Below are 144,179 nucleotides of genomic sequence, written 5' to 3'. Positions count from 1 at the left end.
CCATTCTGTGGCTTACTGGTGCCACAACCTTGGAGCTATTGTTACTGGGGCCTCAGTTTTCTCATCTGCAAAATGGAGTATAAGATTACTTATCTCACCAGTTTGCTGCTCGGATTAAATATTTAGATATCTGTCTGGAAAGGCACAGGCATTTGATAAACCATTAGCTATTTTTACTATGTGTGGCACACAAACCTAAGTTGAGTATTAGCACTCTCCACGCTGTGCCAGAGCCTCCTTTTACTTTACAATCTGTTGACATCTCTTTTCCAAGTCTGTACATATGGCGCTCCTCAAACAGCAGTGTAGGAGTGTGTAGGGCATACCACTAGCTACTCATCCTGATGCACATATTATTTCCACTTTCAATTATTCATTGTATTTTATTGTTTAAAACAATTTTTTTCTTGTCTTAATAATTCATTTAACTATTTTGTGTGCATTGGTGTGACAGTGTCCGATCCCCGGGAACTGGAGTTACAGACAATTTTGAGCTGCCATGTGGGTGCTGGGATTCAAACACGGGTCCTCTACAAGAGCAGCCAGTGCATTTAGCCCCTAAACCACTTTTCTAGCTGCTTAAAACAATCTTTAAATTGAAAGATATTTGACCATATTCTTCTCCTCCCCAGGTCCTTTCAAATCCTCTCCCCCTCCCTATTTTCTAAACTTTAAGTTCTTTCCCAAGAAAAACAAATAAAATTCCAATTCACCATTAAAAACCATTGCAAATGGATGGAGAGATGGCACAGCAGTTAAGAGCACTGGATTTTCTTCTAGAGGACCCATTTCAATTCCCAGCACCCACATAGTAACTCAAACCATCTTTAACTCCAGTTCCAGGTAATCTGATGCTCTCTTGTGGCCTCCAAGGGCACCAGGCAAGCAAGTGGTGCATATATGTACATACAGACAAAACATTCATATCCATGAAAATAAAATTAGAGTAAAATTTTCTATGAAAAGATCAGAACAGTATCACATTCTGTGTTTTATATAATTTTATAAGTAGGACAGGGTTCTAAAGAAAGGTTAAGAGATTTTAGAATATAGACGTAAAATTTGATTATATATTTACAAAATTTTACCAAGTTTTGGTGTCAGTAGTCTCACTGATGATGTAAATAAGGAAGACTATTTCCTCATCCCTATCGAACGCTGGATTTAATAATTTGTTATTGATGGAGGTTTCTGTCCCACCAGGTCCCACAGCCGTTTAGTTCCAAAGGAACACACAGAGGTCTACATTAATCATAAACGGGTTGTCCTATTAGCTCAGGCTTCTTATTTAACTCTTTCTTACATCTTAAATTAGTCCATTATTCTTGTCTATGTTAGCCATGTGGCTTGGTACCTTTTCCAGAGAGGCATCTCATCTTGCTTCCTCTGCATCTGGGTGACGACTGCAGACTGAATCTTTCCTCTTCCCAGAATTCTCCTGTTCTCATTGCCCCACCTCTACTTCCTGCCTGGTTTCTATGCCTATACTTCCTGCCTAGCTACTGTCCAATCAGCATTTTATTAAACAAGTAAAAGAAACAAATCTTTACAGGGTAAAACTATTGTCCCACAGCTAGTTGTCCCTATTAGATTAAAGAAACATTCAACTAAGTTTGTCCATAATTCAGGCAGTCAAACAAAAGCAAGTTAGGTCCCTACTTTACACTACAAATATGTCCACACAAAATCAAAGACACAAACATTCAAAGATAAAGATGACAAAGGAATCATCATCTGTCTGCATGACACAATTTTTTTACTCAAATGGATATATGGAAGTCCAATTCAAGTACCTTTTGGCCTTGTGATAGCCACAAAATTTCATCCCATTTTGGAGATGAGGAAACCCAAATGTAGGGAGATTAAGAGATTTGCCTATAGCCAGACATCTTGCAAGTGTCAGAATTTAGAAGCAAACCCATAGCACCCAGACATCAGCATCTGCCCTGTGTAGTCAGCCATGTTCCATTCATGCAGCAGCTCTGTGTTGCACCTGAAGAAGTTGGTTGAGGCCTCAGAGCATGGCAGCTTTTCTAGTCTGAGATGCAGATTTCTAAGCCGTTTATCTCTGCCACACTTTCTGTAAAACTTTGGGCAATTCTTCCATCTGTATTGCAAAGGGACTGTGCAGAGATGAGAGTCATCTAGGCTAGCAGAAAACATTCTTATTCCTCTTTGCCCCTGAGGATAGAGAGAGCAGGATGCAGGTGACAGCCAATTCTACCTCACACTGCATTAATGTCCCTGTACATTTATTTCAAATAGCCCATAACTCCTTGCTTTCATTTCTGCACATGCCTATCAGTGTAGTAAATCCTGAGCACTCCTGTCTTTTTTTCTTGTAACAAAATAGAATCAGAGGCTATTGTGTTCAAAAGCTAAGTGTGCATAAATCAGAGCCCCTTGAATTGGATGATGTATGTGGATCCATGAAGACATGGCTTTGAATTATTTATCAAGAAGGAATGCTACATGGAAACTCAGGTTCACTTGGCTCCATGACAAAATGGACGACCTCTTAATATGTCTTCGCAGTTAAAAGAGGACCTGGCGTGACTTTAAGGGAGCACTCATCATTTGGTACTTTCTCACCCATCCATTCTCCTTATGCCATAAGCTACAATCACATGCTGGTATTCAGAGACCCCTCAAACATCTTCAAGGGCTTAAAAGGTCAAGCAATGAGAAATAGTTGGAGTTATTGAGTGTGGTAGTTAATACTGATGGTCAATTTCACAGAATGTAGAACCATCTAAGAGACAAACCTCTTTGCCTGTTCATTGAGGGTGGACTAATTGAGATGGGAAGATCTACTTTAAAAGTGGGTGGCAACATTCAGTGAGGTGGTCCCATGAATGAATACAATGAAGACAAAAACTGCGCATCAGTGTTCATGGTTCCTTGCTTCTGACTGTAGGTGTAGTGTGACCAGCTACCACACACTCGTGCTGCTATGTCTCCATTCCTAGTGATGGACTGCATCCTTGAACTGTGGGATAAATAAACTCTTCCTTATTTAAACCATTTTTGTCATGTATTCTGCCTCAGCAATGAGAAAAGTAACTAATACAGAAAATAGATACTGAGAGTGGGATTTGATTTTGCAATAAATCTGACCATATGGTTCTTAGTCCCCTGGGGACTAGTTTGCTAGAGGGATGTGGAAAAGTTTGAAACTTAAGGATAAAAATTTCCTGAATGCTGCAATTTGATGGAGCATTACAGTGGGATTTTGAAAGTCCAGAATGCCAGAAGTGTGGACAGTGGAGGTTCATGAGGTTTCAGAGTAATACAAAGAAATAGGATAGAAGCCATTCTTATTGTATTATTCTCTCTGTCTCTGTCGCTCTGTGTATTTGTGTACATGTGTGCATACATGTGCACACATGTGTGTGGGGATGTGTGTATCTATAAGTCAGAGGGCAAAATTGGAAGTTGCTCCCCAGGAACCATCTACTATTTTATTTTTATTATTTATACAAGGTTTTTCGTTGTCTTGGAGCTCACCAAGTAGGATAGACTCCCTGATGGATGAACTCCAGGCATCCATCTCTTCTTCTTCAGTGCTGGGATGAGAGGCACATACCAGCATTCCCAACTTTTACTTTTTAATGAGAATTCTAGGAATTGAACATAGTTCCTCAAACATGTGTGGTGAGCTCTTTATCTAATGAGCTATCTCTTGAGCCCACCGTTCATAGCATATTTTCAATGAGCTATCTCCCAACCCACCATTCATATCACATCCTAGTGAGGAATCTGGTTGCATTCTGCTTATGGCCTAATAAACCAACGAATGTTGATTTGAAAAGTTATAGACTAGTGCCACTGACAGTGGCCCCTCAGTCTGCCCCAGCCATGCAACTGTCACCCACATTCAGAGGGACTGGTTTGGTCCTATGCTTGTTCCTTCCTAGTCCGGTTGGTGTTGGTGAGCTCCCATAAGCTCAGGTAGACTGTTTCAGTGGGTGTACCCACAACGGTCTTGACCTCTTTGTTCATATTCTCATTCCTCCAACTCTTCACCTGGACTTTGGGAGCTTAGTCCAGTGCTCTTATCTTAGTGCAGCGCTCCAGGGTCTCTGCCTGTGTTTCCATCAGTTGCTGGATGAAGGTTCTATGGTGATATTTAAGATATCTGACTACAGGGCAAGGCCAGTACAGGCACTCTGTCCTCTATTACTGATTTTTTGGGAACCTATTTTATTTGGATGGATACCTTGCTCAGCTAGATATAGTAGTGAGGGCCTTGGACCTTCCCCAAAGCAATGTGCCTTATCCTCTCTGAGGATTGGATGGGGGCTTGGGTGGGGAGTAAGAGGAAGGAATGGGAGGAGGGGAGGGAGTGGGAACTTAGATTGGTATGTATAATAAAAAAAGATAGTTTTTTTCTTTTATAAATAAATAAATAAAATAAGTAAAAGTAAGGTTATATGGACTACTTTGGTGGAAGAAATGTCAAGCAACATTCAGACTGAGGCATGGCTGCTGTGCAGATCACCTACCCACCAAAAAGAAACCTATCAGGAGATAGATGTAGACATCAAGAGCGCTTAGACTGCAAGTGACAGAAACCATTACCAAGCAGGATTAAGCCAAAGAGGCAATGTTGTCTTCCATTGTCCTAGAAAGGATGGGTTAGATAAGCTTAGCTGAGACATGGACACAGTTGGTTCTAACTACAATCAGAAACAAGGTTTTCTTCTTTTCTTTTAACCTTTTTAAAATTAAATTTATGTATTTTACATCCCAATTGAAGCCTCCCCTACCTCCTATCCTCTTACTCCCTCCCCTACCTCCCCCCTGCTCCCCGCAACCATAATCATCTCTCCTCCATAATCATCAAAAAGGGGTAGACCTCTCATGGGCTTCAGCAAAGCAGGGCACATCAGAGACCAAGCACATCCCCTTGTATTCAGGCTGTAGTGTAGGAGGTCCGTTTTGCCTAAGTGTTGTTTGTATTGGTTAATGAATAAAGAAACTGCCTTGATCTAATAGGGGTAGAATTTAGGTAGGTGGAGAAGATGGAACTGCATTCTGGGAGGAAGAAAGCAGAGTCAGAGGAGCACCATGTAGCCACCAGAGACAGACATGCTGAATCTTTCCCAGTAAGCAACTGCCACATGGCGATATACAGATTAATAGAAATGGATTAAATCAAGATGTGAGAGTTAGCCAATAAGAGGCTAGAACTAATGGGCCAAGCAGTGTTTTAGTTTAAAAAGTTTTTGTGTAATTATTTTGGGGCTAAGCTAGCAGGGCGGCAGGGAAGAGCAAGCGGCCCCTCCTTGCAACAAGGCTGAACAAGACAATTCAGCATGAAGAATGGGCTTCCAAGAATCAGTCAAAGCACCATTAACAGCCTCTTCTCCCGTTGCCAGGAGTCCCACATATAGACCAAACTGCACAATTTTCACATATATCCAGGGGGCTTTGGTCAGTCCCGTACAGGTTCCCTAGTTGTTGCAGAACCAAGTTTTTATTCTAACAAATCCTTCCTTCCTCTTTTTGTCCCTCTTGCTATTCCTCCCCCTCCCATCCCCTCCTTCTCCATACTTCCCTTTTCCCATCCCTCACTTCTCCACTTTCTCTGTTCTTCCATCTCTCCCTTTTCCCATTCTTCCTTCTCCCATCCTTCTCTTCTTCTATTTCTCCCTTTCCCCATCCCCTCCCTTCTCCCATCTTTTCCCTTCTCCCATCCCCTCCCTTCTCCAATCTTTTCCCTTCTCCCATCCCCTCCCTTCTCCCATCTTTTCCTTTCTCCCATCCCCTCCTTTCTCCCATTTTTTCCCTTCTCCCATCCCCTCCCTTCTCCCGTTCCTTCCCTTCTCCCATACCTCCCTTCTCTATACCTCCCTTTCCCATCCCTCCCTTATCCCATCCCTCTCTTTTCCTATCCCTTCCTTCTCCCATCCCTTGCCTCTTGGGCATCTTTGTTTCATTTGCTATTTCCATGATGACCATTTTCTTCCTGTGCAGGTCATTTGGCAGCTGTGAGTCTTATTTCTCACAAATTTAAGCACTTGGGATGGCACTTAGTTTTAAACCTCCAAGGAAGAGGTCAGTTGCTCAGAGGTACTGAGGTTCTTACTCCTTGATCACCAGGTGCCATGAGGTCAGGGAGAGAAGAGCTCATAGAAGGGTGAAGAATAGACACTAAGAAGAGAGTTGGTCTCCGTTTATGAGAAGTCAAACATCAGCTGGGCTGACTGTGACTGAGGACAGAAGACAGCTGACCCACTCTGGGAATTCACAGGCTTACCTGCTGGGAAATCGCTTGTGGAATGATGCCAGGACAAGCTCAACCCATTGGCTGTCATGTATTTTTTAAGGTCCCTTCCCACCCCACCTCTGTCTTTAGATTACTTCTTTTATGAAATCAAGACACACTTCTGTTTCCAGCTACCTGTCTATGTGGAAAAGCTGAGAGGAAGAAGAAACCTTCTGGAAGATTTTTCATAGTTACCAAAAGGTTTTACTCTCTGATTCTCCCAGGGAACCTCACTCTTTGTTTCCTTGGCTTCAACTGAGCCACATATCCTTTTTCAAACAAATATGTGGCCAGGAGGGTCTACATAGATGGGTTTAGTTCTGCCTATGAGTGAGCCTGTGGCCAGGAGACTGAAATTGCCCTTTTGGAACTAATTTGACCTCTAATTTGCCTGAGTGCTAGCCAGCGGGAGCAAATTTAACAGTTAGCTTATGCTGTAACAAAATTACTAAAAACTCAGGGGCAAAAATTAAAATCTGTTTGTTTAGAATTTTCTGGGTCAGCTGTCTGTGCTGTGCTAGACAAATGGTTCTTCTGTTGAACTTGGATCTCTCCTGCATCTATGGGCAGTAGATGGTTTATTGGAAACTGAACATGTCATGGTAGCCCATGCTGAAAAGTTTGGGTACCTGCTTATACCCTCTTCTCGTGATTGCCATTCTCTTGTAAGCTAGCCTGGGCTCACTGATGAAATTAACTCAGGGTTCCAAGAGCTATAAAAGAGGACAAGTCCAGTGCACACATACTTTCCAAGTATCTTTCTGTTCTCCTAAATTCATTTTTGTCATTGTCCCCATATTAGAGCAAGACAAGCATCATGGGGCTAAGATAACTCAAGGGGACACACATGAGAAAGAGGGAAAAATAGTATCCATAAATGTGCTTCATCAAAGAGATGACAAAAATGACCATAGGAAAAAAATGGAAGGAATGTTCTAGAGAAGGTAAGGGTGAGAGAGACTGATTACAACACACAGGGGCTAGTGGCTGAAACATTTGGAGGCAGCAAAATTTGGGCATGAGAAGGCATAATTTAGTGAGACAGGAAGACAGAGGAGCGCAGGAACCAGGAGTTTGCATTTGGACTGGAAAGAAAAATCAGCTTAACACCTGAGCAGTGCCAGGCTCAGAGCTGAACATGGGCCAGGCATTGCTTTATTAAAGTCTTGGGTCTGAAGGTGTGGAAACAGGCTTGAAGAGGTTCAGCAGCTTCCCTAAAGAAGGTTGACTTCAGACTCATTGTCTTTGACCTTCAGGTCTGAAGAAAGTGATAGCTGACTGAAGTGATGGGGACCAAGAGGAGGAAACTGGTGGAGCGAGAATGCTGATGCCACCTCTGTGTTGGGCAGAACAGGCCTGGGTGGAAAGGTGTCTTACTGGTATAAACTCTGCACTGTCAACTCCAGGGACATGGCTAATTCTGATTTTCCACCTGGAGATCTGGCAGAACGACAATACCCAGTCCCCGGGTCAGGTTCTAGGGATTTGCAGTTTTCCAGACAGTGCCAATGCAGTAGGTCCTGGTTTTATATTTTTTTTCTGTATGTGAAAAACTTCAGTCCAGAGAATTAATACCATGTCCGAGTTCTCAGAGTTTATGAGTACAGGAGCCTGGGCTTGAAGCTGAGACTCTTTCCTTTTTATTTTATATACTTTATTATAAATATTTTTAAAGATATTTTACATACTGATACCAGTTCCTACTTCCTCTTCTCCTCCCATTCTTTCCACTTTCCTGCCATTCCCCATTCCCCATTAACTCTTCATTGCTTGAGGAAGGACCAAGGCCCTCCCTACTATATCTAGGCTGAGCAAGGTATCCCTCCAAAGAGAATGGATTCCAAAAAGCCAGTACAAGCAGTAGGGATAATTTCTGATCCCACTGCCAGTGGCCCCACAGTCTTCCCCAGCCATACAACTGTCACCCATATAGTGACGGCCTAGTTTGGTCCTATGCTTTTTCCTTCCCTGTCTGTCCAGAGTTGATCTTGATTTCTTTGCTGATATTCTCACTCCTCCCACTCTTCAAACTGGACTTTGCGGGTTCATCTCAGTGCTTTGCTGTGACTCTCTGCCTCTACTTCCATCTGCTGTTGGATGAAGACTCTATGGTGACATTTAAGATAGCCATCAGTCTAAATACAAGGCAAGGCCAGTTCGGGCACCCTCTTCACTATTATTTAGGGTCTTAGCTGGGGTCATCCTTGTGGATTCCTTGGAATTTCTCTAGTGCCAGATTTCTTCCTAGCCCCATAATGGCTCCCTCTATCATATCTCTTTCCTTGCTCTTTGTCTCTGTCCTTCCCCCGTCTTGACTATCCCATTCCCTCAATTTCTCCTTCCTCTTCCCCTTTTCCCCTCCTCCTCCACTTCTCTCCTCCCTTCTCCCCCAACCCCCACAATCCCAATTTTCTCTGGAGATCTTGTCTATTTCCCCTTCCCAGGGAGATCTATATATGTTACTCTTAGGAGTCTCCTTGTTATTTAGCTTTTCTAAGATTGTGGACTATAGACTCGTTACCCTTTGCTTTACAACTAGTATCCACTTATAAGTGAGTACATACCATGTTTATCGTTATGAGTCTGTGTGAACTCAATCATGATGTTTTTTTTCTAGTTCCATCCATCTGCACGCAAATTTCAAGCTGTCATTTTTTTTTTTTTTTGCCACTGAGTAATACTCTATTGTGTAAATGTTACCACATTTTCTTTATCCATTCTTCAGTTGAGGGGCATCTAGGTTGTTTCCAGGTTCTGGCTGTTACAAATAATGCTGCTATGAATATAGTTGAACAAATGCCCTAGTAGTATGGTTGTTGAGTATCATTTGTGTATATGCCCAAGAGTGTTATTGCTGGGTCCTGAGTAGATTGATTCCCAATATTCTGAGAAACCACCATACTGATTTCCAGAGTGGATGTACAAGTTTGCATTCCCACCAGCAATGGAGGAGTGTTCCCCTTACTCCACATCCTCTCCAGCATAAGCTATCATTGGTGTTTTTTTATCTTAGCCATTCTGGCAGGTGTAAGATGGTATCTCAGTAAGCTGAGATTGTTGGCTGAGTATTGTGCCAACAGGAAAGGTAATAAGAGGGGAAGGGGCTGTCTATGGAGACCCTCATGAGGGCTTTAGAATGGCACCATCATAAATATGTGAGGACTAGAACCACTTACCAAAGGCTCTACTGTGTATTTTAACTCATCTTCAAAAACTTGGGGATAGATAGAATTAGATTTCTCATTTTAGAATTTAAGAAAGTGGGAACAATCAATTATTTTCAATTGCTTATTTCCTAACACACACACACACACACACACACACACACACACACACACACACACATAACCAGGATATAGGCAAACCTAGTAAGGTCTGATCTTCCAATCTCAAATTCCACTCTTACCCACTTGTGCAGCCAACACTAAATTTCTAGCATTGGACAATCAGTTCTACCCATCTCTGTGCACCCCAATCCCATGAGGAGCACAGATGAAACAAGCCCTTAGATCTGGGCAAAATCAGTGTTTGTGGGACACAATGCAAGTCCCACTGATCTGGAGGAGGAGTAAGAAGTTGCTTCTCAGGGGTTGAAGCTTTGGGACACAGCAGTAAGAGGTGAGGTAACTGCCTTAAGGCCTCACAGGGACATCAGAGTGGACTGGGGTGAAAGACATTTTAAGCATCTGCCATTAAGCATCACGGTGTGAGGAGGTGGCAACGGTGGCTGACGACAGCTGTCATTCACCACACCCTCACCACATGCATCAGGTTAGATTGTTATTTTGTCACTAATTCTTTCCCCTTTGATCTCCGAATCACAGGGAAATGGGCAAGAAACAAGTGTGTGCTGTATGATGCTGAGACCTCTGGTTGTTACACAGCAAGAGCTAGCTGATGTAGTCCTTGGTATCTGAAGTGGGAGGCCTCCATAACAAAACCCTGAAATATGTGGCAGTAGCTTTGAGAGTGGCTGGCAGGTGGTGAGGAAAGTCCCACAGAAGCCTGGCAAAAATGTCGCATTATGCAATGGCAAAACATTTGGTAGACTGTCACTTGCAATAACCCAGAAGGTAAAACATGTGCCCGAGGCGTTTGTCAAGTTAGATGAAGGGATTCTGAGGCCGGATGGCGGATGTGGAAGCTGGCTGCTGCTAATTGCCTTGAAAGGAGGTAGGCTGAGCTGGTTTGCAAGCAGCATTCCAAGGGACTGTTCTGCAATTGTAGGGTGACCAAATAAAATGTTTTCTCATCACACCAGAGTCATGGCCTCTATGCAGTCTTGAGGGTGAGACTGGGGCTTTGCCTATAAGATGTCGAGGGTTACTGTGCAGTAACAACTAGCTCAGTGCTGCCCTGCTGGTCATTGCGCATGCTTCATCTCATTAGACCCTGTAGTAGTTTCAGAGTCCAGAAGCTGCCATTTCTATTTCAGTGATGGAGAAACTAAGGCTGACAGAGGTTTAGAAACACAACCAAGAGCACTCAGCTCTGAGTGAGCCAGATTCAGAGTTAGGATATGGTCATAGATCTGACTCCACAATGCAGACTTCATCCCAGGAAACTGTCCCATCTCCTGTGCTGAGATCACCCTTTCCTCTACTGCCAAAGGATGAGAGTAAGATAGGGCAGGTGGGCAGGACCCCAAAGATGTTCACATCTTATGCCTGGAGATGGCAAGGGGAAATTAAGATTGCTGAGCAGCTGGCCTTCACGTGGGGATATTTCCATGTCCCCATGTAGTCACAAACGCCCTCATAAAGAGAAGATGGGAGAAGGTCTGTTAGGATCAGAATGACATAATTGCTGTGGCACTGGTGCCAGAGACAGAGGAAGGGGCGTGGTCTGATGAGTGTGCAGCTAAGAAGCTAATGAAGGTGAGGGAAGACTCTTCCTTAGAGAGCCCTGCCTGGGTTTGGATTTCATCCCGCTAGTGGAGTTCTGACCTCCAGGACTTCAGGAGTTAACATTTATCTAACACACACACACACACACACACACACACACACACACACACTCCTGGCATTTGAGTAAACACATATGTTTGTGTTGATTTGTGTTTATGGGTCTCTGCAGCCATACCTATGCATGTACAAGACATTCTAGAACAACTCCACACCTTTACATGTTGTATGTGCATGCACACATGCAATATTATACCAAGAATTCATGCAGAAGCTTCTAGGCTGAGGCCAGAGCCTGTCTGCTTCATCGCCCCGGCCCCTTCCTGATATGGGCTCTGGGCAGAGAGGTAGCACAGGAGCCCTTGACAGGAACCATTAATTTGCGCTTTCTCGCCCAGGGCTGGAGTAAAATGAAGCTTGTTTTCCATTTCTACACCAGGAGAAGGAGTGCATTGATTTTTCCTCACATCTGATTGCTCACATTACAGGCTTGTTTCCAAATTATTGACACTTGGATCATTCATTCCACTGCATAAACATACTTTACAAGTCACCTTCGTCCCTTTGAGACATAGTCCTGGGTGCCCCCCGAAGAAGTCCGTGTTGTAGAGCAGTGTTCTCTGCTCACAGAACATCCCCCTGAGGGCCAGTTCAGCTGTGTGTGCCCCCTTTAATTATTCATTTGCTTACTTGCTGGCTAGTTTGTGTCAACTTGATATAAGCTAGAGTCACCTAGAAAGAACCTCAGCCAAGGAACTGCCTCCATCAGATTGGCCTGTAGGTAACCCTACGGGTCATTTTCTAGAAACTACCTCCATCAGGTTAGCCTGTAGGCAATTCATTTTCTTCACTATGGGCTGTGCCGCCCATGGGCATGTGGTCCTGGGTTGTGGAGGAAAGCAGGCTGGCCAATCCATAAAGAGCACGCTAGTCAGCTGCACTCCCCCATGGCCTCTGCTTCAGTTCCTGCTTCTAGGTTCCTGCCTTGAGCTCCTGCTCTGATTTCTCTCAGCAATCAACTATGATGAGGGCATCTAAACCAAATAAACCCCTTCCTTCCTAAGTTGCTTTTGGTCATGGTATTTTCTCCCAGCAACAGAAAGACAAGTAGGCTGCTTACCCATTAATTTGTTGAAAAGTAGTGCTGAGTGCTAGCAATCTATAGAGTGCAGGCGCAGAGGGTGTAGCTGAGGTCACCAGCAGGTCCTTTATAAAACCAATTACCCTAGGATGTGTCCTACCAGCTTTTGTGGAAGCCCTCCACAATCCTCCTCAGTAAGTAGTAAAGAAATTCAAGACAGTGGAGGGAGGAGGATGAGGGGGAGGGAACAGTAGGCAAGGAGAAGGGAGAAGAGGAGCCAGCAGAGCCTGAGCTGGCCAGGTGTTTTCTACCTGCATTGTCGCCCTCACCAGGTAAGGGCCTATGGAATAATCTCCAACACTCCTTTGAGAATGCATAGCCAAGGCAGCTGCCCAGGAACCACAGGCTGCTGTGAGCTGCCTAGCCCCTGGGGATGGTGAGAAGCTGGACCACTTTTGGCCTGGACCTCAAAGATGCTGCCCGTCTCTGCAGTCTATCCATCCCATGCTCACATCCCCCAGGCTTTTGAGCATCTGAGCTTGGAAGATACTTTCCTCCTAGTTTAGCACCTGACTCTTCTCACACTCAGATTTGGACTTCAATGTAGGTTTTCTGCTGTGTCATTTCCTTGAGAATGGAATGCAGCCAAAATCCCTTGGTTTGACCTCCTCACAAAAGGCTTTCCAATGCTCCCCTCTGTCCACCACCGCCCACTTTCACTTCCTAGATTTTCGTAGTCCTACAAGACATTAGCAGGGATGGGAAAACATGATCACTACCCCCAGCCATGTAGATTGTTTGTCTGGGCCTCCTGCTCTGCCCCATGCTGAGCACCCCCAGAAGACTTCTTGCTTGTGCTCAAGGGTGATTGTCCTATTTTAAAGTGTTCAGAATAGCAGTTCCCCTTCCTCCTATGGGTGGACTCTGCACGAAGAGCTCAAGTCTCCAGGCTCTCATGCCATCTTCTGATACCCAGGGAGAGAAGAGGAAAAATCCAGGTCAAACAGCACCCAGCTAGCTTCCCACCATCTATCCCCAGGAGCCTTGTAAGTTCCAAGGAGGGTTGGTGGTTCCTCCAGAAGGCCTTAGTTAGTCAGAGCATGTCTCCTGTTACTCCTTCCAACTGGGCCTAGATAAAGCACAGGAATTTCTTCTAAGGGGCAGAAGCAGCAAGGTTGCTCACATCCCTACTGCCCATCCCGCCCTTGTCTTCTGCAGAGCTGCAACAGTATTCTGTGTGGTAATGGAGCACTAAAGGGATAGAGAAGTGCTAATACTAACTAAAGAGCTAAGTATCTTAGCTCCTCTTGCAGAAGGCTTAGCAGATAGGTTCAAAGCAGATCATTGTTTATAAAAAAAAAATTAAAAAAACCCCAAAAAACAAACCATACCTTAGTAAGGGAAAAGCTTTCCTCTCCTTTCATGATGCTTGCTTTCAGTCTATAAAGCAGATATGCTAGCTGGAGCATCAGCAATCATCTTGGGCCATGAGGAGACCTTGAGGATGAGATCCATAAAGATGATGGTGCCTATTCCAAAACATTCACACTGGCTCCAAACAAGTCCCTGGAGGTCCTGCTGAATTGTTTCACTCCTGCATGAACATGGAGAGTTGACATTTCTCCATGTGACCCTGGGTTATCTGAAATCTATGCCACAGTACCCATAATACAGCCTTGGGTCACTTGCAGTTATTTATACCTAATTTCATATTAACTAAAATGGAACAAAATGAAAGAGTTAGTTGTTATGTTATTCCTGTCCTCCTTTGGGTAGAGCAGATGAAGAACATCCATATCCCAAGGGAAAATTCTCTTGGGCAGTGTTGTGCAATTGTGGCAGATTTCAGCCAGAACTTGTGAATTAGCATCATTACAAAGATTTATATATACACACAAACACACATCAATCACCTCCTCTTAAAATTGTTTGTTTTTATATATTTTTAAATTGAAGTGTAATTTATATCGGGTAGAAGGCACAAATCTTAAGAGTACAGGTTGATGCATTTTTAATGTGCGTGTACCAGTGTGACTACCACTCAAATCGATACGGGGAACATTTCCATCACTCCAGAAACTCGCCTCGTAGCCCTTCCCAGCTGACCTACACCGACTGCTCTGCAATGTCTCCATGGCTGCCTGCTCTTGAACTCAGGAACTCAGGACCTGACAGCATCTTCCCTTAACACCTAGTTCCTTTTCTTAGAAAATGCTTTTGACAGGCTCCCCTGCTCACAAGTGCTTGTATTATTTTATTGCTTATTCTTCCTTACTGAATCCTGATGAATGCAACTTTTCTGGCTGTGAATTCCTGGGAAATTCCCCGCCTATGCACCATGGACTGCTGTTAGAACGTTCATTAGAACAAACATGGGAGCTGCTGTTTGCACTGAAATGAAGATGCTGCCCTTCTTCCTCTAGGAGGTAAATGGGTGGGAAAGCATGTTGGGAGAAAGAACAGACAAGGTTGGGAGGAGAAAGTATTCCTAACAATAACTTACATTGCCCTGGAACATCACTTTGCATTGAAGGCCTTGCAGACATTCTCTGACCTTAGAAGAAGCCCCATTGCCCTCACTTTACAGGTGAGTGAGAAGACTAGAAAATAAAATCAAAACTCTGGCATGGTCCCCTCCAGATTCCATGGCCATTCTGTGAATCACAAGAGAGATGCCATCACAAGCAAATAGAATGGTTTGGTTTTAGTTATGTATGTATGTCAGTCATCAGGTGCGTGCTTGTAATTCCCAGTACTGAGGCTGAGGCAGAAGGATTGTCATTTTGACACCATCTTGGGCAGGACTTATCTAAAAAATGTTTAAAAAATATAATGTGCACATATTTAACAATTTAAGCATTAACATATAATAAGCTTAATAATCAGTAGGCTTAATAATATTAGGAAGCCTATTCAATAAGGACTTGCTACTGAGCAGTGGGAGAGTTGTGTTCTTATTGTCCAAATCACCCCACTGGTGTCTGTGAAGTCACACTCTGAGATAAGAGACAAGCTGCAGGGCTGCACAAGCTAGGGTCTGTGTGACAACCACGAGAATTCAGATATCACAATGGCCATCACTTTAACAGAACTACATTTTAGGGGACTTGCCACAGCAAGATCCTGCGCCTGATTGTCCAGGAGACCTTGTCTTTCTCATAGGTCACAGAGCAAACACTGTGAGAAACAAACCAATTAACTGAAGAAAGAGGAGCGAACAGAGAGCAAAGAGGGCCTTGCAGTGGGCACGGTAGAGCAGCCAGACAGGAAAAGCCAAGAAAATGAGTCTCAGAGGCCTTTGAAACATTTAACCTTTCCTTGGGAGGACTTAGTGAAGAAGCCTACCTAGGAGTTTAGAATTTTCAAAAAGCCCTTTGATAAATGTGAAGAGCAGAGAATTCTTATTGAGAATAAGCTGGATCAAACAGAGGCAGTGAGGACATTACCATGGCCCTTTCCAAGGAGAAGGGAAGATTTCACAGTGGTAAAAGCTTGAATTTGGATTCCCAACAGCACATAGAAGCCAGGCACCTGCAATCTGCTATTGGGGAGATGGAGCCAAGAGGACCGATGAAGTTCACTGACCAGTCAGCCCAACTGAATCTGTGAGCATTAGATACAGTGAGAGACCCTGTCTTAAAAAGTAGGCAGAAAGCAAGTGATGTCAACCTCTGGCCTCTACACAGATGATCATACATGTGTGCATGCAGATATGCATGAATGTGTACCCATATAAGTACCATACATATACACCACCACACACACACACACAATCCAAACAATACTTAAATGGAATGAATCTGCTTTCACACACAATGTGTTCTTAATACTCCTTTGTGTGAGATTAGCATTCTCTCTGCTGTGACCTGTGATTCTCTTTGTAGCCATCTTGCTGCTGTCTGATTTACAAGGCTTCATCATAAGTCTGTTGTGCACTTCTGCCCTGCTACCTAGAAATGCTTGCTCTTGAGACCCAGCCACCATGCCCTGAGAAAGCCCAGAAGAGACCATGTAGAGAAGGCACACAGAAATATTCTGGCCAATGGTCTACAAGAGGTCCAGCTAACAGGCAGCTGATCTCAACCACTGGATTCATAAGTAATGATGCAGCCAGATATCTCTGGCCTCAGTCACTGAGTTACCCCCAACTAGTGGATCTTTCCAGTTGAGTCCCCAAGATTGAGAAAAGCAAGTATCCCTGCTTTACCTTATCTGAACTCTTGAAACAGATTAGAATAAAGCATTTGTTTTAACGTCACTAAGGTTTAGAGGCTCTGTTAGATAGTCAGAACAGTACTTTTACTTTGGGTTTATAACTGTCTTTTGACTTCAGGCTATGTGAGGCCTGCTTTCTGCTCCAAGATCTGTTCTTGTACAATGGACACAATGTTGCAAGAAGGCTGCTTTCTCATTTTCCAGCCACCCAGACTCCCAAAATAATCACATAGAAACTGTATTAATTAAATCACGGCTTGGCCTATTAGCTCTAGCTTCTTATTGGCTAACTCTTACATCTTAATTTAAGTCATTTCTATTAATCTGTGTATTGCCACGTGGCTGTGGCTTACCGTAAAGTTCCAGCATCTGTCTCTGGAGGAGCTACATAGTTTCTCTTCTCTCTATCTCCTTTCTCCCAGTGTTCAGTTTAGTTTTTCTCACCTAGCTCTGTTCTTCCCTGATCTGCTGTAGGCTCAAAAAAGTTATTTATTAACCAATGGTATTGACAGCATACAGAGGGGAATCCCACAATCACCTCCCCTTTTTTGTTTAAATAAAAAGGAAGATTTTAACTTTAACATAGTAAAATTACATAAAACCGTTTTCAAGCAAGAATTACAGTTGTACTATTTATATCTACTTTATCTTTTATCATAACTACAGAAAAATATAATTATAACTATCAATTCTTCAACTCCATCAAAGACTCCAGAAGGATATAATATTACCTCCAGATTTGACAGAGACATCTCACTACCTGGACAGTCACCCAGAGTTCTTCTGTACCATGAAGCAGGAAATTTGAAAGACTGTTTTGCCTCTATTCGCAGTTTGTCAGTCACTTTCTTCTGTGTCCTGCAGAATGTCTCACAGACTCTTTCATGAAGCAGGAACCCTGAAGGACTGTCTCACCTTCCTTAGGCAACTTCAGCCGTCCTCTCTCTGTGGATCCTGCATATCCAGTTCACACACATACATAGCATAAAGCAGTCTAGGCAAGAGCAATTTCTTGCCCAAATGGCTAACAAACTCCATGAGGAGCCTCTTTGATGCCCATCATCTTCTTGAAGTAATTGGTGCTGCCAGGAGCAGATGTGTCTCACTGTCATGACACAATATCACTCACCGTGCACTCCCATAATCACTATTGTGGTTCATGTGTGAAATATCCCAAATGGGCTCATGTGCATGAATACTTGGTCTAGAGATGCTGGCAGTGTTTTAGAAGTCATGGGACCTTTAGGAAGCAGAGCCTCTCTAGAATGAGTGGTTTCCTGAGTTTCTGCAGCCTCTTTCTACTTCCTGACCATTTACTGCTCTCTGGCTTGAGATGCAATGTGACAAGTTAACCCACATCCAATAGCATATCTTCTCTGCCACGGTGTACCAAGCCTTCAATCTATGAGTCAAAACAAACCTTTCCCCTTCTAAGTTCCTTTTTTCAGATATTTTGTTGTAGCAACTAATACACTGAAGCCCCCACCCCTGCAACAAGAGCCACCTTACTTAGGCCAACCAGAGGAACCAGGCTTACCCCATGGTTTCTTCAGCCACATGGAGCCTGGTCAGTGCCATACCCATTCATCCAGGTCTCACTTCTTAAGAGATTTCAGGGATTCCAGTTTTACATGTTCATGAACTTAGATATGGACTTTGGTGGACAATATGGGTGCAGCTGTGGCCTGGTTCTGGATAATTCACTGCTGCCCCTACTGTGTGGCTGGATCTCCTGACTTTGTAAGATGAGCCCCAGTTCTGAGGCAAAGTCTCCTAGTTTTAATTTAAACCTTTAAGCAGGCGATGCAAACTGTTGTTTCCTGTGTGGAAGGAGTTCTCAATTATCCATCTCTTGCCAGAGGACACTCCACACAGTATTTGTAAAGTGTTTCCTATGTAGCTATGAGTCCCTTAGAGAAATGGAACCTTATGTCCAGTGTCCCTGTTCCCAGAGTGTTCAGTGTAGGACTGAATGCTATCTGTGCAGTGAATATTGAGGTTCCCATAGCCTCAGTCTTTGCCATGAGGATTCAGTTGCTGCCCTCCACCATCTTTCCCACAGCCTCAGCTATATGTGGCTCTCAGGCCTGCCTTGCCTTTGGAGTGGTCATCCTCTCAATTTTTTCTTCAGACTGTACCCTTCTGAAGCAGCCTTTTGCATTCTGAAGGTGATCCTTTTCTTTTATGGCTGCTTTTTTTTTTATTTGGAGTCTGGATTGTTGACAGCCCTTCTGGATGCAGTGTGTGAGTCTGCTGTGATTCGGGGGCCCCTCTCAGTTTTGTCTCAGCCAAAGTGGGGCTCCCTAAGCTGGCTATTGCAGCCACATCCCGATGTGCATGCAGATCATATGTTAGACTGCACAACACCAAGAATACTGCCCTTGAGAAGTTGTCTCTAGCATTGTGAATACTCGGTCATCAACAGTATTCCAAGAGTCTCTGGAGAGCTGGCACCCCTGACAAAACACAGTGGAGTGCTGTTCCCTTCCACACATGCCGATGAAAGAAGGCAAGTCTGGATTTGGGGCACATCTTTCCATGATGGCAAAACATTATCTTTTCTTTATGAATAATAGAAGACACTTGGCTTGCTCATAATTTTTTAAAAGCTGTAGTCATAGTAACACGTGTGTTGCCTGTTAATATGAGATCTACCACCTGCTTCTTAAAGGCAACAGCTTAAGTTTTACAATGTGTTCTTATGCCACCAACAGAGCAATCTCTATTAGATTTTCAACTCAGCTAAAGTAAGGTACAGGGGGAAAAAGGACTTTTCTACTAGTGAGATTCCTGGCTACAACCCTTGTGGGGTGACAGAAAAGTTCAGAACAGAAGAGACAAATCTTCCATGAAAAGAATCTTGAGAGATTGTGTACAACCAGAGTGAGGGCTGTCTGTCCACATAAGTCACTCTCCAAAGGAAAGAGCTCAGCTTTCAGAAGAAGCACTCAAAACACAAGAGAGACATTCCAGGTGTGTCCGAGCTCAGGTGCCCTTGGCTGTAGTGTAAAGGTGGCCTTGCTTCTTATCTGTGAAGGGAGAGGAAAGAGCCTTTTGTGAACATAGAATCCAGGCAGCACAGTATTTTGGTCACTAGGGAGACTGGTATGATGGAGATTTGGTGGCCCCACCTTTGGGTGAGTTCTCATGACCTACCCATGTACCCACAGTTCTGTGATAAACTATTATTAGAACTAAAGGGGATCTAATCAACAGAATGCATCCCCATGGGGCCTCGGGCATGGAGGCCTGGTGGAGAGGGGCTGGAATTGCTCAGCTGAAAACCTCTGGCTCCATATCAGTATCCAGCCAATGGGCCTTGGTTTTAGAAGTATTTCTTCATTCAGACTGTGTTTGCATATGTTAATGAAGTGCTTTCATTCAGAAATACAAGCATGAAGAAGATATAACAGGACTCTCGTGGGAAAGAGAAAAGCCAACAGGCAAATAAATCACTCAGGTAAGGACATGTTGTGTGTGTGTGTGTGTGTGTGTGTGTGTGTGTGTTCCTGACACCAGGAACACAAGGGCACCCTCTCTGAGGAGTGGTCTTCCAGCACTCCTGGAGCCATGAAGAAGACATAAGGAACAGAGTTCCAGGCAGAAGGAACAGCAAATGCTAAGGTCCTGAGACAGCTACAGCCATGATGTTTTAAACACTTGCTTGACTGCAGAGTAGAGGAAGATGAATTTCCCAAATATCTTGCTCCAGTGGTGAGACGTGGGATGCTGGAAGCATTTCCAGCATTGACAGTTCAAAGCTCAGGTGGTTTTCAGGAGACAAAGCCCAGTTCTTTTCCGAGTGCTGGAAGGAGACATCTGTTGGCAGGATGATTTTAGTACCCCTCTCTAGGATAATGGTCAAGAGATGCAATGCACAGGGCACAAGTGCTTGATACTTGTTCATTCTCGTTTTTGTTGTTTAGCCTAGATTTAAATTCTATCCAACTCTCTTTTGCATGCTATCCTGTATTCTTCTCTAACCCAATCTGCATCTCTTTGCTTATCTGTTTGTTTCTGCCCCTTCATCCTGAGCTCTCTCTCTCTCTTTCAGTCTATCGGTTCTGTTCTTTTTCTTCTTCTTTTTTTTAAGTCCGTTTCTGCCTCTCCCATTCCTTCTGCCAGACTGAGGGCAGCTGTGTGCTCAGCCCAGGAGCCGGCAGCTCTCCATGGTGCTGACTCAGATGATGGGTCCCGGGCTTCCACCCTTCATTAGGGACCAGAGATGGATGGTGGTGTTTTCCCCTGAGCAGCCAATCAGCAAGGACTCTTCATCTGCTGCAGCAGGTAGAGAAATCTCCCTCTCTGGAGCCCTTGGTCATGAGAGCAGCTGCCTTTCCACCCCCTCATGCAGGAACACTTAATCCTGCCTTGTCCAGGCCCATATGGCCTCTGCGGGGGCTGGAGCAGGAGGTGCTTTCTGGTCTCTGGACTGCATCGAAGCAGATTGGAAGAGGATTTATTTCTCCTGCTCCAGTGGTGCAGAGCGGCTCCTGTGTGTGGTGTGTGTGTGTGTGTGTGTGTGTGTGAGAGAGAGAGAGAGAGAGAGAGAGAGAGAGAGAAAGAGAGGAACCTTTCAAGGAAATACAGGCTCTTTCTTTATGGAAACTTTGCAGAAGAATGGTAGCAGAAGCTTGTCACTTTATGCCTCAAAGGTTGAGGGTGGACAGAAGTAAAGAGATTTGAGAAGATGAAATGTAGCTGAAGGACTTTCAGCCACCATCTCATTCCTGACTCCACCACCATCTGATGCTGGGGAAAGGATAGCTTGGCTTCTCTTCTCCAAAACAAGACATAAAACTTCTACTCAGACTTATACTTAGAAACACAAGGGGACTTGGCAGCTAAGCACTGTGTACAGACCAATACCTTAGAATTTGGGGGGTTTCTTAGGCTCAGGCTCTGTGGCAGGTGCTTTACGTGTATTATTGCATGCTGTCCTTAATCCTAATAAAGTGAGGTTCATTTGATGACTGAAGAAGGAACTGAGGCATCTGAGGGATTGCATATACCTCCCCATGTGGGAACATGTGCCCACATGCGCACGCACACACACAGGTTTGCCTGACTGCATAGCTCATGACACTCCCCTGGGCTCCGTTCCCCATTCTGACTTGTAAGCTGAGCTGTGGTTGATGTCCCTATAGCCAGTTGTCTTGATGGCCTATGAGAGACCTGGGTAGATGGCAGGGCTTGAGTTTGCAGATTCCATGATGACACCCAGGTTCTCACCTTGAACACCTCAGAGGACACTTAGAAGGATTTTGAAGTTCCTTACCCAAGGACGAGACCATCTGCTCAGTGATCAAAATCTGTGATATTCTCCAATACTTTTGTGCATCAGAGGTTAAGAAGACCATGTGTCCAAAGTCTTATTTGTCCAGAGATAGCAGAGTTGTGTCTGAAGAAAAAGGAACTTCTCAGATTTTAGAAAGTTCTGCTCACTGTAATAAGGCTCTAGCCTGACTCCAGCAATGTGTGGATGGCTGGTGTTCTTCTGGTCTTTGTTTTGCTCTTCCGGTCTTTGGTTTGCAGTGTGGTGATGGGTCTTGTGCATTCTAGGCTTGATCACTTGATCACCGAGTAGACTCTCAGCCCCTCTGCATTCTGTATACAATGTCAACATCCAACTCCAAACCACATCCAACTGGTGGACTTCGTTTCCATGGCTTTAGAGTCAGGTTCAGAACTCTAAGCACAATCTATGGTGGTTTGAATGAGAAGTGTTCCCCATAGACTCCTGTGTTCAAACACTTGGTCCTCAGTTGGTGATGCTAGTTGGGGAGGTGTAAGAGATCTGGTATTACTAGAGGACGTATATCAGTGGGGTTGGGCTTTGAAAGTGTACAGCCACATTCCAATTCAGTCTTTCTGCTTCATGTTTGCAGTTGAAGATGTTATCTCTCAGGTTCCTGGCCATACCTATTGCTTACAGTCATGCCTCTCTGCCAAGATGGACTCATCCCTCTGGAACCATAAATCAATATAAGCCTTTGCTTCTGTAAGTTGCCTTTGGCCATGGTATCTTATCACAACAACAGAAAAGTAATTCACACACAACCCTTCTGGAAGAGGCTTAGGATGCTTGGCAGGAAGGGTTCAGAAGTGAGTTGAGCTTCTGTAACTTGGATGTCCAACTTTGTAAGCATGAATATGGCCATACTTCCTACTTTCAAATCAGAATGCAATGGGTCCCTTACTTGTCATATTTTAAAAATAATCTCAGCAAATGAAAAGATGCAGAGATTTTGGATCATGTGTATAAACGAAAAACCTCAGTGCAGATTCAGTCCTAAACAGTCAAGCAGCCATGCTGCTCTCTTTGCTTGATCAACCTGCTAGTGGGTAGGATCTAGCTGTCTCTAGTGCTGTTGCTACATGGGATGGTTCCTGAAAACTGGCCCAGCATATTGTGGCATTTTTCCATGCATGACTAGGGGTGCAGGGCACTTGCCAGTTTAGATTCCTGCATGAATCAAGGTGTTTGTTAACACTACCAACTGTGTGTGTGTGTGTGTGTGTGTGTGTGTCTGTGTGTCTGTGTGTGCATGCACACGTGCATGTGGAGATCAGAGGTCAGTGTCAGACTCTACCTCAATTGCTCTCCATTCTATCCTTTGAGAGGACTCCTCACTGAACTGAGAGCTCACTATTTTGGCTAGACTCCCTGCCTAACAAACTCCAATAATCCTCCTCTCTCTGACTCCCAGAACTGAGATTTCAGGCATATGCCACTGCATTCTTTGTTTTTAACATGGGTGGTGAAGGTTGAACTCGAGTCCTTGTGCTGATTGAGAGGTGGACACAGACACCTGGAGCTTGCTGTGGGGGTTACCAGAACCTTCTTTTATTTTGATAAATCCCTTTCTCTGTGTGTCAGTCAGCACTAGCGTGCTGGAGCAGAAATGCCTGAGTTCCACAGAAGCACAACATGACAAGCACTGTGTACAACCATGGCATCTGGGAAGACCTCTAGTGGGCTTGCTGCTTCCGTGACTGCTGTTGGGTCTGAAGCCACTGCAGGCTAGCAGGGTGATTGCTGGATGAGCACTTAAGGAGAGCGAAGGACAAGCTGGAATCACGGAGGAACTGCACCCGATGGTGTGGCTCATATCAGCTCTGGAGAGTACACTATTAAAAATCAGAGTTTCTCTGGTCCAACTGTTAAACACAGCCATTACTAAAAATTATAGTATGTAAGCTTACAAGTAAGTAAATCACATTAAAAGCAACAATGATAAGAACTTAAAACCCATCACTTGCTGAGCATTTTGCTAGGTTTCATTGCCTATGTGCTTGAGTTTATGTTGAAGTACGGAGCGGCGGGCTGTGTCCCGCCACCCGGCTAGCTTTACCCGAAATAATTACACGGAAACTGTATTCTTTTAAACACTGCCTGACCCATTAGTTTCAGTTTCTTATTGGCTAGCTTTTACATATTGATCTAACCCATTTCTATTAATCTGTGTAGCCCACGAGCTGGCTTACCAGGAATGATCTTAACCTGCGTCTGTCTGGAGTGGGAGAATCATGGCGACTCCCTGACTCAGCTTCTTTCTCCCAGCATTCCGTTCTGTTTACTCCGCCTACCTAAGGGTTGGCCTATCAAATGGGTCTAGGCAGTTTCTTTATTAATAAGAAATCACTCCCACATCATTTCCCCTTTTTCTGTTTAAACAAAAAAGAAAGGCTTTAACTTTAACATAGTAAAATTACATATAGCAAAACAGTTATCAAGCAAGAATTACAGTTACAATATTTATATCTATTTTATCTTTTATCATAACTAAGGAAAACAATAACTATCTATTCATTCTTCAACTCCATCAAAGACTCCAGAAGGATATAATACTACCTAAGTAAACAAGAAATAAGAAAACTCTAGAAATGACAGAGACATCTCACTGCCTGGACAGTCGCCCAAAGTTCCTTTGTACGGTTGGGGCATCCATCTTCAGCCTTTAGGCCCATAATATCCAGCAGACATTTCCATGAAGCAGGAAATTTTAAAGACAGTTCAGTCACTATCTGCTGTGTCCTGTAGAATGTCTCGCAGACTCTTTCATGAGTCATGAACCCCAAAAGACCGTCTCACCTTTAGGCAAGTTCAGTAGTCCTCTCTCTGTGGGTTCTCTTTGTCCAGTTTATGCAACAGTCCAGTCAAGAACAGTTTCTTGCCCAAATGGCTATCAAACTCCATAAGGATCCTCTTCGATGCCTATCTTCTTCTTGAAGTAGATTGGTGCTGCCAGGAGCAGAGTGTCTCATTGTCATGAAAAGTCCTAAGTTATTAAAACATTAAATGACATATTCTGTAGTCTTTGAAAGATATGAAGAATGTCTATCTAACTGAAATGTATCTCTATATATCTAGAAAATCTAACTAACATGACTACAAGCTTTACTATTATCGATGATTAACCATTAACCTATATTTCTTAATTATACATTACATTTTTAAATAAACTACACAATCACAATACCTTAATCAAGATCAGAAATACATATACATATAACAAAATTGACTGTAAAATCCACACCAATGCAAATTACTCATACCTATATCATTTCCCCCTTTAAATGTAAAAGAACATTTACAAACAATATTTTGGGAACATGGGCGCAGTTTTTTCTCTCCAAACTGCTTCCTGCTGAATGGGGGTGCTGTTAATCAGATCATTTAGGGTGTAATCTGTGTGCCAGGTTTATCTCAGTTGGCAGTTGAGTGAAGTAATTTTTTGAGGGTGGTCACAGGAAGTTTTCGGGAGGTCGTAGTCTATCATACCATATCGGGATAGATGCAATCCATAGGGTCTGGTCCTCTGTGAAAACAAAAGAAGACCCTTTCCAAAGTATCATATCCTTAGACCCAAATTTTGAAATCGTAATACCTTTATATCCATTCTGGTTTAGCTTGGCAGCCCATGTAATGAAATGTCTGTCTGTACTTAGCTCCTTTACAGTCAAAAATTTTAAAGAAAACACAATGTACATAATCCAGACTCTCTGTGAATTTTCCATTTTTACGTGGCTTATTTTTCTTTATTTCTTTTAATCTCTTAACTATCTGTACTCTGTCTCTTTAAAGACTTTACCCTTTTTTTTAAGACATTTGCTTTATTCTCTATATTCTTATTTTTCTCTCTCTCAAGGCTATGTACATTCATCCAACGCTGTGATCCACTGAGGTCTGTTATGTCTGAATCTGTTTTATTGTGAATCTGTAATATTTTTACTATCCAGGAGCATTTCTTAAAATGTTAAGCACTTCTTGAAAACTTAAGTTGCACCATGTACAGGTAATACGGTACCACCTGTGTCCTGCCCAGTCTAAACCTTAACTGTGCTGTTATTATGGTAATTACGGTAGTTCCTGGCAACCAGCACAGTTCAGCAAGGAGCAGCCGCTCCTGCCTCAGATCCATTTGGTGCCCCTGAGCTGTGCACAGTTCCAGGCACACAGCAAGTCCTCATTGGAGCCGCACTCAGCAGTTTAATTTTGAGACTGAGCATGCAGCACAGAAACTCTTTTTATCCAAGTTACAACCAAATTTGACATGCAGAGCACTGAGGAGTCTGAAAACATGTCTCTTCCACCATGCTCTTCCGCCTGCCTAAGCCTGATTCTGCCATCTGTCCAGGTGCAGGCGGGGAGCGCTGAGAGCACTCTCCTTCAGATCCCAAGCGGGAACACAAACATCCAGTCCCATAAAATCCATTGAAATGCTTTAAAGCCAGAGTTTGCACTGGCGGCACAGTCCCAAGAAGCCGCACTTTAAAATGACGCAGCTTTTTTTTCTGTTGCTGTTGCCGAATCAGGAAATCTCTCTACAGCACGCCACCAACAAACAGCAAAAATCTGTGTTAAAGTCTCTCTCCCTTATTTTTAAGCCTTCTCAGGTTTTTAAGTGGATTTAGTCCATCACGTCGGGCGCCATTCTGTTGTGTTACGGAGCGGCGGGCTGTGTCCCGCCACCCGGCTAGCTTTACCCGAAATAATTACACGGAAACTGTATTCTTTTAAACACTGCCTGACCCATTAGTTTCAGTTTCTTATTGGCTAGCTTTTACATATTGATCTAACCCATTTCTATTAATCTGTGTAGCCCACGAGCTGGCTTACCAGGAATGATCTTAACCTGCGTCTGTCTGGAGTGGGAGAATCATGGCGACTCCCTGACTCAGCTTCTTTCTCCCAGCATTCCGTTCTGTTTACTCCGCCTACCTAAGGGTTGGCCTATCAAATGGGTCTAGGCAGTTTCTTTATTAATAAGAAATCACTCCCACATCAAGTTTATTTATATGTGTTACCTTTTAATGGTGGAAAATAGCATAACACATTCTACTGCATATCCCCTTCAGCTCCATGTATGGTGGGATAGAATCGGAGACTTGCAGTTAGCCTCAGTGAGGGCAGTTATACTAGAGACACTGGCAAATATAATGAATCAGGGATTGACTTATTATTCCATTGATAGACATATTTAAAATGGGCTGACAAGATGGCTCAATGGGTAAAGAAAGGTGCTTGCTGCCAAGGCTGATAACCTGAGTTTGATCCCTGGAACTTATACGGTGGAAGATGTGGAACCCTGGAAGATGTTCTCTGACTTCGCATGTTTTTCATGACATGCACATCTACACAGACAGATAGAAACACACACACATGTATACACAAACAAGTAAATGCAATGCTTTTTAAAAACAAATTAATGAAGAAAATGTTAGTTAAAGAAATAAAAATTTATAAGAAATTCAAAGAATCAGGAAACTTTGTAATCATGATATAATGAGTAAAGGAAACAGCTGATGGAATTCCAAACTATGCTTTCAAATTATCCAAGAAGGGGCTCACAACATTGACAAAGAAACAAAGTTCTAATATATATGTCTTTCCCTTTTCTCTTATTCAAAATAAATAAAAATGTCCATTAGTGTCCATATTGGAACTGACCCAGAGGGCTGGCTGTTACAAATGCCCTGGAGCTATTGACCGGGTTTCACAGGACTGTAGGCTGTCTCTAATCTTGGTGATGCATGACTTTAAAGGAATCTTTTAATGCAGAGATAAACATATACCTGGCCCAAGGCTTATAAGAATAAGGGATTGGGAAGATGGTTCAGTCCATGAAGCTTCTGCTGTGCAGGATGAATTCCAGTCTTTAACAGAAATCTGATGTGTGGATTCCTACTCCCAGAATATAGGGAGGCAGAGGCAGAGGCAGGAGGCTTCCTGTAGGAGCCTGGCCAGCTAGTTCAAGTGAATCTGTGCACTTTAGGTTCAACAAGAAACCCTGCCTCAAAACAAAATCAAACAAGGTGTAGAGTAACTGAGCAAAGCACCTGTAGTCAACCTCTGGCCTCCAAACATACATGTACAAGCACACATATAAATGTATATGCACAAGAACATATGCACAAACTTATGCCCACACCCACCCATGCAAGGAACACACCCAAAGAGACCTTACAAGAACTGAATGAGGTGCAGCTCTATCAGCACTCCCACGGCAGTGGGCTAAGTTAGCAGTTGGGAGATGTGATTATATGTGAGCTGTGATCCTGCATTCTGTCTTTCACCTGACCTTCAGAGAGAAGGTGCCATGCTTCTCCCCTCCCTCCTATTCTTGTGACAATTTCTCCTAGAGTCACCTTGAACTTGAAAGAATATAAAGAAGTATAAAGAAGGGGACTATGAGGACTGTAGTTCCACTGATTTAGGCTTACATAATCCCACATGACTTTCCTGTCTTCAAGAGGAGGTACATGGCTGGAATGTAGACTTATTGTGTGTGACAGCTGTTCCTAAGTCTGGTGGACTTTAGTGTTGGCTAGTATCATATGTCATGCAGGTCATGCAGGTCTGTGCACATGACCAATAGCCTGGCTCAGAGCTGCAGAGCCTGAGTTCCTCCTTCAGAGTCAGTCCAGAACTTGAGAGTGTGCTATCCCCACTGAGAAGACGCATTTTCATTCTTGCCCTTGGTTCTGATCCTTGTGGGAACAGATCAGGGAGGAACTCTTGGTCCTTTGAAAGGAAAGCTCTATTCTGTTCATTCACCAAACACTGAGCTGGGTCACACATGGATCCCTGAGAACCACGAGACAAATCCAAGAAGTCCCACCCTCAGGGTACTCCCTTCCTAAGGAGGACAGGAGGAGAGGCTGAGAAGTATGAGAGACCAAGGAGTTCAGGCAGGTTGTCCACTCTATGCTCATCCAGAGATAGCAAAGACTCCTCACTATGTGCCCACATGCACGGCACAGTAACTCTCACTTAAGGCTCCAGTCGCCTGTCCAAGCTGTGGGTGTCCTTCCACTTGTCCTGCACTCACCCACCACATTCTGCTCTCTTAGTGCCGGCACACTCACACTTCCCCAGTCTACAGTGTCACCACTTTCCTCCTCCAGAGAAGGCATGTTTCTCCAGATCCTGTTCAGTGGTGCATCCTCCAGAAAACATACCCTGTTCCCAGCAAAACAATCGTGACTTTGGGGATTCGCTCTCACACCCTCCAGCCTGTCTCTATTGAACCCCACTGATTGCGTGTTGGTTTACGGCCTTCTACAGGCGACACAGAATGTCCCAGGTGCTGCGCCAAGCACATTATGGGCATTGTCTCCACTTAATTCTTCCATGAATTCTGGAAGCAGGTGTTCTGAATGCCTTCATAGTAAAGGAAGTGGGAGCTTAGGAAAGGGCAATGTGACATCCCCAAGGACTCATGCTAAGCAGCAGCGTGAGAATTTGAACTCAAGCTGTTCTTATCAATTAAGTAATTAATTGGGACAAGGTCATAGTAGGTACTTCAGGTGAACTTGTGATCTCCTGCCTCAGCTTCCAAGGCCCAGGATTATGTGTGTATAGCTCCATGCCTGACTAATGCTGCAAAGGCTGTTATTCTCTTCTAAGGTTAGAACGAGTTGGTCTCCATAAACACCAGCTGCTTGGACTAAGACAGAAGAAGTAGGAGGAAGGTTGACTCCTGATTGGTTACTCAGAGGTGGTAAGATGGTAGCCCTGTGGACCGCGCACCCCTCAGAAAGATACAGCTTCCTACATGGTCGCTGTCAGTCTGAGAGGGGTGGCTCAGCTGAATGGAGATGACAGCTGTCCCAGCTGAGGAAGGAACCAGCCCCTGCATTTGGCAGGAAATGGTTGCAGGCACAATTCTGCCTCCCACCTTCTCAGACTCAGACAGGAAGGCTGTCAGCCTCACTCGTCACATCTGACTGAGCGACGGCAATGACATGTGTGTGGGAGGCACTAAAGTGGGGATCCCTTAATAGAGCAGGTGTCTCTCAGCCCCGAGGCTTGATGCCCACTCTGCAGGGACTGCGTCATTGCAGAATGCAGCGCCTTCCCCTGCAGGGACCAGGAGGGGGTAAGTGAGGCACTGGCAAAGTGGAAGGGGAAGCCAGGAACCCACTAACTGGTGTGTTAAATGTGTGTGGAGTGCTTGAAAACCAACATTTGTGTGAAATGCCCATGGTGAAATGCTGCACCATTTTAAATCAAGATAATTCCAAAAGGCTTTCCCTGGCTTTTGACAGGCACACCTGTGAGGTATGATGAGCAGGTCAACTGACCTCCCAGCTGAACTTCCGGGGAACAGAGGTTCACCTGTGTGTTATTGAACCAGCAGAACCAATCTGAACTTCATTCATTCACTCATTCATTCACCCATTCACTCATCAACCATCTAGGAAGAGTTTTTCTGTGCAGTAAAGCCTATCAGTCAACAATAATGACAAGTTTTGCATTTATTTCTTCCTTTCTGGTCCTTGCTCTCTACATATTAGTTTAGTCCTCCTGAAAATTTTGAAAATTAATGCTAAGTATAGCCACTCTGGTCTTTTTCCTGATTTGACTGGGGAGGATGCTAAAATAGCATTATATAGAATGTTCACTTGGGGTTTTTGGTATGTACATTTTATTAGGGCAGGGAAATTACATTCTATTTGTATTTTGTTCAGAGCACCCGTCTTTCAAGGGTTTCATAGACCGTGTTCCTTTAATAGTCTCCTTTACTTGGGAGAAGATAGAAGGCTTTGGACTACTCACCTCATTCCCCTGATGTCACTGGTTTATTCAAATGTTTTATTTCTTTCTCAGTTTTCTATTGGTGTGTGTGTGTGTGTGTGTGTGTGTGTGTGTGTGAGAGAGAGAGAGAGAGAGAGAGAGAGAGAGAGAGAGAGAGAGAGAGAAAGAGAGAGAGCGAGCATGACTGTTGGGGACAGAAGGCATTAGAGCCCCTGGAGCTATAGTTACAGATAGTTGTGAGCTGTCTGATGTAGATGCTAAAAACTAAACATGGGTCCTCTCCAAGAGCAGCAAGTGCTCTTTACTATTGAGCCATCCCGCAACCCACTTTCTTTCCTGGCTTCAGGAGTTAAATAAAGAACTCGTTTATTTTTAATCTTTCTCGGTTTTTAACAAATACGTTGAAGGGTAAATTTCCCCTAGGAATGATGTTAATCATGCCCCACAAATTTCACATGAAGTGTAGTCATTGTCACTTGCTTTAAATATTTAATAAATGTTCACTGTGCATTCATTTTTCACTCATGTCATTTTGGATGTGTGCTTTTATTTTAAAAATGTATTTTAAGCTACCTTAATTGATGGAGTCTCTTTTAATTCTGCATTTGTTGGAGAGCCCACTGTGTGTGACATAGATTCTTTGTAATTTTCTGATACTATTTTTGTGACCTGATACAAAGTCAAGTTTTATAAAGTGTATCCTGAGCCTGAAAAGAATGAATACCCATGCTTGATTGAAGCAGGGCTCCACATTTATCGGTTACATCGAGTCTTTTAATTATGTGCTTCACATAGTCCATAGCTTTGTTGCTTGGTCTGGTTCTGGGGGAGGGCACTAAGCCCTTCCTGCATGATTGGATATTCACAGTATCTCCCTGTAACTCTGCCAGTTTTTGCTTCCCATATTTAATACAGGCTATTTGAATTTATAGAAGTTCATGATTGTTATGTATGTTTGGTGGAGTGTGTTCCCCTTATCAGTGTGTGTAATAATGACTCCTTATTGAAGCCTTTGCTTCACATTTTGGCTCCCATTAGCATTGCTAGACCAGATTTCTCTTCAAGTTTGTCTAGGATGTTTCCTTTTCTGGCTCTTTACTCCGAGTCTCTCTGTCATATGAAAGCACCACACAGCTAGGTTTTTAGGAGTCCGATCTGATAGCCTGCTCTGGAACAGCTGGTCTATCTATTCACACGTCATGCTGGCAGCTAGTGAGAAAGCTTCTCTTAATTTCGGGTTTGCGTTAGTTCTATTGTTCAAGTCTTTGTTAGACTGACGGAACTGACTTTTATTCATTTCTCCCCACTCCCCTGCCCTGACTTGGAAACTCCACACTGTGCTCTTCTGGCTTTGTCAGTGATCTTTGCACTCTCAAATCTTCTCTTTGCACATCAGTGTTTGTGACAAAGCAAAGGTCAGGCGTTATTTCTAGTCTGCAGATAAGACCCTACTTAGCATACTGTAGTTCAACACTGTCTTTCTCCTTATTGTTAGGCTGAACTCTAGATGGTGCTGTAATTTAGTAGTTATATAGTAGTAAAGTAACAATTAAAATTTTAAATTACATTTTGTGTGTGTGAATGTGTGAGTATGAGTGTGTGTAAGAAAGAGAGGGTATGTAGGTGTGTGAGTGAGTTGTGTGAGAGAGGATATGCAAGTACGTGTGTGTGTGTGAATGAGTGTATGTGTGAGAGGGTATGTAAGTGTGTGAGTGTGTGTGTGTGTGAGAGGGTATGTAAGTGTGAGTGTGTGTGAGTGTGCAATGTAGGATTCCCCTGTGTATGCTATGAATATGTTGTATCATCATTGTGTTAATAAAGAAGCTGCTTTGGCCCATGGCAGGGTAGACTATAGCCAGGCTGGAAGAGAAATAGAGAGAGAGTAGGTGGAGTCAGGGAGATGCCATGTAGCTGCCTAAGGAGAAAGACACTGGACCCTTACTGGTAAGCCATAGCCTCATGACAATACATAGATTAATAGAAATGAGTTAATTTATAACATAAGAGCGAGTTAGAAAATGTGCCTAACCCACGGGCCAAACAGTGTTGTAATTAATAATGTGTCTGTGTGATTATTCAAGTCTGTGTGGCTGGGGGATGAAATGCAGTCTTCACTTGTGTGTGTGTGTGTGTGTGCGCGTACACATGCGAGCGTGCATGCGTGTGCATACCATGGCATGTGTAAAGGTCATAAACAACTCGTGACAGTCAGATTTCTACTTCTACCGCGTGGGTCCCAGGGATAAAATCAGGTTGTTGGGTTTGTCAATGAGTGCCCTTGCTGACAGAGCCATCTTGGTGGCCCACAGAATAACATTATCTAGACAGCAGCTGAGTTGATTGACACGGTCTACTGATTTCTGGGCTTCGCTTTGTTCCTTAGGAGTTTCACTGCAGGTTTCTTTTCTCTCCTCACCAAAGCACATTCTTTGCTTGTTCTCTCAGTTTCTTGGGATCATAGAATGGTCTTTTACGTTTGAAAAAGTCCTGGTTTCACTTTCACCTTAAATGATAGTTTAGCTGGGAATGTAATTCTAGCTTCTGATGATTTCTTCTTAGCCCATGACAAAAAGACTTCACTGACTTGTGTCCTCTCTTGTCAAGAGAAATTTCAGTCATTATATTGTTTTGTAATTGATATGTTTTTATTTTTTATTTAATTAAAAAAAACTTCCCCCATTTATGTTCTTATGTCCAGCTATGACATAGTGAAATGGAAATACTGCATTGCCATATGAGAAGTCACAGAGCAGACCAGAGGTCAGGTAGGATTAGGTTCAAGCTTTCATATCAACTTACTCACCTAAAAAAATTTCCTCCAAGAGATCAGCATTCCCCAATAACCTAAGGGCCTTGCAGAATTCCCATGAGGGCTCCACCTCTTTTATTAGGAATTACATGCTGCATGCTGAGTTATGGTGGTGATGGTGGCACATGCCTTTAATTAGAGCACTTGGGAGGCAGAAGCAGGTGAATCTCTGTGAGTTCAAGGTCAGCCTGGTCTACAGAGTAAGTTCCAGGACAGCCAGGGCCACACAGAGAAACGTGCTTTCAAAAAACAAAACAAAAAAGGTTTACTTGTATTCTTGTATTATGTGCTTGCATGTGTGTGAGCAAGAGAGAGAGATAGAGAGAGAGAGAGATGAAGAGAAAGACAGAGAGAGACAGAAGGACAGAAAAGAGAGCCTAGGGGGCCAGAGGGTTCAGGGCCTCCTGGAGTCACAGGTGGTGTGAGTTGTCTGATGTGAGTACTGAGATCTGAACTCAGGTCCTATGAAGGAGGAGAAAGCACTCTTAACCACTGACCTATGTGTCCTGCCTCCTAGGCTCTATCTCTTAAATGATCCACTGATGTGTTGAACACCAAGCTACCAATACATGGCCCCTTAGGAGACAAAGTATAGCCCTCATTTCCCCTCTCCCTCACATTTTTCTGTGTAGTCATTGTCAGCCCAGCTGCTAAGACCCCAGCTGGAGTACTTGGTGTCTTTTAGAAGGTTAATCCTTGGTGCTTTGAGGAGAGAAAGGAAGATGAAAATGAAGAGCCTAGAACTTGGCTGGTCTGCCCAGACTTTGGCTCAAAGGCTCCATGCTGCCCACCTGTCTCACACAGCCGCAACCCTGGGCTGGACACACTGAAGTTTCTCCTTTCTTCTGACATGAGGACACATCCCACGGAGGTGTTGGAATAAGAATTCCTACCTCCAAACTGGCTAGGCTTCCACAAAGCCAGCACATTAAGTAGGATCAAAACCCCGTGCCATTGTCCTTGGCGTCTCATCAGCCCTCATTGTTCGCCATGTTCAGAGAGTCCGGTTTTATCCCATGCTTTTTCGGTCACAGTCCAGCTGGCCTTGGTGAGCTCCCAGTAGATCAGCTCCACTGTCTCAGTGGGTGGGTGCACGCCTCGTGGTCCCGACTTCTTTGCTCATGTTCTCCCTCCTTCTGCTCCTCATTGGGACCTTGGGAGTTCAGTCCAGTGCTCATGTGTGGGTCTCTGTCTCTATATCTATCCATCACCAGATGAAGGTTCTATGATGATATGCAAGATATTCGTCAGTATTGCTCTAGGATAGGGTCATTTCAGGTTCCCAATCCTCAGCTGCCCAAGGAACTAACTGGGAACCTCATCTTGGGCACTTGGGAGCCCCTCTAGGCTTTGTGGAAGCCTAGCCAGTTTGGATGTTCACCTTCCTAGATATGGACGGAGGGGGGAGGACCTAGGACTTACCACAGGGCAGGGAACCCGGACTGCTCTGTGGACTGGAGAGGGAGGGGGAGAGGAGTGGGGGGAGGGGGAGAAGGGTGGGAGGAGGGGGAGAAGGGTGGGAGGAGGGGGAGGGAAATGGGAGGCTGGGAGGAGGTGGAAACTTGTTTTTTGTTTATGTTTTTTTTCTTCTTTTCTTAATAAAAAAAAAAAGAAAGAAAATGAAAAAAAAAAAAAGAATTCCTACCTCACACAATTGTTTTGGTCCCATAGGAAAGGACCTAAGCTGCCTCTCCCTGTCTCTTGGCTTGAAACTGGTAGACCTGCAATTCACCTTATCTTTCCTCTTTGTCTTTTTCTGCCATTCCTAGACCAGGAAGACATTTATCTTGCATTTGAAAGTGGCCATCTTCTGAGTCCCCCACTATTTGCGTTTTATCTGTGAGCACCATGTGTTTGGATAGGAGGGAGCATTCAGAGCAGGAATTTTAAACATCTTGCCTGTATGGTTCTTTTAGTGTTTAAACTGCACTAAGTTTTTGCAAAAATATTATGGTAACTAAGACATCCTAGCTAATAAAATAATCTATCGCTTCAGATTGTTTGGGGGATTAAGTGGGATTTTTCAAAACGAACACTCCTTGCAGAGTCTAATACAATCAAAAGTGGCTATTACTGCAGGAGATTTTGTTGTCTACCTTTCCCCCATACCCCTGTGTATGCAGGGCCCAGACTTTCCCTCATACCCCTGTGTAAGCAGTGCCCAGCCTCTCTGCCCATGCCTCTGTGTGCTCAGGGTCCAGCCTTTCTGCCATGCCCTTTGTGCTGGAAAGGTTTGTGCCAACTAGGCAGAGGCTAAAGTCATCTGAGAGGATGGAATCTTGGTTGGGAAAATGCCTCCATAAATTTGGGCTGCAGGCAAACTTATACGGCATATTCTCAATTAGTGATCAATGTGGGAGAGTCGGCTTATAGATTCTATAAGAAAGCAGACTGAGCAAATCATGTGGAGTAAGCCAGTGAGCAGCACCCCTCCATGGCCTCTGCATTGGCCCCTGCCTCCAAAATCCTGTTCTGTTTGAGTTCCTGTCCTGACTTCCTTTGATGGATAACATTGATTTGAAAGTGTAAGCCGAATAAACCCTTTCCTCCCAAATTGCTTATTTTGGCTGTAGTTGGAGACCGCTTGTTTGTTCCCAGCTGCTCAGCCCCGAAATGACCACACAGAAACCATATTATTTGCAATACTGTTTGGTCAATAGCTTAAGCGTATTTCTGGCTGACTCATATCTTAAATTAACCCATATCCATTAATCTGTGGATCGCCATAAGGTTGTGGTTTACCAGGTAAAGTTCCAGCGTCTGTCTCTGGCAGGGCTACATGGCTTCTCACGGACTCTGCCTTCTTTTTCCCAGAATTCAGTTTAGTTTTCCCCACCTAGCTCTATTCTGCTAAACCACTGACCAAAACAGCCTCTTTATTAACCAGTGGTATTCACAGCATAGAGAGGGAATCCCACATTATTTGGTCATTGTTTTATCATAGCAATAGAGAGCATAACTAAGTCACCCCAAGTACTCTGTAGTCAACTTTTTCTCCGTGTGCCTGTGCACTAGAGAGTACACAGAGGTCCAATCTTTGTCCCATGTCCCCATATACCCTGGGTTCAGACTTTACCCCTTGTCCCTGCATATTTTGGGTTCAGCCCAGCTGATCTAGAGAATTCCAGCAAGCTGCATCTGCTCTTGCCTCAGGCCCTGCCTCCATCAGTGCACTGGTTTCTCTTGGTGCCTTTTCTCTATAAGAAGGTTTTCTAAGTTTGAGTCTTCAGAATTATTTTTGGCTCACTTATTAATAATAATTTGGAAACATAATTCAACAACAAATGCTAAGTCATTGGTATAAGTCAGCCTGTGTTATTTTTGGCATGACCTTGGAGACAAACACTAAACTCTGATCTCTGCAGAGGCTTGGGACTAAAGCCTTAGCTTTACTGCTGACTGACATTAATGTCTCCTTGGGAAAATGGCCTTACTCTCTGAATAAGCTTTAAATCTATAAATTGAGTACCTTCCTGATAGGGCTTCTATGTAGGCTCAAAGAAACTGAATCCCAATCTCATTCGTAGCCATGGTGTCCAAATAACATGAAATGATCATGCCAATGTATACAATATAATACTGGTCAAATAATTCTAAATGTAGTCAGTCCTTGGTATCTTCAGAGGATTGATTCCTAGGCTCCCTGAAGACCCCACATTCTATGGCATCCTTTCTACAAAATGGCATTATATTGCAAATAACTGTGTGTTCTTGCATGTGTTTAAAGACATCATTACATTGCTTATAGTACCTATTGTGATGTCAATATTATATAAACAATTTCAATGTGCTGATCAAAAAATAAGAAAAAGCTTTTATGTGTAATACACACAATCTATTTTCAAATATTTTCAGTTAACACTTGGTCCAATTCGTGGTGTGAAACCCTTGGATACAGAAGGTGACAGGTGTGAAACCCAAGTATACAGAAGGTGGAAGGTTGATATGTCAGGTTAGTTTAATTGTTACTATGTGGTAAAATGCACTGGAACCCCCTCCCCTCATCATTATAGGTAGATGAAGGCTTGAGTGTGTGTGTGAGAGAGAGGGGGTGAAGGGAAGGGGGAGGGAGAGAGAGAGAGGTCTGAAACTAGAAACTCTAACATCTGAGCTTGGGCTCTGCCCTCTGAGAGAGTGTTATTCACAACTGGAGCAGAGTCAACTGCTTCTTCCACCATGTACCAGAGTCGTTTTTCTCAAAGGACAAGGTCATGGTTGTATTAACAGAAGGAATGATCTTTTGTCATGTGGGAAGAATTATCACCTGCTACGATGTAGTGTGGCTGTGACTCACATAAGCTTGTGAGGAAATTGGCCATGGGACATCTGAATGGAGATTTGGGGGCCATCACTTTCACTGGCTCTTTCATTTCTAAGTAAACGTTTCACTTTGAATGGTTTTGGGTTTAGAGAAAAGTTGCAGCAGTATACTCGCCCACGGCCAATGTCCCTTGGTCACACTTTGTTTTGTGACTCATAAGGCTGAGGCAGGGAGGAAGCTGTACCAAGACAAAGTGTAAGTGTCCTGGGAAAGAGACTAAGGGAAAGGGGCTGTGGTTTGCATGTCGTTTGCTTCCCCTCATTCGTGTGTTGGATTCTTGATCTCCAATGTGATAGAATTAAGAAGTGGTAGACTTAAGGGGTGAGGCCAAATGAGAGATGATTAGTTTACCGGGGGCACGACCACTGGATCTGTTAATACTGATCTCATGGAATGACGTAGTCTGTTTGAGAGCCAGTTGTTAGACTCCTCCCCCACTTCCTGTCTTGTCATGTGATCTTTCTTCCACCATGACATCACCTGCCATGTTGTAAACGGATGATGTCACCTGCCATGTTCTGATCTGATGATGTCATTTGCCATGAAGGCTTCCAGTCTCAAAGTACTCCTCTTTATTTTACAGTTATCTAGTCTTGGACAATTTTATTTTATTTTATTTTTCCAAGCTGTGGTCTTTCTGTGATCCCTGACTGTCCAAAATGACCAGGCTAGCCAAGATCTCAGAGACCCATCTGCCTCTATCTCCCAAGTACTGGAATCAAAGGTATGTACTACCACCACCTGGCTGGTATTTTATTACAGAAACAGAAAATGATTCATACAAGGGAATTCAAAGCTGGGAAGATAGAAGGATGGAGGAGAGGGTAAGGAATGTCTCCAGATGCAAAAAGTGGCAATCGAATTCCCCAAATATCCAGCCCTGTCTTCACCTCACACAAGCAATGGAGAGTCCATTTGAAATAAATTCAGAGGGGGCTTTTATTATTTTCATAGCAGGTGGCATAGGAAATACCTCTTGCTAAGTGGGATGTTCACAAGTGACACCAAAGAGCACTTAGAAAAAAAATCCACCTTTAAGGCTAAAATCTCAATGGATATTAATGTATACATTAGATGTGTAATAACCCACCTTTCAAAGCTGTGCTTTGAGGTGTGGGTCTGTCACAGGGGATTGCAAATCCTACAAATCCTAACAGGGGCAAGTTTTTCACCCGGAACCGTTTCTGTGTGTAGTCTCAGCACAGCTATATGAAAAATGAAAATTCCTTATTAATGCTGTTCTCTCTCTCCCTCTCTCTCTCTCTCTCTCTCTCTCTCTCTCTCTCTCTCTCTCTGTGTGTGTGTGTGTGTGTGTGTGTGTGTGTGTGTGTGTGTGTGTACATCCATGCCCATGTGTGATGTCTGTGTATGGACTTAAATATACACGCCATGGTCGTCTGAGGAGGTCAGAGGAAAGGTAAGTTCTCACAACTGTGTTTTTGAAGCAGGGGCTCTCATTTCTACTATGCTGCTTTCTCTAGGCTGGCTGGCCCTTGAGCTTCTAGTCCAGTCTCCTGTCTCTGCCTCCCGCCTTGCTCTAGGAGTGCTGGGGTTATGACGTGTGGCACCATATCGGGATTTTCACACTGTCTCTTGGGATCAAACTCAGGTTATCAAGTTCTCACAACTAGCGCCTTTGCCTATTGACTCATCTCTGTGGCCCCTGTGAGAAATTTTAACTTGAGAGTAATCATATTTGCTTAGTTAGCATTGTCTCAGCCTGCTGTTATAATTCCTCTCTGTAGTCCATGCAAACTTTAGAGGGAGGGGTTCCTGAGAGGAAGGTCTGTGTGGGTTCAAGAGCTGGGTCAGAGGAGTACACCAGACAGGAACCAGCTCCCCAACTAATGTTGGGCCAGTAGGCCAGCGGCAGAAGTGCCAGTGGGGGAGGGAAGAGATTCCTGACTGGCTCCTCCTGTCTCTCCCAGGATAACAGAGATGTTGAGCTTTCTGTGGGCATTTCCTCTGGGTTTCAAAGCTTACAAATCATTCCTTCCCATGAGCCGCTCAGGTGAATCTCCAAGGCCCTGTTGGCAAGTGACTGACAAGACAATTTGCTCTGACAATTTCGTGAGCTGATTTGTCCGCTGAACTGGGCTTATTTAGCTTTCTAGAAAACTGGATTTGAGGAGGGAGGGAGTTGAAGGCATCCAGAGGGAAGGAGGGAGGGAGGGAAGGAAGGAGGGAGGAGGAAAAGAGGGAGAGAGGAGGGAGGGAGGGAGGGGTAAGGAGAGAGGGAGGGAGAGAGGAAGTCTCTTTCCCTGGATGGTCTGAGGGGAAGGTGTTACAGATCCCCTCATGCCTGGAGAGATGGGAGCCTGGGAGGTCTGCTATTGTTCTCATAAAGATGATGCATTAGCCTGGGTTCACCAGAGAAACAGAACAGACAAAAGGGTATTATTAGATTGACTTGCAGGTTACGGGCTGGGGAGTCCAACTCTGGCTATATTCACAATGGGGAAGCTGGGAACCCAGTAACTGCTCAGCCCACAGGACAAGATTTCTCAGTAGTTCCAAATATGTCCTGAAGGCCTAGAGGATTACTGGAGAGCTTTGGTCTTCAGCCTGTGTTGGAAGGCCAGAGAAGTTCAGTTCTGATGTCAATGAAGGATGGCTGGAGCAGCAGCAGAGCAGCTGCACTCTCCAGCAAGGTGCAAAGCATGCAGGCGAAAGCATCAGTTTTCCCCTCAGGCTTCTTTCCACCCGAGTCTCCATCAGAGGCGCTGTCTACTCTAAACATCTTTACTTTACTTGTGTAATCTCCTACAAGGCTCCCAGGATCAGAGTGCTTGGAGATCTCTTCTCTCTGTGTCTGTTCTTGGGCAGGCTTAGCATAGGCAAGCAAGGTTGCATTGAGTCTTTACTGGAGTCATGTAACCTGTCTGGAAGAAGTATGTTCAGGTGTCCAATGACTTCTTTGCAGAACTCATGACACATCTGTATGTGACTCAACTGTGGGCCTGGGGAGCGTGTGCAAATGCCACTTGCAGCTACTCTACACCTCTAGCTTGCTCATGTGAGTGATGAAGAGTTCACACTGTGAAAGATACAGCTGAGGCGCAGAGGAGAAGGTGAGGTTCCAGAGCCAAGAAACTGGACTTCTACTTCACTTCCATCTCTTAAGATTGATGTGAGTTGGTCCCTGGCACAGGATTCCTGTTCCCGCTGAGCTGAAGCTGTCCCAAGGATGGCAACTGTTGCTTGAATTCTCATCCAGGCTGTTATGAGGGCACGGCAAAACTGGGGATGTGGGGGTGCTTTGTAATCCCATAGGGTGTGAGGTGTGGTGAGGGATGGAACCGGAAGTTCTGCCACCTGTCGTCAACTGTCATGCTCCTCGCCATTTTGTCTTCCAAGTGCCGCTGGCTCTTAGCCTCTTGGCATGGGGTCCCAGGATCTTTGTGTTCACCATTCTCCTGCCCCAAGGTGCTCCCTATCCACACCCTCAGCCCTCCTTGGGCAGAGTGAACTTCTTAGCTCCCCAGCTGAGACTCGGTTTCTAAGTGGGTTCCTTTCTGGGACAGGCTACCCAGAAAGCTTGCAGGGGTTCTGCCTTTGCATGTTAGCATGCATAAGAATGATACCTTCCCAGAAAGGAAAACATCTCTTGTTTTCTTCCAGTAAATCAAGGTGGGAGGTGCATTTGTTTAATGGCCCCTGTCCACAGCTAATCCAATTTGGTAAGTGACTTGGGAAAATGCTGACCTGACACTTTGGAAAGTGGACTCCAAGGAAAGGGCCTGGGAAGCAATACATGCAGGACTGTGAGCTGAAGATCCAGCAGTAGAATACACATTAGGCCAGGGTGTCGTGTGCCCTCCCTGTACAGCAGGCAGTCACACGTGTTCTCGTTAGCACATACACTTGAGCATGTGTGGGGGATGGCTTTCCTTTCTGGCTCCTGATTTCCACCCACATAGCCACTGACTGTCTGCCTGACTATTAGGACCAGAGCTTTAAGGTTCAGAAAGTAGACCTGCCCACGGTGGTTAACGAGCAATGACCCTATAGGGACAGGCACACATTTGCTTCAAATAATAAGAACAGTGATAGGCAGAATTATATATAGTCTTCAGAACCTGTGAATATGCCACATTATATTCAAGGAACTCTTAATTTTCACTTTTGGTTTATTTAGTTATTATTTATTTATTCTGAGATAAGACCTTGCTACACAGTTCATGTTGCCCCCAAACTCAATATGTGGCCCAGGCTGGCCTTAAACTCACGATTCTCCTGCTTTAGCTTCCCTAGTGCTGGGATTGTAGATGTGTGCCACCACACCCAGCCAAGAAACTTTTGAGTTCATGATCTCCATACAATAGGATCCTGGGTGGATGATGCAGGAGTGCCCAGTATCGAGGCAGGGGCCTGGGTGATGTGCCTTGGAGAGACAGGGGAAGGCAATCTTGAAGAGGAATGTAAATGGTCTCTATAAGAGAAAGACAAGGCAAACTGAGTCCGCCCAACCCACTAGAGGTGGGATATCCTCAGAGGAAATAGGTCCCACAGACAGAGCGATGGGGAGGCACCACACTCCAAAGAGGGATGCAGGCTTTTTAACAAGTTTAGGGAACCCCAAAAGAAGCATTTGAGCCATGTAGGCTCCTAACAGCCTGGAGCTCTAGATGCAGCCTGACAAGTGCCGAGTGCAGTGGGACTCTTAGCCACATTGATCCCGACACTAAGCTCCTATTAATGGAGTCAGAGGAGGCAATTGCTTTCTTGGCAGCCACAGGCCGCTGACAGCTCACACAGACCTTCCAGTCAGAGACACCCTGATGGCCCTGCAGGAGCAGCTGGGAACATGAAACTTGCACTCTTCAGCCTCTGAGCCCAGTGCAGCTGCCCACTGGCCTGTCATGTGGGCTGTCACGTTAGCTGCCAGCCTCTTCTGTGATGAGGACCGTCAGCTGTTTGTACTACCCTGGGCTTTTTACATGGATCTAAGTTGCCAACAGGGCAGCGGGAATCTGTGGTGGGTTGACTCGTCACAGCGCCCCCTCCCTCATTGCCAATGTTGCTACTACACTGGGCTTCCCTGGATTTTGATCTCCACGGCTTGTGCCTGCAATCTGCGTATTGTGTGCCTTGCTGATCTGTGTTGTATGCCTTCCAGGTCCTATCTCCTCAGATTCACTCCATTGGGCCTGATCTGGGTTTTGACTCCTGATCTTGCACACCTTGCCCAGGGATCAAAGCTACTCTTTCTCTTGCTGCACGAGGTCATCACAGGTAAGAATCCCTCCTCGGCCCCCAGCTGCACCCTCTGAGTCATCAAGTGTAGTAGGAGCTGCGGGCCTGCTTTTCGTCCCTCCTGGCTCCGGCACAGCTAGCTTTACACCAGAAATAACAACACACAAACTGTATTCATTTAAGCACTGCTTGGCCCATTAGTTCCAGCCTCTTATTGGCTAGCTCTTACATATTGATCTAACCCATTTCTAATGTTCTGTGTAGCACCACTAGGTGCGCTTACCGGGAAAGATTCAGCATCTCTGACCTGGCAGCTTGCTTCATCGCATCTGGCCCAGAGAGGGGAAGCATAGCGTCTGTCTGAGGCGTCTTACCTCACTTCCTCTTCCTCCCAGCATTCTGTTCTGTTTACTCCACCTACCTATGTTCTAACTTATGAGGGCCAAGCAGTTTCTTTATTATAATTAACCAATGACCTTCCTCCATCAATCAAGATCGGCTGTGTGTGCTTCCACGGTCTCTTCTGCCTTTGTTAGTTTCTCTCCATTGTTTCTTGGTTGGATGCTCCAGTTCATGTCACCCTCACCTGTGAAATTTGTCCATCCAGGAAGAACAGGAGATGTCACCATGTGTCTCACTGGACATTCTTATCCATCTGCAAACAACTGGAAAGTAGTTCAGAGATCAGGTCTCATAGGATGAACTGCAGAACAATGGGCGAAGAGGTCGGTTTATGAGCTCCAGTCTTCAGTCTGCTGTGTGATACGGTAAATCTCTTGAACTTTTTGTTCCTTTGTTTCATGAGAGCTAATTACTGCAGAGACTCATTGTTCATGACTGTGAGTCTCAGAGGGACAGTAAAGGCTTCTCTTTGTGAAGTCTGCCACTGCTTAACACACAGTGTGACCCACCAAAGCCCTGGCTTGTCACAGTTGAGTTAAAATGTTTTTTACAGACCATGTTCTAAAACCATGAGCCAGGACTTGAGCCAGGCACTGACACCCATTCTGTCCTCCTTAACTGGACAATTGCCTCATGTCACCGTTGTGCACTATTGCGTCCTTTTGTATAATGCACGGTCCTTTAAGAAAAAAGAAGGATCTCTCAAGTGTCATGGCACAGTGCGTCCATTCCAGGGCAGCTGAGAGCTTCATGTGCAGCTCTGACCCCACGGAGGCAGCTCAGGGCATCTGAGCTAGGGCATACTTCACGTAGAAGGTCCCCCTCAAAGAGTCTTCTCCTCTCAGGTCCCTGGCAGTTGCCTCAGAGAGTGGGAAGGACTAGACAAACTTCTGGCCTGAAGAGTGGGATTTACTTCTAAAGATACTCCAAGCTCTTGGCCATCCTGTTGAGAAAGACCAAAGAATGGAAGGGTGTCAGAGGGCCCCAGAAGGAAGAATGGAATGACACACTAACAAAAATGTCTTTACTAATGATTCTGCGTCTTCTATTCTGTGATGTCATAATGTTTTAACGCCTTTAATCTTAACAAGAAGGCCCCTCTTATGGATGTAGAAACAGGCTTGGGCTAGCCTGGAATTAGAAGATCCTGTTCCCAGAATGTGTGTCCCTTATATATGCCTTACTACTACCCTCACCCTGTGGTTCTGTTTACCTGGCACGCATGCAGGCTAGCAAGGGGATGCTTGTGCTCTTATGCAAGGACCAGCCACTCAAGTGACCTTTCTGTGGCCAGCAGGAGGTGCAGAGCTGGCCCCGTGGTGGTGGTGGCTAAGAGGTGGCAGTCAGGTGTGCCCAACCTTTTGTCATTGCGATACAATGTTGTCCCCTACAGAGCTTATAGTCAAAAAGCTGCATAATCTAGTCACAAATAAGTCACAAAAGCAAAAATAAAAAACAATACCTCACAATGTCTTAAGCTTACAGTTTGGTGTGTCTGCATTCATAGCTCTTTTTGGCTACCTATATGTGCAGGTTGAATACGAACTTAGATGCATGATACTCAGGAACCCGGTCAGTGCTGAGCGATCCTCAATGGACTCTCTCCTTCCTTGAGCTCACACGCACACATTTCCAAGGTGGCCTCCCTGGAACTCTGCCCATCCTTTTTTCTCTGCCCCCTTCTTTGTCCCATTCCTTCTCTTTGTTTTTCTCTTTCGTCCCCTTCATTCTCTTCCTCCATCTACTCCTCTCCCCTCCTCTCTCCTCTGCTTCATGCCCTCAGCTCCTTAAGCAGAGCACCACAAGGACCTGGCAGGAGGCAGAGCCAGCCTCGCATGTGGCAGAATAAATGCTGAGCTGTGACAATCCTGTCTGCCTCAGAAAGAGAGGTTTTATGTAGTTTTTGGCATTTACAAATCCTTTGTGAAAAGGTCACTCTGTTCTTGGAATCTTTTATTAATGCTGAAGACTGGCCCCGGAAATGTCATGTCTTTTTACCATGATATTTACTCAAAAAAGTATGACTAAGCATTGGAAATTCTATCAGCAGCTCGACCCCGGGAAGCTAGGGACTCTGCGGGGACAAACAGATGCTGCTTCCCCTGGAGTATGTGCTCCCATCTCAGAGAACTCTGAGTGGAGAGGAGGGATGGACAAGGATGGGTGCTTGTACATCTCTGGGTGTACAGAGCTACTGTCCTGTTGGAGGAAGGCCACTTGTTTGTTTCCTGACTGCTCAGACCAGAAGTCACCACACAGAAACTGTGTTAATTAAATCACTGCTTGACCCATTAGCTCTAACTTCTTATTGGACAACTCTTACATCTTAATTTAACCCATTTCTATTAATCTGTGTATCACCACATGGCTGTGGCTTACCGGGTAAAGTTCTGGCATCTATCTCCAGCGGAGCTACATGGCTTCTCTCTGACTCCTCCTTCTTTCTCCTAGCATTCACTTTAGTTTTCCTTGTCTACCTCTGTTCCCTGCGCAGGTCCAAGACAGTTTCTTTATTAACCAATGGTATTCACAGCATACAGAGGTGAATCCCACATCACTGTCCCAGCAGCTCCAGAGGACAAGTAGGGCATCTGAGCTGGAAGGGAGTATGAACTATATGCAGTTTTACATCTCCACCTTATGGATGTGGCAACTGGTGCTCAGAGGGGAGAAGATACCCACTGCATCAGCTAGCAAGTCAAGTGCAAAATGGAGGCTGAGGACCGGGGCTCCTGCTCCTGTGTTGGTGGGCAGGGCTGTTCACTGCAGACCAATGTAGCCTGCAGTGGAAGGAACACAGACTGGGCCACCCTATCCCTTTATTACCTCTACTATCTCCATGCCTTGCTGCTTGGAACACCAGACATCTTTCGTCGGAGCTCTGTTGTCCTTTCAGATGGTCTCAGGGCTTTGGACACAGAGGGGTTGAGGTCCGTTCCATTATCGTTTGTCTCCGATTGCCACAAGAAGCTCAGCAGGCTTGGGACTCTGACATCAGTCAGTTCTTGCCTCTCTGTCTTGAGGCTACAAATCTAAGATTGAGCTCAGCATGGCTGGGCACTGGGCTCTATTCCTGGTTTGCAGATGGATGCTTCTCACTGTGTCCTCGTATGACCTCTTCTTTGTGCTTGCCAGGGTGGAGAGAGGATGCTCAGCCTTTCCAGTGTCCCTCCTTAGAGCATCCATTACATCTCAAGTGTCACCTTCATGACATCATTTAACCCTGATAACCCCCAAAGCCTTCATTTCCACCATCATCACACTAGTTGCTGGGACTTCAGCACAAGAATTTTGGGGCACATTCAACTGTTAGCACTAATCATTTTATGGGGACAGAGGAGGTGACAAAGAGTGGGAAATGAACAGGCAATCTGTCCACTCTGTGTCTGAGCATGCTTTGTTCTTGTTTGGACTGTAGATGAAGCCCAGAAAGGAAGGAGAGTCCAGTTCTGCTGGCTCAGTCCATCGGAGGAATTTGCATCTCAGGGAGTGGGAGAGGGGGCAGGCAATCCTTAAGCAAGGAGACCAACAGGCAGAAGGAATGGAGAGGAGATTGCATGTTATTTTAGTATTAATCCCATCTTCAACTATCTACTCTCTTCTATTGCAATGGTCTGAATGGATGTTGAGATCAGAGGCTGAGTCAATGACAGCCTCCTCCTCTGGTCGTATTTAGTGCTTCAGGCTGGGAGGTGGGGTGTGACCCCTGCATGGCTAGTCAGTGCTTCAGGAACATTTGCTTGGACTCTGAGTTCCTCATGGATTTGAACCTGGAAGGATGCAGCGTCAGTCAGTGGTGATCTTATGCGACTCAGGCTTACTCTTCTTGAGGTCAGAGTTTAGTCTCCATACCAATAGCCATACCTGGAGCACAGAAGTCTTAATATACATTTGCCAGTCGTGTATTTTGGAACTCCTATATCCAGCCGCACCTGCAGCAAGACTATTTCTAAATGTTGCTTATATATTTCTTCTTTTACTTAAACCAGTTTAAGTCAGAATGTCTGGTCACTTGCAACCTAAATTGATTAAGGTATGTGGTAAAAGACAAGGAATTGGCCCTATTCTGATCCAGGTTGGAGAACGCAGAGGCGGACTTCCTGTGAGCTCCCTCTGCTGGTGGCCATTGGATAATTTTTGGGAACAAAAATCTCTGCCCCTGTGACTCACTGGATTGGCTGAGGCTTTCCTGGCTACTGTGGGGAAGGGGATGGCGGGGAACTGATGTTCTCTCTGTAAGGGACATTGCTATCCAAGCAAGTAACCAGGACTTTCTGTCATCTGCTGAGTGGATGTCAGCTCCGTCTGTGGCTCATGACCTGCGGGGGGGAGAGGGGAGAGGGGGGGAGGGCGGGGGGGGCAGGGGCACTTGTGGTGTGGACCATGCACATGTGAACTCAGCCATGAGCAGGAATTCCATGCACTTTTGGGCAGGGCCTGCTCCGCGAAGTTTGCTTGTTTGCAGAAATCTACCTCCTCTGAGCCTGGGCTATTGCATCTTGGTTTAGAGAAGATGAGTAGGAATGAGGGGCCGTGGATACTAGCAGGCCATATGCTTAAAGGCTAGTCCAGGAAAGGCCAGGGAAGTAGAACCCAGAACCCTCTGGTAACCTGACCTCTGCTGCTCCAGGTCCTCGTTAGGGATGGGGGACCTTGAGGCCCTGCCCAGGGGATACTGATGCGGCCTGAAACAACAAGGCACGGTCCCACTGGTAGGCAGCATCATGGGCCTGTTTCTGCCCTTCCGGTCTCTGTCATTTGTGTGCCAAGCAATAGAGAATGGGCGAACTGCACCCCTCTTCTTTCAGGAAAAAAAAATGAGGAAGCAGGCCAGGCTGGGTGACTCAGAGGTACTTTCAGACACATATCGGTTTCTTGGTGTGAAAATAGGCCCAGAGAGGCAGGAGATGTTGTTCTAATAGGATAAGGGCCTGCCATTATTTCGCGGTGAGTGGGACAAACCGTACTAACAGAATAACTCATACTTCCCTCCTAGGCTAAAGCATGACGTCTTCATAGGAAAATCAGTTCTTTGGCAGAAAGAATGACTCTGCCCTTAAACTGTCGGGGAGAGAGTAGAAGGCCTTCTTGGCTGACAGGATGAGCCAGATGCAGAAAGAAACCCCATTCCCTTGCCAGAGAAGAGCAAGTCCTGTGAGCAGGAGAAGGGGCAGGGGGGACACACCCCGCAGATGGGGTCAGAGTTACTGGTAGGGCCAGGCAGAAGTTGCAGAAAGACTGGTGAGAGGGAGAAAGAAGGAGTGTCCAAATGAGATCTCACTCCTTTTCCTCTAGCCCATGGCCTGTGAGGGGGAGGCAAGACTAGAGGTCCCCCCCGCAGTGCCGTGAGCATCAGGTGCCCCAGAGGACTTGTGACCTGAAGCTTTCTGGGCCGTGCTCCAAGAGTCTCACAAGCAGCAGGTCTGTCATGGGGCCTGAGAAATGGGATGTCTAGGAAGTGCTGGATGTTGCTGAGGTTGCTGATCAGAGGTGCACGCATGGAGAGCTACTGGCCTACTGTTGAATGTCCCGCTGCTGCCAGCTGTCTGGGGATGCTTGAATTCTTTGGGCAAGAGCTGCTGGCATGGCCTTGCAGAAAGGGGCCTGAAAAGGTAGAGTATTGACAGGGGAGAGTAGGATGGTCTTTCTTCTCCCAGAAAACAGACCGCAAAAGGCTGATTCCTAAGTCACCCACAACCCCAGTAGGCAAAGGGTCTCCCTTTTGTAAGATATAAAGAAGGGTTCATTCCAAGCATGCCTCGCACCCTGTGCTGAGGTTTGTGATGGATGCAGTATGTTGAAATAGGATGCATCCCAGTGACATCACCCTTGTTCTGAGAATTGGTGTCAAAGTTCATGCTTTCCCTGTCTCCCCTGTGCGGTGTGACATGGTGCAGATGACAATCTGCCGTGCCCCAATCTTCCTATCTATAAAATGGAGCAAAGAATATGCCTGCTCTATGGTTCACAGAGATTGCTTTGGGAGAATGAGGCCATGGATTGGAAATGAATATAAACCATGGGCAGTGATAAGTCATGGTCAGTGTGCTATTCTTTTATTTTTATATCTGAATTAGGGGGTTGCTACCGGACCTCCCTCCCAGATACCAGAACCCACAGATGTTCAAGTCTCTTACATAAAAATGGGGTGCCATTTGCACAAAACATGCAGACATCCCACTGAATGACTTAAATAATCTCCAGGTTGCTTAAATGTCCAGTGCACTGTAAGTCATATGTAAGTAGTTGTTAATACTGTATTGTTTGGGGACTAACAGCAAGAAAAACTCTCTACTTGTTCAAGACACATAATATTTCATTTCTGAATAGCTCAGAACTATGGTGGGCTGAATCTAGCCTCTGTAGACTGGCTCTTAGCCGGGGGAGAAGTGAGAAAAGGGGGTGTTGTGTGGGGGAGCCCTATCTTTCATAAGGCTAGTTTCCTTTCCTTTTGTTCATATTTTCAGAGACTTCAGAGTTTAGAGATAATCGCACCAGGCAAAAGTCCAGACTTGAGCTATGTCCTGTGCTGGGCTTAGCCAGGACTCCCATGAACATGGAAGATGAGAATGAGTTCTTGGGGTCTGGGGAATGTTGGCATGTTCTGGATTCAAACTGTGCCAATGTTCCTTCTTTGAGGTTTGATGTTAATATCAGAAGGTTCTGGTCCATGGCAGCATCCTCAGAGATCACCCAAACAGAAGGGCAAGCAGCCATCCTTGTGTTAGTCTTATCCTATTGGATCCCTTCTATCTAGCGGGAGATTCAGGGCTTGACTTCAGCTTTGAAGGCAGGCATTGATGTACATTTCAGAGATGAGGAGGCTGAGGCCATGGGGGTTCAGATCCATGATGAGAATTACAATTAGTGGGTATTGGAGTCTTTGCTCTTTGAGTCTGTCTCTCTGCTTCCAGACACCAAGCTCTAAACTGTGCGGTGTTTAAGAACTGCAGCCAGGAACTGCTATCACAAGATTCCTCCATTGATTCTTAGTGCTCAGAGCAATTCTCTTGATCCTTTTATTTTCCTAGTTGAACAAATATCCAGCTGCTTGTCTGTATCGACGGTGACAACATTGCCTACATGGCCTCATCTGTGCCTGGTACCCTGGGTAGCAGATCTTTAGCTCCGAGTGGCCACAGATACCTGGAGGTCAGAGGAAAGAGGCTTTTTACAAGCTGTCTTGCTTTGTTGTTTGTTTTTTTTTTCTCCTCATTAGTCTAGTGCCTAGGAAAATTCCCAGCTTGTCCCTTCTCCCCACCCCCAACCCAAAGCCACTTTGTTGCGCTGGCATAATTTCTTACAATAACATTAACATATCACTGGAGCTCATTACCTTTGGTGTAATAGTTCCCTATTGAACTGTGTCAGACTAATTATGTCAGTTCCTTTTCATTCCAGTTTAGTGCTTCTCCAGAGAGTCACCGTGCAGCACTGGTAATAATGATTAAACTGCTGTCTAATGCTCCACTGGATGGCCAAACCAAACAGGGAAATTCCTCGCTGAAGATGGGACTCGCGCAGCCCCGCACTTGATGCAATTTGCTGTTTTAAAAGCCGTTCCCTGGTGGCCATTTCTACATGACATTGTGGAGCAGGCGTTGTAGGGGGATGAGAGGAGAAATCAGAGAAGGAAATAACTGCAGGCACTCAAGCAACCAAGAGGCAGCTCAGGGGCTTTCCACTGGCCCGGGGAACCTTGGAGTTCTGATGGGGACCTTCTAGAGCCAAGCTCCGCATCTCAGCCTGTGTAAGTGGGAGTACAGGAAGAAGCCAGGGTAATGAATCAGGACAAGCCAATATCAAATGCTTAAAGCTCTGTTGCCGGTGTCAGCCGAGAGAGCCCCAGGAAGATGAATGAAAATGAAGTCATTTTCACCTTCCGAGAGTGGTCTGGGAGAGCTCTTTGCTGGAGCTCAAGTAGAACATGCCTTTGTCTCTTTGCATTAAGGGAAAAAATGAACCTCACACTTTGTCAGGAGCCGTGACAGGGGACTGATACTCTTTACCATCCAATGGGATGCAGATCTGTCCTGAGAACCCATCACCCATGAATATGATTTTAATAATAACGCCTGGCATCAAATGAACGGCTGGCTACTTTGTGAAGGCATTATGTTGAACTTTCATTTAAGCCCCACAAAGAACTTTATGGGGGAGTGTCTTATAGCCCCATTTTGTAGATGAGAACATGGGGTATTAGGAGATTAAGTAACTTAAAAGTCCCTCCTAGAACCTCAATATTTGACTACAAAGGTCAGAATATATACAAATCATTCAACCAATTAAAAGGTACCACGGAGAGCTGCAGAGAAAGCCTGGGCCTTAGAGGGTATCTGAGACATCTAGAATGTTGGTAAAATGCATAGATGGTTCTTAGTCGGCTTGTGCTGTATGGAAAAGGACCAGGAAACTCATAAAGAAAAGAAACTTGTTGCAGTTCTGGAGGATAGGAAGTCCAGTGCCAGGGTTTCAGAGATCAGCCAGGGCTTTCTTGCTGCTTCGTCTCATGGCCGAAGATGAGAAGGTGGCAAGAGAAAGGGCAAGAGTATTGAACTTGAATTTTTCAACAGGGAACCCACTCCCATGGTAACAGCTCCTTTTCACTTTAAATCATTTCTCCTTTCCTGAAAGTGGCATTCCCACGGCCCAGACTCCTCTCACTAACACTACTTCTAGCTAGAGCCACACAGGGAACCATGTTTCTGACCCTTGAACTCTGGGGCACACAGTCCTATCAGAGTAGGTGGCACAGGCCATTCTGACGAGGCCTTAGATTGAAATGAGAATGTTATTGACCAGGGAGGACCAGCCAGCCTTGTTACCACTTATCCAGGAACTTTCCTGAGATGTCTGTGCATCTGAGTGTTTCATGGAAGGCAGAACTCATAGGAACCCAAATTGGATGGGAATTTGGCTGAGAAAATACCAAAGCAAGTGTTGAAGGAGTGACTTGGCATCTCCTGACTGCTTATAGTATGATGCAAGAAAAGACAAATGATTCTAAGACGGAATTGAAAACCCTGAATGGAAGCCAAACCAAGAGATTGGGAACTCCCAGGATGAAGTGCAATGGTAAAACAAAAAAAAAAGCTTGAGACAGTTTGTGGCCATCTGATAAAAAGGTTGGTGATCCAGCCATCTAAATAGGAGCCAGAGATTAGTGCTTAAGAATCATCCACTTGAGGCCCATGAGCACCCAAACAACATAAACTATTGCTATAACTTGTGGTTGCTTAAAATAATGAGATGGAAAAAATCCTATTGCTTAAAATATTACTTTAAATGCAGAACTTGGTGAAGTCAACACTGACTGACAGGTAACTCCCAATTTGATATCTAGCTTACATAGTGCCAGAAGGTGTTGTGCAGGCTGCTGGGGAGGAACAGTATAGTCTCACACACTGGGCCCAGCATGCTGCAATACTGACCTGCCTGGCAAGATATACCCACTAGTACATATTGGTATGACAGCTATGGAGTAACCAGCTGCCATCTGACTGGGTGTAAGGCTTGTTCCCCAGTAGAGAATTTGTGCCTGGTATTGTAAACCTGGTCAAAAGCCCATGGTTGAAAGATTATAGGCCCTATGGACAACCTGCTGTTGTTGTCATTTTAAATGGTTATGCTGTCAAACAGGCTTCTAAATATTTCTGCTTATTCCCATAGATTTGGGTTGCTCTCAACTTCGATTAAAAAAAAAATCTCTTTCTTGCCTTGGGTAGCGATTAGTGCAGAGACTCATAACCTGTCCGAGTGCTGACTGTAAGTAACTGTGAGTGCTCAGTTGTGGATGGGTCATCTCTATCAGTCTGCTTCCATCCAAGGCTCAGGAAACATGGCGGAAGAGTGGCTGGAAAGAGTGTAAGAGCAGACAGAAGAGGAGACCTATGCCGTGGCTGTTGGCCATATCAAATCCCAGCACCCGTGATTACCTGCACAAGATTTGCATAGGATCAAGCCAGTCAAAATCCCAGCATGACTGGGGGGTCTGCAGAGAAGCTATTAGCAGTACATGGTTGCTGAACACGGGAAACTCACTCTCCTTTGGGGACATAGCCATGCCTTAGTGGATAACTCCACACCCATGTACATAGCGGTACATTAACTGCACATAGGAGGTTATTAATAACAAAGAGAAGACATGAAGTTGGGAGGGTGATGGGTACAAGGCACTAGGGAGAGATGGAAGGAGGTAATGGTAGAGGGATATGATTAAAATACATTGTATAAATGCATGAAATTTTCAAAGAATAAATAAAAATACTATTTTAGAAAAGAAATCTTATGTAAAGCACTTAGCATAGTGCTGAGTGAGTGTAGTTGTTATGCTTATATACCAAAATAAACTCACCAAATTTAAAGTATTTGGGGAGAAAAAAATGAGCAAATGGCTAGTTGCAGTCAGATTCTTTTCTGTAGGAACGTTAGAAAGCAAACTCAAAGTTCAGGCCATTTCATAGTTTGACAAGTTTAGTGGTCGCCAGCAATTATAATAAATTGATTAAGATCTCAAATACTGGAGTTAGGCTGCAAGAGCTAAAGTGTTACTAAGATGGATAAATCAATTTGAATTTCATGTATCAATTACTTGAGATATTAAATGCAGAAAGGGGGTAGTTTCACTGTAGAAAGCTCTTTGCAGTAAGTGCTATGCTTCATATAAATGAGTTACGTATCTGGAATATGGCAGGATTTATCAATAAAAGGACGCAACCACTGGACAGGGGATCCTGAGACTGCAAGAACATTTCAAAGGAGAGGCCACAGGGGCTGTTCCCCATTCCAGCTCCATGGGCTTCAGTGGGCCCCCGTGTGGTATGGACAGTCACCACTCTGGGAGCCACAGGTAGCTGACTTTTCACTGAGCATGTGTATCTCCACAGGGCATGGAGCCATGGCCACAGGGCTGCCTGCACCTACATGTCCAAGAATGAAGCTGCAGGCAGAGAACTAGAGAGCTTCTGCTAGGCCGTCATCCAGCAGGATCACAGGAGAGAGGCAGTCTTTAAGCGCACACGACAGCAGAGGCCTAACATTCGATTCTAGCACCAAAGAACCACAGGCTGGTCACTCCAAGCTGTGAGGGCTGTGACCTTGTGCTAATTCAGCAAAGCTACAGGAGCAGAGCCACCTAGAACTTTGGGGACAGGTTTCTACCCTGTATGGCTATTTATGGGGGCAGGACCTCCACCAAGAGGCCCAGAGGAAAAAGCATTGATCTGAAGATGACTTTCAAGTTGTGAGGTTTTATATTTTCTTGAGACCCGTTACCCTATCATATCTGTCTATCATATCTAAGATCTATCCATCTATGTGTCATCTATCAATCAATCAATCAATCAATCAATCAATCATTATCATTTGCCTAGCTGATACTACTATTTCGCCTAGGCTGACTTTGAAGTCCTGGTTCAAACATTCCTTTAGTACATGCCATTGCACCCAGCTTCCCTGTCCTTCAAGGCTTCCCCCTTTTAGAACAGGAATCTCCATCCTGCCTGGCCGACATTGAACTTAGGAAACAAGACCTTGTTTAAATTTAAAGGCTCACTTGAGTTTTAGTTCTGTTGATTACTGCTGAAGGGGGTGAAGACTTTTAGTTCTACTAGGATGCGGTAGTTTCCACATAAAGAGGACACACAATTTGGGGTCTGAGGGTGGAATACAATGAGATGTGTTGAAATCTTCAGGCCTACATACTAGCATCAAGAAGTGAGGATTTGGGGGTGATGATTGGGTCATGAAGGCAGAACCCTATAAATGGGATTCATGCCCTCAGGAAGGAGATCCCATGGGATTCTGGGAGATGGCTCAATCAATAAAGTGCTTTCTGTGCAGGCATGAGGACTTGAGTTCAGATCCTTGGCACCCATGTAAAAGAGCATGGTGCTGGGGTGCACAGCACCAGCCTAGGAAGGGTGAGGGGTGAGGCAGGAAGATCCCTGGAACTTGCTGGTTAGCTCAACTTAGCAAAACTCCCGGTTGCATGAAAGACCCTGTCCCCCCAAAAAAAGGTAAAGAGTAACTGCAGAAGATGACTAACATTGACCTCTGACCTTCACGTGTGCATACACATGTGTGCACAAACACACCTGTTCACCTTTGTATCATGAAGATACACGGAAAGAACAGCCTGCTGAAGTAGGAAGTGGTCCCTTGCCAAACAGTGAATCTATCAGGCTTTGATTTTAAACTTCCAAGACTAAATCTGCGAGAAACAAATATCTGTTGAGCAAGCTGTCAAGACTCCGGCTTTGGGTTATAGCAACCCCGTCTACAAGTTAGAGCAACTCAAACAGCATCAGGGAGTGAACTTCGGAAGTGGCATGCTGAGAAGATGGTGGTTGGCTGGTCTCCTGAGTGCGCTGGGCTCTGAGGCACCGCTGCCTCTGGAGCAGTGTCTCCTGGAAAGGGAGGTCAGTGTGATAGAATGCAGATTCCTGGATCCCACTGACCTTTGACAATGGTAATTGGATTCTCTGCTTTTTCTGGCCTATGTTCCTGATAATGCTAAATTTATAGGGATTGATTACTTGACAGCAGAAATTTTATAAGCCAATTCATTTGGGTAATCCTGAATAAATTGAGATTCATATATAATGTATATGGGTGTTTTGCTTCCATGTAGTCTGTGTACCAATTGTGTGCCTGTTGCCTAAAGAGAGCATCAGATCCCCTAGAACCGGATTTATGAAAGGTAGTGAGCTGTGACCATGTGGGTACTAGGAACAAGAGCAACAAGCACTCTTAACTACAGAGCCGTATCTTCAGCTGAAGGGTTCTTAAAGTTTAAATGCAGGGCTTATCAGGGTCTTTCTCCAAAGCACTTAGCTTTGTAACATCTTCCTCACGATCTCTGGTGGGAGTGTTTCATGGAATCCTTGTTCCCAGGGAGAATGTAAGCTAGGACTCCCAGTGTCACACCCTCAGCAACTGGACAGGTCGAGGGGATGGTGGACACAAATGGGTGCAAGTAAAGGGAGTGGCGAGGGCTTGGAGAAAATGTGGCCTACACCCTACTTGCAGTAAGCATCCACCCACAGTCTTAGAGCTTTGGCCCCAGCTGCTAAGTTCCTTGGAAAGAGAAGCTTCCCCTCATGAAGGTAGAGGAATCCTGGGAGGGAGCATCTAGGAGGTTAGCACACAGTCAGTGTCTACTGAGCTCTGAATAAGGCCTGGGAAGTGCCAGAGGCTGGCACAGTGTGCCTGATCCAGAGACAGAGCTTCCCCGGGGTGCCCACTGGTCAGTGAGGTGCACAAAGAGGGGCTAGCTCTTAACGCTGTTTCTTCATCTCTAATGAACACATGGGGAGCCAAGGCACATGGAGTGCCCCGGGGATCTTGCTAAGTTGCATGGTCCAACTTAGCAGGTATCCAGTGTCTCCCAGTTCCTGGAGGTGTCGGGAGTGTTGAGCACCGACTGGGACCTCAGGCCCTAGGCCTGCCAGCCTGAGAGCAGCTCCAGTCAGGCCCTGATTCATTGTAGTTGTGGTTTGTTCTGAGAATAACAAAGAACTTATTTTTCTGATGGTGAACAGTGGTGAGGTATGGGTTGTGCATGAGGGGGTCGGTGTCTCTGTTTCATTGGAATTAGGGAGAGGAGGGGACATGGTTCTTTCTCTATGTCATCAGACCGGAAGAGTGGCAGAGGAGAAGGGTATTTCTATTTCATCATAACGGGAGTGGGGAGGAGCACAGCTTGGTCTCTGCTTCATGAGAGTAAGTTCAGCCCCCTTTCTGGAACAGCGACACCATAACCTCAGAAATGTGAGGTCCCAGGTTTCAGAACCAGACTGGCTGACTGTTTGTCAGCACTGTTAAGTGAACTTGGCTAAGGGGGCTGACTTCTCTGAACTTGGGCCTCTAGTCTTGAAATAGAAAAATGATGGAACATGCTTGAGGCAGGTTAGGGAGATTGTGTGAGCTAATATCAAAAGCATGTAGGACAGTGTCTGAGAACTACTCGTTCTTTGAGTTTTGACCTCATGGCTGGGGGCTGGAACACGTATTCCATGGGCATGATAGAGCACACCTGGCTACAGAGACAAAGGAGGGAATGCAAGAGCATCTATTCCAGTGATAGATCTGGAGTTCCAGTTCCAGCCCTGCTCCATCTTGTCATCTACGAAGTGAGGATAATAATAGCCGAAATGAAGTTTAGCTAATTATACAGGGTGTTGATATGCACAGTTGTATAAAGCCAACCCAGCAAATGGCAGAGCCAATACGACAGTCTAGGTCTCTTAGAGAGTCACATTTACCTTTCCTCCTCCTCCTCCTCCTCCTTTTCTTCTTCTTCTTCTTCTTCTTCTTCTTCTTCTTCTTCTTCTTCTTCTTCGTGGAGTGGGTCGTCCTTGTTAATACATTATTTAACAAATAGGTCTCCCTAGGAAAACAAACACATTAAACACAAAAACAGCTTCTGGTAAATGAAAACCACATGAAGCAACCATTCCATAGCCACGTCAATGGCTAGTAAAAAGACCCAGACAACGGAAAGTCTTGATAGCGTGCAGCACAACAGGTGGCGGTTTGCAGAAGCACGGTAGCGGTACTTCACAACCCTGAGGACAGCCCACACGATCTGCAATTCCACGCTTGTTCATCTACCCTAGAGAAATAAAAATAGACTATCTATAAAGAGACAAAAAATGCCGTCTATATAGAAGGTGCTGTGTGCATGTGTTCATGGAGGTATTATTCAGAACAGCAGAAAATGTAGAAGTGCCCAAGTGCCCATGATCTGGGGAACGAGTAAGCCAAGCGTGATGCAATGGAATAGTACATGACAATAAAAAGGACCTAAGTCCTGATATAAGCCCTGACACATGAGCGTCAAACACATTGTCCTCAGTGAAAGAAGCCACACAGAAAACCCCACATGCTGTATGATACCGCTTTCAGGAAAGGTTCAGAGTGGGCATATCTACAGAAATAGAAAGGAGGCTATTGGTTGGTGGGGCTTGGTGTAGATTGTGAACAATAGAATGAGTGCTAATGGCATAGCTATCCCTTTGGGGAGGGATGGGAACACTCTAAAATTGGATTGTGCTGCTGGCTGCACAGCTCTGCAATAAACCAGTGATCAGGGAATTGGGCCCCTTTCTGGTGAATTTCATGGCAGGTAAATTAGACCTCCATAAGGCTTTTAAAAGAAACAGAAGGGGCACCTTGAAACTGAGCAGGATGCATTCTTCCCAAGGCTGCCCAGGAGAACAGCCTCTCTCTGGCCAGAGGGGCAGCATTCTTCCTACAAAGAATGACCTCAGACCCTGAGCAGACCTGTTTTCTTTCTCTCATCTGATCTGAGCGAGCATCTTGCAAAGCGTCAGTCTCTGGGGGCAGAAGTCTGACTTCTTTATTCACAGTCAAAGGCGCAGAATCTGGGTCAGTGGAAAGCATGCTTCCTCCTGAGGATCAGGGTCAGGGAGCAGGTGTCAGTCCCACAAATTATAAAGGAGGGCACACACAGGCAGCAGCATGCAGGGGTGGGGAGCAGCAGAAACGTGCCATCTGCCTCCTGCCTTGGGACTGGGATGGTGCTTCTATTCACAAGCCTGTTTCAGCAAAGGGATATGTCAAGGGCAAGCAAGTCAGGAACCAGATGCCAGTCTCTGTAGCCCTGGAGTTTGGGGAAGCGGAGTGTGCTCCATGAGGGGCAGGCACTAGGAGAGTTCAGATCGGGCTCCCGTGGCTTGAGATCAACAGTGATGGCCCTGTGCTGAGCATCAATTGGTACTGAGCTGTCAGAGGCAAAAGAGAGAGGGGCCTGGGTTTTCCTTACAATCCTGTTAGACAGTAATCTTAGCTGCTGTGCTATTGCTGTGACAGAACACCATGACCAAGGCAACTTCTAAAAGAGTTTACTTAGGGTTACAGCTTCAGAGGACTAGAGTCCATGATTGTGGAGCAAAGGCATGGTAGTGGGATCTGCAATCTCACATCTTGATTCACAAGTATGAGGCTGAAAGAGATAGCTGGGAAGGATACGTACATTTAACACCTCCGAGGCCATCCCCAGTAACACGTCTTCTCTGACAAGGCCACACCTCCTAATCCTTCCCAAATGATTCCACACATTGGGGGACCAAGGATTCAAACACATGAGCCTAGGCAGGTCATTCTCATTCAAACTACACACAGCAGTCACCATAGAACAAGGCTTTTCCTTCCAGAAGAATTACCCATCTTTCTACAACTTCCCCAAAACACGTTTTAAAAGATTTTTAAAAATTTAAAGTATGTGTATGTATGTGTGCCCGAATAGGGATATGTGCATGTTTGTGTAAGTGTCCACAGAGGCCAGGGAAGGGCATCAGATCCTGTGGTGCTGGAGTTACAGATGGTTGGAAGCATCATGGGTGCTGGGAACAGAACTGGGATCCTCTGGGAGAATAATACGTGCTCCTGACTGCTGAGCCATTGCACCAGCCCTGATAAAATATTGCATGTGTGTATGGGTGCATGTGTGTACATGTGTGCAGAGGTCAGGAGTCAACACCAGGTGTTGTGTCCAATTTCTCTCCTCCTTAGTGTGGAGTGGAGTTTTCAGAGTTGACATGGGTTGAACCAGCCTGCAGACAAAGAAATGGGGCATTTCTGTATGCTCTTCTAGCTCCTTTGCACCTCCAACCCCCGAGGCATAAGCATCGTGTGCATTGCTGGTACCATGCCTTCCTCAGCACTGCCTGTTTGTATGTTCTGTGTGGATGGCACTGGCACCTTTACTTTTCTGGTCCAGCTTTCTTGTTCAATCAGGTACTTGTAATGTTCACCCAAGTTGCTATGTGCAGTTGTTCCTTCAATATTGCTATGCTGCTATATTCATATTCCATCATTTGAACACATTACACAATATTTAGCCATGTGACTCTGCTAAATGTCTGAGTGGTTTCCAGTTCAATGCCATTCTGATGTCTATTGTGGTGTGAACACAGGGTACCATTTGTGGTGGGAGTGGGAATCTTGAGTCATAAAGTCTGCACATGCTCAAATAGACATTGTCCACCAGTGTGTCTGGAGAAATGTGAATGACCAACATAGTATGCATGAAAGAGACAAAATCCAACTCTTCCTTTCCCTGTAAGGAGAGGTGTGTACTAAGTACTGCTGTTGGAAGCTACATCTTCCCAAATGTTCATGGGTTGACCTCTGACAAAAAGCTCGTCAAATGTGACTGTATTTGGAAACAAGAACGTACAAGAGGTAGATGATTAACACAAAGCGGAGGGGCTTTTAGGGTGGTCCTCCATCCAGTCTGACTGATGTCCTTATAGAAAGATTAGATTAGAACACACAAGGCCACAAGGTGGGCCACCACGGGGGACACTGGGACTTAGGTTTCTGTAAGTCTGTCCTGAAGATGTTTTTCTTCTATGGACGCATGCTCTACATCCTTGACAGTGTGATGGAGCTCTGGCATGCTGTCTTCTGTCACTTAAACTGTCAGAACCAAACACCCTAACAACAACCAAAAAATAAAGGCAGCTTGATCACAGTGATTGATTTCTCACAATTCAGGAGTCCAAATATCCAGAATCAAGAGGCCCTCATCAGTAACTCTTCTTGGCCTACTGACACCCATGTCCTCACTGTGTTCCAACGTGGGACTGTCCTACCTTGCTTTATGTTACTGTGACCAAAAGCAACTTGGGGAAGAAAGGGTTTATTTGGTTTACATATTCCAATCACAGACCATAACCACGGGAAGCCAAGGAAGGGACTCAGACAGGAACCTCGAGGCAGGAACTGAAGCAGAGACCAGGGAAGAATAGCACTTCCTAGCTTGCTTCTCAAGGTTTGCTCAGCTTGCTTTTGTATACAACACAGGACCCCCTAACTGATTAAGGGTGGCACTGATCACAGTGGACTGGGCCTTCCCACATTAACAATCAGTCAAGAAAACAGCCCACGTACTTGCCTTCAGAGCAATCTAATACAAGTGTTTTTAATTGAGGTTTTCTCTTCCCTGCTGACCACAGCCTATGTCAAGTTGACAAAAACAAACAAACAAACAAACAAAAAACCCAAAACTGACTAGCACAATACACAAAGGGAGATCCAACTTTTTGGTCTTTTCTTATAGGTTGCTGTATCTTACTTTTCTGTTTTGATAACCACCATGGCCAAAAGCAATTATGGCATAAGAGTCCATTGGAGGGGGAAGCATGGCAGCAAGCAGCAGGCATGGTGCCAGGAGCAGGAAGCTGAGAGAGGAAATGAAAGCAGAGTGAATCTATCTAGTCTCAAAGCCTGTCCCTAGTGACATAGCTCCAGCAGCAAGGCTACCTCACCAAAATGTACCCAAACCAAGTGTTCAAATACCCCAGCCAACAGGAGACATTTCTCATTTAAACCACCACAGGTATGCTCTAACAATTAATTTCCTCTAAGATAAAACTGTCCAGGTTTGAGGGAAGTCCCTTAGGATACAAAGTTGTTCTAAAGGGAGGTGAAGCATGCCTTTCTTCAGGGAAGCTTATCAAACCCAGAAAGTAAACAACTCAAAGGCTCAAGAAATCTCCTGAAACTGATCAAATTCTTTAGGCCCCTTCCTCCTCAAGCGTATATAAGCTGACATGCCTTCCAAGGGCCATTCTCAGACCAGCCATTGTGCCTGGAAGAAGTAGAGACCAGATGAGCTGTCTGGAAGAGGCTCAGACCAACTGAACCACTTGAAGACGACATTCTTTTTTTATTTTTGCTTTTTATTTTTTTATAATTAATTTTATTTATTCATTTTTTTGTTTATTTGTTGGAGCCCATAAGACTATCCAGTAACTGTACAGCTGACAGACCAATAGACTAATCCACAGGAAGCTTGTGTGTACACTTCCACTTGCAGAATTACGGGAACACTCATCTTTTGGGAAATTTGCTGGCTTATCTGTGGAAACCTTGTGAGGCAATGAAACTCCCTTCAAAATGGGATGTATTCCCAAAGCACCTCAGCAGTGTAACTTCTCCTGCATGGGCAATGGAATGAATGACCTTGCTCCATTCCCCCATACTAGGAGGCATTCACTCTTTGTTCTAACCGCCAAATTTACATAGCGTCACCCCACAAAATTACCTGCTAACAGACCACAAAAAAGAAATTTCTAAAGAAGACAGGCACTGAGTAGGAACATAGCATGCCCCACCTTTGCTAACAAACAAATCTGGGTGTCCCCAAAACTCATTATGACAGAGATTGGACAAGGAGAATGGGTGAATGTCAGGTATTTCCCCTTGGATCCTGGCTCTTTCCTGGGTGCTGTCACCTGTTCCCAAGTGCTACTTTGTCAGGTTTTACCGCCCTTTTTGTGATTTGATATGCATTTTATCATTGTCTTTGCCTATAAAAACTCGAAACCTTGTGGAGATCACCCCTTACTCTTCTTCTTCTCCTCTCTGCATCATCATGCAAAGGAATAAAGAACATGTAGCAGTAACATATTTGAGTTAATTTTTTTTTCTACCCTCAGATCTTTGCTTGCCTTATTCTTCCTATTCTGAGCCCTATACTGAGGCTGGTACTAAAGGCCTCTGATATTTATTTATTTTTACAGGCCAATTCCAGTTCCTCCTCCCTATTCTACTCCTGCTCCCCCCTTCCTCCCACCCACCCCTCATCTATTTGTCAGAGAAGGTAAGGCCTTTGATGGAAAGTCAACTAAGTCTGTCCCATCATGTCACTGAGGCAGGACCAAGGTCCCTCCCCGTCCCCGCCCCCGCCCTGCCCCACGCCTGGGCTGAGCAAGGTCTCTCTCCATAGAGAATGGGCTCCACAAAGTCAGCTCATGCCTTAGACTTAGATCCTGGTCCCCCTGCCAGTGGCGCCACACACCACCCAAGCCTCACAACTGTCACCTGTACGTGGGGCTCTATGCAGATTCCTCAGTTGTCAATCCAGTACTAGCTCTGGTCAGATGATCCCGTGGGTTTCCCCACCGAGGTCTTGACCCCTTTGTTTATATTATCGCTTCCTCTTTTTAATTATACTCCAGGAGCTCGGCCCAGACGTTAGTTGTGGATCTCTGCATCTGCTTCCATCTGTTTCTGAATGAGGGTTCTAGCGTGTAGGCTGGTTTTCCTTTGCTTTATGTCTGGTATCCACTTATGAGTAAGTGCATTCTTTATTTGTCTTTCTGGGTCTGGGTTACCTCACTCAGGATGATTGTTTTCTAGGACTGTCCATTTGCCTGCAAATTTCAAGATGTCATTGCTTTTTACTGCTGAGTGGTACTCCATTGTGTAAGTGTACCCCATTTCCTTTATCCATTCTTCAGCTGAGGGGCACCTAGGTTGTTTCCAGGTTCTGACTTTTACAAATAATGTTGCTACGAACATAGTTGAGCAAATGCCCTTGTGGTGTGAGTGTGCCTCCTTTAGGTATATACCCAAAAGTGATATTGCTGGGTCTTGAGGTAGATTGATTCCTAATTTTCTGAAAAACCGCCATATTGATTTCCACAGCAGCTATACAAGTTTGCACTAGCAATAGTAATGGAGGAGTGTTCCTCTTACTCCACATCTGGAGAGGACAGTCTTTAGCCTGTTGAGCTGCCTGCAGGTTGTATAAGGAGTCCCTGGTTTTCAGCTTTCATGAGCAGTCACTCAAGCTGTGATGGGCTGTGGTGACGCACCTGTCTTTGAGTCATTTCTACTCCTGTAAATAACCTCAATTTTGGTGGTCTCGGAACTTGGGTCTGTGGTCAGTTCCCTATCTATGATTAGCAGACATTTCTTCATAGCTCCGTAGGAAGTGTGGGACATTTCAGACCAGAGTCTCACTTTCATGCAGCTCTATCTCCCAAAGAGGAGCAGCCTCAAATACCATATGGAGGGTCAGCCCCTCAGCACAGGTGTGAGGGCACAGTAAACACATAGCATGGCTCTCTGAAACAGTCGCCTTTGCCAAGCTCTTTACGGTGGCCATTCTCATAGGCCATCTCACCAGAGGAACAGGAGTGCCTACTCATGAGGGGCCTGAGAGTCCAGATCTTCTGAACTTCAAGCTAGCTCGCCCTTGTCTGCATCAAACTGTCAAGCCAAATCCAGCCACTTCAGATAGCGAGGGACCAGGGCTGGCCCACACCCATCTCCAGCTCAGGGCCGAAAAGGAAAGGAGGCATGGCTGAGTGACGGACTGTACACAAACTGTCTGAACTGCGCAACTTCTGATGGACCCAGAAAGTGCAAGGCCGACCTCGAACCAGGCCAGCACTGGGGCTCCGGGGCTCTTCAGGTTTAAAGACCCTGAAAATGTCCTAGCTTTCTTAACTCTGCTTCACTTACATCTCCCCGTGCCCTCACAGCCTCTATTTCACCAGATCTCTTTGCCATTTACCGAGGACTACAGTGCCGCTCCACCCACGCAGGTCCCATTCCAGGAATGATTGATGACCGCTGGACACACACAGATGGACGCTGAGAGCCACGTCTGCTCCTCTGTGCGCCTCAGTGGCGGCAGCGACGCGATTTTTCATGTGCGAGTTGGCTTCTGAGTCCTCGTCGGGCTCCCGAGCGTAACCAAACCCAGACAGGCTCCGTGAGATGAAAAATAAAGTGCAATGTTTATGATGCCATGAAATGCCTTCTTTTTTCCTCCTAAAAAAAGAAACGTATTTATTTCTGTGCGTGTATGGGTTTGTGGTGAGTGCGGGAGGATTAAGCCTTTGAAACTGTCGATTTATATCCTTGAGTTATGTGAGGTCTTTGTCTTGCTGGAGAGAGCTTTCCAGATTGGAAAAGTGAGAGTCAAGCCCTCTGCTCCATCCCAGGGGAGCTCATTTGTTAAGTATTTAAGGAGCATCTACTGGCCAAAGCTAGGGCACAGGGAGCCTCTGGGAGAGGATCCACTGTTGCCCTGGTGAAGACAGTAGTCTGCAAGGTGAGTAGTTCAGCTTGTGGGAAGTGGAGGGAGCTTCCTGCAGAAGGATAGGGGAGGGGATGCTGAAGGATACAGAGAAACCAGCCTGTGGAGGCAGGTGGGTCCCAGCAGAAGGAGTGGTATCCTCAGATAGGGAGGTGAGTGGTCCTTCAGTAGCTGGGCCTAAATCTCAGCCTTGCTCCATCTCTTCTATTTGGCCAAAGGAAGAATGGGGAGAGAAGCTGTGACCTCCGCAGTGGGGCTATGGAAGGGCAGTGCTATTAGTGGCAGGGAGTGGGCAGCAGCGCTGGGCATATAGAAAAGGCCTGAAAGTCATCGCTTACTTACTTCTTGGGGCTTGAGTAGAGAAGGGAAGAGAGAGAAGAGCAGAGTAAGACAGAGCCTGACAGTGAGGGAGGTGCAGACCCTATCTTGCAGAGCTCATGATGTAGGAAGTGTAGATCTCAGGGCCTGGTCTCAGTTCTGCAGAGAATCAAACAGGCGGTCTAGAGAGATGCTCTCTTGAGAGATGTGTTCCCAAGAATTCCAGGGTGAGAGAAGGTCCCAAAGGGTCATCTAAGGATATGTGCCCAACTCACAAGGAAGGAGTATAAGAAATCCACAGGCAAGAGAGGGATGGTATCCAAAGAGCCTGCAAGAGCTCCTGTCCAGTGTTAAGAGGAGGATAAGAAGCTGAGTTGAGGTGGGCACTGGGCCTTTGCTGAGGAGGCTGCCTACAGTGAGGTTGTGGACCCAGGGGTAAGATCAGTGCCCATGCCGAGCCTCTGTAAATGGGATCTCCTGAGTTCAGGGCTATTTGTCTGGATGGAGAGAGGGCAGTTGGGACAGGTACAAGGAGAGAGATGGATAGGCAAGCGTTGACCATCAAGAGAAGCGGGGGAAGATGATAGGGATGTGAGGGTGCCTGGGACCTAGAGCAGGGCAGCCTAACACAGCAGAGAATAAGATCAGGCTTATGGACAAGACTCTGCATACTGGATACATAGAATGTGCAGGAGTCAGCAGCCAGGAAGGCCTCGGGCAGAACGTTCCAGGACAGGAATGTCTGTGGGTACAGGCCTGAAGCGAAGGAGGCAGCTCTTGAGTGTGTACCCAGGGCAGGAGTGAGGGTTCAGATCAGGGAACTGAAGGTCAAGCATGGAGACTAAGACGTGACCTTGGGTGGGGTTGATAGACTGTCTGGGTCCTTTAGCAGTGAGGGACCCAGCTCTGGGACTGAGCCTAAACAACACATGGCTTAACCTCCCTGAGTAGGTTTCCCTCCTTATGTATAAAGACTCTCGTGAGAACATCCTTTTGTTTCAATGATACTTGCTGAGGGCTTCCTGGGCGCTGGGATGTCTAAGGTGCAGAATAATAGACCTCATGGGGACTCAGGTCAGAATACAGTGGAAAAGTGGAGCATGGACAAGACAAGCAGGTAAAGGTGGCAAGGCTGGGAAGTTATGCAGGATAGTCGGTGAAGAGAAATTACCTACAGAGTCCCACTTAGAGACAAACACTCTTAGTGTGTTGGGGCTTCTCCTTTTATTCTTCTTTCAAAAGCAGTGGATGATTTAGTTGTATCCAGGAGAAAAGTTCTGATGTCTTGGAACATACAGACAATCGATGCTATTATGTAACAGAAGAATATAGGTCAAGGCAACCTGTTTAGCTCCCATGTTCTCCCCAGGATCAGCTTTTGCAAACCAATCAGGAAACAGAGACCTATGGCAGATCATTAGATACCAGGAATTCTCTGGGTTACCTGCCTTGATATTCACCTCACTGTTCCGCCACCTGGTTCCAGGGTCGCTATGCATTTTGGTCAACCATTCCACTTAGTAATTAGTTACTCATCCCCTCTAAAACCACACACATGTAATTCCAGCATTGGGGAGACAGAAAGGCAGGAGGACAACAAGTTGGACATTACTTTTGGAGGTATCCTGTTACAGGGTGAAAGAATCCAGTACTTAACATGACCTTCTCATTTGGGTAACATTTGTGCTCTAGGGGGAGTTTGTAGTGTCATTTCAATTGTATTTTAATAAGTAAAGACTGCCTGGAGATCTGAGAGTAAAACAGTCCCCCTGGTCAGCCTTACAGACCAGATTATGGCAACACACACACCTTTAATCCAAGTAGGCACACTAGTTGCCATTGAAACTGGGCGGTGCATACCTTTAATCCAGGTGGTGCGTGCCTTTAACACCAGCCATAGACAGGAATATAAGATGCAAGAGGGGGGAGAGACAGCTCTCACACACAGTCTCATTCTGAGATTCCAGGAGGCAGGATCACCATTTCAGACTGAGGTCGAGGTAAGAGCCAGTGCCTGGCTGTTTCACTTTTCAGATCTTCAGATTGAACCCCAATTTCTGACCCCGAATTTTTTATTAATCGTGTTTCATTTAATTGTGCCTCAGGAGTTGTTGGCACAGCCCTCCTTAGTGGGAAAATAAAACCCAGATCTTCCACGTGTAGAGACAGTTTTGGGAGGGAGAAAGATAAGAGTGGCCACTCAAGGTCTGGTTCTGTTGCTGTAGGATGTCCACAGGTTCACAGTGTGACGCATTGTTTTGTCTTTGACGGGGAAAAGGTCGGAGGCTGTAAGGCTTGTCGTGATAAGGCAAGGAAAGGTGAGCTGAGGGTGAGGTGCGCTGATCACCAGCTGGAGCTCTGATGGTCAGCGAGATCTTAGGGACACCAGTATTGGTTTTATTTTTCGTGTTTTTACAGGGCTGGGCATGGAACCCAGGGCCTGTCTGGTTTGCCAAGTGCTCTACCACTGGGTTCCATCTGCAACCCCTGCCCCTCCCCGGGTTTTGGACACCATGTTTTATTGTGTAGCTTGTCCTGGTCTGGAACTGTGTAATTCAAGCTGGCCTTGAATTTGAGATCCTCCTGCCTCAGCTTCCATGTGCTGGGATCCAGGTAGCTGGTCACTAATTTTGAGTACACCATTCAGTGTTATGGAATAGATTCCCACAGTTGTGAGACAGTCACCACCGTCTACCTGCAGACCAGGTTATCTCTCATAACTGACACTCCATCCTGATAAATACAAACTCCCAGCTTGTCCCTCCACCTGCCCCACAGCCCAAGGCTGATGTCTCTCAGCACCTCACACAAGTGGAGCCACAGTGTTGCCTTTATGTTTATTTCACTTAGCATAATAAACTCAGTATTGATCAGTCTTCATTTCATCTTTCGAGACAGGCTCATCAGTTTGGCTAGGCAGGCTCGCCAACGAGCCCCATTGGTTACAGAGAGGCTTCCCAGCTTCTGGCTTTGGCAAAGGTCCTGGGGATCTGAACTCGGGTCTTCATACTTTCGCAGCTCTCATCCCTACCTTTTACTAAGAAATGTGAGCCTGTGTCTTCTCTGATGCCCATGTGTCTGCTCCACCACCAGGAGTACTTCTGGTGAAGAAAAGCAGGTTAACTCAGAGTGAGGTGGCGATGGTCTCTGTTCTCTGCATCAATTTGGTGGACCTGGGGACTCTGGCTTCCCTGACTCTCAGTAAGGCTGGGTTGTGCTTCTGTTTCTTGGTTCTCCCCAGGTTCTTAGCCAAGGGGACCATGTCTGGTATCAATCAGTCTTCGAAAGGCTGTTATGTCCCAGGATGTCCTGTGCCCAGAACTGTTAGGAGTGGGAATTGGTGGCTCCAAAAGTGGCCATTCCCTACCAAGACTGTGAAATGGACTAAAGGAGCTGAGGCAAGTGTGCACACCCTCAGGTGGGACTCTTGTCAGTCTCCAGGAGCATTCCGGCACAGCGCCCTCTGTTTTTCTTCCAAACATCTGATAACTGCTATTTCTTCACTCTCTGGTGAACTCTTCAGTGAAGCCTTTCTCAGCATAAATCCATGGGTATTCTCTACATGGACACAGGCTGACTGGAAAGCAAACAGTGATGCAGAATCGGGGAAGGAGATGCTTTGCTCCTCCTGGCTCTGGGGATTCTGGGAGCAGGAGCATCTACTGAATTGAGCACATATTCAGTACTTGGACTCCATATGGCTCATACCCATCAGATCCAAGCCCTCATGGCCAGCAAGTGAAAGACCCTGGGGAGTGAGAGCAGACTCAACAGTGAGGTCTAGACAGAATCACAATACAAACAGCAAGCTCTACCATATCACACCAAATTCTGCACTAGGGCACCTGCATAACGAGAGTAAACAGGGCTTAGGGAGCTCTCCATGGGCCAGGTAGTCTAAGTTCACTGCATTCATTTGGCTCAATTTACTCCCCTCCATGTCCCCGGGGTTGTGATGATCATTGTAGATGAAGTCATGGAGCCTCAGTGACATTGTGTCTTCCGATTTCATGCACCTAGTATGTGGGATTTGGCTTGTGAGCTTGGGCTCTCTGAAACCAGAATCTTGAGCTCATGCATGCCTTGCCATTTGACCCTAAAGCAGGCTGATCTGAATTCTGGGAGGATTTGGGAATGCATGGTCTAACAAGGAAAGCAGAGCTGATGGAACCACCAAAATGGCGATCCCCAGGGCACTGGGCTGTCGTGTTTCAGGTTATTTCTGTCATTTTATCCTCTAAAGCATGTTTGGGAAATACCCCTGAGCTTTGTGTTGGAGTCTGGAGTGATGAGAACTAGGGCTAATTAGTTTTAGTGTCTTGCCCTGGGGAAAGACTGTAGCCTGAAGGACTCTGGGTAAATTTGGTTCAGAGATGCAGGTGAGGTAATCCGCATGCAGACTGAACCAAGGTTTTCATTCTGAAATGCCTTTGAGGTAAGTGAGCAACAATGAGCTGGTTGGTCCCCCCAGCTGATGAATGCAGCCTTCTAGCATGGATTCAGGTTTGCCGTCCCTTTGAATGGTTTGGAATTTCTTGCCAATACTTGGTTCTTGCAGACCCTGTGGATTTGACTGCTGATTCTACAGACCAGTCATTTTATGCCTGCCCAAGACCCATGGGGACCTTGAGGGCTCCTTTCAGCTCATACTCACACTCATATCCACAGCTGGCTACTTACTCAAACTCCTGGAATACTGAGTCATGGCTTGACCCCAGGGCCCAGGAACCCTCTGCCCTAGAGGAGGCAGTAGGCAGGCCTGGTCTGGCATTCCTGATGGAGGCATCTGACTTCCCTGGCCACAGCTGGCATTGACAAATTGGGCTTCTTCTCTTTCCATAGCCTGGCTGTGAAGGCTTCTGTGCCTGGCTGATCAAACAAAACTTCAGCAGGGACTGGCAAGGTAGCTACAGGGCCACTGTTTCTGTCACAGGGCAGTGGCAGGAATCCTGTATGGTCAGTGGCAAAGGTGCACTGCAGAGGCCTGTCATGATACTGGGATGGACTTCTCTGGAGAGTCTTTTCCCACCCTGAGAGCCATATGCTAAGCAGAAGTCCTATGGTTTGAATCTATAGTATCTCCCATAGGCCCATATTGTGGGATGATGGCTTCCAGGGTGGCAATACTGGTTTAGGGGGCTGAGGAGCCTTTAGGAGGTGGGAAATGGATGGGAAATGTAGGTCGCTAGAGGTGAGTCTTTGAAGGTGGCAGCTGGGCCCTGGTTCTTACCACTGTGCTACATAGTCTCATATTGACCACCCTCTATACCACCTGATCCATCATTCTGAATTCCACCATACCTGCCCCACCATGATGGACTGAGACTCTCAAACTGGGAGCTAGAGTAAACACCTCCTCCTTTAAATTGTGTCTGTCATGTATTTTCTCATGGTGACACAGACGTATATGGTACAGAATCTACAGGAAATGTAGATTAAAAATGATGAGCTAATTGGTTGGATGATAACTTCCAGTCATAGCAACAGTGGGGTCATGAGCCAGGAAAAAAAAGGATAATTAAGAAAGTTGATGGGGCTCTGGAAATAAAACACACCCGAGGATCTGGGAGAGGATCGTTAGCTCATCCCAGGCCCCCCAAAATTGGAAAAAGATCTCCCAGCGAGGTGGTGCTTCCTACTTTCCCAGTCTATTTCCTTTACTGCTTTGTAAAGACTTAATTTTTCTTAATTGTGTATAGGTGCATAAGTGTAGGTACCTGAGGAGACCAGAAGGGGGCATGAGACCCTTGGAGCTGGAGTTATAGGTGGTTGGGAGCCATCTGACATGGGTGTGGGGAACTGAACTCCAGTCTTCTGCAAGAGCAATAAGAGCTCTTACCTGTGGAGCCTTCTCTCCAGCCCACCTTTCTTTACTATTATCTCCTCATCCTTTTCCAAGATGGTAGAGGAAAGCCTCTACCGTCACACAGATGAGGGGCAGGGGAACACTGAGATTTACCCAGGGTCCCACAGCTAAGTTGTGCAATGCAGGTTCAAACTCATCTCCTCCCCTGCTTCAAGATCCTTTCCCTTGACTTTGCATAGCACTTGACACTGTGTGTGACTTCTGAGCATCCGATCGAGAAGTGGGGTATCTGGTGGGTTGAATATTAGTGCCCATAGCTGTTTAGTGGCTGAATACATGGGGTCTCTGGGGAAAACTTGTCAGAAGACTTTTGAGTAGGAACTTCCAGGGGACACCTGCAATTTATTTATCAGACTTCCTGATGACGACGCCAGGAGGGACAGCCAATAACACACCAGCTGGAAGAGGGGAGAAGACCGCAGAACATTCGATGTGTTCATGGCACTGTGGACCAGCTGCAGAACCTTGGGCAAGTTGCTTAATGAGAGCAGATGTTTAATGAATGTCCCCTCCCTCTCCTTTCTTCCCTCTGGAAAGAGAGAGAGAGAGAGAGAGAGAGAGAGAGAGAGAGAGAGAGAGAGAACTGCTGTCTTCAAGTATTTAAAGCTCCAAAGCTCCATTTGACTAAAGAGGTGTCGTCTGTATCGTAACCTGGTAGCTACCAGCTGAGTCCTGCGGACTGCCAGCCTGGGATCCTTTCCTAGTTCTGCTGTGTAGTAGTTTCCAGATTGCAGGCAAGTTGTACCCTTGAGTCTCTCCTATGAAACAGATCACAGCAGCACTGAGCTCCCAGGACGGCTGTGGAACCTACTCTAAATGGCAGCCAGATGCTCACATGCTGAGAGAGTGTCCTGTGCTCTTAGGGTCCAGGAAGGAAAAATGAGATCAGTGCTGCAGTCACAGGGGGTCAAAGCTCTGCTCCATACCCTTCAGAAATGCTCAGACCTTTCTCTTGATGAATGCATTTCCGTACCTCCAAGGAGAAAACAGAAACTCTTAAAACGACTTCTGCAGTCATCTCATGTGGCTTGGGACAAGACAGGCTCATTTTGCATCCTTTGATTTCTGGCTCTCTGCACTCCACCTGTAACAACCTTTGAAATTCCCTGCATGTGCCGTGCTTTCTCCTCTGGCCTCGGGGCCTTTGTCCATGCAGTTTCTTCTGCCTAGAACATTCTTCCCTCCTCCTGGTATTTCTCCAGGGGTCTTTGAGTTTTCAGGTTAAGCATCAAATTTTCAATGAAACCTTTCCAGATTCTCCAAGTGAAGATAGTTCTTATTTGGTTCTTTCTTTGCTTCTCTTTGCATGCATGTGGCTGAACCCTGGGCCGTGGCCTACCACTGCACGTAACCCCATACACTCATGACACACTGTTCTCCTCTATGACAGCACAGACTGATTATTCATGCAATTAGTTAACTTGATGTCATCCTGAACCTCATGAGAGCAAGCACAGCCCTGCCTTACTCACTGTGCACAGAAGGTCCCCTGTTCAGTGCATGGCTGGTACTCAGGAAACATCCTTGGGCTGGGTGAGCACACTTCCACACCACCACAGCTGGATAGGGCTACCCAGGGGACTGTGAACTCTGTGACTAAAGCTGGGGCACCTGGATTGAAGAGACTCTGGGTGAGCTGCAGCTTCTGCTTGCCACCGGCCTTCAAGGTCTCAGTCTGCAAAATTTTCAGGACATCAGCCAAGACTCTGGAGCTGAGGTTTGATTCTTCCAGCAGAGAGGAGTGTAGCACCTGGCAGAAAGGGGGAGAGGGTGGATTCCCCAGTGTGGGGAAGGACTGCTGCGAGAGAAGAAGGTGGGGGGGGTGCAACAGGACGGCCTGGCTGAGGCGTCCAGAATCCCCAGGTCTTGGGTATCCACTACTATTAGGCCTTCCTGCTTCTGCCTACCTTTTGTAGAACCCTAGACTATTCTTTCAATCTTAACCAAAAAATGTCCCCAGATACCAGGCCAGCAAAAAGACTGAGAGAGGGTCTAAAAAGAGGGTGGGGTGAGTGGTCTCCTCAGTAAGAGGTTGCAGGTGTGCCCCCACTGAGCACTGAGGTAGGCATGAATCCTTGGGAGCACGTGGGGTCATGACCTGCACACAGATAAATACCTGTTCTACCTGCTTGTGTTTAATATGTCACGGATGAGGCCTGCTTCCAGGATTCCTGCTTGTGTTCACTCATCCAGTTCAAAGGTACCCAGAGCAGTCATGACAGCAAGGTTACTAGAACCCGGAGGCACATATGCCCCTCTCCTGCAGCTCGCAGGCTTAAGAGGCCATTGCCAGCCTTGGGCTCACCAGCAATCAAGGGCAGGATCCTGGCGAATTTCTCCCCTGCCAAGACACAAATCCCTCGGAGGTGCACTGAGTTATTTTTGAGTCTTCTGTGCACAATCTTATCCCTCGTTTCCAGGAATTGCATTGGCACCCGAGGCCCTTGCAAGCTGCAATTTACTAGAACAAAATCAAATCCCCAGTCAGATTCAGAAAGCAATGAAATAAATAGAATTGCATTTTTCATTTTGCGTCAAGACTGGGGGACACGCCCACGCACAGCTCCAGTGCCCCTTGTTTCTCATCCTTTTCGAGAGACTATTGGTCAGTTGGAGGAGACTTTGCTTTAAACGGGGACCCTGGGGGAAAAGAGGCAAACAAAGCTCCCTTTCCTTCCCAGGTCTTCCGAAGCCAACTGTTTCCCTGGTTTGTTTCTTCAGTCTGCAGACTTCTCCTCCCCAAACCTTCCCCCTGCTTGTTTTTCTCAAGAAAGAGCAGGAACTGAGCATCTAGAAAAGCAGGCATCCATGGAAGAGCTGGCTGTGCATTTTCCAGCGGACAGAGAGGGGCCTTTCCGATGATTGTGGGGAGTCACCTTTCCACACAGCAGGCTAGAGCTCAGAGTCTGAGGCACAGACGGCACTGAGGGCCTCCTCTGCCTTCTTCCTTTTTTGCTGTCTCCATCTGTGTGCTGGCATCGCCTGGACCGGCCTCACTTCCTTAGGACAGGGTGGATGGTCTTGGAACATGCAGGTTGTTATCAGTGTTTTTAGACTCAGCTCCACCCTGCTCTGTGTGACTAACTTCTACATGGCCAGAAATTCGACTTTTAACTCTCTTGTTGCTCATAGTGAGTCAGGCTCTGGCCATCAGTCAGAACAAGGTGACCATGTTTTTTGAATCTTCTTGGGGTTGGAGGATAACACTTGTGACATCGCAGAGTCTAACTGAAGATGCTGAGGCTCAGAGGGACTTAGTAACCAGTCCAAGGTCACACAGCAAATTAGGCCCAGTGTCTCTGAGTTCTCTAGTTGCTCCACAAGGCCCAAGATTCAAGGGAGCCCTTCTGAGCTGTGTCCTTGGCATGGGAAGTGGAATGAGATGTCTGGCAGAGCTGAGCTCTGTGGCAGAATGACAAATGGCTCCCTTGTATTGCTAGGAAGTGGGTTCTGGGAACCAGGGCAGCAAGAAGAGCCATTTGTCCACCTCCCAGTCACCATTGCAGGGAGTGACAAGGAGCAGGCTGTGGATTTCCCAGCTCATTACTGGCAGGGACTGCCACCAGGCAACCAGCACTTCAAACAGGAAGTATAGCCTATTCCTGAGGCCAAGGCTAGGCAAAGAGCATCCTTTTCATGGAAACTGCTACGAAAGCCAGAGCATCTCAACCCTGCAATTTCACGTATCTAGGTATGTGTAATCCCTTAAGCACTGTAATATGCAGACTGTGGTTAGATGGATTCTCATTCCTAGATGATGAGAAGGCACTCAGCAAGGGCCTGTCAAAGCCTTAAGGCCCCTCTACTGTCTTCAGAATTCCCTTTCTAGACATGTACCCTATGAGATAGCAGAGATAGAGACAAAGATGTATGTTGCAGTACTAAATTAGATCCAGTCTTAACAGTCTACCATTCAAATGAAGCAGTAGACTGTGGTGTCTCCATCTGGTAAATTATGAATCATTAGAAAATTGTGGAAAGAATTCTAATGGAGATAGAAAATGCTGGTGATGGTATCAGGTGAGAACATCAAGACACGTATCTGTAGATGCAGTGACCTTCCACCTCTGTGACTGTGCTTAAAGCAATTAAGAGTTATTCTTCAAATTGTGTGTGTGTGTGTGTGTGTGTGTGTGTGTGTGTGTGTGTCGGCATGTATGTGCATGTGAGTGCAGGTGCCCATAGCAGCCAGAAGAGGGCATTGGATGGCCTGCAGCTGTTGTGAGGTACCTGGCATGGTGCTGGAAACTGCCCTGCAGTGCTGTGGAAGACAACTGTATACTCTTCGCTCAGGAATGGTCTCCAGCCTTCCTCCCACAATGGCTGTACTATTATCTCTACTTCCCTGACCTTGGAGCAGTGAAGGCAAGAGAGAACATGTCAAATGTGAATGCTTTCTTCCTGAAAGGGAGCCACTGGGTAAACTAAACAGTTCCCATTTTTTCAGGTTTTTATTTCTGACATTTTTTTTTCTTTTCTAATTGTCTCATCTTCCTCCTACCTGCTGGGCCACTTGAGTTTCAGCCCCCAGGGTAGATGCTCGAAGAGGGCCCTTAGTCCTCAAACTCCCAAGTCCTCTGCAACTTTGGGCTCACTCACTATCCCCATTTTATTCCCATACTCGAGGCTCCATAAAGAAAACCCTGCTCTTCTCTACTTAAGTCTTCCCCACCCCTACCTATCTGGGGCTTCTCCAGCAATGTGATGTCTCAGGTCCCTTCAGCGCAGTCTGAACACATGTGACTTTGTGTCCCCACTTTAACCAGCCCCCATTACTGTTGTCCTTGGAGCAGAGTGTTTTTACATCCATCCACCTCCCATGTCCTGGTGCCCCACATAGTGTTCTGTGATGGCTCTTTATATTCTAGGTAATCAGTCATAGACTCAGAGAGGTTCAGGCTGTTGTCCAAAGTCACAGCTAACAAGAGAAGCAGAACTGACCCCAGAACTCAGGTCTTCTTCTCTCCAAATGTCCATAGGCTTTCTCTGCACCGGCTATCTCAGGGTGGAAGAAATTCAGGATGTTTTATGTATTTGAAAGGCTCAGGACAATAGCCCCATTGATAAAAAAGAATAATAGATATGGCTGGGGGTGACCAAGGGGATGACATTTAGAGACACAAGTAGGTTATCTCTTTCTCTGGAAAGCTGACCCCTGCCTTGGGCATCCTTTTGGGTGCCAGGGAAGCCCACTCAGGTAAGTATTCCTGTTCATACAAGTGATTGAGAACACTGGCATTAATCTCTGAGTGTCATGTGGCCACAGAGTCACTCACATTCCACCCCAGCTCTGGGGCTTACTTGCTGTGTGATCCTGGACAAGTTACTTAACCACTCTCATCCAGATTTCTTATTGTAACATGCTTGTGGTTATAGTTCCTGGCCTCCCAGGACCATGGAGAGGACCAAGGGAGTGAATCAGTGTAAAGAGCTCACAGTAGCCCCAGGCACACCTCAAGCCTGATACAAACGCCGTGCATCTGTGCCTGCCAGTTTGTCCCATGATGTGGACAAAGGGACACGGCATTGATCACTGGGAGACATGGCTCTGTCCTGACTCTGTCCATAACTGTCTTTTCCTCTCACTGTGCCTGGCTGTCCCCTTCCAGGTGTGGGATCTGGGAGGTTGAAGATTCATCCAGGGGGATTCTTCCCGGTTGCTTCTTTGATTGTCATAGGGCTAAGTGTCTTGAGTAGATGGAAGACTAGGGGGAGTCACAGCTTCCTCATGCCCCACTTCTAGATTAGCAGCCTGTACTGTGTGCTGAGGAGCAGACATGGGCCCACCCTGCCCTCCAGGGGCCGATTGTACTCCTTTTCCTTTTGGCAAAGTCCAAAACCCAACTCCAGTGGAGCCTTTGGATGAATTGGTCAGACCCCAGTTCTGGAGAGACCCAATCATTATACACTTCAGAGTGGTGGTCTGTAAACAAATTTAGGAGGCTGGGTGATCCCAACTGGGGTACAGAAAGGTCCACAGGAAGTGACCAGAGCTGTGAGAACAATGATCCTCAGAAGACAGTCACCGGGACTGAGACCATCTACTGAGGTTGGCAGAAGGACTCCAGGGGAGGGACTAACCACAGGACCTTGGACAGCTCTGGTGAGGATGTGGGAAGCAAGAATCATTTTCCCTGGGGTGAGCTTGAAAGAGCTATCCCCAAAGCACTGAGGTGTACCTGAACAGGCTCCCTGTGGGGCTGCTGGGTGTTCCCTCTATCCCAGCCCCCAGGATTTCCCACTGCAAAGAGGAAGCTGGCAAGTTCGGGCCAGCTGCACAGCCAGCAGGGGCCTGGAGCTGGAATGCAGACTGGGGATTGTACAGAGGGGTAGCAAGCAGATCATAGCCTGGGGCGGCCCCTTTCACAGAGTGTGCAGCCCGGCCTCCCTGAGCTTCTCAACTCCACACCATCTGCTCCGTCAGACCCCCTGTTTAAATTCTCCGCGTGTCTTGCCTTGCACAAAATAATTAGCATCCATTTGTTCCTAGTGCTCGCTCTGCGACATTACTCATTGCAGGAGCTTTCAGCGCGCCTCACAGACGCTCCCATTTCCACGCAAAGTTGAAAATGGCTTAAGTGGGACTCCGCGGGTCCCACTCACTTCGGCTCGCTCACCAGCATCTGGCGCGGGCTTTCATTTCCTCCCACGCGGTTCTTAGTTGCCTTCTGTGGGGCCTAATAGTGAGAAGGGAAATGAGGGACTCAGGCAAGAGGAAAAACTGGCTTCCGTGGGCGCCTTGGATGCTGGAAAGTCAATCTAGGAGTGTGTGGACTGGGGGAGACATTTAAGGTGGCAGCCACTTGGGCCCTTCCGCAGGCACGGGACTCTGGTAGGAAGAAGCATATGAGCTGAGTAGTGAAGGACCTAGAGACACCCCATTGCAGCTCAGGCATGAAGTCTGCTGTCGAGCAAAGCTTTGTGCCATCTGCAACTAGCATGCCCCATCACAGAGCAAGCACCAAGCTGCTGGGGGCGCAGAGCCCTTCGGCTGCTTTTCCAGCGAGCAGTGCCTCTTGCTCTCTGAGAACTCAGCTAGCCAGCTTCTCTAGTCAGACTTCAGATTCCTGCCAGACAAGCCACGGAGGAGCCTCCTGGATGCCTTGTGGACTGAGCATAGCAGGCAACCGTGCCTCCTGCTCCCTGCTCTAGGAAATGATGTCACTTACAAGGTTTTCAATCCTTTAAGGCAGTGGTTCCCAACCTTCCTAACTCTGTGACCCTTTAATACACTTCCTCATGTTGCGGTGACCCCTAACCATAAAATTATTCCCATTGCTACTGTAATTTTGCTACTGTTATGAATTATAATGAAAATATCTTTTTTCTGATGGTCTTCGATGACCCCTTTGAAAGTGCCATTGGCCCCCCAAAGGGGTGTGGAGACTCACAGGTGTACTCAGTGCCATAAGCTCTTCCCTGAAGGCAATGTAAAGGTCCCACCATAAACAGGAGAGACTGAGATGGAGAGACCCACTTCTCGGCTTCTCTTCACCCATGTGTAAAATATGTAGAATGCAAAGGTTGGACCAGATGATCTCTAGGGGCTTACCACACCCTGTTTCTCCCGGGGCTGTGTGCTTTATGAATGTGCTTATCCTCAAACGGCCCGGTATGAAATGGTGTTGGTGGACACAGGATCTCCACCACATTGTGGGGCAGCAGCATGGTCTACACCACAGTATAGTGCAGCAGCATGGTCTCCACCATAATATCACAGTATCGGATAGCAGCATGGTCTCCACCATAATATCACAGTATCGGATAGCAGCATGGTCTCCACCACAGTGTGGGGCAGCAGCATGGTCTCCACCATGGTGTGGGGCAGCAGCATGGTCTCCACCACAGTATAGTGCAGCAGCATGGTCTCCACCACAGTATAGTGCAGCAGCATGGTCTCCACCACAGTGTGGGGCGGCAGCATGGTCTCCACCATGGTACTGGACAGCAGCATGGTCTCCACCACGGTGTGGGGCAGCAGCATGGTCTCCACCACAGTATAGTGCAGCAGCATGGTCTCCACCACAGTATAGTGCAGCAGCATGGTCTCCACCACAGTGTGGGGCAGCAGCATGGTCTCCACCACGGTACTGGACAGCAGCATGGTCTCCACCACGGTGTGGGGCAGCAGCATGGTCTCCACCACAGTATAGTGCAGCAGCATGGTCTCCACCACAGTATAGTGCAGCAGCATGGTCTCCACCATGGTGTGGGGCAGCAGCATGGTCTCCACCATGGTGTGGGGCAGCAGCATGGTCTCCACCATGGTGTGGGGCAGCAGCATGGTCTCCACCATGGTGTGGGACAGCAGCCTGGCGATTTGAGTGCAGGGACAACCTGGTTTTATCTTTCTGACCTGTGGGGATTTAAATTTCCTTCTCATTTCCAACGATGAGCTGAAATCCTCTCCTTGCCGTTTCATAACAGTCCTAGCTGGACATCAAGTAAGAAAATTACTATACAAATGCCTTGGGATATAGTGTTGGGGCTTTGCTTCTCAAGACAAACAACAAAACCCCCCAAAACAAAATACAAACAACAAAAATCTCTACAAAATCCAAAGACTTAGTAGTGGTGAAACCTCCCCCTCCCTAGAGAGAGCTCATAATCAACCCCTCCTTTGAGACTGTATACACATCCCATACCCACACATGAGCTGTGGCATATAAAACCTAAAGATACACATCTATAAAATATAGACAACTTTTAGAGAAATTTGGCCAATATCCATTCCCTCCTCCTCCCAAGAGCATGCTCCCACCCAGTTGCTATTGGGTTTGATTGTGGCTTTCTCTGGCTATATGACATGAACAAGGATTTGAGGTGTGTTTCCTTGGAGATTCCTTCACACTTCTACTTTGACCATGAGAGGAGAAGCAAGGCCCAGGTAACTGACTGGTCCCAAGAGAATGATAGGCCAAGTTAGAGCTATTCTCGTTCATCTGTGGTGGTCCTGAGTTGCCCTAAATAACTGTACAAACTTTGCATCTGTAACAAGTGGTTATTGTTGTATGTCACTAAGTTTCAAGATTTTGTTATGTAACAATAGTTTACTGACATTTATGGATACTGGTATACCTTGTTTTCTTTATATGTATTGGAAAATATGTTGGAAATTATTCTCTTTGATATAAGTTGCTGATTCTTTGTAATGGCCACATCTAATGTTTCTTTGTATAATATGTCTTTTATTCATGGGCATTTAGGTTGTTCCTGCCTTTTTCTCTTTTACTAATAATGCAAAGAGTAAGCTTCTCTGACTCTCATCACTGGTGTGGGGCACCGGGTGTCCCCTGTACCAGGGAGAACCGTGATACTTTTGTGCTCCAGCAAGGGCTACTGACCTGTCCCTTAGCCCCAGGACCACGGTGTTTGTTCCCCTTTCTGTGGGCAAGAAGCCTACATGTATTAGAGGCTCGCAGACAAGACACTAAAACTGAATCACAGGATGAGAAAATCAGCCACTGTGAAATCCCCTTCCTTCCTTTGATCATAGAGGAGGAAGCTGAGGTTGGGTGCAGAAAGAGTTTAAGGTTCCTGAAGAGCTGTTAATTTCCATTTGTAGAGTCATCAGTGGGCAAGTGTGTCTAGCTTATTCCATATTCATATTTAAAGACGCTGAATTGCTCTTAAATTGTCAGTTTCCATGCATGCATTGTGTACCTGAGGTCTTAGAGTGTGTATACATTATAGAATGCTAAACTGAGCTAATTAACATATGAATTCGCCTGCTTACTTCCAACAGTGGTGAGGGCACCAAAAATCTACATTCTTGGTCATTTTCAAAGTACAGGACAGTGTCATTAACCAGTCATCATTTTATACAATGGAGCTCTGATTTTTCCTCCTACTTCTGTGAAGTTCTCTACCCTTTGGTCAGCATCTCCCTGGGTGGGCTCCTATAATCATTCATTTTTACTAGTTAATTTTGTTTTGTGAAAAATAGGCTTGGGTTTCAGTTTGGTGAGAAAGATCAAATAATTGACTTTATTTTAGTAAAAAATAAATCTCAGTCAGATCCATTAATTTACAAAAGAAAGAAAGAAAGCCAACCAAAAAAAATTTCCTCAACTCAGCCAGCACTAATAGTTTGCTCAACCACCACAGTTATTGAAATAAGAAGCTTGACTTGTTACTCTAGCTTGACTCAGTTTTCCCAGTTCCCACTAATGCCTGACTTCTGGTCTGGGATCTAACTTGGGATCCTGCACTGTGTTGGGCAGACACATATGTTTACTTTTCTCCAGTAACTGACAGTTGCCAAGCCTTTCCCTTTCTTGAGTCTTCTGAAGATTGTGGAGAAATTTGTGAAGTGCTGCTCCATTCAGGCTAGTCTGTCCTCTCAGGCCAGCTCTGGAAGGAAGCCTTGCTTACCTTTCTCCCTGCATCATGTCAGAATGCTTGTGATGTAAATAGGTCTCAGGGGATCTGGTCATGGCCGAGGCCATCTTGTTCTCTGATGTCTGACAGATCCCTACTCCCGTCTCCCGAGGAAGACTGATCATCCACAACTTGTGGTCCCTCCTGGCCCAGCTCTGCAGTGTCCTCTGTGGAAGTCAGTCCCTCTGCTATGGACACCTTGCTCCCTGCTGTGGGTCCTGAATGGCAACCAGCTAGTCTCCAGTTAACTTCTTATTCAGGTGCTCTCTGAGAGGCATTGATTGGGGCTGGTTCGGAGGGAGATGTGAGGGAGATGTGAGGGAGCTCTTTAGTTCCCGGCTCCCTTTGGATGAAGCCTTTGAGGTTAGAAAATACAGACATTCCAGCAGGTGGGAGTCAGTACCACCCTTGTGCGGGCATCTCTACGACTCTTTTTCCTATCCCAGAGATTCTCCAGGCTGATCCCGCTCACCATCTGCTGCCAAGCCATTCCCGTGCTTGTCTTTCTTCCCTTTATGTTCAAGAAAATGTGCTGTGAAATCCAACCTGTCGTTCCTCGTGATCTGAAGAAACACATTCTGGCCCCTTCCCTGCTCCTGCTCTGTCTTGGCTCATGAAGACCTCAGGGGTTCAGACTGGCTGACAGCTCTCTCCCAGGCAGCCTGTGTTGGCCTAGGTCTTGGATAATATCATCCTGAGGAGAAAAGCCAATTACTGTGAGCTATGACTAATTAAGTACCACGGAGGGCAAAATCTCAGAAGCAAATGTCTAGCTCTCCCTGGGGTCTCTGTAATGAGATGGTGGCTGAGACAGTAGCTCCCCAGGGAACGCTTTTGACAATTTCAAGGCCTGAAACGGATCCCAACACTCAGCTCACCAAGTCTGGATTTCAACGTCACCTTGGCGAACTTCCATCTGACACACTGACTGGTTTCCTAGGCTATCAAGGTTGACGGATGAAGATTAAAAAAAAAATACCTTTTTTCCCCAATATGAGTCAATCTCTCATCTTTCTCTTTTGTGGGTAAAGTCCTGATTCAGGCACCAAAAATACACAGAAGACTTTGAGGAGCTTTAGCAAGTAGCTCTGTCTGGGCAGTAAGCGAATATGTGTATAAATACCACCAAGTGGGCTGTTAGCCCAGCAGATGCTTACTGTGGACAACTGAACCGCAGTCTTCACCATGCTGCACAAGACCAAAGTCCAAGGGCACTCAAGACCCTTAAATGCAGTGGCCTAGTACTGACAAAGAAGCCTCCCACATCTTCCCATGTGGCTTAAGTCCTCTCTGGACGGATTTCCATACCTACTGTGTATGCCGCTCATTGCCATCACCACTATGGGACAGAGCTGACTAGACTGTGGACACCCATCTTGCTATCTTGGTGCTGGGTTGGTGAGTGAGCCTTCCAGACCATGAGGATGATCAAGATTTAAAATAAGGTAGGGGGCCTCATCCCACCCTGGGGAGAGAAGCTTTCAAGCTAATCTGGAGAATGCTTCACAGATGTGTCCAGATGTGATACAAGTCCCAACAAGTTGACAATCAAGATTAACTACTACATTTGTCATCTCTGAATGTGTATGCACATACATATGAATGTAAACCCTGGAGCCCCATGGGAGAAGGACATTAGATGATGGTCTCTATGGGTTTGTTTGTTTTGTGACTGAGGAAACCGGAAACGTAGGCACTGAGGAGTAAGCAGCTTTTGCAATGCTGCACAGGAAGTGAATCGGACTTTCTGAATCAGAATTCTATCCTCACAGTTACAATGCAGAGACAAGGATGCAAACATGACAAACACACACACACACACACACACACACACACACACACACACACACTGCTAATTCCCGGGAGAATAAGACGACTACTACAATTTTTGAACCAAATTTGAAGCAAGCTTTATTAAATACCTACCAAGCCCATAGGTACTTCACTCCCAGAGTATGGCAGTGAAGTACCTTACTTAGGGGCTTTTCAAGGCAAAACCCACAAGGCTACGTACTTCCTGCCTCCAACAGCAGGGCTCACCTTAATGGAATCCTCAGTGGGCTCGGGGTACTCTGTTTCTCTCGATAGCTCCCAACACTACTCTTTCCTCAAACATTTGTTTCACCTGGGCCATCTCTCTACGGCCCATAAACCAACCTGAGTCAGTTTGTTTGATGTTCCTTAGACACAAATGACCCTCTCTGAATAGCAAAGAGGGTGGCGCCCTTCAGAGGAATTTATGATTCCCCTCTTGTGCGCCTCGCTTCTAAGTGGGACACTACCCAGAAAGGGACTTCTCAGCTTCTCCCCTGGCAGACAGGCTGTCTTCTGCAAGCAAAGCAAACGGGCTTCATTTTTTCAGACCCTTGGGTCCCATATCTCACCCAAGCTGTGGCCTCTGTAGTGTTGGGTGGAAACGCCATTAGCAGTAAGAACCCTTGGCAACAAGCATCTTTGGGGGTGTGAGGGACACTTCTTAGACCCAGTGAAACAAACAAGCAAACAAATAACCAGCCTGTAAGAATCTTGGAGAATTTAAGTGTTGGACCTGCTCTTACTGGTGTTCACTTTGTCTCTCTGGTCATCTTTCAGAAGAGTGACCCTGATGCCACCCCTTCATAAACACAGCATTCCAGTCCAGTGAGATGATGATCAGCTGACAGGTTGCAGTCCACAATCCGTCTGTCTGTCTGATATGATTCATTTTGTAACTAGCCTCATTGCATCCCATCCGCATCTCAAAAGTGTCCTCTACCCAGGACACTGGAGGAAACAGAGAAGGGAGACCAAATAAGGGACATTCTCACACTTGTTAAAGAAAACACCTATGTCCCCAAAAGGAGGGTGGTGGAGATTAAACAGTATTCCCAGAGTCACAATGCTGCCACAGGTTCACTGCTGATATGGTGGTTCAGGACTGTGGCGGAGGCACCCCAACCACTTTGCATACTGTCATTCAGCAGAGTGATGAGGAAGTGCTGACCCACTTAGCAGTGATATGAGAAGGTGACAGCCGGTGCTGGAGCTTGTACAATCTGGCCGGAAGGATCGCGTCTCCAGCCTGGCTGTCTGGAGCTCTGAGATCTCCATGAGGGTGACCTTGTGACTGAAGGTGACAGATGCAGTCTCTGACCAATATTCAAATGGGTCAAGGCAAAATTCAGCTCTATGTGGTGCACTTGAATTATGGGTCTCTTCTCTCTAGACGTGTGCTGTCCTCTTGCTCCTCTTTGGCCCCAGTACTACCTCATCTTGGAGTTCTGATACAATTTAACTTAATAATAATTCACTGAGCAGTGTGGCAAGAACCTCTTGTCTGTGTGATATTTGGATCAAAGTTGTATCTCTCTGTGTGTGTGTGTGTGTGTGTCAGAGAGAGATGATAATGAACATATGGATGCTGAAGCTGTATTCTGATCATGATCCCAGACTGAGCCATGAGTATGACTATCCACCTGAGCCTGAATGGTGGTCTCAGACTGAGTCCTGATTCTGGGCCTCTTGTTAGCTGCTTTCCTCATTGCTATGCTCAAACACCTGACAAGCACAGCTTAGGAGAGGGATCATTTTGGTTATGCTGTGTGGGTCTCAGTCCCTCACGGTGGAGAAGGCATGGTGGTGGGAAGAGTTTACTTTGGTGGCTGCAGAAGCAAAAGGCTGCTTGTTCACACCTCAGAAGACCAGACAGAGTTGGGACAGGAAGTGGAGTCAATGTATAAACCTCAAGGCCTGCCTCCTCAGAGAGCCACTTCTTCCAGCTAGTCCCTGCCTTTCAAAGGGTCTACTGTCTCTTAAAATGATTCCACTAGGGGGTTGGTCAAGTGTTTGAATATAGGAGCTGGGGTGGAGGGCACCTTTTTCGATCAGACTGTAATAGTCCTGGGGGAGAATTGTCTGTATTCTGTCAATCATGTATTTTAATAAAACGCTGATTGCCCAGGCAGAAAGTATAGTTGGGTCAACTAGACAGGAAGTAGAGGCAGAGCGATGAGAACAGGAGAATGCTAAGAAGGAGGAAGCCCATTTTTCCCATTCCAGCCCAGACCACCGAGAAGCAAGATGTAACCTGCCCCACTGAAAGGTACCGAGAGCCACGTGGCTAACATAGATAAGAATAATGGGTTAATATAAACCAAAAGAGCTAATAAGAAGACTGAGCTAATGGGCCAATCAGTTTATAACGTTATGGAGATCTCTGTGTTATTTTCTTTGGAGCTTGCTGGTTGCAGGCTACTGGGCGGGACAGAAACCCCAACAAGCAGGCCCTCATGTTACATAGTCCCAGAATAAAACCTAGTCATGGTCTCAGATTGAGCCCTGGTGGCAAGATAACACTATGACAGAGATATCAAGATTGGCTTGCCTAGGTTACCCTCACTTCTGTAGTCACAGGTTAGACCTGAAGAGAATATGAGGAGGGAAGGAAGTAAAATAAAGGCCCCTCACACATGAACAAAGACACTGCCAATTAGAGCAGCTCATATCCCTGGGTTTCTAAGTCAGAAGAAGCCCGTGCGGTTTGAGACTGAGCCTAATGAGGCTTCCAGAGCTGCGCTTTATTTCCTTCAGCTTGTAGAGGTTATTGTGTTTTGCAGGAAAATTAACTGGCAATTAAATTTCTGAAAAAGTGCTTGAAACTCCTGCAAGCTGTGCCTCATTGTTTTGCAAGATTGGGTACACAATGTAATATTTCCATCTGCAAATTAATTTTCCCTCACAGCTTCTGTCATAACCGCAATGTCATTTACTTAGTCATTCATTCAGCACCTAATTCGGTGCACGTCTACTGTGTACCTAGTGTGAAGTGGGCAGTCTGAGGCAGGCAGATGGGGGTCAGACAAAGTGTCTGCTCCCAAGGCCCGCACGGTCTAGAGGAGGGCGGGATTTTCTCAGAAACAAGGGTGCAGGAAGTGAAATGCCATGGCTCCATTTTTAAAATCAGGATGGAAACCTGGACTTCCAGATGAGGAAGTATGACTCCTTATTTTGTTTCAGTGAACTAAGGATAGGAAAGTAAACTGAAGGTGATAGGAACTAACCCTAATTGAGTGTTCACTGCGTGCTGGACTAGGTGGTGGGAATTTGCCTATAGTTGGTCTTGTCACTCAGTCTTTAGGACAGCCCTGTGAGGGGAGGTTATTGTCCCATTCATAGAGGAAGAAACAAAGGTTTACACTGTTTGTGTATTTGCTTGATATCATTTAGCCAGCAAGATGAAACATCACAATAAAAATTCCAGTTCTTACAAATTGCTAAGGCTTTTTTGTTTTGTTTTTTGTTTGTTTGTTTGTTTATTTGTTTGAAAGAAGCCCGGGGCCTCATGGGAACTAGAGAAGCAAACATTCTATTGCTGAGCTATATCACCAACCCTAAACATGCTAATTTTCTGATTACTTACTGTCCTCGTTGCTATTAAAAAGTATTTGACAAAAAAGAAACTTAAGCAAGGGAGGAAGAATTTGTTTTGCCTAACACTGGGTACAGTCCACCTCAGCAAGGAAGGCCCAGCGGCAGGATCTCATTTGGTATATCAATGGCAGGAAGCAGAGACTTAGATGTCGGCACTCTTGGCTCGCTCTCTCCTCTTTTCTTCTTATTCAGTCCCAGAACCCAACCTTCATCCAGTCTGTTCTCCGTCCTCAGGGAAGTTCTCTGGAAAGATTCTCACAGACAGATGCAGAGCTGTCTTCTGCGTTATCCTAGTCCACCCCTGCTGACAGTGAGGATGAGCCACCTTGCTTTCTAGGGATGACTTCTTCAGTACATGGTCTGTTGACTTTCTGCTTCCTGCCTGCACACTGGAATTCCCTGAGAAGATCTAGGGGGATCTGTTTGGGGACACATGTGACATCTAGTGGGCTTCACACAGCCCCAGGTGCTGCGACTAGGAAAGATGGCTCTGCTCTTGTTTCTTGAGTGTCTGTGTCATGGGCCTAATGTTATTTTCTGTATAATTGCACATGATTCCCACAAAGTAGGCATTTCTGTTTTCATAAAGAGAGAGAGCTAACAGAAATGAAATGATCTACCCAGGGTCCTGTGACTGGCAGCGTGCTGGGACCATAGTTCAAGCCCAGGTATGTCTGTTTGTCAGCCAACTTTTTGCCAAGGGGAAAGCAAGCTGACATAGTCAACTTGAAGGAGGAAGGATTTACTCTGGCTCACAATTCCAGCTCACAATCCATCATTGAGGAGTCAGGGCAAGAACTAAAGCAGGAACTTGAAGCAGAAGCCACGGAGGAATGAAGCTTGCTAGGCCACTTAGAACCACACTTTCCCACATAGCCCAGGACTACCTGCCCAATGGGGCTGTCCACAGTGGACTTGGCCCTCCTATGTCAATCATTGATCAAAATGTTCATCCATAGACATAGCCACAGCTAATCTGATCTGGCAACCCCTCCACTAAGACTCCCTCTCTAGGTTGACAGGTAAAGCTTGCTTTGACACAGTCTAAGAGAAAGAAAATATATGTAAATAAGTTTAAGGACTTTGCTTTGGAAAATTATTCACCATTTTCTTAAAACATCAAACACATTCAGCTATTTACCTCCAGAAAGAAGAGACAAAACTTATGTCAATCCAAAGATATTTATATAAATATTACTAGTGATTTTGTGGTTAATAGAAAAAAAAACTCGAGCCAGGCTAAATACCAACAGATGGATGCATAAAGTAAGTTGTGGAACTTCCATGCATTAGAAGACTCACAGCAATCAAAAGTCGCACACTGCTGGTAGTGATCTGGATGACTCTCTTGTCAAACGAAAGGTAACAACCAAGAAGGGAGTAGGAGCCCTTTAATTCATCCATATAAAATAATAAGTAATGTAAACCAGTCCACAGCAATAGAATGCAGACCAGTAGTTTCACGGGCTGGTAGGTACCAGGATGTGGCAAGAAGAAGAAACAGATTATAGATAGCAGGGAGAAGTTCTTGGTGATGAGTTTATTTACCATCTGAATATGTATGTCCAGTGTACTTCAAATCATGAACATAGGTGCACGTTAGTGTGTGGTACTCCAATTACGTCTCTAAAAGCCTTTTAAACTCAGACAAAGGAATTTTTATTGTGGTAAAATATACAAAGCATTTTTTTTTTCATCTTAGCCATCTGCAGGTATGCGATTCTGTGACATTAAGAAGACTTACATGGTCGTACAAACCTCACTGCTTCCAGAATTTTCCTCATCTTATCATTGAAAAAGTGGTCCATTTTTTTCTAAGTAGTGACAGAAAGGGTGGCAGTGGGGAAGTCTGCACACAGAGGCCACATGTTGAAATACAGCACTTCAGGGACACTTAGAAAGTCCTTGGAATCAAAACTGCTGTCCGTGGAGGGATGCATCTCCAGGGAGACTGGAGCATAGAAGAGGATGACAGTCAGCTCACAGTCCCCCTTCCACCTGCAGAGGGAGCCCCACTCGACATTTGCATATTACCCTGCCAGATGGGATTCACTAGCTCTTGGAAAATGAGATAAACCTAGTCCACCCCTCTCCATCTGCAGCTTTTGAAAGCCAAGGGTTCCTCAGGTCCTGGAGAATCCCCAAGGTCTAATTCCTCTGTCTTTATCTGCCAGCAGCGTCTGGCCATCTGGGATGGAACCCCAGCCTGCTTTCATTTCCATTTAAGAGTGTTCCCAGCAGCGGATTTTGAGAACAATGGTTTGCAGAGTCTTGCAGACACATAGGCCTTCCCTCGTTTTACTGTCCTTTCCCCATCTCTTTTCCTTTTGGTGGGTGGTGGAGAGGAGGAGAAGGAATCAACAGCCCCATCTCTGGCAGCCAAAGCTTGTTGCAGGTGGAGTAGGAACTCTCTCGAGGCTACAGAATTGGTGTAGAGGTTATTTTGAATTGAAGACATTTGATAGTCAACAGAGCAGGATAAAAGAGCCTTCTTAGCCCTTCCTTTATTTGTCTAAAGGTAACAATTTGGGGAAAATAAGGTCACCACAAGCTGTTTTTTCATGTGAGCTTTACCACCCTGAAGAAGGTGGAAAGACTGTTTGTACCTGAGAAGTCAAATGTTGTCAGAGGTTTTCTACCTCTTGTTTATAGTCCCAAACAATCCATTTGTCTTTCCCAAAGAAATCTATTGCACTTCATACAGCAGTCACCACCCCTCTGAGCTGCTCCCTGCAGAACCCTCCCATGCACATGCTCATCACACAGATAAGCAACTCCCTTCTCTCTGTAACTCTTGTTCAGCCAATTTAATTTGCGTAGCCCCAAGGGGGAAGAAACACAGAGAGGGAGGTTTTTGGTTTTCTCTTTCTCCATATACCATTCTGCCTTAATTTCCTCCCCTGGATCCTCAGTTTCTACACCTGGTAGGATTTTCTGGAGTTGTCTCTACAAAGGTTTCCTAGGGCAATCAGAAATTTGTAACACGTGCTAAGAATAAAAAGATTTCTCTTAGCTGTGTAGGCACTAGGTACACAAAAACCTCTATAGGAGGTAGGGCAGGGGAGACACAGCTACTCAAAGGAACACGTATTTTCAGGCCAGCTGCTATCCATAGATTCTCTGGGCTTCAGAAACGCCGTTCCTTAGGGAGAGTACAGGAAAGAAATTGCAAAGCTTTTGTCAAAATATTTGGCCACCAAAAAAAATTCCTGTTTTCAGTAACAAAGACAAACACATGGGTGCTGAAGTCTGTTCTTCCTCGAGTAACAGGATTTATTGGTTTACACAGAAGTCTGGGGATAAGAAACTCTCAGAACATTCCTGGTAACCAGTTCGAGATGGTAAATAATGCCCGTGTTGCAGCTGCTTCCTCCTAGTGACCTGACTCTGAGAAGCAGTTCCTAGAAGCTTCCAAAACATTCTGGAAGGAGGAGGAGGAGGAGATGCTGTCAACAGGAACCTTGAGAAGTCCCTTAGTCTGAGCAGGGGAAATGTTATCAAGCAGTGTCGAAGACTGCAATGCACAGGCCTGGTGTCAAAAGGATGTCTAAGCCTGGGCATTATGACCTCAGATGACAGCTGTCTAGTTACAGATAGTGGATTGATGGGAGGTGTCCTTCCTTTATAGGTATCATAGGAAGGTACTATATTTCAAGAGAGAGAAACGAGTATGACTGTTCATATCTGAGAGGCAGGAGAGGGTCTGGGGTGATTGATGACACCCAGCATAACCAGAGAGTCCTGTGCCCAGAAGTGTAGCTAATGCCTCTTCCCAGCTCGTCACCACTATGCCATCCTCATGTGTATGTGTGTAGACTTTGCACACGGATGCCACAGAACTCTTTGCACAGGTTGATTACAACCAGAAGCCAGCAATGGAGGAGGTAGGCCAACTCCGAAGTCAATGAGTGAGCATTTGAAAGATACACATAGGACTTTGAAGATGGTAAAGTATAAGCCTCAGAAGGGCATGGATATTATCATCTGAAGAGTCAGTCTGATGCCTCGTGTTACGATTTGGTTGTGCAATGCACTCCGTTGTGTTTGGTCGCTAAGTGTCCAGCAGGTAGCATTATCTTGGGAGCCTGTGGAAACTATAGGAAGCAGATGGAATCTTGCTGGAGGAAATAGGAAAAGGCTTTTGAAGGTTAAGCCAGCCCCTGGTTTGGGCTTTCCTCTACCTGCAGACGTGGGTGTGACCACTGTGAGGTCACCAGCCCAGCCAGCTCAGAAATGGAAAGACCAACTGTGCCACAGCCCTTCATTCCTATGAAGTATGGTTTGGGCTTTCTTGATCAGATTCCTATTGCCTTTGTGGTATACAGAGTCCCAGCTCCTTTTACCCCATGTCTTACTCTCTGAAATCCCTCTGAAACCCTAAGCTAAAACACCTTCTGCCAGGCATTTTATCATAGTAAGAAAAATAACTAATGCAGCTCACATCCATATCAGCATTGTTTTCTGTAATCTAAAAGTGGAAACAGCTCAAATGGCCACTGATGGATGAACAAATAAATAAAATATAATAGAATGTCATTCTACCTAAAAAAATAAATAAATAAGGCAAGTCCTACCTAGGTTTCGACATGGAGGAAGCGCGAAGACAGTAGCTGAGTGAAATAGCCTAGCTGGAAAACCAAAAAAAAAAAATCACATGACTGCCTGGAGTGGGAGTGGTCACCTTGCAGTGAGAGAGGTACAGTGGAGCTATCAGGAGTGGGCATGGGGTGCGGTAGGGGCTGTGAAGTTAATAGTTAGGGGTAGAGAATTTCAGCTTGGAAGACAGAGAAGCTCTGGGGATGGAGGTCAGCACAATTGTGACCGTCCCAAAGGTCACTGAAATGTTTGTTCGGTGTTGCTAAGATGATAAAATTTCATGCCACGTGTATTTTAGCACAATTGGCAATCTGAGGTAACCAAGGAAACTACATGTCTTTCGAGCTGGGTCTCTTAGAGGTTGAAATTCCCTTTGTGGCTAGAAATTCTCTCGAAGCTTCAATTAGGTTCTTCATGCTGTATCAGAAACTCACATGCTTGGATACTTTCCCAGGGATCATGTGCCCACCAACAAACGTCTTGATAAGTAGGGAAGAAAATAAAAAAACCAGGACATCCTTGTTCGGAGAAAGTACAGTAGAGTGGGATGAGCTGAAGGCGATACCCTAACAATGGCTTCCCAAGATGAAGAGGACCATCAGAAACTTAAAAATGCTTCACACAGAAGCTAATAAGCCGTGCTCCCTCCTCTAGCCAGCCCACCTGACTCTCTGGCGGTGGCAATCACTGTGTTCTTTTGCTAAATAAAGGTCTATGCAGAACATGTGTTCTTCAGCTAAGCTCCTTAACTTGAACCAGGACTGGGTGGGGAGAAGCCTTCACTTGGTAACAGTATACACCTTTTTCTTCTTGTTCTTCCTCTTTTGGTGGAACTTCCAGAACTTTGGTTAATAGAATTACACATAGCTGAGTTGTGTCTTTTTCCCACAAATGGTAAAATGTCCACAAAATGCTGGGCTCCTAAAAACTGAGCTCTCACCAGTATTTTCTACAACTTCTGAGGGTGAGGGATCCAAGGAAGAGTATCTAATTAGAAGAAACAAGAATGAGCACAGAGGTAGCCCAATTAAAACTGGAAGAGATGCCACTGAATGTGGGGTGAGGATTGCAGGGGCGGGTGAGGGTGAACACAGAGAAAGTCATACAAGGGGGAGATGGTTTCGATATTTATTGATATCAACATGAGCTTGTACCATGCTGGGGTAAATCTAAATTTAAGTAGCCAGGCTGAAAAGCTAAAAGTAGTGGATGGGAGAACAAATACAAAATTTCAAACATAAAAGAGAAACAAAATTAAGTTCGATCAATTCTACCAAAGCCAGAAAGGAGAAAATAAAAACAAATGAACAAAAAACAAAACCAATAAGCCAACCAAACAAAAGGAGAAGACAGCATGGAAAACTTAAAAAATTTGGGATGTCTATATAGCCATAATGGGATAAACTGACATCAAAAGATAGTGACTCCCAGATTCAGGAAAAAACCCATACGATCCAAATATTTGGATAGTTGTTTACATGAGACAACCTTAAAACAAAATGGAAAAAAATGATGAAAATAAAGGTAAGCCGACCAACTTTATGAAATAAAAAGTAACCTCAGGGCTGAAGAGATGGCTCAGTAGACAAGAGCACTTGCTGCTCTTCCGGAAGACTAGAGTTTGGATCACAACCACCTGGAACTCCAGCCCCAGGAGAGCCAATCCCTCTTCTGGCCTCTGTGGACACCGGTATGCATGCACAATATACACATATGCAAATAGAAAGTATAAATAAAAGACATTCAAACCAACATTTAGCATAACAGAACTGTAAAAGACTTCGTCTGTTTGTGTTTGAGACAGGGACTCTCTATGTAGGTAGCACTGGCTGTGCCGAAACTTGAGATGTCAATTAGCATATACATGGTATACAAAGTGGGGGTTAATGGTTTGCTCAAGTATGACATGCACTTTGATTCTGTTTCCTCTTACTGACCCGACCCCTCCCTTCCTGCTTGCCATTTCCATTTCTTAAACATTTCTTCTACTGTCACATAATATGCCCATGAGTCTCTCTGTCTCTCTGTCTGTCTGTTCCCTCTGTGTGTGTGAGCGCATGAAAATCTATGTTTCATATTTGAGAGAAAACATGACATTGTTCTTTCTAGGTCTATTATTTCACTTATTATGATCTCCAAAACCTAGGTTTCATATTTGAGAGAAAACATGACATTTGTCTTCCTAGGCCTACTTTATTTCACATGATGGTCTTCAGCTGAATCCAGTTGTAATTTTCAGCACAACAGAGAGAGACATTCACAGTCAGAAGGACTCTAGCAATGTATAATGATGACTATGGACCACTGTAAGTGTGAACTGTGGGTGTCAACGTGAGGAGAATTCAGGAGAGCACAATTCTGGGTATGCCTAATAGGACTTCTCCAGGTGAGACACGAGTGGCTCCAGAGTAGACCAGGGAGAGGAAATCTGCACTCAGAATAGGCAGGCACCCTCCAGGGGGCTGAGGGCCAAGAAAAGGGAATGTGTTTGTCTCCTGAAGCTGGACACACTTCTCTTTCTCCTCCCTGTGGATATCACAACCCCAGTCCCTCCAGCCTTTATATTCCAGGACTTGCTGTGTGGGTTTGGTCTGAGAGTGAATTATACCCTCTGCTCCCTGGGTTTGGAGGCCTCTGGACTGGACAGGGAATCTAGCTTGCAGACAGCCTATAAGCTGATTCTATCTCCATGACTGATTGCATTGTCCACAAGCTTCCTCTCTTATACTTACATTTGTGTTTTCCATCAGTTCTATCTGCCCATTGAACATTCTTACATCCGTGATGCATCAGTAGCACATACATGATGTACTGAGCAATTCCACAGAAACTGCCAGGACTGGTACTGGTGCCCGAGTCTCTGTGGCAGAGATGCTGAGAGAGAAGTGAAAGGGAACAGGGCAGACTTCCACACTTCTTTCCTAAGTTAACATATCACAGATACAAAAAGTAATTAAGGAAATAGGTTAGTGAATAAAAAAGGCTTGATTTTGTAGCTTTGTGCCTAACAGAGGATAATAGTTTTCCATCACACTGCCTGCAATTATGTTTTAAATTAAAAATCAACTCATCTTGGGCCACAAAGGAAATCAAAGCAAATTCTAAAAGGCAGAAATGGGGTATTTTCATACACTGACTGCAGTAGAGTTGGATATTAAGAACAAAACAACAATTTAAGCATCTCACCTACTTGAAAATTTCAGAAAACACATATACACATTTTGTGCTGAAGGATAAATCAGACTGAAAATTAAAATCCTTTTATATATTGATAAAATTATAAACACAGTAAAAAAAATCTGTGAGTTATAGGAAAATATGATATTCTAAGGAAAGCTTGTGACCATAAATACTTTTTATAAGAATAAAAGAGAGTTTGATGCAAAGCTATCTTTCAGCTGAAAATTCAAGAAAAACTACAAAATAAAATTCTAATCCCTATTTAAAAATAATTCTTAAAACTAGATATAGTAGCAAACCTTCTTCATCTTGTGGAGGGTCTTAACTAGAGATCTTCAAAACTTCACCTGTAGCATCTCCTGAGTACAGGGTTAAGGATGTAATCTCTGCCACTCGACACACTCTGCTTGGCCCCTGGCCCAGCGGTACTCAGTTCAAGTTGTCTATGGGGTCATGTGGAAATGATCTTAATCAATTAATTAATTAATGGTGATGTGGAGGCTCTGCCCCTGTCCCTGTCCCTGTGAATCAGAGTTTGTGTGGGGTTAGCCTAGTCTTCACAGAACACTCTAGGAGAACAGAATTAAAAACAGTTCCTGCTGGAGCAAACTAGATAAGAAAAAGCAGTAGTAGAGGTTAAACCCCTCCCCCTGATGCTCCCCTTCTTTTTTTTAATTTTTATATCATCTTTCTGCCTATCTTCTACCTACCATTTGACAATTTATGCATCTATTATCAATCAATCAATCAATCAATCAATCAAATAGTCTATCATCTATCTACCCATTATCTATCTCTCATTATTTATTACCTGTTTGTACCCATCTTTCCATCTGTGTGTATGCCTGCCTATCTATCTATCTATCTATCTATCTATCTATCTATCTATCATCTATCTATCTATCATCTCTCTATCTCTTTCTCCATCATCTATCATTCATAATCTGTCTATATCTACTTCATCTGCCATGTAACAATGCAACTCGGAAGGTTGGAGCTTCAGGTCTATCTGACCCTGGTCAGTATTGCCTGAGCATAACTCTGCTTAGTGACCCTAATCAGGCATGACTGTGAAGCCTCTTGCTAGGCTGTGACCCATCCATGTTTTCTCGCAATTTCATGGACAAGACCTTAAAGTCACTAGACCCCCTGGACAAGGATGGTGGCAGAATTCTACTTATGTTGGCAGTCTTACTCCTTTGGTGATTCCCTAGTGTTAAGTTTTAAAAAGGCTGCTGTTTCTCAATGAAAGCTTGTAATTGTTTTAGTTTGAAATCCCTGGTAGTTGGTGAGTGGGATTTTCAAGCCTGTGAAGATTTGAATATTGTGATTCGCAGTCCACTTAGTCTGCAGGTCATAGCAGAGAGCATCCTCTTCAGTGAGGTAGGCTGAATTCATTCCAGCTTTGCAGGACTTTGATAAAAGTGGCAGAAAGCCACCAACTCATTCTGATTTTCTAGAATTTTCTTTATCACTTCATTTATTATGTTAATATAACATGAAACTTGCTTTCCAAAGTTAAAAATTGACCCTGAGTTGCCACACCAGGACAGAGGTCCCAGCTTTCCAGACTACAGGATCTGGATCCTCAAGGGATGCTCCCTGCTGTTAACCTTTTCTCTGTTAAAGGCTGCACCTGCTGGGATGAGCCCAGCTACACACATTGAAAACCTAAGTATTGGTTTTTATGAACAGGAAAGCCCATCCCCCACACAACTTTAATTCTCAGAATTTTCTCTTTGCTTTCTTGCTCTCTCTTTATTTTTCTTCTCTCCTCTCCCCCCTCTCCTCCACTCTTCTCCCTTTCCCTCTTCCTCCACTCCCCTTTTCTCTTACACACACACACACACACATACACACACACACACACACACACACACACACACTTTTGAGACAGGGTTTTACTACATAGCTCTGACTGTCTTGGAACTCTTTCTGTAGACTAGGCAGGTCTCAAACTCACAGAGATTCACCTCTCTCTGCCTCCCAAGTGCTGGGATTAAAGACGTGTACAAACACACACAGTTTTATTCCTTAAGGACTAGCTGCCTACTGAAGCCTCTCACTTACAGATTAGCTGCACACTAAAGTTGGTCAGCAACACACAAGCCCTCCTTCCTTGGGCACTCCTAGTCCCACATTATGGGAGCTCACATCTGGAAGGATGCTGGCCCCAGATGCTACCCACAGCAAAAGCCACACAAGTCATTTAATCAATACAGACACTTCAATAACTTTCCTCCTCCTCTCTTTGTCCTCCCCTCTGCCTCCTCCTGCTAACTACTCCTTTCTTCACCTCCTTCTCCCTTTCTTTTCCTCCATCTTCTCCTTCCCCTTTCTCCTCCTCCCTTTCCAGCTTCTCCCACTATTCCTTCTCCTCTTTTCCCCCTGCTTCCCCCACCTCTTCCTCTTCTCCTTGTGTAGTTCAGGTTCACCTTGAACTTGTGACCTTCCTGTCTCAGCCTCCTAAATACTAGGATTTCAGGCATTATACCACCATAACTTTGTCTATGATGACATTTTATATAAGAGATGTGAGCACCATAGGTTTATTATGTATAAGTAGCCTTGAAACCAATTCTCTGGGTATTTGAGTGATGGTTATATATGTACTTGTATGTATGGTCACAAAACTGAGCACAGTTTTACCTTTGGGGAAAGGATTTGAAATAAAGCATACTTACTATGCTTCATCTGTGATGTGTGAACTTCCTATTTGTTCATCTGTCATTAACTTATCTGTTTGCATTAGGAAGACACAAGACGGTTATCAGGGTTTGGTTGACACTGAGGTTATAAGCCAGTGAATCCCAGCAGAGCTGGTTTGGCTTCTGGTACAGGGTTAGTAGACTTGGCCTCCAACTTCTCCCTAGTTTCACAGGATATCCAGGTCCTTTAGGCTGTCTGTATTGACAAAATAGATATCTAGTATTGTAATATCTAATTGCACTATATAATCATCATGCTTGCATCATCATTCACTACTTGTAATTATAGCCTAGTGTGACACTTTGAAATGTCTAGTATGAAATGTAGACGTGAGAGCAGAAGTCCTGAGTGTTAAAAGTAAGGACACACCAAATTAACACATGTGAAATGCCAGGTACAGAGTTTGACATTCAAAGCTCACACTCGGAGTGCCAGAGCTAAGTTTGTAATAGTGCTAAAGACTGATCACAGGTCCTGGCACATGCTAGGCAAACACTCTACTACAGAGTGACATCTCCAGCCCTTACAAAGTTGAGCTTTGAACACAGTTCCCCGGAGTCTAAGCCCTGAAGCTTTGCACAGAACCTCTTTGTGGAAGTTAGTTTTTTTTTGTTTTTGTTTTTTTGTTTTTTTGTTTTTTTGTCAGTTTGTCACAAGCTAGAGTTGTTTGGGAAGAGGAATGTCATCTGAGAAAATGCCTCCATCAGATTGGCCTACCGATAAGTCTGTAGGGCATTTTCTTGGTTGATGATTGATGTGGCAGGGTGAAGCTCACCCAGGGCAGTGCCACCAGTGATCAGGTAGCTCTGAGACATAAGAAAGCAGGCTGAGCTATGTATAAGGAGCATGTCAGTAAGCAGTATATTTTTATGGTCTCTGCTTCAGTTGCTGCATCCTTGATTCCCTGCCTTGGCTTCCCTGGACTCTCCCTGTGTAAGCTGAAGTCAGCTCTTTCCTCCTCTAAGCTGCCTTTGGTCAACGGATTCATTGCAGCAACAGAATGAAACTAGAACACATTTCATTCACTCCGAGAGCACATAGCTGCGTGTCTCCATGTCTAGACTTCCTTATTTTTGCCCAGGTCATGCCCTTCCAATTGTAGGGGGAGCAGTGACGCCCCACCTCTTTTCCCACTCACCTAGAGGAAGAACATTATGCACTAAAGGAAAGACGCACAGCTGAATCTGGCTTAGTTGGAAGGAGGAGATAGTGCAAAGAGACTTTGACAACGACATTTGAAACCTGTGTCTCCTGCTGAGCCAGACAGACTGTCTCAGCCCCCTGGGAGGAAGATGTAACATAGGCAGTCACTTGGAGGGGCAGAAATTAAGTACAGTTCATTAAAACACAATATTTAGGTATAATAATTCTGCAAGAGCAGCTTTGAATAATTGAAGATGCATTTAATCGACTCTGTTGCTCTGGTGTGAATACTAAGAGTGAGGAAAGAGTCAGTTTTAAATGCTGATCCGTATGTTTTCAGTGTGGAAGGTGCTTGGTGCCAGGCACAAGCTCGTGCAGGACGACACTGTTGAATAAGACCGTCTCAAGCTTCTCTGGCTTCATTATTCTATGCCCACCACTTGTACCAGCTTCTATCCAACATCCACCAACTCTGGTCACCATCTTTCTGCTGCAATAGATCCTACATGGCTTGGGGTATCCATGCCATGCCCAGATAACTTCTGAACAATGAACTACACACTAGTAATTATGTCCAACACAAAGAATTATTTTAACCTTTCGAAGTGGATGTTCGTATTTCTGAACCCTGTGACAAGCCCAAAAATAAGCATTGCATCGTTTTTCTTTCTGAGACTAGGGCTGGCCCTCAGTCTAATCCCAACTCAAGAGCTTTGTGTTGTACTAAAGAGTGACTTACATCTGCTTATAAGTTACAGCCCACCCCAGAGGGAAGTCAGGGCAGAGACTCAAGCAGGAACTGGAAATCAAAATTGATTGCTATTCCACATATTACTACCTCCAACCAAGAGACACATGACAGCCCAGGAAGCATAGCAGAAACCATGGAGGAGGATGCTTGCAGGCTCACACAGACTCTTGCTTAGCTAGCTTTCCTAATATCTCAGGCCCACCTGCCCAAGGCATGGTGTTACCCATGCTGGGTTGAGCCCATATCAATCAACAATGAAGGCAATCCCCCAGAGACCTGACCATAGACAAATCTGGACAATCCCTGAATTAAGTCTGTTCTCAGGTGAATTTAGAATGTATCAAGTCACAATATCCTTGGGGTGTCAAGTCCCTAGCCCTCGAGATCCAAGCCCAGCCACTAAAAGGGAGTAGGGAGGAATGATGGCCCCATTCTAAGTCAGCACACTTTCCATTTTTCTCTCTGTTCAGATCCTGCCAGAGGCAGTCATATGCACTGCGCAGAAGGTGACCCTCCCTCCACTCTGCTCACATTCCCAGGGCAGGTCCCTTGCTCTCAGAGACCAGAACGTTCACTGAGGGCTCCAAAGGGGCTGTTCTCTGTCTCTCTCTGTCTCTGTCTCTCTCTGTCTCTGTCTCTCTCTGTCTCTCTCTCTTTCTCTCTGTCTCTGTCTCTCTCTGTCTCTGTCTGTCTCTCTGTCTCTGTCTCTCTCTCTGTCTGTCTCTCTCTCTGTCTCTCTCTCTCTCTGTCTCTCTTTCTCTCGGCTTCACACAGAAAGGAGCAGCCACCATGACGTCAATCCAGAGTTGGATCTGGAGTCACTTGGTCCACTTCTATTAGGAGCTGTCTACAACTGCTGTCAATCAGGATTACATGTGATTGTCATTTCTTGTCCTAATGCTTGGAATTCTCCAATACATCTGTTTATCCAATTAACTGTATTTCTTATCTGCTCTCCTCTGCTAGTTGCAAATTCTATAGGGTCAGCAGTTATATTACTTTGTCTACTAATGACTATTCAGTACTTGCCATATATTTTTTGGGGGGGGGGAATCCAGAAGGCATTAATGGGTACCAGGCTCTACTCCTCCCCCATCGCTCATCCTCCTTTCCTCCGCTGAGTGTGAAAGGTCACAGGCATAATGGTTAACTCTGAAATCTTAGGGGTTTACTGCAAATAGGATTTTTATCTACTCACAATATGTGCCTAACCAGTCAGTAGTGGGGGCAGGGGTATGCACAGCCTTTATTTGCAGTGGTGTTGGGCACTGCAGAGACCAGGATAGATAGCTGGGTCATATACTGGCTTGTCTATGCTTTAGCCCACAGTCATTTGTGCTCACCAGAGATGTGGCCTTATGGGAGGAGGCATTTCACCGGGGGTAAACTTTGAGGTTTCAAAGGCCCATCCCATTTTCAGAGTCTCATTCTTGTGGATCAAGGTGGAAGTTCCTACCCAATGCTCGAGTGCCCTGTCTGCTTGCCTGCTGCTGTGTTCCCTGCCATGATGGTCACGGCCTCTAACACTCTAGAATGCTGAGCCCCAAATTAAACACTTCATTTTATTAGTTGCTTTGATCATGATGGCTTGGCATAGCATTAGAAAATAACTAAGATATTTGCCCACAAATCAATTTGATGGAGGCAATTCCTCAACTGAGACTCCCCCTTCCCAGGTGACTCTCGTTGGTGTCAAGGTGACCAAAACTAGCCAGCACACTTACTAACATGCCTGAGACTCTGGGTTTGGTCCCCAGCATTGCACCAAACAGGACACGGAGGTATTCACCTACAATCCCAATATTTGGGAGGTGAAGTCGGGATGATCAGAAGTTCAAGGTCATGCATGGCTCTCCAATGAGTTTGAGACTTGCCTTAGCTATATTAGATCCTGTTTCAAAACAGTAAAAATGATTATAATGGATCTGGGAAATTCCTGCGGTTTAGCAACACGAGAGCCATTATAGTGCAATTCCTCACTTTCTGTGGTGACACTGGGTAAATACATTTTCTGTGTTGCCTGCTACATAAACAACACAGCACAGACCATCACATACAGCACATAGTAATTGACAATAATGATAAATGACTGTCTTCTGCAAGTGTCTTTACTATACCACATTGTTGTTTCTTAGAGAATGGCTCTGAGAGGCTCTGCTCATTGGAAAGGGATACTGTGAGACAGGGTACTGAGTCACACCACCAACAGACGTAATTTTACACAGAGAGAGATGGGGAGGAGAGAGAGGGAGAGGAAGAGAGAGGGAGGGGGGAGAGGGAGAGGGAGAGGGAGAGGGAGAGAGAGAGAGAGAGAGAGAGAGAGAGAGAGAGAGAGAGAGAGAGAGAGAAGCATGAACTCTATAGCCTGAATATCCAGTTTAGCTACACCATCTTGACGACTTTATGATGTCACAATGGCAGAACCGCCAAAAGTGTATCTCTCAGAGCGCACCTCCCATCACTAGCAATGCTCATACGCAACCACACTCATTTATATATGTGATCCCCACTCGTGCCCACCAGCTCTCTTACCCATAGCCGCCCACATTCAGATATAGCTCCTGTGGATCTGTGCAGTCTCTAACCATGCTCTACTACCTCTGTATCCACCAGGCTCACCCAGACCTCTCGAGTTTATGCATAGACAACCGTGTGTGATTGCAGTTCTGCTTTACTAAAACAAAATGGTCATTTGATCCACAGAGACCTTTCTGGATGAGTACTGGATATTTTGGGATAGGAGGGAGCCTTTTGGTGTGTCACAAAATGTTTTAGACTCCATGTATGAGCAGCAGCATTTGTATTAATTATTGATTGCGGAAACATTCTGCAGTTAAAGAGCTGCACATCTGTGCGCACTAGAAGCGGTGATGTGCATCGCTATGTCAGCACGCCATTCTCTTCATTCATTATGCATGTTGCAGAGAGTGCTGGGGCATATCCAGTTCCAAGGGTCCTCTGCAATATTGCTGTGGCCTGGAAGCTGGAGCTCCTGAGACAAGCAAGTACGAGCGAGCACGGGAGCAGCATTCAGGGTTTACCCCGTTCCTCTCCACATTGGTAGCCGGTAGCAGAGACAAGCCAAGGGAGCAGCATGATTAAGATGCCTTACTCTCCCAGGAACTGCACCTGTCTGCAAGCCTTAGTATAACTGCACTTCAGCCTAGCTGCTCTGTGTGCTCTCTTCTCAGGAACAAACCCCATTTGCAGTATAGATCTTAGCCTGCAGCTCACAGGAGCAGATATCTAGAGAATGCAATCCATTATCTCCCCCGCTGGGGTCTGCTCACCTCTGGGATTTCTTTTCACATTTGAGGGTCCCTCAAGATGCCAACACTATGCCAAGAATTTTCTGAAGATGGAAAGGGATCATTTAGGGAACTCTGTTAGAGTGGGGAAAGTCCCCCGGGCAACTGGGTGAGAGGGTGAAGAGAAAACACCCAAAGTCTTGCATCTTTCTCTTGTCCTCTCTTTTCCGACTGTGATCATTTCAGACCAACTCAAGGACATTCAGCCTGGGTGTCTCTACCAAGAGCAGTGAAAGTTCATTCTGGAAGTCATAGGTGCTTCCTAGAGATCTCAGAGTCCTCAGTCTACCCAAGCATGCTTTTTACTTCTAGGTTAAGTCAAATTGATAGAAGTCTGCACACCTAGTGACGTGTGAATGCTCCCTGTGACTGAATGCTTCCCCGACACCCGAGATCCCCCTTAGACTCGGGCGCAGACTCATTGAGAGCTATTTTTAGCTAACAATGAGAACATCTGAGCGGGCCATTGCCATCCGGCAGTGATGTCGGGGATGACCAGGTCTTCTACATGTGTGTACACACTGCTCTTCAAAGCTCTACCAACTAACTCTGGGCACTGTCCTTCCCACTGATGTCCCCACATTCACTGTTCCAACTTAGAGACAGCCTCTTAGCATCCCTCTCACAGGTTCTTCCATGTCTCTGTGTACAGACAGCCAAGGGTTCTCTCTCGAATTTGACCTCTTCTACAGTGCTCATCCTCAACCCTGCAGATGTATTTCAGGATGCCCAGTGGATGCCAGAAGTTGTGAATCCAATGAGACCCTACAATCCTGTGCTTTATTCTGGTGCAAACCTACCTGAAACAAAGCTTATATTGTTTTGTTCAGAGGTCCTCAGATCATGCATAGGACCTTGGCTATGTAATACAGATGCTCCCCACTGATCCAGAAACCCAGCCCCACAAAGCTCAAGTTTATCAATTAGACATGGAACACGGTAAAAGACAATGAGCATGAATAAAACAGAACAATTATAACAATAAACTATGAGTCAACATCACTGACAACTTACAATATTTACTTTATGACTGTTCCATTTAAGATTTCTGGACAACTAAAATCCTGGAAAGTGAGGCCAGTGATCAAATCAGGGAAGGGCACTGTATATCCTCCCTTCTTGTTCAGATCCCTTTGGTATTCAAATCTTTACTTTTTAAGATTTATTTTATGTGTACAGGTGCTTTGCCTTCATGTATGTCTGTGAACCACACACATGCAGTGCCTGTGGAGCCCAGAGAAGGCTGTCAGATCCCCTGGAACTCGAGCTGTGATCCCCTGGAATATGTGGTTGTGAGCCGGCCTTGTGGGTACTGGGAACTGAACCTGGATTCTCTGGAAGAAGCGTCAGGGCTTTTTAACTGCTGAGCCATCTCTCAGCCCCAGTGTTCCGGTCTCTGACAAGCTCCTTTCCAGGTGTGACCTTGTGTGTCTCTTTCATATCATCCATGTGTGTGATTTATGTGGGTTCGGCAGTAGCACCAGCTTTTGATCAGAGGTTCACCCCTTGCCATGGGAAGGGACTGCTGGAAGCTTTTGAACTTGTGGACTTTTGGGTTCAAGCTATTTGTCCCCAGTCTGCTGATTTCTGAGACGTCCTGTAACACCTCTGTGTTCTGTTGTTCACATTCCTGGGATTACCTCTTTGAGTATCACCTGAGCAACCAGGCTTAACCCCACATCTCCAGAACCCCAGTGGGACGAGGTTGTATGTGTGTAAAGCTAAGGGTTTAGGGAGGTGTGGGCAAGTTTCCTTTGAGACCAATCCATGTGCAGGAATCCCTTTGTCAGCCCTAAATCTAAGCTGCCTTCCTGGTGCGTCCCATCTATGGGCTCCAGGCTCCAATGCACGTACCACCCCAACATATCCACACACAGAGCAGATCAGCTACAGTGCTGTGGGAGTCCAGACCTTCTGGCTGGTGTGCCAGGAGTCAAAGCCAAACGCACTGTGACCTTGAACTTCTGTTGGAGATCACGCCTGTTTTCATTCCCACACTGACTACTTGGCTTTGCAAAAGCTACACCATGTGTGGGAGGTTGATGACAGAGAGAGGCATGGACCCAGGGAAGGAATTGACTGGGTAATCCAAGGAAGCAAGCAGAGGTAGGTGGTGTGATCCTGGGTGACAGAATAGGCCCCAGGGATGAGGGGGAACATATGAAGCTAGACAGGGATTCCTCTTGGAAGCTGTAACTTTGTGCCCTGAATGCAGTGTGGGCTCTGCCTGGCCACAGCCAAGTGCTGAACCAGTACAGTCATTCAGGCGCTCACCTCTAGAGGGATCTGGTCACTCAAAGCCTCTCTGCCATCCTGGGAGTCTGAGATACTCCTGGTTGCAGAGGAAGTCATTGTTCTTAGCTAGCAGATGGCTGTGTCTGCTGCGGAAGGATTCCCAGTCCTGTATGCAACTCCCCTAGGATTCTACTGATGCTCCCAAGGGCTGCTGGGAAACTCTCAGATAGTTCTCAAAATAAAATTAATCCCGATACATTTCTTTTTAGAAATGAGAAGTGCCAGACAGATTTGGGTAGAGAAATTTTGGTTAAAAAAGGGAGTCATGAAATGAAGGCAGCGCCTTACCCCCTGATCCTGGAGGAGCAGGTGAGAGACCCTCCACAGAAGCTGGATTCCCACATCAATCTGCCAGGATCTGCAGGTGCCGTCGCTACATTAGAAGGGGCATGTCCCAAACCCTAGGCTGTGGGGATACTTTGTTTGTTCTGTAACAAATAAAGCTTGCCTGAAGATCAGAGTGCGGAGCTAGCTATTCTAGTTAGCCATAGAAGCCAGGCAGTAGTGGCACACACCTTTAATCCCCACACTCAGGAGGCAGATGGATCTCCGTGAGTTCAAGTCCACCCTGGGCTACAGTAGATTGAATCAGTCTAAAAGAGAAACAGAGCTGAGCAGAGGTGGCTAGTACCTTTAATCCCAGCACTACAGAGGCGGAGACGGAAGTGATATGACTGGTCAGAGAGAGGAATATAAGGCGGGAGGAGACAGGAGCTCAAGATTCATTCTGAGGATTCCTAGAGACAGGATGGCCCATTCTTTCAGAGTATTCAGTAGAGGTAAGAACTAGTGGCTGGCTGCTCTGCTTTTCAGATCTTCCAGCAGTTATCCCTATGTGTGACTCGGGACTTTTAGTATTAAGACCAGTTAGAACTCGTGCTACACTAGGCTCCTTAGAGACAGTGCTGGTCTTTGCTGCTGCTGAGAGATACGCGTCACAGACCAGGAACCCCACAGCCTGGGGACATCTGAGTCAACACCCTCACCTCCCTCCCTCCCAGCTTTCTGCTGCCTCCTGTCTTCTGCTTGAGGTTAATAGAACCCACTATACCCTCTCTGCCTTTCTCTTGAGTTCTCTTCCCAGGTCCTCCCTTCCCACACCATAGCTTTCTCTAGCCTCCACATCACCCCCTTTCCCTTTGTCTGCTTTTCTACTACGTTTGTCTTCCTTTCTCCCCTGCCCTATCACATTTTAGAAAACACTGTCTGGCAGGCCCAATCTCAGCAATCCTTCAGAAATCCCATCCCTCACCCCCCATTGTTTTGCTTCTTTCTTGACTGAGACATGTGTTATTTTCACTATTCCTCTCTCTCAGCTGACCCTGTTTCCTCCTCCTCACTTCCATCCTCAGGTGGCAGTGGAGTAGGGCAGAGTCACTCACATCCTGGCAGTCAGGAACTAGAGGCGAGCTCTGCACGAGCTGGCGTTCTTCTCTCCCTCTTCACCTCCTTAGATGCACAGCGTGTGGGACGGTGTCTTCCATGCTAGGGGTGGTTCTTCCCTTCATGGTTCAACACCTCTGACCTAGGTGTGTGCTTCGCCGACGTTCCAGGAGACGCTCAGTCCAATCAGTCGTCACTGAAAATGAATCAGTGTGAGTGTCACGCTGTCAGGTTTCCGGGACGGTACCTGTTTGTCAGAGCGCCACCATGATGCACTTTACACACTGTGTTAAAACTGTGGGCACGATGGAGGAGTATTAAATCACCGTACTGTGGAACAAGCAACTAAAGTTCGACGATTAGACACTTGGAAAAGGAAGTTTCAATGTAAAATTTTGCATTTTTTTTAAATTTTGGAACACTTCTGGACTTAAAACAGTCCTTATGAGACAGTATAAAATAGTTCCATAAGCCCTTCACCCAACGTTTAAGATTTCTTAAACGTTAATGTCAGACCTGAGCAAGTGCCATTTTAGGAACAGGCAGTTAACACTCATGCAGTACGATTATCTAAACCATAGACCTTTCCAGAATTTCCTGCTGGTCCCATTAATGCCTTTCCTGTGGCCGAGAGTCCAGTACAGGATCCTGTGTGCCATTTCATTGTCAAACCCCTTGGTTTCCTTTAATTAGCCTTGGTTTGTGTTGTATGCCCTAACCCTTTAAGAGAGGATTGCTTTACTAGTCAGTTTCCTGACACTACGATGAAACACCTGAGGTAATTAACTTATCAAGAGAAAAGGTTTGTTTGGGCTCGTCATTTGGGAACTTCCAGTCTATGGTTGACAGGCCCCATTGCTTTGGATCTGTGTGGAGGCAGCCTGTCTTGGTGGGAGCATATAGCAGTAGTTACTTACCTCATGAGCCAAGAAGCAAAGGAGAAAAGAGATAAGGACTGGTGCCCTTTCAAACGCACACCCGTGTGATATAAGACAAGGCCTCACTATGTGGCTCAAGCTGGATTTGAACTTGCACTCCTTCTGCCCCTGCCTCCTGAGATCTTGGATTACAGGTTTATGCAGTGGGCAGCTGACTAGCCTGTCTTCCAAGCTGTGTTGGCCTGATCTTTTTTCACAATTAATTAAAATTACGCATTTTGGGCACAAATACCACCAAAAAAAGTGACATTATGCCCCCTTTAGCACTTCTTACAGGAGGCACATGAGACAAGCTGTCCTTTGGGGACATTAATCAATGGTATGCCATGGCCACCGAGTCCCTCCACTCTGATGTGACTAGTTTCCCCCTGACACTACCTAGAGCCCATGGGAGGAGGCAGATGTTCTATGTGCACCCCAGGCTTGCAGGCTCATTTCAGCTCCATAGGTGAATCATGTCTGTGGAGTTATTTACAAGGACTTTGACATCTCCTGCTCTGTTCCTAAGGAAGACCTCTCTCTTCCTCCCACTTATTAATGCATTTCTTACATAGGTGGAGTAGCCTTTATCTGAAATGCTTGGAGGTAGAATGTTTGATTTCCCTTAGGTGTGGAAATATTTGTGCTATAAATAATGAGAGATCCTGAAGTGAAGAGCCAAGCCTATTCACCAAATTTGTTTGTATTTCATTCACATCTTAGATGTACCACTTAGTGGTGATTGTTTATGATGTCTTGGTGCCCTGTGTGTCGGGTCTCGTGACGTCAGTTGTGAATGCTCCACTTGTGGTCATCAAGGCTAACATTCACAGTATTTCATAGGCTAGGCATCTAGGATTTCAGATATTCAAATTAGGGATGCTCCATTTATGTAAAAACAATGATGCCTTTTCTTTTTTAAAAAAAAAAGAGGTTTATGAGCAGTGGTTCTCAACCTGTGGGTTGTGACTCCTTGGGGGAGGGTGTCAAACAATAGTTTCACGGGGTCACTTAAGACCCTCAGAAAGCACAGATATTTATGTTATGATTCATATAAATAGCAAACTGCTATGAAGTAGCAATGAAAATAGTTTTATGGTTGGGGTCATCACAACGTGAGAAACAGTATTAAACGGTCAAAACATTTGTAAGGTTGAGAACCACTGGTCTATGATTTATGATTATTATGCACACAGCATCGATGCCCAACCCCTGGTCCTACTCCAAACAGCTTGCTTGTTGCTTGCGGCAGACCTAGTGGTTCCCTTCCCAACATTCCATCATCCCTTACTTGCAGGTAAAGTGATGATGTGCAACAGTCATGTTGATTTAGGGTACCAGTTCCCGTACTGAAACCAAGAGTTGATTCTGGGGTTCTTTTTACACGATAAGCTTCCTGATCTAACCCTTGTTATAGTGCCACCATCGGCAACCTGGGCTTAATCCAGTCCTCGTAGGGTTTTCCCTTAGGCAAAGTCATTGGTTTAATATGGCCTGTTATTCAAATTGGGTCATTGAGCTGTGATCAGGTTTAGGAGAAGGGAGGTTCCTGCCTGGCCTGAGAGATCTATAAAGGCCGGCTGGACATTCTTTCTTAGGTGGTGGGATGGAGAATGCCTACTTGGAACTGTTGCAGACATTTTGACACCATAAGGGAGACCTGAGGCTGAAGAAGTCGAGGACATTAAATAAAAGCCCCAGGTGTCTTCTAATATTATGAACAACAATTTCAAATAACCCTGGAACCTGACCTGAAGAACTTTCAAGTTCACACTCTGATAAATCCTTGCAGTTTTGGTCAATTTGACTTTTAGGAAAGAGATAGGATCCATGACTACAGAGTTCCACGTGACTTCGGCTCCTCCTGCCTCTGCCTCCTGAGAGTCAGGTTTACAAGAGTGTGCCACCATTCCCTGCAGTAGCCAGTTGATTTGTCTCAGTCTTATCACAGGGACACCAGAGGCACATGCCCAGTCAGCTGTGCTAGTACAGACCTAACTTGTACGTGTAGGGACCTTGGAATTGGACTCCGATAGTATTCAAATCCCTTCAACACACCTCAGGAGTTTGACCTTGGACAAGCTTCCTGAAGACAGGGGACAAATGAATCAGTCCCTTCCTTTCAGGGATCCTCTCAATGCAGTAACACATACAACAGCTAGCATACAGTAGGATCTCGGGCAATTTTGTTGATGCTTGCCTCCATTCCTGCCCTATCATCTTAGGCCATGTTTCCCTGTGCATTGGGCCTTAAAGGAGACTCTGGTCCTCCAGATGTCAGCATCTCAAATTTAGAACCCCGGTGATTTCCTGAGAGGAAAACAATTCCCAGTCACCAGAGGAGATGAACAGCTCAGCCATTTGCTAAAGCAAATATTAGTTCAGCACTGTCCTGGGGGAGGGCGAGCGGCTTGAGGAGCTGTTTGTGCTCTGCATCTCTGCAGGAGCTGATGGAGCTTCAGAGGAGGGAGAGTCATTCTGAGACGGTTCTCCCCACTGTCTCCTATTCCTTTGGGGCCCACATCCGCCCTGCCCCTGTGTATCTTTAGGGTCATTCTTTAGCTGCAGGATCACCCACACCTTGGGGCATAGCTGGCCTCCTTTGGTCTTAGCCAAATCCAATGGCTTAGAGATGGATTTCCCCAATCAGATGGGCTGTTAATTCAGGTAAATTCTTAGAGTGGCAGGATGGGAGCTGAACCCCTATGTGTAGATGCTTAGGGTACACTAGCCTAGTGTTTGTGAGCCTCCATACTACCAAAATTTAAAAAAAGTATTTATTTTAAAATTTTATTTCATGTGCACGTGTGTGCCTGTGTGTATTCAATGTTTATCATGGATGTGCATGTGCCTTCCAAGGTCAGAAGAGAACGTTGGATTCCCTGGGACTGGAGTTACAGGTGTTTGTGAGCTACATGTTATGGGTGCTGGGAACCAAACCTGGGTCCTCTGCAAGAGCAACAAGTGCTATTAACCGCTGAGCCCTCTTTCCAGGCCCGCTCTCAACATCTTGACTGATAATTTGCTGTAGTGAACGACTGTCACACGCCATAAGCATTTGGTCGTGTTCTTCATCTTGCTTCCACTAGACATCAGGAATACACCCTTTCCCCAGCTGTGATGGACAAAAATGACAACCGAAATTGCTCAGTGTTTCCCAAACCAATAGCAAAACAGACCCACGAATACCAGTTGAGAGCCAGTGTTTTAGTAGGAGGTAGAGAAGACTGTTGCGTACTTGGCAGGTTAACTTAACCAGGGCCTCAGTTTTCACACTCACAAAGTGGAAACCACTGTAAAATGGGAGAGCATGGGTCATAGTCTTGCTCTCCGCCGTCTCTAGCAGCAACACAGGGCCTGGGGCAGAGCTGGTGCCAGAAGTTTGTTGCTGCTCTGGGTGGGGGCTGGGAGGAGACTCAGCTGCCACTACAACTCTTGACAAAATCCCTTTAGGTCTGAGAGCCATCTTTCCTCAGTCTGGGTTTTACGTTCTCATCTTCTGCTCAAGGCTGCCGTCCTTCCTTCCCCAAGAATCCATGAAAAAACGTTCTGTAATCTCTGCTCCTGCCTGGAACCTCTCTCGCCAGTCTGGAGACAGTTTGGAGATGCTCCCCACTCTCCATATGGCTAATGTGGTCCGCCCAGAGCCACTTCCGGGCCAGGACTCTGGACATGCTGAGTGCCTATAGACAAGAGTAAGTCCATTCCTTCTGACATGACCAGCTCCATCCACATATGAGGTTCTAGGGATGGATTGCTAATCATACATCACCCTCCTGGGTGGCTTACTACTGCTTCTGAATTCTATTGGTTGGTTCGGGAAGCATCGTGTCCCCTCAATTAGTTCTATTAATGGAGGGAGGACATCTCATTACTAGGTGTCTAAACATGTACCACATCTCACAGAGAATTTGGAGGAATGGGACTGTGTTTCCTTGATGGGGCTGGCAGGGGAGTCAAAGGAATACAACGTGGCTGAAAGGACCAGAACCTAAGCCCGTAACAAAAGGTGAAGTGAAGGCAGGGGAGCCCCCCCCCCAGTCCGGCAGTCTTCACCTCCAGTCAGTCCTGACTTGGGGTTCACCCTCGATGACTTGGACTGTTCCTATTGGCTCACTCTGTCTCCCTGCCTTTATCTTCCTTTAATCAGCCTCTGCAGGAACAGCAGGGTGGCTTTTCTGGAATGTTCTCACTATTGCATCACAGCATAGCTAGGGCTGTATTAAGGTTTATCATGGCATTATCTGTAATCATGAAACACTGAGAACCGTAGGGAAATGGTACAATAATGGTGGTGCATAGGGGGACATCCAGCATCATTAAAACTCACATTTGGAAAGGCAATTTAGAGACACAAGAAAATGCTTTCAATACAATGAAATACCAATTCAAATTATTTGACTATACATACACACTCACACACACACACGTACACACACATATATGTAACAAAGGTTGTTCTAGTTCAAGAGATGTAGGTGGTTTTAAACTTTATGATGCCAGAGACTGTCTTTGCTTTTCATTTCCAAGTTTAGCAGAGTACCTCACATACAATAGGTCGTCACTACAAAGCTTGTTAAGTGAAATTGAGTATTTTAAAAATATTTTCCAAATTTTTCCCCACAAACATTATTATGTTTAGCACTCTTTCAGAAGGAGATGCTGAGACACAGACCCGAGTTTGCTTGTGTACCTGGTGGGAGTGATCTCAGGTAGAGTTGAGGAAGGAAGATGGAGTAGAGCGGGGGGCAAACCAAGTGTGGTACCTTGAGAGTTTCCAAGTGGCAACAGCTGTGTCCTCCTGGGAGCTCCAAGAGACCCCATAGAACATTCTTAAATTTGTCAACAGAGGGGTGAGGAGGCCTAGGACTCGCCCTACAGCTCCTCCTACATGTCTGAGGGCAGCACAAGGACATCGAGTCCTCAGGAGCTACAGAAGACAAAGCCATGGGCAGGAGGGATCAAGAGGGTCCAAGGGTGCTCACAACCTCTGACACCAAGGAAGTTCCCTGGAGTTTGAGTTACAGGAAATCATGAGCTACCTGACATAGGTGTTTGGATCTGAACTCAGATCCTCTGCAAGAGTATGACAGGCTTGTAACCACTAAGCCATATCGCCAGGTGCATTCTCATTAAAAAAAAATAAAAAATAAGGACAAAACATTGAGTTTCATAAATGCTTCCTATATACTTTTGGTTGTGTGTCCATTTACTGGAGCATGTTAAACTGACAAGGAATCACACCCTTAAAGAAATTACCTCTCTCTCTCAGTGGCAAGCACTTACCAGTTGCTCCTCAGTTAGAGTTGGGATTTTCCTGTCCTCTTCCCCTCTCCATGCTGGGCTTTTGTCTGGTTTGATCCAGCACCAGTCTTGTGCATGCTGTCAAAAACATCTGTGTAGATGTGGAACTGCCCCATTGTACCCACACATCGTTTTCTTAGAGGTGCCCACCATCTCTCTTACAATCTTTCTTCATCTTATCCACAGTGATCCCTGGGCTCTGTGGGAGGAGGTAGATATAGGAGGTAGGGTGCAGTATAGACGTTCCATCCAGGGCTGTGCTCTCTGATGTCATTTATTCTCTACCCCTCGATCAGTGTGAGTCTCTGTGTCCATCACTGTCTACTGAAAGAAGAAGCTTCTCTGATGAGGTTGGAGGGATACATTAATCTATGGACATAGTGAGAAGTCTGGTATGGGTTTTATCTTGTAACCCAATAAGAAAGTGATTAGTTACTCCCACAACATTTGTGCCACTATTGCACCAGTAGGCATGCTTCACCAGGCCAGTTATCACTGTAGCTCACAAGTTCACAGCTGAGTAAGTTTAATGATGACTTTCCTTCTCTGGTAGCACGCATGGCGCCTTTTAGCACTACCAAAGTCAATTAGTAGGAATGATTCCAGGTCAGTAATTTCTTTATGTTCTGTGACTCAAGTAGTAGGTGTCTGCAGCAGTAATGTTTTGCCATTTATGTTAGTTAGGCGTCTGTACTGGCTGGGTTTGTGTGCCGACTTGATGCGAGCTAGAGTCTTCAGAGAAGAAGAAACTTCAGCTGAGGGAATGCCTCCATGGGGTCCAGCTGTAAGGCATTGTCTCAATTAGTGATCAGTGCCAAAGGGACCGGCCCATGGTATGTGGTGCCATACCTGGGCTACTGACTCTGGGTTCTATAAGAAGGTGGACTGAGCAAGCCAGGGGAAGCAAGCCAGTAAGCAGCTCCCCTGCCCCATGGCCTCTGCATCATCTCTTGCCTCCAGGATCCTGCTCTGTTTGAATTCCTGAGCTGACTCCTTTTGGTGATGAACAACCATGTGGAAGTTTAAGGCAAATTAATACTTTCCTCCCCAACTTGCTTTTTGGTCATGGTGTTTTGTTGCAGCAATAGAAACCCTAACTAAGACAATATCTCTAAAGGAACAGATTGGATAGGATGATTACACACTCGATTTATTAGAATGTCTAGCAGGTTGTGGTCCAGGTAGTCCAACAATGTCTATGACAGGAAGACCAAGAATCTCATAATTGCTTAGTCCACAAGGGTGGCAGAGTCTTGCAGAGTCACAAGTTGTCCTACTATAGAGTAACTCTACATAGACTCTTTTAGCATTCCAATATGATCATGTTTCAGGAAGATTCTACAGCAGCAGTTTGAATATGACTTTACCAGAAGGCCTTTAGTGGTAGCTACCCCTCCTTTTCTCTGCCCTCCCAAGCCCACCCCATTTAACCCTTCCTGCTCTATTATCCCCCTTTCCCCTTTTTATCACTGTATTCTACCTTCTCTCCCTTGGCAGACCCCAATGTCCATGGCTTATTACTAATTTCCTGACCTCCATGGGTATTGCAAACGAGACACACAGATTTGAAGATTCAAATGCAGCACTAACGAGAGAGAGAAAACGTGATGTGTGCCTTTCTCGGTCTGAGTTACCACGATTAGAATGTTTCCAGCTCCACCATCATCTGTGAATCTCTTAATTTCGTTTTTCTTAACAACTGAGTAACATCCCATTGTAGAAATGTATCATATTTTTATCATATATTCATCCGCTGATAGACATCTAGTCTGTTTCCATCTCCTGGCAGTTGTGAATGGAGCAGCAACGAACTTGGATTAGAGGGAGTCTCTGCAGGTAAGGGAGCGTCTTTGATTTTCCCCAACAGCAGAAGATCTGTGTCTAGCTTTATGAGGAACATCCACACTCATTTCCAAAGTGGCTGCACTAGTGTGCACTCCCACCAGCAACAAACAAGTGTACATTTCCCTCCACCACCAGGACAGACTTTTCCATCATTTCTTTTTTAAATCCTAGTCACTCTGACTTGGATAAGATGAAATCTCAAAGTAATTTTACTTTGCATTTCTCTGATTGCTAAGGATACTGAACAATTTTAAAGAAATATTTCTCTGCCATTTATATCTCATTTTTTTTTTTGAGAACCCTCCATTTAGTTCCATGGCCTAGTTTCCCATCACGTTTTTGTTTTCTTGATGTTTAGTTTTCTTTGAGCTCTTTGTATATTTTAGATACTCACCCTCTGTTTAAAGTGTAGCTGGCAAAGCCTTTTCTTATTCTGTAATCTACCTCTTCTCTTGAAGGACAGTGCGCTTTGCTCTAAGGAAGTTTTAGGTTTATGTAGTTGCATTTGTCAGTTGGTGGGCTTCATGCCAAATGGTCAAGAAGCTTACCATGAGACCTGACACCCTGAACCCGATAGAGGACAGAGTGGGATTTGGTTAAACTTACAGGCACAAGGAAGGGCTTTCTGAACAGTATCCTAGCATAGCTCAAGTTTTTATTTGTGCAAAGCTCTTCCATCCTTGTTGTGAATAGATGCCTAGAATCTTGAAGTTAGCCCCATTTGATGAAATTACAGGCTGACTTAAGCCAAAATTGGGTCATGTCCTCTGTCACACATAGAGGCAGTGCATGCCACCCGGGGACACTGGGAACTCTCTAGATAGTCATATACCTACCTCTACATTCTTTGGCTTTAGTGAGTGACTTCACCTCTCTAACCTTTATTTCTTCATTTGTAGCTGGGGCTGATAACAGTGCTTTTCTCATTCAGCCTGAGGATTGCCAGTGACTTTGAATGCAGGAACTAACCACACACCCGGCAGGTAACAACCTTTCCATACATGTTAACTGCTGTTAAAATAATGGCACCGCTGTTGTTTACTGTTACCAGAGAGCAAAAGCCAGCCTTCTGGCAATAGACCTCCACTCTCAGGGCTATTGCTGAGCACTGATTGCTAAAGTCAATAATATTTCCAAATCAAAACAAGCCTAGGAACATCCTTAATCCCATCTGGACGCAGAAACATCTGCCTGCAAACACACCTGGAAACTGGCACACCTGACAACTCTGTCCCAGTCTGAAGCTTTGGTGGCTGCAGGAGGGAGTTCAGGACACGGTTCATAGAACGATGTGAGCTAAGGTTCCAGGGGCTCTGTTGCAGAGCCCTCCCAGTTTGCAAAAAGAAAAAAAATCTCATCCCTGTAAGCTCTTTGTCCCAGGCAAGCAGGATGGCCAGTCACCCTGCAGGGCTGCTGCATGGGTGTTGTAGCCTGCTCACTTCCAGGCTGGAACGCCTTAGATGGAGCCATCAGGAAACATGGGTTGAAAGCACTGGGGCAGGGTCAACTCTACTCATAGTTCTTTGTCCACTTTGGGTACCAAGGGCTTGTTCCGGAGAAGATCACCCTGGGGTGGCATCAGAAGAGCCTGTGTCACTCATGCTGACGCTCAGACATGATCCAGTGGATGCTCTGACAAGATTCACAGCATCATGTTGGAGGGCAATGGACTGTGGCACTTGTTAGCGGGAGCTACACAACCCAACCTGCCCTGCACTGTTCCCTGGCCATGACCTCTAGGGAGACACAGCCTGTCCTGGGGACAGCACAGCTCACAAGTAGGTAGAGCCTCTATCCAAAAGTTCCTGAAGAGGCACCTTTGCACAGTCCAGGACTGATTATAATCCACAATCAGAGAAAAGAAGTAAAGAAGGTGAGAGACACAAAAGACTGCTTTGTGCCCTGAGAGGGAGGCAGGGAACTCAGTCTGAGCCTGAATCCCTAATGGAGACTCAGTCTGACTCTGATTCTCTAATGGAGACTAAGTCTGGGTCCCTCACTCAAGGATGGGACTCACCTCTCACTGACCACAGACTGAACACTGATTCAGATCTGATCTTTAACTCCTGTCAAAGACTGAGAACTTAGCTACAGCCTGACCCTTGATTTTTGACCCTAGGCAGCTACTGAGAGCTGACCATAGCTTTTGCTTGCATGTCTTCATCTTCCAAGAACAGATAATGCAGTTCTGTGCTCAGGCACCAGCTCGGCCACTCTCCAAGGTGTCTGTCAATGTCCCAATTACTTGTAAATTGCTAACACTCGAAGCAACTCGCTCTGCATATTAATATGGCCAACTGCACACTCATGAGGTAACCTGGACCACTGTGTGCCTGCCAGTGTTATTTGCTCTGCAGAACCAGGTAATTTCCTTGCTGGACTTCAGTGGGATGTTGAAAAGCAGTGTCAGCTTCTTTTGCTCTTAATTAGGGCCGGGCTTCCTTCAGTAAATCACCCATCATTATCAATGAACTTGTAATTTTATGTTCCAGAATTAGAGACTGATGATTAAAGAGAAAGCCGGGAGGCTGAGGAGCAGGTGCGAGCTCTGGAGACCTGGAAATTCTTTTAATCTCCCTAATTCATTCCACAGTGACCTTTACTATAGTTTCCCAGAGACACCCTGAATTGTAGCATTATCTTCTTCTTCTCCCCTTGACCAGCAGCATGTGTGGCAATGGCTGGTCCCCTGGTTTGTGGGGAACATTGTGGTGGCTTGTTTGGGAAATGGGGATTTGTTTAAAAAAGCACAAGGGTTTGGTGAGTTCTCTTCTCTCTTCCCTGCTTCCTTGTTCTATGATGGCATCAGACCCCACTCCTGGGGAATAGCTCAAGAGGCTATGTTCAAATCATGCCGGGATAATTGATGCCTGGGCAATACTAGGCTCCTGACCCCTTGCATTTTACATACATTTAATGGCTCATTCCATCAATGACCGTTTCTCCTGGGCACACGAATGCATGCTCTTCTTTCAGTATAGTGGTAAGGGAAGTACCTCTCTCTACTTCCAAGGGTGTCTTGGGGCTCAACCCCTACAGTGGCTATGAATAGGTAGTGACCTGTATGGTTTCAGTGATTCTCTGCCCTGTGGGAGCCATGGGAGAAGGGAGGAGTTCTTAGCTGACTGGTGGGCCAGAGAGGGCAAGAGTGAAGCAGCCAGTGTTCCGCCTCACACCTAGATGCAATGGCCACACACTGAGTGAGTTACAAACGGGCACTAGATGTTCAACGTGTACCTGGAAGACACACAAGGGTCATCAAAAAAACTCAAGACTTTACATTTTACTACACTGTGTTACAGAAGGCCATTTTCATGCAAATGTGTAATATATTTTGATGCATTATGCTCCCCTCCCCACGTCCTCCCATTAATCCCCTTTGTCCCTTAGACAATTTGGCTCTTTCCATTATCCATACATATGTGATTTTATGAATCCATAAAATCTAGGACCCACGGATGAGGGAAAACATCGTATTTCTTTTTTGAGACTGATTTCACTTATTTCAAGTTGCATCAAATATTCTTGAAAAAGTAAAAAAAAAAGAATTTCTGATAGAAAAATCTCTGACTCTACCGAATTCATCACCAGAGAGCGGCCTTCCTTCCTTCCTTCCTTCCTTCCTTCCTTCCTTTCTTCCTTCCTTCTCTTCCTCTCTCCCTCCCTCCCAGGGTGTGTGTATGGGTTGAGGACTCGTGCATGTGAGTGCAAGTGCCTTAGAGGCCAGAGGAGGCCATTGCACCCCCGGAGCCGAAGTTATAGGCAGTTGTGAGCTTTTGGAAGTGGGTGCTAGGAACTGAACTCAGATGCTCTGCAAGAGCTTTATGTTTTCTTAAACCCTGAGTCATCTCTCCAGCTCCCAGATGGAGGCGGCTGGCTTGACCAAATCTGGAACAGAGAGTGCCTCATCCCACCGGACTCCTAGTTAGGAGCCTCAGCTGAGCAGAAGTAGGGTCCACTCAACTCAAGCGGCAGGTGCAGCCATCCCATCCTCGCTCAGCTCTCTAGCACTCCTTGCTGGTAACCAAAGTCCTGTGTAGTCCAGCCTCTATGTAGTCACCATCTCCCCAGGGGATGGCATGCTACAGAGATCACAACAGTGAGAGTAGAGTTTGGAGATCTGAGTGTCCCTCTAGTTGAACCACTAACTAAATGACTCAAGACAAGAGACATAACCAAGTGTGAACTTTCATTGCCTGTTATCATTCTGTTTCCCTCCCTGGGGTCTTGAGGGCAACCCAAGACCTAGGAGAGCACAGGGGAGAGCTCCAGGGCAGCTCAGTTCTTCCAAGTCATCGTCTGTATCGAGGACCCAACGAGCATGGAGATGTGAACCTTGTTGCAGTGCCTTTTTCTAAAACGTTGTAGCCAGTGACTGGGAACTCTGGACATAACTTGGGGTGCATTAGAAGTCAGGGAATGGCCCTTCTTCTCCTGAGCACGCCATCACTTCTGGAAGAATGCTATCCTTTGGATAGCAAGATCGTAACACATTTAAAACAGCAGCATCCTACTGCAGCCCACACTGGTTTTAGACTTAACTGTTAAGCAAATTGAGGCATTGACCCGTCTTATCTCTGATGCACACAGCTACAACACAAAAAAACTTCCAGACCCACATTTGGTCCCTGACTGTCTCTGTATGACAGGATGAGGCTGTTGCCTGTCTAAGCACAGGTGGAGGGTAGACCCCTTAGCCTCAGTCCGTATCCTCTCATCTGGGGCTCAGCCTTTATTCCACTGCAGATTCAGCTCCTGCAAAGTGTTCAGAATCAGTCCCGGGCCCAGGAAGCAGGAATCTAAAAGTGCCCCCACCCCATCCTGCTAGAGGATGCAGAATCAGAGGCTCATTGCAGGTACGCTTGTGACTTGTGCAAGGTTCCCATCGGGGTCTTTTGCCACGCCGTGTTCCCTGTGGCTGTGGCCCCTTCTCAGGACCCCATCTTCAGTCTGAAGTCAGCATCTAGTTCTTTTAAAGCTCCAGGCCTTTTAAGTTTGGTCTGATCTCAAATTCTTTGCATGTTTTGGTTCCTCTGGGTGCCTGGAAGCTGCTTGTCACATGATCTTAGTCTATTTCTGTTTTGATCTTCCCTCATTGTGTTCTGCTGAGTGAAGGCACTGTTAGCAGCACAGAGCAGATACTGGGCAAGACGTAACTGCCTGCCTGAATAAATGGTGGTGTGTATAGGAAATGACAAAGCCATGATGGATCAGATACACAGATGATGCAGATGTTGACATATAGGGTTCATTTGGACAATGATCAGCTTCCCTTGCACCCCAGGGACCCCTCTCTGTACTCCAGTGTCCTCTACAGGTACCTCTCTGTCACAGGCACCTGCCCACCTGCCTGGTCTCTCTATTCAGGTGTCTGGGTTTCTAGAACTTTCCAGTCTCAGTTCTAGTGTATCTTATCCCAATTCCTTCATGGGGACTGGTCACAGTCAAAGTCAGGGAGGGGCATGTATGGCTTAGGACGTTTTGAGATATGCAGAGGGAGGCACACTGAACTGTCAGATCGGTCAAGCCAGCACCCACACGGCAGCCTTCATTCTGCTCTCCAGGGGACAGGCTCTGAGCTTCTGAAAGCCTGACTTCCTTTTTACGAACCTCTAATCAGAACTGCACTGTGACTGGCAGAGTTTCTGGAAGTCAAGAGGCGAAAAGCAAAGGGAAGGAGCCAGCTGAGGTAGAGATTACGCCCAACACCGCACGGCAAGATGGAGCTAATTAAAGCGGGTTCTTAAAGCTCAACCCTGGGAAGGACCCTGGTAAAAACAGACAGCTCTGGAATGGATGCTGGAATGTGCTGCGGTAATGGGACATACCACAGCCTTCTGAACACCCGGTGAAGGGGCACAAAGATCCCACTCGTGACCTCAGCAGCTGGATCTCCCATCATCTCCCATCCTGTGCCTCCTTTATTTTTATTTTCTCTTATTGGAGTAAAAATTTAAAGCCCATGACTTGAGGGCATCTCATACTCTCCCACTGTGTGGAGCCATTGCCCACCACCTCTATTGACTTCCAAGACATTTTTCATTTTCATCTTTCTCATCACTCCTTTCCTAATCTTCCTGTCCTTGGAGATTTTGTGTTCTGGGCATTTCATGTGGACAGGATCACGTGATGTGGTATTAGGACTGCTTCCTTTCACTGACCATAATGTTTGCATGGTTCATTCATGTTTCTTTTAAACTGCAGCCATATGTCATTCATTTTATGGTCAAATAATATTTCATTCCATGGGTGCATAGATTTTGTTCATCCATTCATCAATCCACAAACATTGGGTGCCTCTAGTCTCTGCTAATATGGACAATGTTGATGATGGCTACTCTTTGAAGCCTCATGTTTACCTCTCCTTGGTGCCAACCAAAGAGAACTACTGGGTCATACAGTGAATACTCACCTCCCGAGGATTCATCTGGAGCCAGGTCCTTGGTCCTCTGGACCCGTTGGTCCTACTGGGTCATACAGTGAATACTCACCTCCCGAAGATTCATCTGGAGCCAGGTCCTTGGTCCTCTGGACCTGTTGGTCCTACTGGGTCATACGGTGAATACTCACCTCCCAAGGGTTCATCTGGAGCCAGGTCCTTGGTCCTCTGGACCTGTTGGTCCTACTGGGTCATACGGTGAATACTCACCTCCCAAGGGTTCATCTGGAGCCAGGTCCTTGGTCCTCTGGACCCGTTGGTCCTGTCGTCTCTCATGCGTGCTGCTCCTTTCAGCTATCAGGCCTGTCCCTCCATCTTCCTTTCACCAGTTTTACCCACTCTTCTGACAGAAGATGCTGCCCCGCCCCCTTCTGGGCCCTGATGCTGATGTTACGACTCTGTGAAGGTATTGTAGCCCCCTATCTGTTTTCTCTCTCCTCCAGTCCAAACTGACCGTTATTTGATCATGGGGATGGAATCTGGCTTGTGTCTGCTTCCTTTATCCTAGGTTAGTGTTTCCAGTTGTTCCCATGGAGAATAAATGAATGGAGGGTCCTTGCGTGGGGCGTGAAGTTTCCATCTCTGGGCCCTTTCCAGGAGATGGTGGCTGAGCTGTGAGGGTGGGAAGTGTACCCACAAGAGCTGCCTTGGCTCCTGAGCAGCCTGAGCATTTGTTTTCCTTCTTCGCAGTGTTCACTAGCCGCTGTCAGCTCCAGGCTGCCATTGTCACGCTTCGTTAGAACTGCTTTGTTGCTATGTGCAGCGGTAGTCACCGTTGCTAGGTTGGCTTTTGTTTCATATATGTGTGTATATATATCAGCATTCCCCCCCGGCAAATAATCAGCGTCCAATTAATTCTGAATTTTTCATTGTTTGCTCCAGCTGTCAGGCTCCTCACAAGAGCAAGGAGCGACTGTTCAGTGCTTTCCTTATAGCGAACTGAGAAAGTCAGCAGGTCACTCCTGACTCTGAGGCATGAGAAAGGAAAAGCGGGACAGTGAGGGAGACACAAAGAAACACAGAGACGGGGAGAAGGATAAGAGGAAGACAGAGAACGCCAGGGCAGAAACAAATATTGAACCCTGATTGCTCTTCGAGCAGATGAGGGAGGGGGACTTGATCGGGGGAGGGGGAGGGAAATGGGAAGCGGTTGTGGGGACGAGGCAGAAATCCTTAATAAATAAATAAATTAAAAAAAAAAGACAAGAAGACTTAGACACAGAGTCACAGCCATAGAAAGACACACACAATACACAGCAACATCCATGCAACCCCCACACACTCAAACACCCCACAACACACTCAACTCCTTACACACTCAAACACCTCCACAACACACTCAACTCCTTACACACTCAAACACCTCCCACAACACACTCAACTCCTTACACACTCAAACACCCCCACAACACACTCAACTCCTTACACACTCAAACACCTCCCACAACACACTCAACTCCTTACACACTCAAACACCTCCACAACACACTCAACTCCTTACACACTCAAACACCTCCCACAACACACTCAACTCCTTACACACTCAAACACCCCCACAACACACTCAAACACCCCTCACCACACAGTCAACCCTCACCCACAATATGTGAAGCCCCCTATTCAAACACCCCCACATGCCAGTCCTAAAAACAGACGGAGTTTTGTAGAGACACAAAAGGAAGTGAATGTGACTGAGACAGGGAGACAGAGAGAGACACAAAGAGGAGGTGACAAACACTGAATGACTGAAGGACACCCATGAAAGTCCGTGTATTGGCAACTCTGTGCCAGCATAACAGACCCACGCTCCTGAGGCCTACACTGGGGCTACAGTAGAAGCCCCGCTGTCTTAATTCCTTCGCCACTTGCAGCTTCTCTCTGCCACAGCATCCAGGAGTGCTCTTGGGAGCACTCAGGTAGGAAACTGAGGCCCGAGCACACAGCTAGCATAAAGCGTGAGTGGGTTTTGAGCCAGGTTCTGAGCCTCCCATAGTAACCTTCTCCCGAGAAGACCTATTCCCCAATGTCAGTTCTGTCACTTGGGCCCTCATCCCCTCTGCCAGCTCCATCAGGTTGAAGTGAAGGTTCTGGGTCCCCACACAGATCCTCCTCTCCCAGCCAACAGCGCTCACGCTCGGTCAAGCTCTCCAGCCCAGCTACCACAGGAATATTTATGATTTCGCTGCCCTTTACTTCTCTAGGGGACAGATCCCCTTCTTTGGAAGATTTTACTGTGTCGAGGTGTAAGTCAGCTTTAGGTAAAGCTGGAGGCCAAGAGCTCATGGCTGTCTTGTCTCGCTGTAGTAAAGCTGTACTGAGTTAAATGGAGGGGACAAGGGCATTTAAAGCTCATATCATAAGATACCCTTTCCACTTCCAGGACAGCTGTGACTGGGTGGGGTACAGTGGGTGCCAAGGATGGGGGAGACAGATTGCTTTTTTCTTCATAACTCTGGCCCAGGCTAACCTGGTCTTGCCATCATCATCCAGCAACAGAAGCTGCACACACAGTTGGCTGACGAGTGATGTATCTTCCTTACAGATGGTTCTGTTAGCCTTCTTCCCTAGGAAGGCAGCTATTTTATTTATTTACGTTTTTGCCATTGCTGAATCTTTAGGATCTGGTATTCAGCAGGTACCCAATAAATGCTTGTTGCATGAATAATTGCAAAACTCTATCTACCATAATCCTCAGATCTTAATTTCCAGAATATTCTTTCCTGGCCCTGGTAGGGAGAGACATTTTGCTCAAGTCCGACGACTACCACTGTGTCTTTGGAGGACACTACAGAAGGTGCAGTGGTCTTTGAGCTGTAATATTTGATCTGGGTTCTGGAAAGATGGCCCTGGCAGCTGCATGGAGGACAGACAGGGGCAGCGATGCTGGAGCCAGAGGCCATCCATAGCTGTAAAGAGTGGGTGCTGCTACCCAACACCCCGTGTCATTGCACAGAGACCTGCAAAAGAGCTGTCAGAACGGAAAAACACTGTGAACTTTCACAGCACTGTCAAGTTCACAAACTTTCTGCTTCTTCTTTTTTTTTTTATTTCAGCTAAATAGCTTGCTTGCTTGGTTGTTTTTTTTCCCCAAATTCCCAGGGCACCCCTGAAGTCGGTCAATATGGCATTATTGTCAGTTGGGGAACAGTAAACCTTTGAAAAACACCTTTTGCATTCTAGATTTATGGCAAGCGTTTGAACTTGGTGAGTCTTGAGCAGCACTTGGAAACACAGTGTTTTGATTTTCCCAATAACTTCCTGAGGATCATTGGAAATGAGAATTCAAGAGCCCAGATGGATTTTTCCCACAGGCCAAATGCTTGTCGAGATGCATGATTTATTTGAGCCTTTCAAAGGATTATGGAGCAGGTAAATGTGCCCATTCAGCTGTCCTGAGAAGGCTTGGTCCTGAGGACGTTGGGTCCACTCACACCCCAATACCAAAGTATGAGCAAGAGCCACACCCTGCACACAGTTGTCCTTGGGAGGCTCCAGGGTCCTCCACACCTTGGACAGAGCTATTTCTACTTCCATTGGCCACAGCTCTCCAATGAATGGAGCTAAACCAAACCATGTGACCTTCAAGCAACCTCTAAACCATGGACATATTTTTTTGGGTTTGATGCTTAGCAGTCAGTGCCTCGAATTAATTCAAACCTTACTTGTCTGTGTCCCAGTGCTGGCTCCTGGGGGCTCAGTGTAGGTGGCACATCAGCCATTTTTCTTGTTGTTATGACAACAGACTTGACAGAATCAACTTCAGGGTAAAGGGGTTTATTTTTGGCTCACGGTTTTGGAGGGATTCCAGTCCATGACAGCAGGAACATATGCTATTGACATCTCAACAGACCAGCAAGGGTGGGGACCAGGGACAGGCACATCTTTCAAAGCCCTTCTGACCTTGTGACCTGCTTTCACCAGCCAAGTTCCAGGGAACAAGGGTTCAAAAATGTGAGCCCATAGGAGACTTTAGTTGATTTGCTGAAGTAGAGCTGTCCATGGTAAGGTCTGGGCTGGTGTAGGGGAATGGAGATCAACTTGCTCTCTCCCTCCTGTGGAGTTGTTTTTTTCATTTTGTTTCTTGTTTGTTTATTTTTTTTAACTTTTTTGGTTTTTTGTTTGTTTGTTTTTGCTTTTTGCTGTTTTTTGTTCTTTGGGAGCCAACCACTCAGCTCCCAAAGAAATACACAAAGACTTATTCTTACTTATGAATGCCCAGCCTTAGCTTGGCTTGTTTCTAGCCAGCTTTTCTAATTTAAATTATCCCATTTTTATTTAACTACATTTTGCCTCTGGACTTTTTACTTTTGTTTATTCTCTATATCTTTCTTTTCTTCTTACTCTGTGGCTGGATGGCTGGCCCCTGGTGTTCTCCTCTCCTCCTTTTCTCGCTCCTCTCTCTCAAGCCTAGATTCTTTTATTTATTCTCTCTTTCTGCCAGCCCTACCTATCTTTTCTCAGCCCTGCTATTGGCCATTCAGTTCTTTATCAGACCAGCCAGGTGTTTTAGGCAGACAAAGTAACATAGCTTTACAGAATTAAGCAAATGCAATATGAAAACATGCAACACATTTTTGCATTATTGAACAAATATTCCACAGAATAAATAAATGCAACATGCCTTAAACTAATATTCCACAATACTTCTGTCCTTTCCAAGGAAGGCTTGGGCTGGCATCTTCAAGGGCATAATGGGGCCTATGACTCTGGCCAGAGCCTCTACTTACAGAAAGAATGGCGATGTCCCAAGCTCTCGCTTGGATCTTCACTGTCATCCCAAGGAAGCTGTTGTGATACCTTGTGTGGCAGAAAGAAATCCTATCCCCCCTGCTGGCCTTTCACCTGCACCCTGTTCTTGACACTTGGTTATAAGACCCTACCCTGGGATTTTGCCTGTACTGTGTGCTTTCCAATCTCATTTAGATACACCCACACAGTCCCACCCTATGCGTGTGTGAAGATGCGGCTTTGAGGAGCTTACACCATACTTTCTAGGACCCGCTCCCTGCCCCCACTCTCCTTGCAGACTACAACCCAACCTATGTCTTCACTTCCATCTGAGGGTGTAGCAAGGACTCATCCTCACTGCAGCCCCAGGGCCCAGTGTAGGTCCAGGTTCATAGTTAAATAGGTGGGACTGATCTTCCCACCTGCAACCTGGAGTCTGCAGATCTGACCTTTCATCCTTTCTCTGCTGTCTGTCAGCTCTGGAACTTATGGCTAGGCTTGTCTGGCAAAGCAACACACGCATCTTCAATTCCATGCTTGACCTGGTAAAGGTCAAATAGATGTCTTGGTAGAAATGGCTCTGTAGTATAAAATGCCCCACAGAGATCCTACAATCGAGCCATCCATGGTCTGCCAGACACAGCTCTTAACACTTCGCCTATCTGGAGCCTGTAGGTTTCTACCCAACACTATGAACTAGTGTGATTGTAACCACCTACTCTGCTAGAGCTGTAGAGTCTAAGGATCAGGTATTAATCCCACCCACGGTCCCCGGACCACACTGCTACACAGTGATACAAGGGGCACTGGGACCCAGACGACCAGACTCCAAAGTCCTTGGGCTAATACTGCCTCCCTGAAGGTGATGCTATTTACCTAGCACCCACTGTACACTGAGCACTTAACCCTTTCAGAAATCCACTCAGGCATTAGCCTATGAAGGATGAGGAAAACGAGCCTCGGAGAAGTTACATGATGACTTGTCTAAAATCACACAAGTATAAGTGACAGAGCCAGGATCCCTCTGTGAAGCTAGCCCTGAAGCTAACATATTTTTGTTCCAATTTCTTTTCAACCCTTCAGTCTCTCCCTTAATTAGACAAGTTCTTACCAAGCTGTCTTCAAGCTTGCCATCCCCCTGCCTTAGTCTAATTCCGATGTCTGCGATTATAAACGTATCACACCTTAACTGGTTTCACTTTCTTAATTTTATCACGGAACCAGAAACCCAGAAGATAGCAACATTTTCCCCAAAGGTCATGCAGTTTTGAGGCAGAATCAGACTGAAAAGTCAGATATAGTTAACCATGGCTTCACGGCCATGACCACTGAAAGAACATTTTTTTGATAGCAATCTCAGGTCAGAAAGATCCCAAAAGCAGAAATTGAAGAATCTCTTAAAGGTCTCCTATGTACGACCTTAAGGCACAGACAACTCTACAGCTGGATCCTATTGGTCAAAGCAAAACATTAGTGAGTCTGGATTCTGGATTCGCTAGGGAGAAATAGACTCCGCCTCCTGCAGCACTGCAGCGCCCCCTTGTGGACGAGCATAGAGAAGCTTTTGGGGCCATCTAGGAAAACTCCAAGCACCCTCATTTCCTCAACCCAGGGCTTTTGCTTTGTCCTGTGCAGACGACACATCTCATTCCTCCTCGGTTCATGTCTAACGTTCTTTTATTTTGCTTCACAGTCCCAGCTTACTTCGGCACAGATAACCCCTTACCCTGAGTGCTGGCAATTGCAGGGATCTTTCAGGGAGACCACAAAGCCCCATCGCTCACTGCCAGCTTCCTTTTCCTAGTCCCTGGGGCATGGACAAACTGGTCCCAGACCTGGATGTGTTTTTGGGTGCTCCTTGTGTGGCTGTTTTTTCCAGGCTGGTTGGGAGAACCTTACATATTCGGATTCCTCTTCTGGGTCAAGCCAGCCCCATCTCATAGGTCTGGCTCCTGATGCTCTGCCCTACCCAGGACCTTGGCAAAGAACTTGGGTTTCCTAACACACTTCCAAGTGACTGAGCTCCCAGCTAAGAGAAGTTGCACTCTGAAGAATGACAGGTGGGGCTGAGTGGCCAGGGTCACCGAGAAAAAAATGTGTAAACCTTGGTTTCCTGGTTTTTAAGTTTGCAAAGGGATTTGGCAGGAGAGTGACTTGTAGCGCGGCAGGAAGGATGGACAGGGTGAAGCCATTACTAAGTGCCTTCCTCAGACCATTCCCATGAGGGGCTCCACCTGCGAACCCCTGCACCTCAGGACCTCAGTACTGTTTGCTCAGCTGTCGCACAGAGAGATTACCGCTGGGGATTTAGAGTTTTGTTGCCTTCCTCCATGTGGTTGGGACCCAGAGGATCACCGTTTTGCTCTTTCTTAAGGGAAAATGTCACAGAGAGTAAATAATTCAGGAACTGCAGTGTCCAAACTCCCAGCCAGGCTGACACTACCCTATGGGACTTTCTCCAAGCTGTGCAGTGAATAGCAGCATGCTCTCCCGCCACCATTCCGTGGTCTTCTCATCCTGCCAGCTCAGCTTTCCAACACTCCAGGAGGACCTGTAAGCCTGGACTCCATTCCAGGAGGCATGGAAGGAAGGCTCATGACCTGGAGGTGGTGGGAAGCAGAATGCAGACGCCTGGGAGAGAGTAAGAATGAGCCAGGCATGGGTTCAGCATGTAGGGGGAAAGGAGGGGCTGGGAGGGGAAGGAATCCACCTAGTAGGTGCTGAAATCTTGTGCGTGTGTGTATGTGTGTGTAATGTGTATATGTGTGTAGGGTGTATGTGTGTGGTGTGTATATGTGTGGGGGTGTATGTGTGTGTGGGGTGTATGTGTGTGTGTGTGTGTGTATGTGTGTGTGGTGTGAATATGTGGGGGGGTGTATGTGGGAGGGTATGTGTGTGGGGTGTGTGTGTGTGTGTATGTGTGTGGGGTGTGTGTGTGTGTTTATGTGTGGTGTGTGAATTGTGGTGTGTGTGTGTGTGTGATGTAAGTTGCATATACATGAGTGTGCAAGTACACATTCCCTTGTATGTTGCAAGCAAAGGCCCACCTCACTGCCTTGAGACAAGGTCTTTCTCCCAGACTGGACGCTCCCAGTTTTGACTTGGCTGACAGGTCTGAAGGGACAAAATTCCTATGTTAGGACAGAAGCTGCACCCAGAAATGTGAGGGGCAGAGCTGAATTATCAGGGTCCCTGAGAGTTTGGCCAGCAAGATCCTGAGATTCGCTTGTCTCTGTTCCAGTGTTGGAGTTAAAGACACAGACAGCCATTTTTCTTTAAATGTAAGTGCTGGAGATTCGAACTTGGGTCCTCAGGCTTGCCCAGGAAGCACCCTTTTCCACTGAGCCATCTCCCTAGCTGTGTTCATTTGCTTACTACCCACTGAAATCTTGAATTAAAACTTGTTTTTCCCACAGAACCTTTGAGGAAACAGAGACTTGGGGTCTCAGCTGTTAAGGATTTGAGAAATGAGGGATTGAAAGGAATGACTGTAGCATCGGGAAGCTTCTCTTCCGGTAGAGCTGGAGGGACAGGAAGCCTGTGTCCACTACCTTCATTTTCTGTGCAAGTCAGTGCTCAAAACCACACTCGGAGCGAAGAATTTCCCTTGCCATTCTACAAACAAGGACATAATTTGCTGGAAAGCACATAACCTGCAGCTCACAGGCAGGATCCCAACCAGGCTTCTGTGACTCAAAGGCACCTGTGAAGGCCTTTCAGCCGCACTGCACGCCGCACCGCAGTAACTCCCGTGTAGGTGGCTTCAGATGGATACCAGCCTGAAGAGAAAGAAAGGGTGGGGAATGTTGGGAGGTTTAAGCCTTGGGAAAAGAGAGGGAAATAGGGCTGGGGAGGGGCAGGTTTGGCCTCCACAGGCAGTCAGGCACTTTCCATTCTTCTGGAGCCCAGAGATAATGGAATCTTCAGGTTCATCCCTGTCCTAGAACAATGGGAGCAGAAACCAGGAAGAAAACAGAGGAAAGACTTAAAAAGGAGCAGCCGAGATGGGGAGGGGGTCGGAGAGGAGGGAGTCAGGCGAAGACTCTACTTGATCTGGCTTCAGAGGGAGGAGGGAGAGGCTCCTCCTAGGAGGTTGATGTTGGGGCCAGAAGTAAGAAGGCAATAGGAGGTCAAGGGCAGGAGAGGTGTGGGCAGGAAGTGGTCCAGCTGCAGATATTGGAGAAGGATGAGGTGTAGTGGAAACTTTGGGATTGCCCCTGTTTTTTGGTAGCCAAGTATTGGCTTGGGGAGCTGGAGACAGACGTGGGCTGCAGATGCCCAGAGCAAGGTTGTGAGGGAGCCTCCCATGTGGATTGTCCCCGAGCACTTGAACCAGGATTCTATAGACAACACCCTTTATGTGGCGAGTTATTTTTGCTGTAAAGTCACGTGGTTGTGCCAGGTAATTATAGGGTAAAAGGAATTAAGAAAGACATAATTTCTCCCCATCAAAGCCTGTCTGTTTTACATCTCCACCTCTCTCTCTGGCAGGCAGCCCTTCCTGCCTTTGCAGGTGCCACTTGGATTTCAGTCACGTAGGGAAGGAATTTGAAACACTTTCAAAGTGATTAAAGAGAGGAAGCTATTGGAATGTGGCTAAATGCAATAATCACATTAACTGTTTATGGCCATAGGGCTGTGAGGACCAACGTCCTTGGGTAGCCTGTGGAGGGGCTGGGTTGCTGAGAGTGGCAGCAGAGGTGGCAATGGCAATGCAGGGTCCGGCAGGTGGAGAGTGGCTGGGGGCCCTGCAGCAGAGACGGGGGAGCAGGTGGAGGACAGTCAAGGGCAGGTGCAGTGGCAGCCGAGGAGCAGGTTGGGGGCAGCCAAAGGACAGGTATCGGGGAGAGGCAGCTAACTGAAATACTATCATGACCCCAGCTTTGCTGTGTTGAACACTTACCAGTCGCCCAGAGTGGTGGTCTCTGTCCTTTGCAGAACCCCTGGCCACTGTGGCTCTAGCATTAGAGACAGAAAACTCCAGGCACTCCTTAGGAGTGAAATCCTGGGCTATGGAGTCAGTCCTGTCCAAGTGTCAAGCCACTGACTGGGTCTCTTGCCTCATTTACTGTGCTTTCTTTCCATGGTCCCAAAAATTTTTTTTTCCGTATCTAGCATTTTGACCTCTGGTTCTAAACCTGAACTATGTGTATCAGGAGAGCCACAACAAATTGCTTCTCAAAGGCTCCAGGACCCAAAAGAATGGCTGTGACTGCCCCCCATGGGGTACAGCTCAGAGGCCTCCAAGACAGCAACATTCCTCCGCCTCAATGCTCATGGGATGAAAATGGAAAGTACTCAAGCAATGAAGACCCCAGCAGCCAATTCCATAAAGAGACTCAGATGTGGTTTCCTCACTCCCTGATGGGACCCTGCTGTGGCCATGGCAATGGCTTCTCCATCCTAAACATTGCCGAGGTCCTGGGTCACACATGCAGGTCCCAGGTCATGCCTCTTGTCTTCTCCACTTTACACTTTCAGGAACTGGGGACATTCTGTATTAGTCAGAATGCGGCCAGAAGAAGGAAACCAATACAGAATACAAACTGACAGAGTTGTTGCTTGATCCTGACCTGTGTGGCTTTGGGGGCTGGTGAGGCAGGCCTGAAATCAACAGGTCAGCCTGTCAGGAGGGAAAGAATGGGACTTGTCAGCACTCGCAAAGCCAGCAGAATTTCTTCTTCTTTATGGAAAAGTCCGATCTTTTTTTCTCATAAGGTTTTTAACAGATAGAACAATGTGTTTCCTAAAACTGTCTCCTTTATATAAGCCCAGCTGATCACAGACTTTAATCATAAGCCCAGCTGATCACAGACTTTAATCATATCTACAAAATACTTTCATAGCAACATACAGATTCGTGTCTGAGTAACTGGGCACTATAGCCCAGCCAAGTTGGCATACACAGCTGCCTGTCACTTATCCTACACTGTTTCTCACTAGCCAGTGAGGCATCTGCGTGGGGACAGGAGGTTTGGGCTGCATCAAGAGAAGAGGTCAGATAGCAGAAATTATCTCAATGACTAGAGGTCTGGACAGTAGTTTCCTCTGGCATCCGCTGCAAACTGTAGCTGACCTTTTACCCATAGGTGTTTCTCGGGGCTTTTACACCACACTACATAGCATACGGCTCTAAGACTCACTGGCTTGGAACCAATCTTTATTATTACAGTTATGGGCCTGCAGGTTGATTGGAGTTTGGCTGACTTAGACCCTGCTTGGCTGCTGAGTCTGTTTGAGATTGTGGCTCCAGCTGGCAATGGCTCCAGGTCATGGATTTGTTTCATAGTTGCTTCTGTGTTCCATCTCTGGTCCAGACCTAGATTCAGTAGATGCCTAAGCAGATTCTTTACGTGATGGGTCACTACAACACTGCAGGGGGACATTTCAGCATCAGATAGGGATATTTGCAGCCCTGCCAACTCACCTACATCCTTTTGGTATAAAACTCCCTAAAATGGCCAATGACTATCACTGGCCTTGGTTGAAGTCAAAAGATTTTCAGGCACTCCTGGATCTCGTCCCGCCTGCCCGGTTTCTTTCTTTTGTCCCCGGATCATCGGGCTACCAGATGGCCCTATTTAGGTACTGAGGAGTTCCATCTGGATGGGTGACCCACCCAGAGCGGATCTTGCCCCGCCTGCCAGGTTTTTTCCTTTTGTCCCCGGATCATCGGGCTACCAGGCGGCCCTGTTTAGGAGTTCCATCTGGACGGGTGAGTGTGTGCGATCCAGGGGCGGACTGTCCCGGAAGAGAGCACAGGTCCCCCTCCCCCAGCTCCTTCTGCAGGGCTGTCTTTCTTACACCCGACCCCCCCCCCCCCCCCAAGCCTGCGTTATCTGCTAGGTCCTTTGCTCAGGAACAGTTTTCTGCTCCTATACTAAGACTACCCACCCAGAGAGGTGAGTGCCTGCCTACCGGGCAGGCCTCAAGGACCCCCCTCCCCCCGAAAGGGAGCAAGCGCACCTTCAGCTTTTGCGGCAGGGTGTCCTGTGTTCTACTCGTCCCCGTCCTGCCTCCCAAGTTCTCCCTTTTGTCCGCGGGTCATTGGACTACCAGGCGTCTATGTTTTGGTGCTGAGAAGTTCCATCTGGACTGAACGGTTCCTGCTTCTACACTGAAGAGTTACAACCAGAGAGTCAGTCACAGCAAAGACTGGACCAAGACATCAGGCCTCTCCTGGCTCCATTTGAAGGAAGAGATGGGAAGGCGCCAAGGCAAGAATTCCTCCAACAACCTGAAAGGCAACATGACATCACCAGAATCCAGAGATCCCGAAATAAGAAGAATTGTACACCCTACTCTAGAAGAATTAGAAGAAATCGACTCAAAAGTGAATTATATGAAAATAATAGAAGACCTTAAACAGGAGGTGAAAAACTGCCATAAACAATTAGAGATCATAAACAAAAAGGTAGAGGAAATGAATAAAGCACTCAAAGATATCCAAGAAAACCAAGAGAAACAAGAAAAAGCAATCAAACAGGTAAGGGAAGTGGTTCAAGACATGAAGAATGAAATGGAAGTAATGAAGAAAACACAAACCGAGGGAAGGATTGAGATGGAAAATCTGGGTAAACGAAAAGAAATACAGAGACAAGTACTACCAACAGATTACAAGAGATAGAAGAAAGAATTTCAGACACTGAAGATACCATAGAGAAAATAAACACACTGATCAAAGAAAACAGCAAAGCCAACAAATTCACATCACAAAACATTCAGGAAATCTGGGACACAATAAAAAGACCAAACCTAAGAATAATTGGGATAGAAGAAGGAGAAGAAGTACAGCTCAACGGTCCAGAAAATATATTTAATAAATTATAGAAGAAAACTTTCCCAACCTAAAGAAGGATATTCCTTTGAAGGTTCAAGAAGCATCCAGAACACCGAATAGACTGGACCAAAGAAAACATCTCCTTGCCATATAATAATCAAAACACAAAACATACAGAAAAAAGAAAGAATATTAAGAGCTGCAAAGGAAAAAGGCCAAGTTACTTATAAAGGTAAACCTATCAGACTTACACCTGATTTCTCTATGGAAACAATGAAAGCCAGAAGGTCCTGGATAGATGTACTGCAGAAACTAAGAGACCATGGAGCAAGCCCAGACTACTATACCCAGCCAAGCTTTCGTTCACTATAAATGGAGAAAACAAAATTTTCCAGGATAAAAACAAATTTAAATAATACGTAGCCACAAATCAAGCCTTACAGAAAGTAATAGAAGGAAAATCACAAACCAAGGAGTCCAACAATAACCACAATAACTCAAACATCTAGAGACCCTTCACCAGCACAACTCAAAGAAAGGAAACACACAAACTCTACTACTAAAAAAGTGACCAGAATTAACAACCACTAGTCATTAATATCACTTAATGTCAATGGGCTCAACTCACCTATAAAAAGGCACAGGCTAAGAGATTGGATATGAAAACAGGATCCAACATTCTGCTGTTTACAAGAAACACACCTTAACCACAAAGACAGGCACCTACTCAGAGTAAAGGGATGGGAAAAGGTTTATCAAGCAAATGGACCTAAGAAACAAGCAGGTGTGGCGGTACTAATTTCTAACAAAGTTGACTTCAAACTCAAATCAATCAGAAGAGATGGAGAGGGACATTTTATACTCATAACAGGAACAATTCATCAGGATGAAGTCTCAATCCTGAATATCTATGCCCCTAATATAAAAGCACCCACGTACGTAAAAGAAACATTACTAAAACTCAAGGCTGCCATCAAACCGCACACACTAATAGTAGGAGACTTCAACACTCCTCTCTCACCAATGGACAGGTCAATCAGACAGAAACCTAACAGAGAAATAAGAGAATTAATGGAGGTAATGAATCAAATGGACTTAACAGGCATCGATAGAACATTCCACCCAAATAGGAAAGAACATACCTTCTTCTCTGCAGCTCATGGAAGCTTCTCGAAAATTGACCACATACTTGGTAACAAAGCAATCTTCCACAGTTACAAAAAAATATTCGTAACCTCCTGTGTCTTATCAGATCACCATGGATTAAAGTTAGAATTCAACAACAATGCTACCCCCAGAAAGCCTACAAACTCATGGAAACTGAACAGTCAACTACTGAACCACACCTGGATCAAGGAAGAAATAAAGAAAGAAATTAAAGTCTTCCTCGAATTCAATGAAAATAAAGAAACAACCTACTCAAACTTATGGGACACTATGAAAGCAGTCCTGAGAGGAAAGTTCATAGCACTAAGTGCCCACTTAAAGAAAACAGAAAAAGCACACATTGGAGGCTTAACAGCCCACCTGAAAGCTCCAGAAAAAAAAGAAGCAGACTCACCTAGGAGGAGTAGAAGACTGGAAATAATCAAACTGAGGGCTGAAATCAACAAAATAGAAACACAGAAAACAATCCAAAGAATCAATGAAACAAAAAGCTGGTTCCTGGAGAAAATCAACAAGATTGATAAACCCCTATCCAAACTAATCAAACGGCAGAGAGAGAATATGCAAATTAATAGGATCAGAAATGAAAAGGGGGACATAACCACAGACACAGAGGAAATTGAGAATCGTTAGATCTTACTACAAAAGCCTGTATGCCACAAAACTGGAAAATGTAAAAGAAATGGACACTTTTTTAGATAAATACCATATACCAAAGTTAAACCAGGACCAGGTGAACGACCTAAATAGACCTGTTAGTTGCAAAGAATTAGAAGTTGTTATCAAAAACCTCCCTACCAAAAAAAGCCCAGGACCAGATGGTTTCAATGCGGAATTCTACCAGAACTTCCTAGAAGACCTAATACTTATACTCCTTAATGTATTTCACAATATAGAAACAGAAGAGTCATTGCCAAATTCCTTTTATGAAGCTACAGTCACTCTGATACCAAAACCGCACAAAGACTCAACCAAGAAAGAGAATTACAGGCCAATCTCACTCATGAATATCGACGCAAAAATCCTCAACAAAATATTGGCAAACCGTATCCAAGAACACATTAGGAAAATTATCCATTATGATCAAGTAGGCTTCATCCCAGAGATACAGGGCTGGTTCAACATACGAAAATCTATCAATGTAATCCAGCATATAAATAAACTGAAAGACAAAAACCATATGATCATTTCATTAGATGCTGAAAAAGCATTTGACAAAATCCAACATCCCTTTATGATAAAAGTATTGGAGAGATTAGGGATACAAGGGTCATACCTAAATATAATAAAAGCAATATACAGCAAGCCGACAGCTAACATCAAATTAAATGGAGAGAAACTCAAAGCCATCCCACTAAACTCAGGAACACGACAAGGCTGTCCACTCTCGCCATACCTCTTCAATATAGTGCTTGAAGTTCTAGCAATAGCAATAAGACAACATAATGGGATCAAGGGGATTCGAATTGGAAAGGAAGAAGTTAAACTTTCGTTATTTGCAGATGATATGACAGTCTACATAAGCGACCCACAAAACTCCACCAAAGAACTTTTACAGCTGATAAACAGCTTTAGTAATGTGACAGAATACAAGATCAACTCCAAAAAATCAGTCGCCCTCTTATACACAAAGGTTATAGAAGCAGAGAGGGAAATCAGAGAAGCTTCACCTTTCATGATAGCCACAAACAGCATAAAATATGTTGGGGTAACTCTAACCAAGGAAGTAAAAGATCTATTTGACAAGAACTTTAAGGCATTGAAGAAAGAAATTGAAGAGGATACCAGAAAATGGAAGGACCTCCCCTGCTCTTGGATTGGGAGGATCAACATAGTAAAAATGGCAGTTCTACCAAAGGCAATTTATAGATTCAATGCAATCTCCATCAAGGTCCCATAAAAATTCTTCACAGATCTTGAGAGGACAATAATCAACTTTATATGGAAAAACAAAAAACCCAGGATAGCCAAAACAATCCTATACGATAAAGGATCTTCTGGAGGCATTACCATCCCTGACTTCAAACTCTATTACAGAGCTACAGTAATGAAAACAGTGTGGTACTGGCATAAAAACAGAGAAGTCGACCAATGGAATCATATAGAAGACCTGGATTTTAACCCACAAACCTATGAACACCTCATTTTCGATAAAGGAGCTAAAAGTATACAATGGAAGAAAGAAAGCATCTTCAACAAATGGTGCTGGCACAACTGGATGTCAACCTGTAGAAGAATGAAAATAGACCCATATCTATCACCATGCACAAAACTCAAGTCCAAATGGATTAAAGACCTCAATATCAGTCCGAACAAACTGAACCTGATAGAAGAGAAAGTGGGAAGTACTCTACAACACATGGGCACAGGAGATCGCTTCCTATGTATAACCCCAGCAGCACAGACATTAAGGGCAACATTGAATAAATGGGACCTACTAAAACTGAGAAGCTTCTGTAAAGCAAAGGACACTGTCACCAAGACAAAAAGGCAACCTACTGACTGGGAGAAGATCTTTACCAACCCCGCAACATACTAAGGTCTGATCTCCAAAATATTAAAGAACTCAGGAAACTAGACTTTAAAATGCTAATTAACCCAATTAAAAAATGGGGCACTGAACTGAACAGAGAATTCTCAACAGAAGAAGTTCAAATGGCTAAAAGACACTTAAGGTCATGCTCAACCTCCTTAGCAATCAGGGAAATGCAAATCAAAACTACTTTGAGATATCATCTTACACCTGTCAGAATGGTTAAAACTTTTTTTTCCTTTTCTCAATAAAAAAAGAAAAAAAATTATAAAATAAAGGCAATTGGTTATTAAAATATGAAAAATAAAGATTTTCAATTTTTCCTTTTAAAACCTACTCTGTGAGGTCACTTTCTGCTTTGAATGAACTTAGCAGAATGTCTCTCTCTCCCTCTCCCCCCACACACACCGTCATTTGTGATCACACGGTGTTTCCCTTAGCCTCTGTAAGGCTCGGTTCAGTCATTAGAATGTCCAGAGGGATCATGACAGTCAATGACACTCATCAGCAGCCACAAGCAGGCTGAATGTATCTTCCTTTCACTAGGAACTGAGGATTGGGCCTCTATTACATGTTACATGAAGCCTGACTCTCCATCACGAATCATCCATAGACCACAAGAGCCTTCTCCTTGGCCTCTGGCTCCTGTCATGCTCGTTGCTCCTCCAGGCAGCCATTCAGGGTAGTTTCTGCTAAGACCAATTGGTGCCATCTAAAGTCCTTTCACCTGCCACTTAGCCAACCCTTTACCCTTTTGACATAGTCATGAGCCAAAAGCCAATCTATTATGTCCTTAAGGCCCACGGGGATTTATACCAATCAGGACTGAGTCCCCTCTCTCTAAGTGCCCCCTCCCTACCCCAAGAGATCCCTTGGGTCTCCATGGTTGGCTGAGCTCCGTTTATGCAAGAGGCTTAGTTGCCAAGTTTGGGATAATTGGGATTTTATTTTCCCCATCTAGTTATAATCACTTTTCTCTTTCTCAGTCAAGCATGTCCCCCGCACTGCCTGAGTTTTTGCTAGATGCCACGTTTGTGTTTGGAGAGACCTTTCCTGTCACCTTCATTGTGCTTCACAGAGCTGGCTGCCCTGTGAGCTGCTCATTAAGGTTGTTGATTATCTCAGACTCTCTTCACTTGCTCAGGTTAGTTTATTCTTTTGCAAAAAGACCAAGCTGTTGGCTTCCTTGAGCCTCAAATCCAGATATACAGTCCACAGGAGAACTGTGAGATCAGGATAAGAAGTCCTGGCTGGCGCCTGGAGGCGTAGTTTATACTGAGTTCCTTGGAGGATTACTTTGGGCAATCACGGGGTGAATGTGAACACTGATTACATCTGCAGGTACCAGCCAAATGAAATGGAGTGTAACTATATAATGTTAGGCAAATTTAAAGGATTGTTATTTCTACTGGGTAAGATCGCTACTTCCCAGCCTAAGAGAATAACCTCTGAGGTCAAATCCAAATTGCCTGTTTTATGCTTCTGTGAATCTCAGTGCAATACAAGAAAGTTCTTGATAGAGTAAGCGGGTCCCATGGACAGCCATCTATGCCTCTTCACTGTTCCCTGTGACACCTCTGAAGCCGTGGTCCAGCCTGGCTCAGCTGTGAGCTTAGTCTGTCATCTGTGAACAGAGGGAGCTGGTCACCCCCAGGGGAAGGGGAAAGGGCTCACATGGATTCCCAATCCTGCTCTGATGCCAGAAGACTCTTTGACTCTGCAGGTTCTTCTGAACTCATAGGGTCATGCTGCTCATGACCTCACCTTGCACTGGCTGGTCTCCACATCCTTCACACCCCGTAGCCATTAGCTCATTTTTGAAGGTGTCATGCTGCTGTAGTTGCTTTTCTTGCTGCTGCTTGATACTCAGTCGCCTGTTTGCTGTCACACTTGCCACATGGGGTGACAATGGATTGTTTGCTCCTCTTTCCTGATTCCAAGCTGTGAGAAACTCTGGGCTTAGCACAGGAGAAGACCAGCCCATGCCAGAGGAAGTGCTGGAGGCAGAAAAGAAAGGAACCACACCTCCTTCCCAAGAGCATCCAAGAGACCCTTCCTGGAAGTCTCTATGTGAGCCTAGGATACAGCCTTGCCATAATATTCTATAGAGAAGCTGATTGGTAATTGATTTCTAGAGATGGGATTGTTCTTGTGTGCTTGAGGGTGCTGGCCTAGTAGCCCATAGCTCTACTTACCTGGTGGCCAGCAGAGTCCACCGAAAACTGACCAGCCTCTGGAAGGAACTGCGTTGCTGGATGAGAGTCTGGCAGGAAAAAAACTGTCAAGCCTCTCAACGATGAGTTGTCTCCCCAGAAAAGATAAATGTCCATCCCAGGGGTATCCAGGGTACACAATGCTGCTCCAAAGGTCCATTCCAGGGGAAGCCGGGATATATGCTACCACTCAAAGATCTATCCTGGGGGATTCAGGGTATATGTCACAACTCAAAAGTCCATCCCAGGTGCAGCCAGGGTATACGCCACTGTTCAAAGGGCAGCTCATGAGAGGTTGGCTCGGACAGTCATGGTTCATGGTCAAAGGACTAGAATCATGTTCTCAGTTGCCGTACCATTTTCTCTGTGATTTTGAACAGCAACTTCCCTTCTCTAGAGTTCAATTTCCACATGCCTGTAGTATAACAACTAATTGTTTAGATTCTTAATCCATTACCCAGGATCTGATTCCAATTTGTATTTATTTATTTATTTAAATGTTAATAAGGAAGAGCCTGAGAAAGCTATTTTTTTCTAAAAAGGGGACTGGCCATAGTTCTACTTCATAGATCTGTTAAAAATATTAAATGACTCTACACACACACAGATATTTTCACACAGACACACACATGCACACACTCACACACACACATGCACACACACATGCACACACTCACACACACATGCACACACTCACACACACATGTACACACACATGCACACACTCACACACACATGCACACACACATGCACACACTCACACACACATGCACACACACATGCACCCACTCACACACATGCACACACTCACACACTCATGCACACACTCACACACACACACACTCACACACACACATGCACACACTCACACACATGCACAAACACACACACATGCACACACACATGCACACACACACATGCACACACACATGCACACACTCACACACATGCACACACTTACACACACACGCACACACACATGCACACACTCATGCACACACTCACACACACAAATGCATACACACTCACACACACATGCACACACACACATGCACACACTCACACACACACGCACACACTCACACACACATGCACACACTCACACACACACGCACACACTCACACACACATGCACACACTCACGCACACATGCACACACTCACACACACACATGCACACACACGCACACACACATGCACACACACATGCACACACTCACACACACATGCACACACACACACATGCACACACACATACTTTCCACACACTTTCTAAAGCATGAGTGCAATGCAAATATCCACTGTAGGCATTACATCTTCATCGTCCGTGTGTGAGAGAACCTTCCAGGATGTGATCAAACAGAAAGCCACACGTCCGTGCTGCATATCTGCAACTGGTCAACATTTGTCTCTCTTTCTGAAACAATATTCTTGCTATTCTTTTAGTGCTAGAGCATCATCCTTAAATGAAATATTAAGCTGGCACTATCAGCCAGGTACCATGCTGAGAGTCAGAGAGAAGAGGGGAACAGAAGCAACACAAGAAGCTGGAGCCTATACGATGCACGCAGACGTGGCTTAGCTAGAATCGCTCAAGAAGCTGGAGTTTAAGTCCCAAGTGAGGCTTCTGATCCTACGTGGTGCTGCCATTGTGCTTGGGCCATTCCCAGGGCTGGCAATAAGTTCTTAATTCAGACCCGCAGGGGTGCCTCCTGGGGAGCAGGGTGCTTCTGCTCCCCTCTTCTCTCTGACTCTCAGCATGGTACCTGGCTGATAGTGCCCACTGAATGTCTGCTGATTGATGCCTGAACTTGTAAATTTGTCCAGAATCACCCAGGAAAGCATATATTGCCTGCCTCAAAACTAGATCAGAACATAGGGAGGAATCTGCTTGCTTGTTTGCTTATTTTTTCTTTCTGTCTGTCTCTCCCTAACTCCCTCCTCCCCTCCTTCCCTTCCTGTCCTAGGGATCAAACTCAGAACTTATCCATTCTAGGCAGAGCTTTTACCATTAAGCTATACTTCCAGCCCTTGAAGTTTGGTGTGGGGAGGGGTTTGGCTGTGTCGCTCAGGTTAGCCGCAAGCTGGTACCACCTCCACATGCTGGAATTACAGGTGTGTATCACCGCGCACTCTAGAACATGCCTTTTAACCAAGTACCTAGGAACCTTTGTTGCTCAGCCATGCCCTGCCTTCCACCCAGCCAACTGCCCTTTATGAAACCCTGCCTATGGGAAAGAGGACTTTGCACATCTGCAGGGCAGAAGATCTGGTAATTTTATTCTCTATGCAATGGGAAACCACGGAGAGGATGTAAGGAGGGGGTAGGAATTCGGCTGAGTCTTTGCTTCATAAAACTTGCCCAAGTGACTCAGCCCCGCCCCACACCCCTTTGGGTCAACAAGACTGATTTTGAAAGAGAGCTTCTTGACAGACATCACTGAGCAGCAGCTGTGGCGGGCCTGCGCCTTTTCAGCCTTTGCTGCCTCTCTGACAGCAGGCAGGCCATTAGGGGCTCCCTGGCCTTCCGCGATGGCTTGTTAGCACATTTAAGCCCTTTGTAGGAGGCTCTCCTCTGTGTAATTGGGCCTTCACTCTGCTGCGCTTCCTGGCCATCGTGCTTGTTAGCTGTCAGGCAAGGCTGCGAATGTGTGGAGGATCCAGCCAATCTTATTTTTTTAAATAGCCAAACCTGCTGGGTGAGGGCCCCGTGGAAAGGCACAATAACACAGGGGCATGGGGCATGCGTTATTGAGGAGGAAGTGGAGGAGGAGGAGGAGGAAGAAAGTGTGGCTCAATTGTGAGTGGACAGAATGGTGGGTCTCACCTGAGATTTGCACAGAGCTCAGTTCAGTGTGGTTCATGCTCCAGAGGCTGCAGCTACCCCAGGGACTGATCAGCAGCTTTCACTCTGGCTCTTCTTCCTTGGACAGTTTAGTTTTGTTTTTTTTAAAAAAAGAAAACAACTATCTTTTTTTTTCATTTTACTTACCAATCCCAGTTCCCACTCCATCCTCTCCTCCCATTTCCTCTACCTCCTCCCCCACCTCACCACCCATCCACTCCCCATAGAAGGCAAGGCACATTGCTTTGAGGAAGGACCAAGGCCCTCCCCACTATATCCAGGCTGAGCAAGGTATCCAGCCAAAGAAACTGGGTTCCAAAAAGCCAATACAAGCAGCAGGGACAAATCCTGGTGCCACTGCCAGTGGCCCCTCAGTCTGCCCCAACTCTCCAACTGTAACCCACATTCAGAGACTCTAGCTGGGTTCAATGCTGATTCCTTCCCTGTATGGCCAGTATTGGCTCAGATAAGTTGTTTCAGTAGGTGTCCCCATCATGGTCTTGACCTCTTTGCTCATATTCTCACTCCTCCCACTCTTCAACTGGACTTTGGGAGCTCAGCCCAGTGCTTCACTGTGGGTCTCTGTCTGTCTGCATCAGTTGCTGGATGAAGGTTCTATAGTGCCATTTAAGATAATCATCAATCTGACTACAGGGCAAGGCCAGTTCAGGCACCCTCTCCATTATTGCTTAGGGTCTTCACTGGGGTCATCCCTGTGGATTCCTGGGAATTTTTCTAGTGCCAGGTTTCTTGCTAGCCCCATAATGGCTTACTCAAGAAATTAGACATCAAAATTCCAAATAATCCATTAAAAATCAGGTACAGATATAAACAGAGAATTCTAAACAGAAGCATCTCATATGGCTGAAAGACACTTAAGGAAAGGTTCAACATCCTTGGACAGTTTTGACAAGGCTTGCCTGGGCAGTTCAGAAACATGAAGTTAGTAACTCCATCAAAGAAAGCCAACAGTAATGCAGAATTAGAACCCAGCTTGTCTGCTGGCCCTGGAAAGAAAGAAAATCTTTCCCTCTGGCCAGTTGGAAGAGAAGTGCTATGTTGTTTTGTGCCTAGCTCCTAGAGTGTGGCTTTTAGGAAAGAGCCCTCCCATGTGTTCCCCCCCCCCCCCCAACACACCTCTTTGCCTGATCACCAGAAAGCAAAGTCTGGGCTCTGCAAAGCTACCTCAGATCAGGATTTCAGTAAAACGTCTGACCAAGGGCATGAGAAAAGTCTTCATCAAAGGAGAACAGAAAAGAAATAGGAAAAAATCTAAGGAGGGGTTGGAACCGTTTAGGACCCTCAGGTTTGGCAGTGGCCCTCCAGATGGAGCTAAGACAGACAGCAGGACCAGGAATGGTGGCATTGGGCAGCACACAGGTCTTCAGTGAGCAGCAGGCAGCCTGAAGAACAAATGTTCATAACTAGACTTTGCACCGGCACTTCTCTATGAAGCTCTGCTGCACACCCTACACAGTCCCCCCCCATGCTGTGTCCTACGCTGTGCCCCACACACTAATGTATCATGGGAAATACTACCTATGGTTCCTTGCTAAATAGCTTGTTTGTTGGGTTGGACCAATGGGACACTAATGGAAAATGGAAGCTTTTTTGGTGACTCTGAATTTCACTGGGCTCTACTGACCCGACTTCCTCCCTCTGTCCTTCCAGGTCTATGGTGGCAATGCCTCCATATGGTTGGTATGTCACTCACACAAGACTCTGAGAAGTCTGTTAGATTTGGGTCTCTTCCTTCACTTCATCCAAGTTGAGTTCTGTGTCCTGCCACTACCTCCCTGGCAGAGCTTCTGTCCTCTGGGCCCTGTCACCTCAAGAAAGGCCTCTTTCCTCTGATACTAGCTTGCTCTGGCCTTGGGGAAATTCTGGCCCTTGTATGATAGAGGGGTGTAGTGGAGGCTGTGAAAGAAGGGGTATTATAACAAAAGGTTGAAAGGAGAAGCTGAAG

Source organism: Microtus oregoni, unplaced genomic scaffold (genome assembly GCF_018167655.1).
Source record: "Microtus oregoni isolate MIOR12 unplaced genomic scaffold, Mior012 000015F_ref0000493, whole genome shotgun sequence".
Lineage (NCBI taxonomy): Eukaryota > Metazoa > Chordata > Mammalia > Rodentia > Cricetidae > Microtus > Microtus oregoni.
The sequence above is the reverse complement of the archived record's forward strand: the minus strand, read 5'-3'. Positions refer to the sequence as shown.